This window comes from Rhyacophila brunnea, unplaced genomic scaffold (assembly GCF_057557595.1).
Source record: "Rhyacophila brunnea isolate RB1 unplaced genomic scaffold, BYU_Rbru_1.0 scaffold_3, whole genome shotgun sequence".
NCBI lineage: Eukaryota > Metazoa > Arthropoda > Insecta > Trichoptera > Rhyacophilidae > Rhyacophila > Rhyacophila brunnea.
The window spans coordinates 45,427,293-45,571,471 of NW_028232965.1; the positions used below are offsets into that span (position 1 = coordinate 45,427,293).

Consider the following 144,179-nt stretch of genomic DNA (forward strand, 5'->3'; position numbering starts at 1 on the left):
AATAAAAAAAAACATATACCTGAATAGGCTGAATATACACAGGTTGATAAATTTATTAAATAAATATAGAAAAATTCACTTAATTATTATCGATTTTACTCGAGTTACAGTATGTGGGTATAGCTATAGCGTCGTAGATCCCAGGTTTGAAACCTGGGTCTGACAAACATACATTTTGTTTTTCAATTTGTGTTTGAGTCAGAGCAATGACGCAATAGGTTAAGCAAGTGGCTGACATCCATTTCTCGTAAAAACAAAATCTGTTAATACAAACCTCCACTCTGTGGAGGCCCATATGATCTTATTAGATTGGACATGGTCAAAAAATACTATTTGAATTAATATATAATATAATGCATGATATTATCTTCGTAGTCGATGTAGTACCGCGGTATGCGTAGTCCAGTGGGTGAGGCACTGGCATTTTATTCGGCGGTTCTGGGCTCGATCCTGGTGAAATCACATTATATGTTTATAATATAATATGTGATTTTCTAAATGCCTGGGTGTTTGATTGTTTCAGCTGTACTATAACATAACTATTTTTCTATACTACTGTAATTGGGCTTCATTTCTGCTGTAGTATTGAAAAAAATGTATATTTATATATTCTTTTCATAACTACAATATGTCATAGGACTCAGTGATAGTAGTTCAGTAGTAGAAATGAAAGAATCACAATATAAACACTTAGGCTTTGAGAAAATCATATAAATGTATTGTGACCTTACCAGGAATCGGACCATGACCTCCTGGATAAGAAACCTGTGCCTTACGCGCTGGACTACGATGATAAGATCTTGATAAAAGACTAGTCTATGACTATAATTCCATGACAATTAAATTGGATTGCCACAAAAAATAAGTATTCGCATTTAATATAATTATTATTATTCACAAAATAGAATTCTATCAACCAATAATTATGTCTTCCATGTAAAATAAGATTACTTCTAAAATAATTTATACACAATTAACACTGATATAGGTTCAATGTTCAATTTATTAGTAAAATTTATAATGAATTAATATTTTATATGTGATTACTGATTAGAAAGGAATAAAGATTTTTTTTTAAATTGATCAATTTATTAGTTCAATGTCATTACAAAAATACATTTGGTTATTAATTTATGGTAAGTAATACGCATGTTTAATATACAATTTTCATTTATCAAAATACAGTTTTTCAAGAATTAAAAATGTCTTTAAAAATACAATGTCAAAAAGTATATTATGATTATCTAAAGCTACAATACAATTTGTTAGGCACCGTTTTTATTAGGAAATACATCATTACATTATTACATTATAATCTAATACATAATATTATTATCTACGTAAAGCGTGATGACTAGATTTTTGTACGTTAGTTACAATATTATTTACTCAATAAAAATAGATACATTTTATATAATATGATATTATAAACTAAATCACAATATTTATTAATAAAGTAAATGGCAATATTTAATTCAAATCGCAAAATTATTCACACTTTTATAATGATTATATTTATATTCATTTGGTCCATAATCATTCCATAAGTTAGTATTACAATTAATATTTGTATATTGGTCATTGTATGATGATATGTATCTATTATCATACGACAAATGCTGGGTATTCAACGTCTCTGCGTAGTCTGTAGAATATGTACTATTTGGTGACTCAAATATAGTAGACTGAGAAGGATCATTATAATTAACAGAAGGGTTCTTATAAACGGGTTTATTAATATTTCGAGCTGCTTCAAATGCACCCTTAAATATTTCATACTTCTTCTTACAAAATCCAGATTCCTCTTCCGACAAAGATAACATATTCGCAGAAGGAAAAATATCTTCATAAGTTGTATTAATTTTATTACAGTCATAATTATTATAGGTTTTATTAAACGATTCACTTGTTTTAATAGATTTCGGTTCTTTATAAAGGGGTATTTTATTATTATTATATTGAATTAATGACTTTTTATTATCTTCGTTATACCTTTGATACTCAATTTCTTCAAATAAACAGAGTGGCGATGAAATATATCCGCTTCCTGTTGTAGAAGTAATACAGTTTCCTCCGTTATTATTAATGGATACGGTAACATTTCCGACGTTAATTAAAACGCCTTCAGAAGTTTGACAGTAATTCGCGCCGTTAGAAAACACAGTTTTTTGATACGCAGAAAAGGAAAAATCACCATTTGGATATCTTATATCGTTTGAGAACATGTCAGTATTATACTTTTGCACAGGCATTAGAAACGTTTCATTAAACTTATCTTTACCGGTTTTGTCTCCAGTTAGAGTATAATTCTGCAATTTTTCGTAATTTAGTGTATAACCGTCACTTGATACGACTGCAGAATTAATATTTTCCAGTGAATCAAGCGTCTGACTTAGGGCAAATATATAATTATGAGCAAAACGTAACGTTTCAATTTTCGTTAACTTAGTATCTTCAGGAAATGTTGGAAGAACACATCTCAATTTATCAAGAGCTTCATTCAACATATGCATTCTGTTTCTCTCTCTATCATTTGCTTTCATTCTCCGATTCCTCTTAATCTTCAATACTTGAGTAGGACTTCTTGACCTCGTTACTCTATTTTTTCCGTGAGCATACTTTCGTTTTGGTTTATTTGGGTCTCTCTCTTTTGATTTTGGTGGATTTTTTACTGGCGTAGAAGTCTTAGCTTTACTCTTTATTTCATTTGCAAAATTATCGGATTGAAGTTCATCTTGAGGTAGTGTTTGGGTCTCGTATTCTGATTGGAATTGTAAAAGCTCATCTTGAAATATTTTGCGTTTACAGCGTTGTTTGCTTTTAGGCGGTGTGAGAGATATACCTTGGTCGGTGCAGTCGAGATGTTTTTTGGGGGGAGTTGAGAATCGCGAGCTTTGGTATGAGACGTCTTGGAAGCTTTTCTCGATTCCCGAATCCGTAGAGCAGATGCTGTCATTGAGATCCATTGAATAGTCTTCAAAGCTACTGTACGATGACATGACGTTCAGTTAGGATTTTCTGAAACAATAAAAAAATACATTATTAGTTTAACGAAAAATTCTTTAATTTCATTTATTCGTATTATTTAATATTAACATTAATGTTTTATCAATGCAAGAAAAAGGGTTAATAATGGTGAAAATAAAGTTTGCAACTGTATTACCCAATACAGAGTCAACAGAAATATAATAATAATATAATTATTTAAATTAACGTAATTACTATATCGTTAATCGCTTAATGTAATAAAAACGCTCACGATAGACGACTGGTAAATGATCCGGTTATAGAGGCGTGGTTAAATTCCACGCCTGACAAAGTTGCATATATTTTTTTTAATGTGTTTGGATTCGGAAAATGAATGTAAATGTTGAGCAAGTGGCTAACATCTATTACTCGTAAAAACAGTTAAGGCTGTACTTCAGTTGAGACATGGTCTAAAAAGATCGTGACTAGGCGATGCGCGGATTGTGCAAATGACGCGAGCCGAACAAAATATAATTTGTTATAAAAATTCATCATGCGTCCATTTAATGTTATGTTATTGTTATATTTATAATAATAATAGTATATTCATTGACATGTTTTATTTTTCAAGTAAATGGGTAACGTTTTTTAGTCATCTTTACACGATTTAAGAATATATTTCTCCGACGCCATCACAAAACAAATTGACTTTTGATTGATTTGATTTTTGATTTAAAAAATATTATATGCTTTATAAAGTATACTAGTAAAATTTTTAATTATTAATTACTAATTCTAATTTTTTTATCCAATGTTCCATATTCGAATGTTTTCCACAAGAAAGACACCTTTGTCGATTCATTGATTGGTGAAAGTACTCACACGGCAAGCTATAGATGTACATTAGAACGGAAATTTTAATATTAATATTGGTTTTCTAGTAAGTATATATGTTTTATTGGCTCTCCAAATCATGCAAAACTATAACAAAGTAATTAGATAATATTATATTCGCTTTTAACTAGAACATATTATTATATTATGAACTTGCACAGTTTTCAGAATATATTAACAGATTTTTGAACGAAAAATGGTTCCTCTAGTTCATATATGCACTGAGTCAAATTAATATAAAACACATATCCATCTTTGACTTCAGAGACGGCCGCCCTACCAATTAAAACACTGTGAGTACCTACTAAATTATAAAGTCATTAATAAACTAAATTAATACGCAGATAAAATAATCAATGCTTTTTTAAAAAGTACCTAACCCATGCTTATATTGGTGAGCTTTTGGCAATATGTATATATTTTGAAAATACATAATTTGCGACCCACTAGAAAAAATCATTAAAAAAAAAATACAACACCCGGCGGGATTTGAACCTATAACTGCTGGATTCGCGCCAGTGTACTTTTCTAATTAAGCTACGCGCATCCTACTTCATTACAACAATTTAACTAGTAGTCTATGCGTTTATAGTTTGGTTATGTATGAGATGATTTCAAATTGTGTATTTTCAATATATAGAATTGTTATATTCTCAAATCTTATGAATTATTCATTGAATGAATGAAGTGGTTTATTAAATGTACCTATAATAATACTTATATTTGATTGAAGAAAAAAACTAAAATGAAATTGCAAAAAATGATTGTTTATCAGGTTGTATAATAAATATTTTAGCCATATGTTCGAATAAATAACGAAATTTTACATCGATGGCATATGTTAGGGTATACCTACCATCATTAGCCACTCTCACACTGTAAATACACTAACGTTACAGAAATCGACTAAAACAATGGTTATTGAAATAGCGGTATCATATTATTGTGAAGTATATTTTTTAGGGTGCAGTTGACTTTTCGACGTGGAGGGTGTTTGTCCACACCTGTGGCCAGTTGACCGTAACGCCTCGTGTCAGGTATTATGGAGGTAGTGATTTTTAGCACGCGACATAATTATATTAATATAGCAAGAGTTGCGAGAAGTGAACGATGAAAATTAATTTTGAAAATAGCTGATAAAATATATTTTTTAAATAAAATTTCAGTAACAAAAAAATATCATTTTTGGAACTAATTTTTTTCATCATTAATAGCCAAAGTGTCCGTAACGAACGAGTGGCTGAGGAGCAATTATCATTAACATTTTTTTTATACGTATTATATAAAAGTACCTATATAATATACATATATTCGTTATAACACTATAAAAGACCATTAGGCCCAGTAGCAGTAGTGTACCTCACAAACATAAGGAAATGCCATAACTTCACCGAGAATCGAAATGTCGAATCAAAATTTTTGACATCATCTTATATCACCTCCGAAATTTCCGATGTGAAAAGATAGTGAATTATGCATTAGAGTCATTAGACAATAAGGGGTATGGGCTCAATAAATTGAAGCAAATGGTCAACAACTTCCCAAAAAATCTATAACAAACTTCTCTATGGGGCAGCCAAATTTCATATCAGATTGCAGAGCCAATGAAAAAATTACCCCAAAAAAATAATGTTTTGTTATCGTGCTGTGTGGTGGGTACATTGGATTCTTATAGAAAAATTGTGCAAAATGTGAAAATTGTTATAATATTCATATTATACTTATATTATAATATACAATCTTGTGTATTATTCGTTGAATAAAAGAAATAGTTAATTATAAATTATTAGCAAGTTCGAGTAAGTTACATCATAAAAATATTGGAGAAATCCACGACGTCGGTTAGTAATTGAAGTAATAGGTATCTACTTTGATTTAATAAAAACAAAAACCGATTACCAAAGTAGCTTGATTTAGAAGAACGCTGATGAGTGGGTATTAAAAAGGCCAATAGTTATAATTAGTAAAAATTATGTATGTTCAATAATCAGTATGGTACTCGTACATTCTTAAATCTTGTGAATTATTCGTTGAATAAAAGAAATAGTTAATTATATTATAATATTATTTAGATATTGTAACGAAAAAAAATAAGCAAGCAATTATTTCCTATTTATTGATATCGCATTCTTAATTTGTGAAAACATCACTCACTTGTTTTTTTTTGCTATTATAAAATAAGAAACTAAGTTAACTATACTACTGCAAAACTTGTTAAGTATTGTTTTATTACAAACAAAGATTTAGATGCACTGCATATTTATTATCTATGCAATAAATTCACTATTAATCGCTTTATATAAAAGATGCAAACTAATTTTGGAAGAAAGGGTGGGGGGCGGAGTTTGCAAACAGACGCCGACGTCGAGCACGGCGTCGTGTCGGTCATTTCCGGTGACAGGTGTTTGAGTTGTTACCTAAGTACGCTGTAGGCTTGGTTTACAAATAATAATAAACAAATCAAGTCACTCGACACGCTCCACTAACTTAATTCCTCTCAATATTAAAATAATACACTCAACTGGTGAGGGCTGATTTTATTTTCATTATGTCGTTGTTAATTTCCGCCAACTGCCGTGTTTTTATGTTATCGAAATGAGTGGTATTGGTTAATATTGCGATACAAGTTAAGCCAAATTTATATCAAAATCAGTATTAATGGTGAAGATTATTTACATTTATTAACGCAGTGGTTGCGAAAAAAAATTGAATACAGAATGAGATTGACTTTGGCAATATGGTTTTAAAGAACAATTATATAATAATATATAGATTTTTATTATATGTAGTAACAGTATACAGGTAGAGTATATACTTCATAGCATTGCAATTCGACTCTAGGATGAAAATAATGTAATATATTTTAAAAATATTTTTATTACATAATATAATATATGTCGCTATATTTTTGATTTTTTTGTGAATTGCTGAAGACCTACTGCTTTCTAACATTTCTGCATTATCAAAATGTGGAATTTATTAATTTTAAATATTCTATACTTACTCGAAATAATATAAACTTTCACCCTTGTGACTGTGTATTTGAGAAAACAAAAAGCTGTTTTTCTCCTATTCATCTATTATGGACTAGGCTGTTTTTAAAATCTAGCGACGCTCTATTTGTTTATTTATAATTACTATTATTCTTAAATAATCAATCAATAAAAGGATCTTTTTGTTTATCCGTAAAAGAGTGTTTTCAAGCATTTGTAATAATGTGTAATAATTTATAATATAAATTGAACAATGTGTTAATAGTATTATCTACAGGAAACATTGATTTGCTAATTCTATTAAAAATAAAATAGTTTTGTTTATTATTACAAGGATACAAAATAAATAAAATAAACAAAGTACTTACAGTAAATTAAACTTCGATGTATCTGGTTTTGCACATAATTAAACATATTATTCTGTCCTGGTGTATTTATTAAAATTAATTATTCACTTAAAACAAAATATTGTAAAAACACGGAATTATCTTTTGAAGTAACACCGTAGAAAATGTGAGAAATTGGGCTGAGCTTAATCGCGGAACATGTAAAGGGAAACTTAATAAACATTCACCCCCAGCGCTGTTCGTCGACTGACCCGATTCGGTCTGTTCCACCCTATTTATCGGGCCTAAAGTTCTGACCGTGTTAAATCAAGGGTTAAGATAGGTTACAATAATTGCACTATCGATAGTGATTATTATTAGTTTGATCTATATATTAGAATAAATTAAAAAATACATTATAGTAATAATTATACTTATACGATCAGATGTTTGCTTAAATACTAAAAAATGTTATTATATTATAATAAAAAGTATTTTAGCTTATAAATATAGTTATACATTTTATTTTATAGTCAATTACATATTATAATACTATTATTTTATTATATTATAAATAATACGATGTGTAGTATAGTTACATAAATTAACATTAACAGTGGAGTAATATATTAAATTCTATAGATCAGTTTTTATCATCTGATAAATGAAATAGATATCGAATAAAAATACTACTTTAATTAATAATTATACTGAAGTAATAAATAATACTTATTTTTATTTATGTATTATTATTCTTATATACTTCTTATCTCTTTATTGAAGTCTACTCAAACTTTTGTCGGCATATTATTTTAAACTAAAGTTGTCACATAGTTCAATCCTCACAACGTATCAGTGACTTCCCGTAGGAAGCGCGTCGAGCGTCGCTTGGGGGCGGCAGTTACTCAAAGGGCGGCAAATCGAGGAGAATCATTAGGTATATAATATAGAAATAGCTACCTAAACTTGGTAATAACGGAATTATTTTTCCATTAAAAAAACCAGCTCCCCGGTTAGAAAAAAAAATGTATTAATAAACATACAAGGTTTAACAGGATTGTATTTTTATCGGGATCGTGATGTCTAGCTTACTTCCGTTGTCCTTGGACATCAAGTCCTTGATGGCTAGCTATGACACGTTCAGATTTTTGATTTATAGGTAGGTACATACTTGCCTAATTTAAAATTTATCCAAATATTTTTGCCAGTCACCAGTTGGAAGTTGCCAGGTGTATTTTTAAATGTATCTGAAACCGTGGACTCACAATATTTCTATTGAAGGAGAGATAGCATTTACATTACATTTAGTAGGTAGTATATATTTTGTTGGTAATGTATCTATACCTACAACACATTTCTTAGATATTTTAGTCAGAATGGTAATAAAAAATGAGGCGGCATTTTGGCGCTGCCTAGGGGCGTCATTTTTTCTAGGGACGTTACTGCAATGTATCATCTAGTTTATAGGTGCCATTCACAGAACAGATAAATAAATATAATTCAGATAAGCTATACCCCAATACACTACATTTTGAAACAGGGTTTTGAATATGTGAGTGTCCTACGAAAATAAAACAAACATTATTGAAGTGCAATAGTGTGTGTTGCAACATTCAAATACACCAATATTGAATAAACGTTAGTGAATAAACTAAGAGCAGTTGTCAAAACGAAGGACAAGCTTAGAATAACGTATTCTTGACACTTGTTTAAGTTTATCCTATATTCTTCCACACTCGAAATCGGTAAGGTATTTCAGTACCTACTAATTCTGTGCAATGTATTTTCCTTTATTATTGATGGAAAATGAATAAATTAAAAAAAAAAACAAATAAAACACACGGGTTATTAATAAATTTCTTACAATATTATGTTATAAATAGTGAAGATAATTTTTACAGTTCACCACAAAAAATTCATAACAAAAACAATAAAAGTACACGAATTTATATTTAACAGTTATCGGTTACTCTTTGCACATGAAATTTATTGGATTTTTTTTATAGTCAATATTAAAAAAAACATCAATAAATTATGCAATTTACAAGTTCACGGTACGTATGTCAGAACAAACAATTTCTAAATAAAAAAAATATATCAATAAAACGCTTTTTTATGCTTCACCAGTCAAACCCTTTGAAAAAAATTCCTGATATTGCCGCTCAATAAATCGAATTTTTCACCAATTGCAATTTCGCCGTTCGGATCTAATCGGTTGACAGTGCGATGATATTTTATTGAAAGTTTGCACGAAATGTAATCCTTTTGGTAGTCGGTAATGCTTTTTTATGACCCGGAACAGTTGGATTGTAGTAATTCTAACAAAATAACAATATGGTCTTTTTGTTATTACATAAAATTTACCCCTTTTTGATAGAATTTCCGTTCATCGACGCAACGGTATATTTTGTAATATCTTTATATACATATTACTTAACTAATTTTTTTTTAAGTGGGATGATAATTAATATAAATAATTACAATACAATCCAATATAGTTTACAATTTACAGAGTCTTAACATAATATAAGTATTTCTTTAAATTAAAAAAATAATCAAATGAAAATATGTATAAGTAAATTAAAATTCTTATATCAAATCAAACTTTGGTATTGTAACCTAACCCGACAAGAACAAAATATTGTACTTGTATGTGCGTGTACTTGTACGTGATTTGTCGTTCTTGTATTATACTATAATATACTGTGTTTATTCAAATTCAATTTGCAATCTTATCTAATAGACTGACGTTATGGGGAGGTGGGGGGGGTTAATATAATATATGCTCTGAAATGAGAGTTATATAAACTGATTAAATAATCAAAGGCTTTTTGCCTTCTTCCGAGTATGTACCCAAAAACGTGAAATTGTATACAATCAATTTTATATTTAAAAATAATTACAAGATAAAAAGAACTTTTTACATACAACGTTTTTAAATTTTCTGTTCAATTATTATGCTCAATATGCTCAAACTTGTACTTGACATGAAGTGAATAAAAACAAACAAACAAACAAATATAGAATACTGAATTGTCATTTTGATTTCCATAGTAACGGACGTATATATTAATAATTTAGTTGCTAGGACCACCCACTTAGCAACCAATAATAGTGGATTGGATTACGGATTTCTTCCTAAATAACTTTTCATACAAAACAGAATTAACTGAAAATGACTTCAATTCTACTTAAAGATGGCTAAAAGTATTAAAAGAATGCATTGGCATCGTGTTGTGATATATTCTAAAAGTTTTAAATGTGTAGTCGGGAAGTTAGTTAAAGATCGATTGCATGATTTGTACTGGATAAACAACTACCGGACAAATAAGAATATGAGCTAATAAAAACGATGTAATAAACATCATCGTTCTTATCATTCTATTCTTCTTGATTGATGTATAATTTATTTCTATTAATTCTACAAAATTATACCGTATCGTTTATGCATACAACAGCGTAAAACGATATAAATGCGAAAACCAGTTGCAATCGATCATAGCCGATGGAATTTTGGTTTAAGATTTAATGAGGAGATGGCCATTGGCGCAAAGAATAGAGAGCCCCCGAATGTCCTAAAATATTGTCAATATTAAATGCGCGTGAAATATTTTATTACGTATTAATAATATAAATAGTTTATGCCATATATATCCATACTCAAGAACTGTGCATTATTTCAATCACGCCCAGAAGGTAACGCTGGAAAGATTTGCTAATTGAAAAAAATGACAGAATATTTACTTTTATGTTTCCTACATATACAGATTTATAAAAAAACTAAGACAGGTTTCGCCATATTACGGTAGTATCAATAATTGGCGACTAATTTATCGCCAATTGATAATGTAAATAAAAATATTTAATAAACATTAAAATAAAATTTGTGTTTTTATTTCCTTCAATATTGATATTGTAATCGAAATAACTACCGACTTATATCATCATCAGCCGGGATCAATCCACTGCTGGATGAAGACCTTCCCAAGCTTCTTCCAACTCTCTCGGTCCTGTATCTTTCGCTGCCACGTATTTCCGCCGAACATTACCAGTTCGTCAATCCAGCGGCTTTTAGGGCGACCCTGTGGCCGTTTCGTGCCCCTCGGGTACCATTGGATGACGACATTTGTCCAGCGGCCATCCTTTTGGCGAGTAATGTGCCCCGCCCATCTCCATTTTAGCTGTTTGGCAACGTCTATTACATCCTGTCTGCTTCATAACACATTTGTTTCTCTTACGGTCCTTTCGCGTGATGCCCAACATACACCCCTACATGCCTAGCTGTGCGACTCTTAGCCTTTGGACATCTCTCGTGTTGAGGGTCCATGTCTCGCAGCCATACGTGAGCATGGGTAGCACACATTGGTTGAACACCTTACGCTTAAGACATAATGGTAGGTCACTCTTGAAGATACTATTCAGACGTCCGAAAGCACTCTATCCCAGCTTTGTTCTTCGAACAATTTCGTCGTGCATCCTTCCGTCTATGGGCACCTGCTGTCCAAGATAGACGTAGTTGCTGACTTGCTCGAGTTGGGTGCCATTAATACAGATAATCGCAGGCAGATAACCGACTTATATATAAATATATATATTATTTTGGAATTCAATATACATAATATTATAATTTTTCAATATACTTTGACTTCCTCCTACGACCATTTTGGAACACTCCAAGACTCTGGACCAGCTTCTGCTATTTATTCTGCTTTCTCCTTTCGGACGGATCCACGTCATCAGCAAATGCCTATTGTCTCTTTTCCTGACTTACTGTCCTGAACTAGAATTTTGGAACCTCTCCAGCCATCGATGCATAGAATACGCCTTACTAGGATTCAAGAAAGTATTACCAGAGTTTTAGATTTTGCCGTATATAACCATTGTAATATTTTTAATTATTGTTACATGAATAGCCATAAAGTAAAGTTACCAGATAATTAGATAAGTAACTTCGAATGAGAAATACTATTTATTTTAATAGTACCCATATTAGTATATTCTTGTGTTTAGTATATATTTTCATGTACAATAATAATACAACCCTCAGTATATTCCAGTAGAGAGAGGTGGAGGTAGGCTTAACAAAAAGACATAAATAGTGCACACTAAACTTTGTCAGTCATACTTAATTGTTTTCATTGAACTAAAAAAACAATTTGCAGATGGTGCTGGTTAGTTTTTAAAATTCAATTAAACCCTGCCTAAACCAAACCATAATAGTTTAAGTATGCTATGGGCGATCCGACAAAAATAGTGCACACTTTTAAGTCATACTTATTTGTTACCTTTGTATTAAAAAACATATTGCAGGTGGTTTCGAATATTTTTTTTAATTCATTAAATTTTGCCCACATCAAGCTATGATCGATAAAAAATATTGTTCTATCTATTAAATATCTAAAATTATGTAGGAATTAACGTCATAATTTTAGATATTTTATAGATAAACGAATATTTTCTTACTATAATCTACTATGGCTTGAATTAGGCAAAGTCGAAATGAATTTTAATAACTAACAAACACAAATATGTTTGACTGACAAAGTTTACTGTACACTATTTATGTCGGATCTTAACAGCCTACCTCCACCCTTCGCCACTGCTACATTCATGTTATAGACACGACTTAGCACGACTATATACCTTTAAAAAACACTTCAGCAAAGACAAAATAATTATTCTAGTTTATAAATCCTTTCATAAAAATAATCGTAACTGATCAAGTGAATCTGAATTGTAAAAATAATTTAAATAACTAACAAAGCATTTTTTATCAATACATTTTACGGCCCATTACTTTGGTGAATCTTTTATAAAATGGTACAACACTACACATGCGTTATACAATTATAAATATGTACAGCAAATGAAAATAATTTTAATTATGTTTCTAATTAAATCCGATACGAGATTTATAATGAAATTTAGGATATAGGTACCAATAATTGTTTTTGAAAGTAGTGTAGTAGTTGGGACTTCATCAAAAAGTTTATATCTAAAATGATAAATTACTGTAGAGGTAAAAAAACTAAAAGCTAACTACTATGTTCACTAAAAAATGAAGTACATGGTTTTTCACAGAGTAGATAATAATTATAGTGTCTAAATATTTTTTTAAAGGATTGGTTTTATAAATTTGACCATTGCATCTAAGTTGTGATTATAGTTATATAAACGAACATAAATAAATTTACTTGAATTTAAACTGGCTGCAGGACTTTCACAAGCATGGGTGATAAGAAATCACTATACTTAGGTATCATGATATTTGTTTACAAAAAATCGTATTTCAAAGTAACATGTTTATTATAAATGTAATTCGCTCTCTTTTGTGAAATTATTCGAATTTTAATGCTAAAGAAAATCCTAAACATATTTAATTATTTAATCTATTAACACACAGTCTAAGTTCAACCACATGCATTTTCCAGTTTAATAGTGACAAACTAACACTTTTCTTATTTTCTTTATATTACAACATATACAATCAAACTTTTTGCTCCCTACCCTTCAATCCTTAACCAAAAAGGGTTATGAATGAATAATACCTAACTAACTGTACCTGTTTATGTGCTCAGTAAAAAATCTCTCGAAAATTTATTACTAGTCACGGGGAGGGGGTGTATTGGAAAATAAAACTCCCCATAAGAGGGCTCGCTCGGGCAAGGGGTGAGTGGGCTTCAACTAGGGCCCCGGAACAAACCCCTAAGTCTATTGTTAGCGTTTTAATCCGACAAACAGGACCATTCAAAATTTTAAAAGCGAAAAAAACGACCAAGAAGTAATAGTGTAACTCATTTTTTATACTTTTAGTATGGTTGCAATGTTTCGTTACGTTTGAAAGGGTTAAAAGCTCCATCACCAAAAGGTCGCAATCACCTCTGATTTTGTCATAATAAAATATATTGAGATTTCTCTTAAAAATATGACATATTTTTCTCTAACGTAAATGACGTATATTGAAGTTTGATACACGACAAAAAAGCTACAGTTTGGAAGAATGAATTAAAATTTTCGTTTTGAATTTTAATAATAGAAAATCCATTGATTACATACTGAAGGTATTGTATTTGGTTAAAACATGACGGAGCTTTAACTGAATGGGGTTTAATGTTCTGTTTTTAATGTTAAAACGATTATCTTAAATATTATAATAATATTGAACAATAAAACATGTTTGTTAATATATTATTCTATAAGTATTACTATAATATAGTACAATATAAACAAGAGGTAGGTATAATAATTATATCGTGTAGAAGATCTGTACCTACTATACCCGTAGACAGATGAGTGATAGAGTCCGTTTATGAAGTCACAGGTCATGGGTACAAATTTAATGTCGGGTAAATTCAACATTTTATTTTAAATGTGTATTTAAATTTAAATTCAGATAAAAAAAGAACAGTGTTTTTGGTTTCAGTGAAATGAAAACCTAAGTTATAAACTACCCTTTCTCTTATATTATGTAATATAAGAGAAAGGGTGGTTTAAAACTTCAGTTTTCATTACTAAAACTAAAAACACTCTCTTTTTACTTATCCAGGGATCCAGGTTGACTTTGAGAGGGACATTTCTTGTAAAAATAATCTAATACCGTTCAAGATTCGCATCGGATTGTAGAATTGCCAACGTTTTTTTTTATTGTAATAGTATATCAATATTTATAAACTTACAATTATAATAAAAAGAATGAGTTTATAGATTTTATTATTTATAGTATCAAATATTTATAAGGATAATTAGATGTTTTCATTAATCAATATCCAAGATTCAGCTCATCTCAGAAAACGACTGCCGGATCAATCTTGACTCTCATATTACTATAAAATTAAACCGAAATATGATAATCTGTCATAGAAATTGTACATGGAATAATACTTATCGCAGTAAACAAATACAGCATCATACCGTATAGAGATATCTCATAGATAAGACAAGTCATAAATAAACAATTTAAGATTTTGTAAGAGTGACTGTAAAATGTTAAATAATATTTCACTTGATCTCTAAATACTCGTACATGCGGTAGTTAACGTTAATAATATTCGAATGAATAAATAAATGAACTATTATAATGTTTTTTGTCGATAAATAATGATGTTTGTGTAAAAGCTTGCAGTGGCTTGAAAGTTATTATTTTTTAACAGTGCAGTGTATGTACATATTTACTTACTTTATTTAATTTATTTTAGTATAAAAAATATATATATTTTGAGAGTAAAAAAATATACTTAAACATATTATTATGTACTATGATTACACATTTATAAAATTTTGCGAAGCATTTAATTACTTTTTAGTTACCGCATTTAAATAACATGCTAATTATTTCGAATAGCCAATTAATTATTGTACAACAGGTGTTCCGTCCGCGTGGAAAGGATTTTAATTAAATAAAATAAAAGTTTTGTGAAAGCTATTTTTGTAAATACCAATAGTGAGTGAAAAAAAAACAAAATGTTACTAATGGTAGATACTCCACGTTGGTGAAAAGGAACGATTATTTGTAGAGAAGGGAAGGTTACATGTAAATTGTACGTTTTACTGTTTCACTATATCGCAGTTTACCATGAGCTGTCGTACCGGGAAGAGATGGCCGTTTAGCATTGAGATCGAAATATGTCGCGTTGTTCGTGGAGCATTCTAACAGTAATGTTACAATTTTGTTTCATACAATAAAAACATTAATTTGATATTGATTGGTATCAAATATATGATAATAACACTGTTATTATTATCATATATTATATTTGATAAGTATGACTTATATTTACGAGGGCCTATTTTTGAATCAATTAAATATTTATATATAGGTAAACATATTATACGATAAGATACGTCGTATTTCTAATTTGTTTACCTACTTATTTTCTTTTGACTTTCCCTTACATTCCTGTGGTTTTTGTTACATATTTTTAAGTGTTTTATATAGACATGGATTTAATTTTAATGGTATACGGCCATCGATTTCCGATACAACAGCTCATAGTAAACTGTGGTAAGGCTAATCGCATATGTACAATTTTCCGGATACGATTTTCCAGAGTCTGTCCAAACAAGGGTCCGATTGGCCACGCCGACTTGATATCAACAAAGACCAACTTTGAGGCATTTGAAAAATTTGCTGGGTCATATGGAGGATGGAATAATTCCGATTTCTCCTTTAAATCATTCATCACTTTCAACTCCTCACTCCTCTGTTTTGGCAGAGTTTCAGTTCACGAGTCCAGAAGACACTTTATATAATTAAAGATAAATGACGGCAGAGCAAGTCAAGATTATTTTTTATTTTCTAAAACTTTTTCTCTAAGCACCAAGGTGGCTGGTTGCTACACCAGTCCCGTGTAGGTTAGTTTCGTGACAAGGAGTGTGGCACTAAAATCATTTCATTCTGATACGTTTATATCGTAATGGAAGGCGGCATGCACAAATCGCAGCTGCATATAAATGACGGGTGAAGATGGGGTAACTAACATCAATCTCCTTACTTATAAATTAGAGTGTTTAAAAGAGCTTTGTTCCTAAGAAAAAAAACTTAATAATAGCTTTTATAGCAAATATTTTTATTAGTATTAACAACTACGATTTTTTTAAAGTCATAATACACATGTCCGTATTAATTTTGTCAGGGTGCTTCTATATAAGTGGACTTAAATATATATTTCGAGAAAGTTGACAGTTGTCTCATTTAAAAAAAAAATAGTCCATAATTATAAATCTGTACTGGTTGATCTTGAACGTTATCAACACGCCGCCCGCGTCGCTTTGCGTCAATTGAGATTCAAGATACGTGGTATTATTATTCGATAAATACTTATCATTAAGCGTTCATATGAATATTAATTACCTAACCTGTGTATAAAAGTTGTGATATGTTTATCGAGCGAATGACATCGAGTCATTATTACCTGACGAGTGCACCGCGGCGCGTGGAGTACCTGCCTGCCGTGTCTCTGAAAAGTAATAAATCAAAGCATTTGCGAGGCTCAGGTGTTCTGTTTACCCAACGATGGTAACTTTGCAATAATCTCATGGGAATAAAATTCGAAAAGAACACGTGCTAATCTCCCCGTCATTTTTTGCTTTCAATAAATTCATACACTTTCACCAATTCCTCGATTAGGAGTGATTATTTTTACCCGAATACATGGTGCGTTTAATTATCGAAGTTTATTTTACAAATATTAATTCAATGATATTATATTAAAAATCATACACAAGTATAAATCGATATTTCATGCATCTATCTCACACAAAAAAGTAATACGATACGAAAAGCAGTTGTTATGATTCAACTATATGTCAAATAGTGTATTAATATAATTTATAATCAATATATTACATAAATACAAAACAATATAAATTATAATATCATTAAAAAATAAGCAGAAATACTGTTATATCTAATTTTAAATATAGTTTATGGTAAAATTTAAAAAAACACATCTGTTTAGAATTACTTCTATATTATGCTGTAAGTACTATAGTTTAAAAGTAAATTAATGTATTGTGTTATAGTTTTAATATGAATAATACAGAATTTTTAAAATATTAAATAAAAATAAATAATGCTAATAATTAGTTTAAATGCTGAATATACGTTTTTTCGCGAATGCCAAAATCGCGTACGTTATCTATCGCGATGGTTTGCACAGAGAAAAGTGATGAAAATTGATAGCGCAGATCGGGTATTCTGTGGAGCTTTTTTAAGAGTTTGCGACTTCCGTTTGTCCTGTATAAAGGAAAAAAATACATAACTAAATCGGTAGCAAATGCAAATATTAATATAACTATTTTTATAGTCGTTTTATGAAATAATATAGATACGGTCGAGCCAATATTGCTTGTTTTTTGACGTATTTGCACAATTGTTTTTGCGCATTGGTTTTGATATGAAAAATAATATTTTTAGTGTTTTATTACAATATTTAGTTCACCGTTGTATTTACATTACACTTGTCGTGTGTCAAGTACCAGCTGATAAGAGCACTGTATTTACATCTGCGATCATTTTCATATAAAACCACCACAAATCCGCTATTTTGCCAAACAATAAATCAATTAATTCACCTCACTGATAATTATGCACGACAAATTATTACAAATGAGTATTTTATTACAAAACATTTAAGTAAGATCATCCATATTTCAATAACTAAGTATACAAGCATTATACCCAATAACTAGAACCCACTAAAATCGATAATTTTACTAATCAGCTAATATTAGTTAACATTCACATTTTAATCCGGTTATAGTCTACGGATAAAATGTTCACAATATATTGTTATTGATAAGAATTTTCCTATGTACATACTCTAGAGTTTTCTTATTTTATCCAACAAACGATTAAATTATCAATATTTATAATATGATATCGTAATAATTAACACATATCATCATACTTATAAGAATTGATAGTGTGATATGTTCAATATTTAGGTGTTAATTAAGTTATCTACAGTAATGCATTAATATCATCCAAGAATCTCAATTTAATAATTGTTATTTCATATGGACGCCAATACCAATATATAAAAAATATGGTTATTACTATCTGTCACCATATCCATCAGACAGCTCTTTGAGTCACTCATTAAAAGTCTGTAAAAAGATTACTTATGCAAAAAAATAATATAACAAATAGTAATATATTATTCAAGCTGTATTTTCAAAATCATATTAAATAAATCCATTTTATAAATTACATTTTATTTGAAACTTCAAAATGCCATATCTTATGACGACATGTTATGTAAATTAAAAAAGTAATTCTCCTTTTTCGATTAGCATACTATTTGCTGCTGGATGTCGTGTAATGATTTAATTTACTTATTAATACTAAACTGACAATACTTGATGTAATATGAATATTTAAAATTCTTATTATATCTGAGAAATATATAACTAATAGAAAAAAAATACGACATACAGCAGGAATCGAACCTGCGTTTCTCGGAATCCGCGCCCAAGTTAAAAATAATAGATTTTTTCTTATATATTTCTCAGAAATGTTTTCAATTAATGTATGTTCAATAAAAAGAATATTATGTTCTTAAATCTTGTGAATTATTCCTTGATTAAAAAAAATAGTTGATTAAATTATTATTGTTTTTGACTTTTGTGTTGTTTCATATGAATCGTTTATTGCAGGATATTCAGGCACATACGATATATAGATATCTATACCGTAGAATATATTTTATTAACTTCACAGATTAGTGATTCACTTAAATAAATGCAATTACCTTGTACTATGTTAAGGAGAAAAGAAAATAATACATAAATACAAAATAATATCAATGAGAAGAGTTTTATATATAGGTATATATTTCAAATTTTCCTTATACCTGGATTAATTTATGTCAATATTATAAATACACATGTCTGGAGTTGCATCAACTAAACCGACTTTGATACAACGTTTTGGATTCAGAGTAGGTACAGCGAGAATCTATATTTACCGGTTAATTATAACTGTATATTCCTTCTCAGTTACTGGAAATAGCGATTAATTTGTTGTAGACTTGTTTTTTTCTTTTAAACAATCCTCTAACGTCACTGTGAACTAAAATGTCAATATTTCGAAAATCCGTATAACACTGAAATTTGTTATAAAGGGGATGGTTGAAATGTACAGTCGAATCCTATTTGGGACGGGTTAGATTCTAGAAGAAAAAATCATTTTTTGACAAGAGATGAATGTGAATATTTCGTCACTGTTCTGGCAGAAGACACTAATTCGAAAAAATTACATATTGAGTTAGTTATACCAAAATGTTCCTTATTTCAAACTTTACCGTCTGGAAACCTTCATAATAAATAAACAGTCTTTATTTTAAAGTCATCCTTTCTACGATTACTTAATAAACTCACATGATAGACCATTACAAACATGTTAACAACTTCAAAGTCAAATTACTCAAAACTAGTATTCTCCAGTTAGTGTGTTCTACCAGAACAGAAACGATTTGTTCGATAAAAACAGTATTTATTAAAACGAATAGAGTATTTTTTTAAGATAGTTTATTTTCATTAAATAATTATTCTTAGCACTAACAGACAAATACAACTATTTTAAATATATTTGAAAGAATGGTTATCAAATCACAATAGATTAATAAAATAAATATTTAATTTAAATAAAATAATCGTTTATTTACAAAGTACATGAAAAACGTCAGTGATATAATAATATTATCAACATCGTTTAAAAATATTATGTACAATAAAACCTTGCCTAAATTTATTATAAAATTATATTTTTTATAAAAAATACAACACGATGTAAATTCAATTTATCTATATACCTACGTACAACTGACTTAATTTAGTAGTTTAAAAATTAATCCCGTTCAGATTTATTATATACTTGCCTATATATAAACTAAGTATAGATTCTAGAAAAAATAGTAGTAATGATAAATCAGTGTAATTTATAATTAATATGTTTTTAGTATACTCACCACATTAAATAATTGCTAATAAAAAAGTGACAAAAATATTTTAACTAAAAAAAATGGTGAATAATATAATTATCACGATATAAGTTTTATCATAACGATTGAGTATTAAATATTTTTAGAGATAAATACATATTATTTAAAATATTAAATTTGATTTTTCAGATATATTGATTTAAAGGTATGGCTTATAATTTATGATATTATTTGATAGGTATCTATAATTATGTTGAGTAGTATGGTTCAGAATATAATCGTGGAACTCCCATTGAGCTGGCTGGGGGTGGAATGGCTCTTGACAGTAGGAATCTCTTCGATTGCCGCTTATATCTATAAAGAAACACATCACAACAACATCAAAATTATTAGTTTTAATAAAGTTATCATATTTTTTGAAGTAGGTAATAATTTCTAAGAAGCAATAAACGTAATCGCTATTTTTTACACTTTAAGGTATTTAGGTACCTATGTTTTTATGTCATTTTAGTATATGAATACGTGTATTAATTAAGGCTCTAAGTACCAAAAACCAAAAAAACTGACATTTTTATAGAAAAGTGTTCTACATACTAACGACAATAACTTCAACTATAGTCTAAGTGCCTCAAGCAAGTCAAAAAAATACAGCAAAATATTTAAACCTGTCGACGTTATAAGTCCGTTGGCCTGTTTTATTTATAATGGTGTAAATAGCACTACAGTGGTCAACCTCATTCAATATAAAATGGCTGAAGATGGTGTGTTGACACTTGAGAGTTTTTAATACCTATAATTATAGAAGCTGGCGTGATTGCTTCACACTGTAAAATCACATTTTTCAAAAGGTCCGCTTCATGAAATTTTACTGCAATGACTCGGTATTTTGTAACTACAGGCAATACTACTTTTTGGTACTTAGAGCCTTATTTAATACACGTATTCATATTATATTATCAGTTTAGTTTTTCATTATCTAGATTCTAGAGTACTCTTTTCAAATGATTCAATTCATTTTCAATTTTTTTTTAACATATTGTGGACATTACAAATTATAAGTTTAAGACGTTCACAACATGACATTTAGAAACAAAGATATATAAATATAACAGTATTACATAAAAAAGGGATAAATGAGCAGATAAATTAGATAGGTACAAGGAAGTACACCGGATGAGTTAAGCAGAACCTATTTTAAAAATTTATAAAACAACGTCCACCTAAACTCATTCTCACGTAGGTGGATCATATCAATACCCGAAGCAATTTCATTGAACATAGTTATCGCCCTCCCAATTGGCATTACCAGTGGCAGGTTAGTTCTGCACCTTGGGAGAATAAACAACTGATGGTCTCTATTTATAAGATAGTTATCAGGGACACACAGGTCAACACTGCCCAGAATTGCAGAGTTCTCATTTATACCTCGTATAAGTCGAAAAAAATACGTAGCTAAATGAACCATTATATTATTATATCTTAATTGCCATATATCTTACTATGTCTTCATCAATTTTAATTGGATAATGATCAATATAACAACTTTTATCAATGTTAATAAAACAGATTTTTTCCTACATACTATATTATTCTTTTTCTTTTGACCATGTCCGATCCTAATAGGATCATATGGGCCTCCACTGAGTGGAGGTTTGTATTGACAGATTTTGTTTATACGAGAAATGGATGTCAGCCACTTGCTCAATCTTTTAGGTCCATACTCTGACTAATACACAAATTGAAAAACAATATGTGTACTTGTCAGATCCAGAATTCGAACCTGGGACCCAATATATAAGTATACGTAAAATATCACTAAGTATTCGAAGAGATTTAATACAGTAAAATAACATTGTACTTAACAACTTATTTTTAAAATATCATAGTACACGAGGTTCGAAGTAAGATAATTTTTTTAATATTATCGTACAATTTACAGTTTTTAATTAGATGATATTTACATTATGATTAATAACTTTTTAATTGAAAATGTAGTTTGACTTAATAATTAGTAGGTTTATATGTATATATACTTTCATGAGATATACTACTGTCATTATGTAGAACTTAAAATTCGTACATATTGGTAAAAACTATATTTCAATTGATTCATTTTTCGACATACCGTAGACTTTCGGATGCTGATACTTTATGACATTTGAGATGCAAATTTTAAAAGTTTATTAAAGTACTTACTTCGAATGCAGGCAGCAAACAGAACAGCTTGCAATGAACGCGGCTAAGACCAACAGCGCGGCGAGGGCGAGCAGCCAGATCTGCGTGATGGAGGCTTTCGCGGGAGGCGCTGGCGGTGCGCAAGCGCCGACGCCGGAAACGCGCCACTGCGCATAGGCCAACTCGAGTGACGCCTTTGTGTCGGGCGTCGCGACACTCTTCGCCTTTTCCAACGCCTTCCTCATCTGGGCTGGGTTCAGCGCTGTCTGGCCGCGGCTCAGTTGGAAACATGAACTATAAAAGAAAAGAAAAACGATGAGATTTTATGAAGTCGTTTGTGGTAAAATGACTCCAATAGTTTTATTTATGTCAACATAACATTGAATGAAAATAAAATTTTATGAGAATGATATATTTATAATTGTTTTTATTTTCCCCATTGGAGACCGAGTGAATTTTTGAGGATCACTTAAAAAGGAAGATTGATTACCAAAATTGATATAACTCATTTTTTTCATTGAATTCAAATAAATCCTATAAATATTTGTAGGTCTTAATTTTTTATATTTTTTATTAATATTTTAAGTTAATTTCGTATGTTGGTGGAATCAAGAAAACATATCAAATATAGGTTTTTGTGTTCTTTAGCCTTTTTTTACAAAATGACAAAGGTAAAACGTCTATGATAGAAGTAAATGATAAAATAATGATATACTAAAACTGGAGCTAAGTACAATACTCTTCAATATATTATATGTTTTTCTCACTCAAACACCTCATTTCAGTTTGGTAGGTAACTGATCATTATTTTGACAAATTTAAATAAAAATGGATTTTATAAACCAAATAATTCTTAAAAACTATATCAGACTCTATATAAATAACACAATAAAATAAAAGTTTCATCTATTCTGATAACTTCATCATTAAAAAAAATCAAAATATGATTAAACATATTTGATTTTCACCATCTCCCGCACCCTGTAATAGCGGCGCCAGATTGGCGCTGATTGTCTCCAATGTGTTAATAAACATAGGGAATATTTTCTAATAAGGATTAAACAAAATTTGAAAAAAATAAATACAAGCAATTTTTACCTCGTCGAACTGAAATCTAATGCATTATCCTCTTCAGCCAAAACCTGTGCATCAAACAGATGAAGTGCAAGACCTTCTGTAGCAAGGATTGTGCCAAGTTCTGATTTGAATTGACTCATGCTACGGCGGATTTCCGCGGGAGGCGCTCTGAAGATGAATCTCAGGAGATCTCGGTCTCTCACGATAAATATCTGGAAAAAAATATTAAATATAGGTATAATTATAATTTTTTTAAAATTTAAAACTGAATATATACAAGGTAAAAATATCTATTCCGTAATTATACAAAAACCATAATTTTGAAAAACTTCAGAAACAAACCAATTAGAAAAATCCTAGAAAAAAGTTGGACTGAATATGACTTGAATTCACATCATTCACTTTTTGGATGATCTCTTCTCTAATTTTTAAAACATCAAAAATAATTAATTATCACTATAAATAATATTTATTTTACTTTCTATCTAACGTATTTGTTTAAGAAATACAGATTGTGATATAAATTCTAAAAAAATATAAATTCGCGCTATTTGTCATTATGTTGAAATGTTTAATTTACTAGTTATTTATTTTCATAAGAAATGAGACTGAGTTCATTAGAGTTATAACTAACGCAGGTAATGTATTATAATACATCTTGTAAAAAAATAAGAGGATTTTAACGGTTATTAGAACATTGTATGAATTTGAAAATCTACCGAAATGTTTCGGATACCTACTAAAAAAATGGTTGATTAAATATGTTTCGCAGATTCAATGATGCATTAATTATAATTCTCGTAAATAGAGACAGATATATATTTTTGGATCTTGAATTTAATTTTTGTTAGAAAATTGTATGGTTTCATACACAAATCTACAGCAACATATTACTGGCAGTTAACATCATTAGACAATAGTCAAAACTCATCTGAATTATTGATATAAATATAACAACTATACACACATTGTTTACGGCTATGTTTGTTAAAGAAATGTGACTTGCCGCGGGCGAGATTGGATCGCAGTTCCGTATTGATTATTAAACTTAAAGTACCACATCAGTAAACTTCAAACTATGGAGCGCGTATTAATACAACAAAAAATGTATATATCAACATAATAATATATAATGGAAAAAAATATATGTAGATGACGGGGTTAAACAGTTTTCAGAATTTATAGTAAAGCTTTTTGTTATAAATATATCAAACTGTGTAAACAACGATCATTATATTTTTTTCAAAAAAAATCAATAGTATTTGTGGAATATATTTTTGAACATTTTCAAAATACAAATATCAATCAATGGTTTACCAAAAATTCTAAGAGGTGTCCCATAATGCACTCTCAGATCAGGCTGTAAGCCATAACATCTACGAAATTGGAGTAAGAAAATGAATGAATAGAACTATCTCAAGAATGGCGACTTTTTATTAGACAGTAGCACAAATATGCAACAAAAAATCCCTATATTTTACATATTATTTACAATTCCATAAAATATTAGCGTGAGAGATGTTTGAAAGAAGCTTTTTCAACTGTAAAGCACTACTTTATTTTATACACTTCATAATATTACTTCTTCTAAAACTAATTAAATTTAAACGTTTAACATTTTTTCTTCGTAATATATAATGATAATAACAATACAATGAGGTAGGTTGCAATTTATTATCCAGTAACAAAATTAGCAGTAATTTACCATACTCTCCCATTATCATTTTTCGTCACGATAAAATCTATTATATCTCTCTGAGGACACTGAGACGTTACAAATTAAATGACACTTATTATGGTCTTCTTTTAGGCACTCATTGCACTTACTTTCAAAATATTCTTATATTGTGTATAGAGCCTACTGCTCGACGGTAAGGAGAATTACGCCTCAGTTTAAATTGCGAAATTCACTTTTTCTATTTGTATCACTCCTGAGATATTCCGTACGTGATTCAATACAGATCAAGTTATACGGCGGGTCATGAGGGCTTCCTCGTAGATAATTTGAAATCGTCTTTAATTTAGGGAATAAAAATTGAAATGGTTAATATTTGCACTTTAAAATCTCAATAAAATATATTACATTACAATTTAATGTAAATACTTTCTACATTTTAACGATTCAGAGATTTCAGCAATTAGAAGTTTATGATTTAATACGACTGTCTTACCTGTACTATTATATCTGTATGTCTTTCTGGAAGATGTGAGTTATTCGCTCGTACGGTCAGTCTGAAAAAATAGATTTAAGATAAATATTATTTTGAAGTGCGTACAGGAATTTTAACTTAACTTTGCTTCAGAATAAACTATTTTTTTGGTACTTTTAGAGCTTACTTTATAATTATTGCTCTTACAAAATAATAAATAAAATTTATTGCAGTTACTTGAGACTGAGTTTAAAATGCCATAGTCCATAGTATAGAAATACTGATATTTTTGATGATTCGTTATTAGAAATTTTCTGAATTTTTGCCGGTGAAAACAGCATATTAATTACTATTGTATTCAGTTGCCAATTTTTAACCAAATGACCAATTAATCAGAATTACACTATGCTGAGTTTTATCCCACTGTAGAGGAGGTATTCATTATTATTTTTTATATACCTATGTATGTACATTTTTCGTTTGCATCAAAACTCACCTGAAAGACCCATCCACGAAATGTATGAGACTTTTAGTGGAGCTAATTTCGCCTGTTGCATTATCTATGCTGAAAAGTCCAGTTGCATTTTGACTGCTTCCAACGATCGGTGACTTGAAGGTTGTATTGAGGATTGAGTATGTGAGTGGCAGTGCCAAAGCGTCTTCGTCTTTTGCCCTCACAGTCAGGAGTGGGGTGCCAGCTGGTGCATTCAGTCTCACGCCCAAGGTTACATTGTCTTGAGAGAATATCGGTAAATGGTCGTCAATGTCTAACACTTTGACAAGCACTTGCATTTCAGAGGGATTCTGTAAAATGATAAAAAAGGGTCGTTCTATGTAGTTTTAATTTATTAACATATTATGTTTAGATTTTTTACAAACATCAATAAAATAGATTTTTGGGTTGTCACCGCGCATTATTTTTCTTTTTTTCCTCTAGGTTTCAGGCTTCTTGTAGAAACCATTCTAAAAAGATTGATAATGACCTCAATGATAACTCAAAAATATATTACGATAAAAACAACCATTAAAATACTCGTATCAAACATTATATCTATTAAAATATTGAATAATTTAGATTATGACGTTGATTCCTTTAAATTAATAAAAAAAATGTAGATTACATACATGTCAGATTTACGCTTGAAGGAGCCCTGTACTAATACATGTTAGGAGTACTACAAAAAAACTTATTAAACGGCATTTTACAAAATGGTAAATTAATTTATCCAATTAATTAAATGCTTCTGCGTTTACGTGGTATAATTCCATTTGCTTTAAAACTGTTTTTATAATAATTGATTTATATAGTATACGTTATTGACTAACTATCTTCAAGTATGTGAAGGTATGCTATTACGTATATCTGAAGGTTTTTTTCCATAAATATTTAGAAATTTTATATTTCCCGCAGCTCCCACCAATTTGAAGGCTCTGGGCTCTTTTTAGCCATATGGAAAATTCGGCTCATAAAAATAGTCAAATAATAAAAAAAAGATAAGTATTTAGTTTAAGACAAGTACACTAAAACAATAAAGATTAGGGTAACTTTTTTGATACAGTTCGGTTATGAGGAATACAGAAGAAAACAAATTGTGAAAATACCCGATATACTGGATTATTTGTTAGTTTGGGTTAGTTTAGGTTAGGTTAAGTTTGGTTAGGTTAGTAATAATTCAGTATATCGGCTATTTTCAAAATGTATTTTCCGCTGTATTCCTCATAACCGAACTGTATCCTCTTTTTTATTTCAAACAGATTATGAAATGTAGGTGTATTATAATATAAGAATATTTATTTAAAGGAAAATCGATATCTGTCAAATGTTTATAAAATTATCGCATAAATTTGAATTCAAGCTTGAATATTGATTTAAACATTCGCGCCTCAATGTAATATACAATAGTTACTGTGATGTTATTAGTTATTGTTCAATACTCATAATATTAATTACCTACAATCAAAATTAACTTTTGATGCTTTATTGTTTGCATGCATGATTTTATTATAAATTATGAATAAAAAAGTGTACTGAATTAGATTCATCAACAGTGTTTTCATTTATATACAATACAAATTATATGCGATACAAAGTAGTTGTGGTTTAGTAAAAAATCTGCTTTTACCAGTCGGTTGAATGGTTTTGACGAAGGATAAGTCCCTTTTTTGAAGCATCTAATGGCAAGCAGATGGCGTGCAGCAGCCTCCCTATCGAGTCTTCCTTCTGCGCTGATCACCGCTTTGTTGTCTTCAGTACGCTTGATGCTGAACAGTCCCAATTCATTTCCGGCTGCACAAAAATATATATATTACGTAATAATAATATAAACGTATACTGCTTTATTTGAAAAAAAAACTTGTTTAAATTGTCAAGTTGAATTTACTATACAGGCTTAAAATTATTATTAAATATTTTTTTGACCATGTCCGATCCTAAAAAGATCATAATATTATGGGATTTCATATAGTGGAGGTATGTAATAACATTTTTTTTACGAGAAATGGATGTTAGCCCTTGCTCAACTTATAAGGTCCATACTCTGAGTCCAAACACACATTGAAAAACAATATGACGTGTATTTTCCAGACCTAGAATTCGAACCTGAGACCTACAACAATATAAGTCAACGAGTAAGCCACTCGGCTTTCATAAATGATTACCTATCCAAAAATAAAACATGAAAAATAGCAACAGAGAACCTAGCGGAAAAATACGAAGCTTGCAATTTGAGATTTTTTTTTGATAATTTACAATTTCAACTGTATTTATTAATACATATGTATCTGAAAACATTACAAAGATTTTTTTTAATTCAAAGATAAACTTACAATTGTAAAAAAATGTAATACAATGTGAATTCGTTTCAGAGTCCCATCTTATTATTATATTATATTTTATGGTCATATTTATTATTAAAATTTAGTTTATTAAGTTTTAAAATTTTCGCCGCTTAGATTTTTGACTAATTCATAGTTTTAATATTTTTTATATCTATTTTAGAAAACATCGATTTTTATAAAAAATATAAATGTGTACAACTTGAAATCCTTTTTATTTATATCAAATCTAACTTAAATATTGGGACCATACCTAAATAAGATTTCATATAAACAAAAAGGATTTCAAATTACACACATTTATATTTTTTATAAGAATCGATGTTTTTTAAAATAGATAAAAAAAATATTAAAACTATGAATTAGTCAAAAATCTAAACAGTAAAAAATTGAAAACTTAATAAACTAAATTTTAATAATAAATATAACCATAAAAATTATGTAATAATAAGATGGGACTCTGAAACGCATTCACATTTTATTACATTTTTTTACAATTGTAAGTTTATCTTTGAATTGAAAAAAAAAATCTTTTTAATGTTTACAGATACATATTTATTAATTAATACCTATCAAAAAGAATTCTCAAATTGCAAGCTTCGTATTTTTCCGCTAGGTTCTCTGTTGGCACCTAATAATATGATCCCCCTTAAGGTTAGTATAAAAATCCATATAAAGACAGGTGAATTATATTTGACTATTTGTTTATACCTAATATGGGTAAATTAAAAGCTCTACATACAAAGAACTCGCCAATAAAAAGTCTTATTTCTCTCCTATAAGTAAAATTTCTAAAATATTTCATATCAAAATGTTTCTTCAAAAATTTTAACCATAATAAAGATAAAATACATTTTTGATGACGAACCATAATATTTTTACAAAAAGGAAACTGCCATTTTGTTTCTAAGCCCCTCAGTTTTATTATTTATAATGCTAATGCCTTAGGCTTAGGGCATGGTAGGCATGGAAAAAATAATTGTTTTAATTAATACGATTTCCATATTAGTAAGTACCTAGGTATTCTTTTTGTAAACTTTATGCCCAAGGCGAGGGAAAGAGATCATCCCGCCTCATTCTATGAATTTTATATGTAAACATAGATAAGCCGTTTATTTTTGTGGTCTTATTATTTAGATTTCAAATTCAGCCAAGTCCAAATTTTTTAATTCAAACAGCTCTTTCGTGTCTTAGTCACATAAATAAAAAAGTTAAATATAACATTATATATAATCTTAACAAGTTACACATTATTAGCTAATTATATAATTATTTATATAGAAATGTCGGTCATTTTGTTTTTATAATAGTGAACAGTGGTATAAATGGACATGGTTTGGTTAGGTAAGGTGGAAATGCAAATGAAAAAAAATGCCGAACTTTGACTTTGATTTACTTGTTATAGAATTTTGGGCAATTTCGAAAATGAAGAAATTTTAGAAAACAAATGTGGATTTGGCTGAATTTAAAATTTAACGACACATACTAAAACAACACGTATGCGTGATGCCTTTATAAAATAAAACTTACATATAAATACGTAGTCTATGGCACCATTTTCTCCGATATCTTCGTCAATAGCCGCAATTTCTCCAACAAAACTTCCAACAGGCATTTCTTCATTAACAGAAAACACCACGACGTGGTCATCCTAAAAAAATACAATTATTAATACATTTTCCCGAAATTCCAGGATTACACAGTTTTTAATTCGGGACTCCCAAATCATGAAGTCGATTGGAATCGAAAGATCGAAAACTCTAATGTCAACCACATGAGAATTGGATGAACACAAAAGAAAATTATGATCGAACTGGATACGTACGAGTATGATGTGAGTCAGATCGCAGTCTAGAATAATGACAACATTAATGATTTTAAAATAGTGTGGCTGCTTTCTGCAAATCAAAGGTAGCGTGTTCTGCTTTATGTGAAATTTTCGTAACGCATTTATGGAATATTTTTGTATCCACGCAGCCTAGTGGATTCGTGCAGATGGTAGAACAAACATGTTAGTTTGTGTTAAACATGATAACTCGTTTTTTTTCCAAATTGTGGACTGACTGCTTTCGTTAAGCATTTGTGTCGCTGAGTTGCAAAACCCGCTATAACACTTTTTCATTATGTTGAGAAACTCAATAAAAACTTTTTGAACTAAAAAGGTTTTTGAATGTTTCAGTAGTGTTATAGCGGGAATTGATATACGCATTCAGTTTGTTTCATAAATGACAGTTAATCGTAGCGGATTTTGAAAGAGGCGTTAACATTTTCATGTAGAGATTTTAATAACGAATCCATCGATATATATATCTTAATTATTTAAAAAAAATGTTATAGCGGCTTTTGAAACTCAGCGACACATTTCATGTAACCACTAGGTAGGTACTAGTTAAAATTGTCGTAATTAACTAAGATGCCCGTAGATTAATTGGAAAAGCATACTGGCGCGAATCCAGTAAGAAGCAGAGTAAGGTTCAAGTCCCGTCGGGTGTCGTATTTTTCTCTACAAAATGATTTTCTTAGTGTGAGGCCTCAGTTCCAGCGTTCGGCGCAGCGTTGAGCGTTATGCGCAACTCAAACGTATAACCGTATACATGTATAACCAAAAAAAGACATTGTCTATGAACATTTTCACACACGGTTATACGGTTGAGTTGCGCAAAACGCTGCCACTCAGGACGTACACGTGTGTATATGCATGAGATGTTTTCATATTACGAATACCCTCATGTGATTATATATGTACTTAGAAATGAGATAATACAATGAAGAAGAAAGTGATATCTTACCACAGCTCTCAAGAATCTTGGATTATGATCATCAACATCAGTCACATTTACTTGTAATACTCTGGTAACCTTCTGCGGGGGTTCACCTCTATCCGATACGACAAGAATCAATTCATAGCTTGCTTTTTTCTCGCGATCCAATGCTTTCCTTGTGGTGATGAGGCCTGAATTTGGATCTGCAAAGAAAATATTACATGTATACTTTAATACTCCAAGAAAGATAATATTAGGTAAGATAAGTCTTTAGAAAGTCATACAGTCATGATTAGTGTAATCCACTTAATTGAATAGTTATTAATAAAATAAGAAAATGATTTCATTATCACACATTTCTCCAAAATAGGTTTAATTATCAAACACCAACTTAAAATATGGGTAACTATTAATATAAATATTTTTATTAAGGGGGGGCATGCTCAACGTAGGTCAAAATGGAGCTTTTGTTCTATTTTCAAAGCATGATCCTGGACATACCTTAAACGTTGTAGATAATCTATTTATATAATTTTGAAGCCTTATTATCCTTTATATTTATTTTAAACATTTGATGACTGCAAACATTTGACGTATTTTTGTTACATAAAATAGTATTCTATTAAACCTCTCGCTCTAATGTTTTAGAATATAGTCATATTTCAGTACATAAATGTACAGTGGTGTTAAGATTTTTTACATCTATTAATTTTTAAACGCATTTATAAAACCATCAGTATAATTTATGTCGACATTATTATAGTGAAATATTTACGATAAAAAATTATATTGATAATCTCTGTGATCCCAAATTTGACAAGAATTGGGCATTTTATTATTCAAAAAATGGGCAAGATTAACACATTTGAAGATAATTCTAAAGATACTTATTATAAGCATATAAGCCATTCAAGTGTGATAAACATCCTACGAATAATGATTGCTTTATAATAATTATTGACCTAAGAATAAGGTAGTGTTTTTTTGAAATACGCCATTTCTTTTGGCATTCCCCAGTGGTTAAGCTACAACATACGGCCGTAGCCATAAATTGACAAACTATAATTGAAGTAGGGAGTAAAATGGCGTTAACGCGCGTGTTTAAACGTGTACCGTTTTAAAAAAAAAAAGATTTTTTTTTCGGTTAGAAAATAGAAAAAAAGACCCACGCTGAGTACGTCCGCCCTTAAAAGTCTCAACTGAGTCTTATTTATCATTACGTTTACATAATTTGCACTATAATAAACACTGTTATTTTAATTTCCTCAAAATTGAGGAATATTGAGATAACTGACTTTGAAACCGAGAAACCTTATTTAAAAAAAAATAATCAAATTTTCCTAATTTAAAATTTGAAAGACATTATTAAATAAGTGCGTTGGGTTCACAATATTATGTTGTCCTTATGGCCCCCACAAGAGGGGGCTAACAGGGCCCTAGCCTGGAGGCCCGGGCTAAAGAGGGCCCGACGAGGCGAGTTGACCAGATAAGTGAGATAAACACACATCACAATTTTCCTTTAATTTTCCTTCAATAATACTGTTATTTTAAATTATGTGGTTGTACTATACAATTTTTAATTGTGTATCAATTAATACACGACCAACTCCATAATTCAAATGTATGTATTAAAATATAGAAAAAGCACTAAATATACACATTAATTTTATCACGTACACCATTTAGAAAACGATTTTATCCTTAGCGATAGGTAGGGGGCTTGTCAAAGATCAGGATGCGGGAGCTATGGTTGTCCTCCACGAAATGATTGTGTAATTACGCAGTCAAAACAATTTTGTTAAATAGGCAGCTTGTCTCTCTGCCAAATATTTTTGTTTGTTTTTGTGCGAAAACTTTATAGTAATATTTAAGAAAATATTACTAAAAAAATTCACACTTAATAATATATCCACAAAATAAATTAATGTTATCAATATTTTTATCAGCTGAAACATGACAAAAAGTATGTTTAATTTAGATTTAGTACACCGAAAATTATTAATTGAAACATAACGGTTGACGAAATTCTTACATTCGTGGTACATTGTTGGCATACACAGAACAGATAATAAATAGAATATCGATAGTCTATATTCAATACGCCGCATCTTGATGCAGGGTTTTGAATGTGTGAGTGTCCTACGAAAATGAAGCACGTGCAATAGTATGTGTAATACACTAACAGTAAATGAGCGTAAATGCATAAACCGAGAGCAGTTTTTAGTATTCGACGTAAAACGTATTCTTAACACGTGTGTAAGTTTAACCCGGATTCTTCCTTACTCGAGTCGGTTACCTGCTTCGCCTTACCCGTTATGTATTTCAGTTCCCATTATTTCTGAGTTCATTGTTGGCGTATTATGGATCATTTCGCGAGTAATTGAAAGCCTTCAGTAATATTAAATCCTAAAGTGTGCTATAGAGTACACACCTACATACATTATAATAAATAAAATACCTACATCAATACTGATACGGGTATTTTACGGAAATTTGAAAATGGGAAATTTTACCAATGTAGAATGCCAGCGAGTCCGGGCTCGCTTCTTGTAATCTGTATGTGAGTTTCCCCGAAGGTAATGAAGGATCGTCAGGATCACTTGCCACGACTTGGAAAACTGGAGAGCCTATTGTGGCATTCTGAAAGTAATATAAAATTGTAAACAAATAATTATTACGCATGTTATTTTGTCACAGTGAAAAATAAATTTATGCACGTTCTACAATTTGAATTGCCTTGATAGGTACTATAAAATTATTCATCTGATATTATGATCGAGGTTCATCATATAAAAATTATTAAACATACATAAATTGAAAACACCCCAGGAAAACACCAACTAGAAAAAATCACATTTGAAAAAAATACGACGCCTGATAGGATTTGAACCAGTATATCCACTGGTATCGCGCCAATATGCTTTAATCAATTAAGCTACACGCTTCCTAATTAATTATGATAATTTAAACTAGTAATTCCTACGTGAAATGCTTATCAAATTGCGTTATTATTGACTATCAGTTTTTCTGTTTTAAATCAAGGAATATTTTTATTACCTTAATATTACTAACCGACGCCCGGCTCCCGCCAATATAACATCTACTTGAACTTGTTAACAATTTTTAATAAGAGTGTAACGGGTATTTCTAGTAGGTATATATTTGAGGTATATTCAAGTTATGTATGTTCAATACCTATATGGAATGTTACATTCTCAAATCTTGGGAATTATTCGTTGAATAAAATAAATGGCTTATTGAATTATTAGCTAGTGTAAGTAGGAAATAACTAAAAATTTCGAGTGATCCGGGCGTCGGTTAGTAATTAGACTGACCAAAAACCGATAGTCAACATTAATGCAATTCGATAAGCATTTTAATGTAAGAATTATTAGTTAATTTCGTTGTAATTAAGTAGCTTATTACTTGGTTAAATCACATTAGGTGCGAATCCAGAGGTTCAAGTCTCATCGAACGTCGTATTAAAAAAAAAGATTTTTTGAGTAGGTATGTATATATCTATAATATATCGAGCGACTTAAAAGAGTTAGCCTATAATGTCGTGGGTCCCATGTTCGAATCATGAGTATGGCAAATACACATATTGTTTTTCAATTCTTGTTTGAGTCAGAGTGTGGTCCTAATAAGTTGGGCAAGTGGCTAATATCCATTTCTCGTAAAAACAAAAAAAAAACTGTTAATACAAACCTCCACTCTGTGGAGGCCCGTATGATCTCACTAGGATCTTACATGGTCAAAAATATATATATCTGAGATATTACCATCTTTAATCCAAAGAATGTAGTTTAATTTAAGTTATTTTTATAATGAAAGGTTGTTAGCTAATAGATTAGCTATTTTGTATAAAAACACGAACGCGGTAAGTGTGACAGAATGTATTGCTCTTTAATTTATATTTATACGTTCATAATTATTTCAATTGAAAGATCGTAGAAAAATGAGTCAAGTCATACCTCGCTAACTGCAGCCGATTGATCCAGAGTAGGCTTGATGATTAATGGAACTCCATCATTGGCACTAACATCTCCAATATAGAGGGCCAGTGCAGCATCAGCGTGGAGTGATCCGCCATCCGCGGCTCTGACGCGAATTAAATAAGGTTCTGCGCGACCTTTTCCTGACAGGGGTCTCTTAGTGCGGACCTCACCGGTTAAAGTGTTAATTTGGAATAAGCCTACAATAAAACATAGTAACTGTAAGATGTCCCAAATTCGAATAGTGTGAGTTGGAATAAAAATGAGGCGATACATCATTGGTTTTGTTCAAAGATAAAAGGAAATAAAACATAAATTACGGCGTGGTTAGTTAAATGACGCAGTCAAATTACGTGTTTTACTTTGGAACAATTCAACTTACCATTTGCATCACCTTCGTCAATGAATTCATATTTTACTTCTCCGCCTAAGCCTTCATCAGGATCTATTGCAGTTATATTAATTACACTTCTTCCAATGTTTACGTTTTCTGGGACAACAGCTACAACAACAAAAAAATAAAATAATATAACTATGTATATTGAAACAAACAAAATTAATTGACACTATTTTACATTCAATGACCAATTTAAAAAAAATATAAGAAAATTAATTAAGTTTGTAATTTTACTAACTGTTATGCCAGGCATCAATTGTTGGTAGTTAAGTTTTTAGCCAAATACGTCTAAGCACATGTGATTTTGGTCTTTAAAAATCACAAGCTATTTTATGTATGAATGTTCGATTTATTCATTTTTATTCTTACCAAAAATTGACTATTTTGTATTTGCAGTAAAAACTGAATATTTACATGACACTAAAAGCCCGTGATTAATTCCATAGTGCACTGAATACAGACAATATATTTTTTCAAAGTTGGTTAAACTGTCAGATTAATAACAAAACGTATTGTTTGAAGTGGGTGTTTTCGTTAGTTAAAGTGTTTTTGAGTTCATAATAATGCAAACCACATTGATAAAGAAATTAGCTACGATAATATGTTTTATTATCTACACATGAATGGCAGTGTAGTCCAAAATAGTGCCACGATGGAAATTATTATGATTTGGTTTTTATTTAATGAATATAAATTTATTGAAACGATTAACCTATTTTTTGTGGACATATTAAAACTTACTCTACCTATCATAATACTTTGATATTTTAAGCATATTTTACTACTTAAGGCATGTAATAGACAATCGTAATTCTTAAAAAAGTGCAAAATTGAAAATAGTCACTTATGGAAAAGAGCCCCACAATTCGTGGGTTTGTTGTCAAAATTGGTAGGTCAATAGTTTAGGTATTTAAAATGAACAACAGATTATGTGTGTATATATAAATATGTATGCTAGAAAAAATCAAGATCATCCGATATTTATAGAACATGCACATAAAATACAATGAAATCAGCATTGTGTCTTATTTTAGAGGGAATGTCATATTTTCAAATTGAAATTACTCCATAACATGATTTCGAGACTAATCAACTTTTGGCAGTAACCACGTTATGTTAAACGAATTGATATTACTACGCTTGAATATATTATTATTTTCTTACCCATATATGAGTGCCGCTCGAATTTCGGTGGGTTATCGTTCACATCCAAAACGTCAATGTTGATAGAGACTGTCGTTTGAAGCTGGGAAGCAGTTGCTCCAATAGGACTATCAGCTGCTACCACGTCAATACGTAACACTGATTGTCGTTCTCTATCCAAAGTTTTATTGGGAGCAATCTAAAATAATTTTAAAAAATATATATATTTTGGGTCTCGTACCTAGTATATTTTACGTTTAACATAACTAGTCTAAAAGAAAAACGCATATTATGTTAATTTAATTTAAAATCACACTTTGTTGTGAGCGAGGCATTTTTCGATTTTTTCAAACAAAAAAAAAAGATTTTAATTTAAAAAAAAATACCTATCGCAATCCTGGCTAATCATGCGGAAAATTTCTAGTAACTTTGCAACTTAGGTGTTTGAGATGCCATCATTAATGATAGTGTTTTATTTATTTTTACCATGTGCAATCTTAAGAAAATTATATGGTCTTGCACAGGTTGTATTATCAGATTTTTTTTTTGTTTTTACGAGAAATAGATGTTAGCCGATTGCTCAACCTATTAGATCCATACCATGGTCTAAAAACACATGAATTTGCGGGACCTGGGATTCGAACCTGGATCCCACAACATTATAAGCCGACGCAGTTACCGCGTTGGCATAATTATTAACCGATTATTTATACTCCGAATAAAAAGATAATTATTAATAAAGTAATATTGTTATATTTTTAATAATATTACTACAAAAAATGCCTTCGCATTTGACAGTTTGATTGAACATTTCAACGCGTGGTCGAATCATAGCTTACATACAGTTTACTAACTTGAATAATACCAGTCTTGCTATCAATGATGAAGAGATTGGAGTTTTGACCACTCAGAGAGTATCTGACATCTGAGTATCCCAAATACTCATCATATTCTGTGAGAACAGCATCCATGTCTCTGGCGTTTACCGTTAATACCTGCTCGGGATGTTTTGCAGATTCTGGAATACTGAACTTGTATGTCTAGTGGGAATGGAAAAAATCATAATATTTGGTGGAGTGTGAATTAAAATTATAATTGGAAGTCTTATAGTACCTACTATTACATTTAAATCTCCCCCCTTTTTTATTTTCTTTCTTTCTAAAATCACAACATGACATGATGCACAATAATTACAATAGTGTAGTAGTAATGAAACAGTAGTTGTAGTAATGAATCAGTCATAGAAATACCCATGTTTTTAGAATATTACTTAAAAGTATTGACCTCACTGGTCAGCTACTGGAAGAGAAGTATTGGACTACTACAAGTGAATCGCTTTTAGCGACCCAGATTTTGCTTTTCGACATCTTAAGAAACTGTGCAAATTCACCTATACTAAACATATAACTGATAAATATAATATTAAATGATCGTGAATAGGTATTATTCGCAAGTAAAATAAAATTACAAGATAAAAAGAACTTTTTATATACAATGTTTTTAAATTTTCTGTTGAATTATTATGCTCAATATGCTCAAACTTGTACTTGATATGAAGTAAATAAAAACAAACAAACAAAAATAGAATACTGAAATGTCATTTTGACATTTCATTTTGATTTCCATAGTAACGCATATAATATATATTAATAATTTAGTTACTAGGACCACTCTTAGCAACCAATAATAGTCTTTTTACGAATTTTTCTGAAATAACTTTCCATACAAAACAGAATTAACTGAAATGAATTCAATTCTGCTTAAAGATGGCTAAAAGTATTAAAAGAATGCATTGGTATCGTGTTCTGATATATTCAAAAGTTTCAAATGTCTAGCTAGTCGGGAAGTTAGTTAAAAATCTATTGAAAGATTTGTACTGGATAAACAACCACCGGACAAACAACAATACGAGCTAATAAAAAACGTTGTAAAAATGATAGGTTACCTTCATTGTGAATTCTGGAGCATTATCATTAATGTTCTGCACACTGACTATCACCGTAGCGGTGCTGTACTTACTACCATCATTACTGGTAGCCTTTACTGTGAAAGATAACTCTGGCGTTTCCAAAGCCTCATAATCCAATCTCTTCGTCAGTAAAACTTGCCCAGTTTGCGGATCAACCTGCATAAGATCTGTCTCCGAATTGATAACTTTATAATTGGTGACTATGTGACCTGAGATTGGATCCTCAGCAGCCAATACAAATAGCGTACTTCCAACAGGTTCTTCTTCTTTAACGTCCACTAATATTTTTGGATTTATTGAAGTCCATCCATCATTGGTGAATTGGGGCGTATTATCACTGTACGATTGGACATATAGAGTAACTTCAACCTTTGCAAACTGGTCTAGTTTATTATAAACAGCATTTAAATCTTCAGCTTTTACTGTTAGAATTATAACAGAAGCTAAGTTGTAATCCAAAGTATTATTTACGAATATTTCTCCAGTCTTTTCGTCAATCATGAACGCTGTTTTATAGTTGTATGGAGCAATACTCTTCAACTGAACACCTGATTTTGATAAGGCTTTTATTGGCTCAATGATTGTATACTTTAATTCAGAATCAACGTCTGTATCTATGGCTGTTACTTTGAATACAGCTTTGCCAATTTTAGTGCGTTCAGATACATATGCTGACGTATTTGATAAATTGAATTTTGGAGGTTTATCGTTGACATCTTGTATTGTGATGAAAACTGTTGCAGTAGCTGTCTCTGGCACTGGTGTTCCACTGTCCACAGCTGTCACAATCACATCATAATGATCAGGATTTGTATCTCTGTCTAAGGTAGCTTCTGGGGATACTGTTATCATTCCAGTCCTGAAGTTAAGAATTAATAAAATTCATTTGAAACACATAATAAGATTATATAGATGCGATAGTAAAGAGGAAAAGAGTACCTATTATAAAAAGTTTTATTAGTTTTATGGTATAGACTGTTGGAGCAATTAGATGTATTTTATAACTTAAAAACTTTATTAGGAAAGTAAGATAGGTACTGTTTATTTTTTTACAATGAGAAAAATATGTAAAATTAAATGATATCTACCCAAACTAGTAACTGCATTACCCATTTCTAGGGGACAGACGATAAAATTTGGTGACAGGCAGTCATATTTTTTGCTTTATTAGACTCAGTTAAAAAAGCTGCCGAACCTAAAAATTTAACTGATTTATTCAGCGCATCTATTTTATACACAAGGCTGCTATCGGCGGTTATCGAGGGTAGTTTATCATATTTATGTATTATAATTGTTACAATACGTTAGCCATATAATTTTTTTGACAGTTCAGATGGTTAACTAAATTTAACAATTAAAATATGATAAACTACCATGCGCATGTGAGATATCAAAAGTGTAAGTGGCATCCCAAACCCTTCTCTCAATGGAATTATCGTGATACCAACAGGCCGCTTACCATCTTGTTGACAGACACCAAGAGGCTCCTATCTTGATGGTACTTTCGATGAAACCAAAGATTGGTGAGACATATGACATTATTAATGACAGAATTACGAATATGTATGTCTTCCGGCACTCTTCTAGCAGCTTAATCCATATCGAACCATACGGTAAACTAGTTATTACGTAATTACCTTGGTGTACATGACACAAAGGTACGCCAAGTCAGAAAGCAACATAAATGCGTAAGGCATCATCTTCAGAAGGGTTCCGACACTAGGAGATAGAAAAAGTTTTAGCCTAAGAGCCGACTCACTTCACGAAACTGCCATAGATCAAGCAGTACAAATTTTGTTACACGTTTAAATATAATGCAGTTTTATTTATTCATCTATGTTTATGTTAATACAAATTTTACATTAATATTTTAATATCACTTAGTCGAATATATACATAAAATCTGAGATTAGAATACATCAGTTACGTCAATTTAAACTGAGTGATGTAACAAGTATATTGAAATCAACAGACCCATCATTATTGAGTTATAATATTATGATGACCATATAAAATAACGATGTAAATTGTATATTGGGAAAACATTAATGGAAACTAAAATACTCTCAAGTAAAATAGGTTAAATACGTAATAAAGTATATGTGTATTGTGTCATATTATATGATAACTAAAACAAAGATTCACTCAACCGAACGAAGTTGAAAAAATCTTAAAGTATTTTTTTATTATGTTGTCATTCATGATGACCATATTGAACATAGAAATAATTTTCTCGTATAATTAGAATAAATAAATAAGAAGAAATTACTGTTGCAACAAAATTATGGAAATTATAAAATCGTTGTTTATTGATGACCATATTAGTGAGATGTTGTAGTGGGTGACAATTTCTTTGAAGTATTAAAAAGTGAATATATTATAATATTTGTGAGTAATTCATGAGATGAAGTCATTTGGTACTTACTTTTCGTCAATGAGAAAATTATCCTTGTCACCTCCCACGATATGATACGTTAGAAGATAGTCAAGTCCATCTGGATCGTTTGCGGTTACTGTGGTGACATTGCTACCAGCTGGCGAATTTTCCTTCACGGTCGCCTTGTAGTTCATCGGGCCGAATTCGAAGGAAGAAAATTCGAGGCTATTGGTGTTGTCGTTTTGATTCTTCGGCGATACAAAACTGTTGTAGTTTCCTTTGAAGATCGGTCGCTGGTTTCCAGGTACTCCAACGCGGATGAACACTCTGGTGTCATTGTACAATGGCGGGTAACCTAAAATAATCAATATGACGTTAAATAAATAATTTTAGTAGTAACAGAAGCAGTAGCGGCAACGCGGCTCAAGTCCCTCATTAAGTCTAAAACAATATAATACAAGTAAAGCTGTTGGGATTTATTTTTGACTAAATGGAAAGTCTATTCAAGGATCTATTTAAATTATTGTTAATTATTAGGATCTTTATGGAGGCATCGATGATTTAATGTATAACATAACAGGGTTGTCTAAAGCCCCCCTTTAAAATTGATACCTAATTCCATGAGTACTTATTTAACTATTGGAAATTTTGGTAATAAACATGAATGCTAGTTATTCGTAAATGTGTAAAATGGACTACGTCTGTATCTAAGTAAATTAATAATTTATATAAGTAATCTTAATTTTATGTGATAATGATATAAAAAAAATAACCATGACAAAACAGAACAGTGACAAAACAGAACAACGATAAATATAACTATGACCTTTCAGGAAAAAACATAAATATAATATTGAAATTGTTATGTCTCTATTCTGTTGATAGATTTTTAACAGCACAGATTTTCAATACGCCATAATACATCAAATTATATACCTAATTTCTGCATTCCTAATCGCTAGAAAGCCTCAAATAAACGGGACTTAACTCGGTGTTGCCGGCAAGCTTAGGAAATCTCATCTTAATCAATATAATATGTTAAAAATGGTTGGGTGACTAGGTACAACGAAATAATGACCTAACCTAACCTAATCTTACCTAACCTAATCTAAATAGATTCCACAAAAATTAATGTTTCATTTTTTCCCTGGCTGTTCTGTTTTCTTATTTTCTGTTTTGTAATGCTCTGTTTTGTCATGTTCGGTTTTGTCACTGTTCTGTTTTGTCATGTTCTATTTTTTCATATTCTGTTTTGTCCGGTTAGCAAAATAACAGGCCACGCGGAATATGATGTATATATATGTAAATAAATTGATAGTGGGTTTATGAATTACCTTTGTCAGTAGCTCTAACCACCAATTCATACTGTCCACGAGGCGTATCCATGGAGTCGACTGAATCCAGTATTTTTATTTCACCAGAGTTGTAGTCGATGGAGAACACTCCACCACTCTTGGAGAGGCTATTATCTGATTGGATGCTGTATACCACACTTCCACCGCCTTGGTCAGGACCGTCTCTGTCAGAAGCCTATCAATTATTGCTAATATTAGTCTGGTGTAATTTAACAATATATGGTTTAAAATGTTTCAAGAACCCCATATAAATTTTTTTGATGAATCGATTTCGTATTTGCACCAAAGAAAATCGCCGCGGCATGCACATAATGGATGGACAATGTTGACCGTGTAAGACGATTAGGCTCGAAAACTGGACGAAGTTGTCTAGGACTCTAGGAGTTGACTAGGATTATTAAATGTGGATTCTGGGGTGGCCAATACAATGTGGTGCCATAACATCTTCAAAATATTTGAGGTTCAACCAAGATTATTTGACCTTTCGATATGCCAGATTTCGTGCTATTTACTATGAAATATATAAATATAAAAATAATATAATATAATGAAAAAATACATAGGTATATACATATATTATACTATTTTTAACACTACAACAGGCCTATATGCCCAATGGTAGTAGTATAGTTTAGCAGTAGTGTATTTAGTAATATAAGTGAAACAATTACAAAACACCAGGCTTTGAGAAAATCACATATATAATATATTGTTTCCTCATGCGGAATCGAACCCGGAGCTCTCAGATGAAAGCCCAGCGCTCTACGCACGGCACCACGGGAGCCGCTGAATATAATGGTAGGTATGTACCATACTTCATAACGTCACTGTTCTGGCAGAAGACACTAATTTGAAAAAATGACATATTGAGTTAGTTTACTAAAATGTTCCTTATTTCAAACTTTACCGTCTGGAAACCTCCTTAACAAATAAACAGTCTTTATTTTAAAGTCATCCTTTTTACGATTACTTAATAAACTCACATGATAGACCATTTCAAACATTTTAACAACTTCAAAGTCATATTACTCAAAACTAGTATTCTCCAGTTAGTGTGTTCTGCCAGAACAGAGACAATAAATACTTTTAAATATTAAGGTTTCATTTTGAGTATTCTGTTTTGGTTCACGTGAAGTAAAAACTACGCTGTCAATTAATTAGTGTGTTCGGTTGCTTATAAAAATGCTTAATACACTCATTTTATTATATACTTATATAAAAAAATTGTAATCAAGCAAAACCTGAAACGTGAAATTTCTTTAATATACCTATTATAATTAAACACATATTCTTTGCGCCTACGATGGCTGAGCGGTTACGCATCAGTCTTATGTCATGGATTCCGGTGTGGCAAATTCACATGTTATTTTTCAATATAAGTTTGAACCTAATATGTTAAGCAAGTGGCTAACACCAATAATTTCTCGTAAAAACAGAAAAAATCTTATATTCGTAGTGATCAAACGGTTAATGAATAATGTTTATATGGTATTATGAATATGCAGATATCAGTAGAATGACATAATCGTATTGGAATTACTTACCCTGACTACAAGCTGCGGCTCAAAGCTCGTGGCTCCATCCCGTATGGTCCTCGAATATTCCGACACCTCGAAAACTGGTGCGTTATCGTTTACATCCTGGATCTCCATAAAAACGTTAACAGTCGACACAAGCCCGCCGCCATCTTTGGCGACGAGCGTGAGACTGTAACTCTTCTGCTTCTCAAAGTCCAGAGGACGGTTGACATAAATACCCCCATCATACTTTTCAGTTTTAAAATACTCCGACCCAAAACCTGTAAGGATATATTCTAGTCTACCAAAAGTACCGGAGTCTTTATCAGTAGCTTTTATGTCTGAGATTTTAAAGCCTTCTTCAACGTCTTCCAAAACATTTAATTTATAATTTTCTTTGGCAAATATTGGTGAGTTGTCATTTGTGTCTAGAAGTTTTATATTGATTCTAGCTGTGGCAGCTTCTTCGTTGTTCACCAACGCAATAACATCAAAACTCATGGATCGTTTCGAGTCGTCTTCGATATCGTAGTCTAATTTTGTAGCATCGTTAACTTTAATAGCTAGAGTTGTTCTTCCTTCTCCATATGAAGGACTGACAGAGAACACATTTTCAGAGTTTAATACATTTCTTACTGTCAAATTGTATCTGCTATTAGAACTAAGGTCATTGTCTTCGACAAAAATTGAAAGTCCTGGAATAAGAGTGCCCTTTTTTATGTTTTCAGGTATTGATACGTCAAATACGTCTTGATTAAACGCAGGTCTGTGGTCATCAGTATCTGTTACGACTATGGTTATTTGTGTGACGGAATAGTCTGATGGGATTTCATTGTTTATAAGTTCAGTAGCCTGAAATAATATTAATAAGAAAATAAAAAAACGAATCAAGAAATTACAATATAGCATAGAGGTCTGACTCGATTTGGCATAATAAAATCAGACATAGATTGGCTTATGAATTTCCTGAAAAAAGTTATCCTTTTTTCTCGACGCGTATAAACAAACCTCAATATTTTTGTCTAATTTTCTTAATATAAAGTTTGTGTGAAAGAAACGTAATAAAATTAATAATATAGGTATATTAGAAAACATAAAGGGAGGGAATTACCGGTACATACACAAAGAATCAGTAGTCGACTCAATGCTGAATAAAGACTTCCGTCAATTATTCTGTTATCATGTATTTTTGCTGAATTGAAAGCTGTAGATTCATCACTTAAGTTGTCTTTAGTGGCATTTGGAGGTATTAGTGGGCGAAGTCATTTATTCAGCAACTTTATAAATTCGGCAAGAAATATGTCTTGCATAATGTCATTCCAGTAGTTTTGTGAAATCTTATTTAATCACGTACTCTTGTTTGCCTTAGCATCAGATGATTGATTTAGTCGACAAAAAGGCACTTCGCGCGGCTTAGACATAGGCAATACATCACTCTGTACCCTTGTAATACAACTTCAAAAATTGTGTCACTGAGGCGGGAATGGGAGGATTTAGCACCGCCGAGTGGACGCCGGGAAAATTGAGCGCTGGGACAAATAGGCGCTGCCCCAAGTGGACGCAGGGATAATTATCTAGACAGTCAGTTAGCGGCGCCAAATCGTCCAAGACCCACTGAGGCGACCCTTCCTCACCCAGTAGCAGTGCTACAAAAGTGATATATGTGCTGTACCTGACCGTGTGTTTGCTATATGCTCAGAATCCGAAGCGAAACAGGATGAAGTAAGTAAGTAAGTCGGTATCTACTCTTGATTATTTCATAATCGCTGGCATTTTTGATAGTTAGTTCAGATAAATAAACAAAAAAATAATTATAATTACCTTCACAAATAAATTATAAACTCCTCCGTTTTGAAGAACATTTGGGTGTTCTCTATCCAAAGGTTCATCAGATGTCACAAGGATTGCGTTTCCAGTATCATTTTTGAATACTAAATCAAAATATCCTAAACTATCGCCTTCAAGAGATATTAATACGGGTCTTGGGTTTCCAGAGTCACCGTCTTTTGCAACTATATCCATTATTGGAGACCCCTAAAAATACAAAACAAAACACATGATGACTATGTATAGACGCTTTTTATTGTGATTCTTCATAATATACACTTAAAATAATTAATACTACAAAGGGCATAGAATCAAACTGTATCCGGTACAAAACTCGTAATATACTGATGGTAATTATAATTTTGGTTATGTCATTTTGTTGAACGCATGCGTGTTGCCTGTGTTTAGAGTTGGGTTTCGGGAATTTCCCGACGGGAATTCTCGAGAAATTTTCGAGCTTTTCCATCCCGCATCTCGAGAATTTAAATTTTTAACATTTCGGGAAATCCCGGATCTCGAGAATCTTTTCTCGGGATTCGGAATTTCTTCAATATCAAATATTAATTGAAAAAACGATTTTCTATATGGAAAAAGTGGACAGAAAACACAAAACGTTCAAAGACTGATCGGGGCATTTAACACAATAAAGTCAACGTCGACTCAAAATGAGCGCAATTTTTGCAACATCAGGGAATTTTGTTTCTCAATAGCGTACGCGATTATTAGTCGCAGTGATTGACAGTCTGTGATTTTTGAAAGTCTATTTTAATAAGTAATGTTTTGAATTATTTTTATTTTCCTACATCTATTTTGTTTGTCTTCTTACATAAATAATAAAAAAATCCTATTTTTTTTGGAATTTGTCTGTTTTTACACTGATTTAACGATTTTTACAGGTTTTTTTCAATTTCCCGATATCTGGAGAATTCTCGAGAATTCTTTTCTCGAAATCCAGAATCTCGAGAATTCAAAATTTCATCATTTCGGGAAATCTCGAGATTGAGATTTTCTCGGGAAATACCTAACTCTACCTGTGTTCATGTATGGCTGTGAGACATGGCACCTTACTAAGCTTCAAAGGTATCGATTTTTGAGCTTTGAGAATTTATGTAACATTTTATAACTGAATTTTATTATTTAAATAAATATTAATGTATATTTTTAATTGTGAAGTCATGGCAATAAAACATTTTGTTACTGTTCCATTTGAGTCCATGGTGACCTCAGTTTAGGTAACTACTCCTGAGACATTCTCAGTTATAAAAAATGATAATTTACATCGTAACTAAGAGTCCCATGATCGCCCGCTTAAGGCGTGTGGTTTGGTGGGACCATTAACTTCAATGTTCAATACTTACTGGGGGAGTATTTTCAGCTACCGTTGCAGAATATGGAGCATTGATGAATATTGGAGGCTGGTCTTGAACATCAAGGATATCTATGGAAACAGTTGCAACTGCGGATAGTTGATTTACAATGGCACCATCCAGGGCTTGAAGGCCCAGTCTGAATGAAGACCTGCTTTCAAAATCTAGTAATCTCTTAAGGTAAATTCTTGCCATAAATTGACCTTCGGCTATCTGTAAAACAAAAATATATTTAATATAGACCATAATTGGTTTAACGTATCGTTTTTTATGGTGTTATTAATAAAATGTATTGATTTATTAAGATAATTTCACATAGATTTTGATGTACAATTAAATTATTGATTTAAAAATATGGCTTTGTTAATGTGGTAATTTTTTCTCAAATTTGTGAAAAATCAATCTATTAAATTAAATTAATTAAAAAAATTACAACAATACATACGTTGGGAAAGCCTAAAAATATCGTCTATCGCACTTTACTAATTAACCTACCGACTCAATTTTCTTTTTTGCGAATAAATTATAATATCCATAAAAGTTAGGATATTTTCAAATAACTTCGACGTATGTGCTAGCGTGTTGAACCAAGTTAAATAATTAGTCAAAGATTTTTGAATATGTTTGTTTTCGAAGAATGATTCACAAGATTTGAGAATGTAACATTCTTTATTGCTCATACGTAATTTGTGAGTTATTCGTTGAATAAAAGATATAGTTTATTAAATTATTAGCAAGTGCAAGTACGATATAACAGAAATTTGGAGAGATTCTGACGCCGGCTAGTAATAATTAATGTACATAATTAATACTTTGGTTTAAAATACAAAAGCCAATTGCCAATAATAACGAAATTTAGAAAGCCCTTCAGAGAGTATTGTAAAGGCCACAGTCAATTTTGTCAAAATTATACAGGACACACAGCTTAGTCGTCAAGAGCATATGGGCGCGAATCTCGGGGGACGCAGGTTTTTATCTTGCTAGGTGTCGTATTTTTTAACAAAAAGATTTTTTCTAGTATTTATATATTTCTTTGACGTATTTTAAAATTATGTATTATTTATTATAACAGCTATGCTTAGTTTTGAGTGACATAGATTTAAGTGCATAAATAATTACCTTTTCAGTCGTTATACTAAAAACATCGCACGCTTCAGTATCTCCAAGACTATCCCTTGAGTAGCATATCACTTGGATATCTGAATTCACTCCGCCATCGTTATCCGTGACTATAATTTCAGGAACAATCTACAAAATATAAATATGTAAATACAATTAATAGTTTTAAGGTATTACAATATCACTTCTTCCTGGTTTTGGATCTATAAGCCGGGGTTTTCGAAGGGGTGTTGTACGCACCCTGACGTATAATGGTGCATTGGCCCTACTTTTACAAGGGTAGAAGAATACGTATTTTATCAATTACATAATGATGCATAAAAATATCCAGATTGACTCCAGATCTTATAGCTTCTCAGTTCTTAACTGGACACGATAAGGTTTATCAACAAAAACCCGCCTAGCACCATACTCGGTCTAATCGAACATCATGAGGTCTTACGAAAGCATCAGCAGTTTTTTTACGCCTGGGAATGTCTCAGCAGGAGATACCCAAGACTGAGTTCACAACACACTCGATGGGACCTTGAGCTAATACATAATTGGGTGTCTCCAAAAAATATCTCATTAAAACGTTATTAAAAAAAAATATTAAAACTTTTTTGTCAAAATATGCTGTTTTCAACATTAACATTAGGGCAAGTAAACTGGGCAATCGTGTTTTGCAAATATTTATTTTTTCGTGGGAACGTAGACAATGATTTTTTGTCTCGAGAATTGTGTTTTAGGAATACGTGATGAGAAAAAAATTGAAGCGATTTGAATGTTTAGAAATGTACTACTACTTAGGTTCGAATTTAACACGTCTAGAAGTTGGAATATTTATGTATTCCTCTGCAAAGTCTTTTTCATAAGTTTTTTCTAATTATTTTCCGGATTCAAGGGAGCTTGGGCTATATAGCCTTTTTAGCCTCATAGTCATGGTCCCCACAAAGGGGGACTGACAGGGCTTTAGCCTGGGGCCCGGGCTCAGGAAGGCGAGTCGACCAGATAAGTGATAAATACACATCACAAATTCTCCCGAATAGTAAAAATAATTCGGAATTATGTGTTTGTACGATAAAATTTTTATTTGTGTATCGATACTTGACAACTTCATGGATGTATTAAAATATTTAAAAAAAAAACACTAAAAATATACACATTAATTTTACCGCGTACACCATTTGGAAAACGCTACTGTGGAGCTCTACACTGGCTTTATCCTTAGCGATAGGTAGGGAGGCCGCCAAAGATCCTAGCCTGGGGGCCCGTTTCAGGATGTGGGGCCCATGCTTATAGTAAATTGATTTCTGCACATTAGTCTCATGTCGTCATATCGATATAGAATTGACACAAGTTTTGAACGGGATAAATGTTGTGCCGAAAGTGTCACATGAACCAAAGAACTGTTTGTGAATGGCTTGCATTAGAGTGCAAGGTTCCTTAATTGATTTTTATTGTTACTTAGCTCGAGTCTAGTTGAGAAGATATCTCCTTCGTCGTATTGCATCGAACATTTTTGTTAAAAGCTTAATAATTTATTGTCCTTTATAAAAACCAGGTCGCAATTAATAGTCGATCAGTTCGACTAGAGCAAGCATGGGCTGCATGCGGCCCACATGAAGACTTTTTGCGGCCCAAGGCCCATTTCAAGTTTTCAGCTTTCTATATTTTGCATTTTGGCATTCATATAAAATAGATATAATATCCTTCGTAAGAAAACTCAAACTTTATAAAAATCAATTACGGTCAAATAATTCAATTCATTTCCCATTATTAAATGACTTTAATGGTGACCGTAAAGTTTTTTTTATAAATATTCTAATGAAGCCACAAAATAGTCTTAACTCCATTTGACGTGGAGAATCAGCGCCTCTAAATTTACAAATGGAGCTAATAGAACTGCAATCAAGCATAGAGTTAAAGTGCATGTTCGAAGGGAATAAGCTTGAGTTTGATCAGAAATATATCATCGAAGATAAATTTCTAACATTGAAACGACTGGCAATCTGCATTACAGCAGCATTTGGGACTACATATCGTTATTTTCGAAATTAAATGTAGTACAAACAAAGTATCGCAGCAGGTTGCTCGATGAAAACATGACCAATCAACTGCGATGCGCGTCGGCTAAATTAACAATCGATATGAAAAAGATATCATACAATATACAAAAACAAGTATCACATTAATTATAGGGTTATGAAATATTTTGAATAAGTTCTTGGTTTAATTTTTTTATATGTGTGGCCCACCTAAGCTCAGTTATATTTTTTTGGCCCACCAAACGATTTGGGTTTTGGACCTGGACTAGAGGTTGAGCAAACTTGAGTAGTACACTCACAACGTTGTCAACTGTTACCAGTGTTATGAAAACTTAAGTAAATTATAATGAGATTATTATTTCTTGGCGAGACTTAATTATGCCGTATTGCTATCTTATTACTGAGGTACTTTTTCTTAATGGAATACTGTAAAACAGCAAATTATAGTTTACTTTAATTTCGGAACCGATTTCCTCCGCTTCGGACACCCTTGCACTGTACGGTCTGCCCCGGAACACAGGTGGGTTGTCATTGTAATCTGTGATCGGTATTTCACGTCGCAATGAAATCGTGTTTGGTTCAGAATTTCCATCACTTTCATCTGGAAAAAAATATATAAATATATTTTTGAGTATATAACAGTTTCTATTTTGTAGCAAATGTTTGCACGCTCAGCTACTAATTGGTAAGTCGTGCGCTCGAATCCTGCTAAATTCACTCATTGTGTTTTTTTAATTTATATAATATGAGTTATATAGAAACAAAGTTAAAGTTATCCATTATTCAATATAATAATATAACTATAATAAATACCTAATGCATTACTAATAATATACTCACAATAGGTACTTTTTCCATTATTAGCTACATAATATATTGAATTATTGGGTTCCATGGATAAACAAAATATTATATAACAGAACATGAAAAAACAGAACAGCGATAAATAGAACTACAACCTTTCAATGTGTCTATTCTATACTTATCGACCGCTAAAATGATAAAGTGATAAATACGAAGGCTAACTAGGGTAGGTTTGTATCAAAGTATTAGCACTTATTATGACAATTACAATAAGTTGGTTGTAATTGTTGCAATAAGTGGTATATTTTAACAGCACCTCTCTTGGCTATGATAAAATTTAGAGCGAGATAGACAGTTTTGACTGTTTAGACGGCTAACTTATTGTAACAATTATAATACCTCAATACAAATATGTAATATATACCATCATTTTATCACTTTAGCGGTCGATAGTCGCCTTGTTTATAGAATAGACCCGCAGGAAAAATAGAACATTTACTATTGAAATTCTCGTACCTCTATATTATTATGTTGTATAGATTTTTAATAACACAGGATTTCAATACGCCGTAAAAAAACAAATTATCTTAGTGTTGCCGGTAAGCTAGGTATATCTTGTCATAATCAATCTAATATGTTCAAAATGCTTGGGTGACTAGGTACAACGTAATAATGAGTTTAATAATTCTGTAAGGTTGTGCATGATTATCAAAATCAAGCAGATAAATTGAAGTTTTTACGCCTAAATGGCCAACATGCAGATTAAATACTTATGTATATTTTGTTTATAAACTTAAGTTTTATAAGTATTTAATTAATAAATAGATACGATAAAAATTAATGTTTTATTCATGTTCTGTTTCGTCCGGTTACCAAATTATTGACAGAAGCATTCATTTTTGGTTCTATATAACTCATGTGTACACAAAAAATTCACTATCTTTCATTCACATATTAATATATTTAAGCTTATATTATTTAACACTAAAATAACCAACTCTTGATGACCGGCTAAATGTGTTGATTAGATAAATTGCCATTTTTACACTGAACGGATCAAAATATCCCACGGCGTGGAAATATCTTGATAGGCATTTATAAAAGTTGGATGATAGCTATTTGTGCATTCCAATTTAAATGGTATGGAGTGAATGAAAAAACGGAGGATTTGGCAAAAAAAAAACCAACGGTATTTCGACCCTGGACCAGTGGCGATTTTATTTGATGCAAATTTGTCAAAAAATTAAAAGGGACGTCGAAACAGTTAAACGCAGTAATATAATTATTAAATTATATCAAATTGACTAGGTATACCATATTACGTAAAGCAAAACAAAATCCTTGCAACTATCATCAAAGTGACATATAAAATAGCACTCAAACACGTACAATATACAAAAAATAAACTAATATTATTGTACATACATAATTTTCAAAAACACTTTCTGAGAGATTATATTATAACCAACAGATATTTTTTTTTTGAAAAAAGTAAGCCACCCCAACGGGGAATCGAACCATGTATCTCCCGAGTTTACGCCCCATCCGTCGCATTTACCATTATGCTACGCAGTGACATACTAATTGCGACAAACTTTAACTGTTGGTCAATTTTAATACCTACTCGTCAGCGCTCTTCCAAATCAAGCTACTTTGGCAATCGATTTTTGTTTCTTGAATCAAAGTAGATACCTATTACTTCGATTACTAACCGACGTCGTGGATTTCTCCAATATTTTTTTATGATGTAACTTACATGAACTTGCTAATAATTTATAATTAACTATTTCTTTTATTCAACGAATAATTCACAAGATTTAAGAATGTATCATTCTAATTATGTGTTATTCTAATTCTTCAATAATTAGAATGATACATTCTTAAATCTTGTGAATTATTCGTTGAATAAAAGAAATAGTTAATTATATAATATTATTGTATTGAATTACTGTCATCTTCAATAATCATTATTTTTAGTTACATGGTGCGATTCTATTAAATATATACGCCACTGCCTTGAACTATTGTATCACTAGTGTAATTCGTTACAGGTTACAGTTCAGTAGATGGAGCGTAATTATATAATTTAATTTCCATAATAATATGTTAATATAATGCATATAAATTAACTGTTATATATAATATAAAATCAGACTGATTCGTAAATTTACAAATGCGATCTATTTCCCCTATTACATGGGTAAGGATGTATTATTATATTAATTAAGTGACTGACGATTCAAAAGGCATAAGTGACATAAATAAAATAATAATTTAAAGGTACTTTTATACCGATTTATGGGTAAACGAAACTTTAATTGTATAACTGATTTGTATGGAAAGTTATAGCAGTTCAATTCCTGCAACTACTAATCTATAAACTGCTCTGCTGAATTAATGTACTGGATAAGGATATAATATTATTTTAATAATTGAGTGAGTTACGATTCAAAGAGCATGCTAATTATATCGAATGACCAATTAATTAGTGTACAACAGGTGTGCCGTCTGCGTTGAAAGGATTAAAGGGTTTTCACACCACCTACATTCCCATTTATAATAAATAAAAATTTAATTGTATAACTGATTTTTATGACAAGTTATAACCATTTAATTCCTGCAACTAATCACTATACCTCAATTACTATATTATGAATCACCTGCAACTATAAACTGCTGTGATGAAATGTTTTTCCATGCAAACTTATATAATTTTGTAGCCGTGACTTTAATAAAGAATCAAAATAAAAAAAAAAACTGATATAGAAATAAAATATATAAATATTTATTTTGGTAAAGGAATTTGACATCCAGACAGAATTTACAGAATATTTAAAATAGTTATGTTGAATTTATATTCGCATATTAAACTTTGAAATCAATTTAATTATCTCGGTTACCAATGCAGTTTGACTCATTTAATACAACACCTCGATTATAATAAATACCTATGCCTGTGTTTGAACGGAGATTTTTTGATACTGACCTGTGATACTTATAATAACTTCGAGCATGTCTTCCTTTTCCCTGTCAAGTGGTTTCACAAGGGTTACTACTCCGTTTAGTTTGTCCACGCTGAAGTATTGACCAGATATTGAATAATGAAGTTTTCCCTCCTCTGGATCCTCTCCTATTATAAAATAAACAATAATCAATATTACGTTAAATCAGTAATTCGATAATATGTACCAATCATTGTTTTTCAATCACCTACATCCAGTTAAAACCGTGGTTATATGAAAATTGCGTAGGTACACTAACAATTAACACAACTAACGATCATTATATCTAAATATATATCTCGTTTGTGATAATAACGAATGGTAAATATTGGATTGCGGAAAACAAATTATAAATGAATGTTTACAATTTTAAGATAATATTGTACATACACAATGATATTATTCTTTAATGGAGCTACATCTCAAACCAAGTTGTAATCTGCATAAAACACGGTTCTCCACTACTCCCCTTCTGGATGTACACCATCAGCAGTACCTGGTTTTTCTACCAACATTGTATACTCAGAAAAGTCTTAGTTCTTCACGTGGGTCATTTCTTCCCTGTTCATTGTAATACGGAAGTCGCTCATCCATTGCAGGGATACCTACCACCCTTCTCAATTAAAGCATTTTAGCGCTTGTACACGTGCATGGATTTACTGGCAGCAATAGTGTGTATTTTAAATTATTGTGATAAAAAATGCTGACCGTCTCTCCGATGTCATTCTTCAAGAGTAAGCGAGACGCGATGTTATCATTTTATGGTATTTGAGAGGTCGTAAAAATCGGTTTAGACACCCACGGTGGCCGCGCGGCTTAAGCGTTTGACTATCACGCCGTGGGTCTCAGGTTCGAATCCTGGGTCTGGCAAGTACACATATTGTTTTTCAATTTGTGTGTGAGTCAGGGTATGGACCTAATAGGTTGAGCAAGTGGCTGACATCCATTTCTCGTAAAAAACAAAATCTGTTAATACAAACCTCTACCCTGTAGAGGCCCATATGATGCATACATGCAGTCTTGCAACTGTAGGATAATACATACTACGATAATACGTACTATCAGCAATAAATCCATGCACGTGTAATTGTATTTTTATACATACGGAGAATCGCGAATACTAAAATGTAGATTACACATTTCGTCATTGCACCAGAATTTTCTCATTATTTTATCATTTATGGATTCATTACACTACCATTATTGTCAAATTTTTTAAATAAGTAAAATAAAATTCTTACCTTTTAATTGGTATACTGGTGTTCCAACGACTGTGTGCTCAGACAGACTAAACTGCGACATATCACCAGTTACAGGAATAAAATGAGGGGCTCTATTAATGAATTGGCCGTCAATTGGGGACAATACACACAATGCCAATATTAACACCTTTTCAATCATTTTTATAGAATATACTAGAGATTTAGCCATCTTGAGGGTTATCCACGGTCTCTACTGCGTGTAAGTAAATTGCTATGTTAAATATAGTTGTAGTTTAATTCATGTAGGTTACATCGCTTTAGTTATGCGAAGCTATCTGAAACAAAGAAATACAATTTGACCATTATAAAAATATACGATTTACCTCAAGTTTTTTTTAATTCACTTCGATAAGTATTTATTGTCAAGAAATTGTTTAAAAACTATTGTTATTTGAAGCGAAAGAAAAATTCATCGCTTGAGTAATTTACCATTGAACTTTTTAAAGTTACAAAGATTATATTATACCAAAATAACGGAATTTATTGAGACCTTTATCTAACTCTCTATATTTCTGTAATGTTACAGAATAGGGAGAGAGTAAGTAGAAAATAATAAGAAATTGAGCTATATAATATGCTAATTATTAACTACCATTTTACGTAGATTAGGTAGAAGTAGAGAGGTGAGTCACAAACAGTAGTACTTTTCTGCTATATTCATATATTTCAAGAGAAACAAGAGCGTAATGATTCATATTATGCGTATTACTTTTCTAATATACGAGGGTGGGTCAATAAGTCCTTAGAAAAGCCGACAGGTGGCGCGACTAGTACTGTAAGCGGTTTGTTTTCATGCAGCGGCACTACCGATTCAGTATGCTGCGAAGTTTCAATCAGATTGGTCGGGTTGTTGTTTTTTATTTTCGTACATTTAAAAAATAATTTGCTTGTTTACAAAAATGGAGAAAATTGAGTTTAGAGCTGTTATTAAACATTTTAATATAAAAGGGTTAACAGCAAAGGAAATAAAAAATGAGTTGGATTTAGTTCACGGCATATCTGCTCCTTCACTTGCAACTATTTATAACTGGTTAAATGAATTTAAACGTGGTCGTACATCAACAAAGGATGAACCACGCTCAGGACGTCCTGTAGAGGTGACTACACCAGAAATGATCAATAAAATCCACGATATGGTGTTAAGTGACCGAAGATTAAAGTTGAGTGAGATAATTGAGGTTACAGGGATCTCAAAAGGTAGCGTCATTTCTATTTTATATGACAAATTGGGCATGAAAAAAGTTTCTGCAAGATGGGTGCCGCGTTTGCTCACAGTCGACAATAAACGCAATAGGGTGGTGGCCTCTAAAGCCCTGTTGTCGCTCATGCAACGCAATCCGGATGAATTTTTTCGTCGCTTTGTGACTGTAGATGAAACATGGATACACCACTATACTCCCGAGACGAAAGAACAGTCAAAGCAGTGGATTGCGAAAGGCGAACCATGTCCAAAGAAGGCGAAAACCGTAAAATCAGCTGGTAAGGTTATGGCTACTGTATTTTGGGATGCACGTGGAATTATTTTCGTTGACTATTTGGAAAAAGGAAAAACAATAACAGGGGATTATTATGCATCTTTATTGGACCAGCTAAAAAACGAAATTGAAGAAAAACGGCCTCATTTAAACAGGAAAAAAATCCTCTTTCATCAGGACAATGCCCGTGTTCACACATGTTTACGATCAATGGCTAAAATTGAAGAATTGAAGTTCGAATTGGTCGACCACCCACCGTATTCGACAGATTTAGCCCCCAGTGACTTTTTCCTTTTCCCAAACTTAAAAAAATGGCTAAGTGGACAACGTTTTTTTTCAAATGAAGAAGTCATCGATCGGACAAATGCTTATTTTGAGGACCTTCCGAAAACTTATTTTTCTGACGGTTTAAAAAAAATTGAGAAACGTCTAACCAAGTGTATTGAGCTCCAAGGAAATTATGTTGAGAAATAAAAAAAAAATACAAAAATAAAAACTGTTTTAATGCTTTTTTCTAAGGAATTATTGACCCACCCTCGTACCATCGGGGTTTGTCTCATTTTCATATTTTAGATTTGTCTCATTTTTCATTGATATCAAAGATTTGGTACAACATATTATTTATTATAAATGGTTAAGTTCTGCGGAAGTACGTGGCAATGCAATTCACAGGACCGAGATAAGTGGAATCAACTTGGAGAAGCCTTCATCCAGCAGTGGATAGATTCAGGCTGATGATGATTTGTTAATAAAATTCTTAAATTAAAAAAATTCGGAAAAGATATATTCCAATACAGTAAAGTTTGACGCAGGGTTTTGAGTGTATGAGAGTCCTACGAAAATAAACCACGTATTATGGATGTGCAATAGTGTGTATAATACACCAATATTAAATGAGCATAAATGCATAAACCGAGAGCAGTTGTCAGTATTCGACGTGGGACGTATCTTGACACGTCTGTAAATTTATCCCGTATTCTACCTTACTCGAGATCGGTTGCCTGCTTATCCTTACCCATTAGGTACTATTTCAGTTTCCATTATTTCTGAGTTCCCTGTTAAAAATAGACGACATTTGAGGAATTTTGCGCGTATCGTCTGAGGAGTCCTTTAGATTGCGTAGGTTATAGAATTAAGCCAACAATTCAAGTATTGTACCTATAGTAAGTAATTCACGAATTTGATATCTACTATATAATAAAAAAAGTTTCTTTCTATACACAGATTTTTTATATATGTTGCTGTTTTACGATTGATACCCACCATTAAACATGTAAGATTCAATATTCGCTCTAGTTTTATAGTTTTATTTATTGATACACATATTAATAGCTTCATTGAAACGTATTTTCAACACGCATTAGTTATTTTCTAAAATTTGCATAAATATAATGCATTTTCATTGATAAATTGAATCATATTTACCAGTTAACGCGTGAGAATGTACATTCTACCGGAAAGTTAATTTCCGCTTGCCCAACCATCATCATATTTCATTATTAAGCAATCGATATTATGCAAAAAAAAAACAAAGCTACGCCGAGACAATAAAAAATACGCAACTTGCAATAATTACTTATTGCAGTGAAGCTATTTATAATGTGTGGGATTCTCTTAATGTATGTGCACAAAAGTATAGACTATCAAAAACCACATATTCATTGAAAAAATGGGCCATACATTAATAAAATTGGTCCTCATTACCGAAAAACGTTTTGAATGGTGTGGGAAAAAAACAACAATCGTCATAGATTGGGCACAATATAGAGTGATTCGAATTTCTTTGCGAGATCCATTAGATTTTTTTTAAATTAGGAAATTTAATATACCCAATACAACGCCGTGTTTCTTCATCTAACATTTTTAATGGATTTAAGTTACCAAATTCCTAATTATTATTAGACTGAGATATTTGTTTCTAAATCGGCATTTTGTTGACCTCTGGATGTTTTAAATATTGTTATAAATGACTGTGGTATAACAAATATTATTTGGTTACACTGTGGCTTGATCCATACAGACAACAAAGTTATAAACCTATTGTAATTACAAAATGGACTGTAAGTAGCCAGTCACGAAACAAATGAGAAACTCCAATATATTATGTTCAAGTCAGTGATGCCAACCGTACTATAATTATAGTACAATACTATAATTTTGATTCCGCGAAAAATGTAAAATACTATAATGTTACGCCAAATATACCAAAATACTATAATTTTAAAGGATTCAAGACGAAAAATGTTCCAGTACTATATATTTTTTAGAAATACTATAATTTTTACCCCTTCGTACTATAATCAGCATAAAAAAAAGATGGCAATACTGATTCAAGTAGCCATTCCCTGTAAAAATAACTGCATTAAGAGAACCTCTTAGACTTAGATGATAAGATTGACATCCTGCGAATTCATTAAAGGACCCCTCTCTAAACACGTTAGTTGAAATGAATTTAGTAACCAGAATATTTGCCTCTTGTGATATGAACAACGGGTTCAAAATCTGCTCATGAGTAAAATGTGTTTTTTTAAAGCAAGATTTTGTACATTTTGATCCAACGCGTTGAGAATTTACAATACCTACACATATTCTATCTTTGAAGAAAATATATTATATGACATCAATTTTTTTTCATACTGAATACACAAGGATTAAGAATGTTACATTCATTATTATAGAAAAAAAACATAATTTTGAAAAACCTCACAAACCTAATTATATATAAGAAACAAATATAGAAAAAAATTGCACTAAGTGAGACTAGAAATCACATCTTTCACTTTCCGGGTGAATGCTTTTGCTTCTAAGCTATTCCGTCTATAATTCGCGCGATCCATAATAAATAATTCGTACAAATCACAGACGGATCGATAGCTTAGAGATGAAAGCACTCATCCGGATAGTGAAATACGTGAGTTTGAGTCCCACTAAATCCAATTTTTTCTAGATTTTATTCTATTCCGAGGTTTTTCAAAATTAGCTAATTTTTTACCAATTAATTATCAGATTTAACAACATATTACGGCCCTTATTGAAAAATTATCGAGTAGGTACTGTCAGCTGTGAAACCATTTGTATTTTCTTTTGAAAAGCAAATTAAAAATATTACTAGGTATATTACATGCTTAAATCTTATTTTCGTAATGAACTTAATAGTGTCATACCTATCTGGCCAATGTAGTTAAAATGAATATTTTCGAAATGAGAGTGAGTAATTTTAATTAAACAGCCCAAATAAATTTTTAAATTAGAAATTGTGCCAAGGTACCTGATATTAATTGTTATTTGATAACAGGTATGCCGCTACGATATTAATAATATAGACAAAAGGTGAGTAACATCAATGCCGTGTCACGAACAAAACTTTCTTGTAATTACTGTGACGAAATATAGTACCGTAATCTTTGTTACTATACTTTTATTGTTGAAATATTTTTGCATATGGAAGAATTCTGTAAATAAATGTTTGATAACTGATACGTATACAATTTGTGGAATATGCAATTGTGTAAGTAGGTAAAATGAGAAAATTTAAACACTGTCAAATAATTAATTTAGTAAATAATTAGTAAATAGTGAACGATATAATTGTGATTGCTCATTACAATCAGAAATATATATGAACATAGCCAATGAGAACATTATTACGAAACCGTGTTAGTAGACAGTAAAATAGTTACACCCATAAATTCTTTTGTCACTATCCTAACGTCAAAATGTGACGTTTAAAAATCATTAACAATTTAAATTCATAAAGTATTTACAGAACCATAAACAATTTAAAACTATCAACTGAATACTTTTTAATATTCAAAAAAAGAATGTTTTGTATGCATTTTGAAACAAGTAGGTAGATAGGTACCTAATGAAGTAGGTAGTATTACGGAAATCAAGCCATGTCCTGAATAAACACATTCACTTCAATGAAACTTACACCATTTAACACATTTTCATTATTCTCTCAACTTATCACCATAGAGACACGTGTTCATCACTAAATTATACTAAAAACTGATAGTTAAACACATATTTAAACTGAATATTAATACTTTAAACTTCAGAATTTTAACAATATTGTATAAACTTCAAAATGACAACACTCTTACCGGCCCAAGAATAAAATTACTCCATCTTACCGACGAATAGAATACAAATGATAATGAAAATAACCGTTACTATCTGTCCTGCTTATTCGTATTAAATTTCGCCAGGTTATAGAGCGAGAAGGAAGTTTGTATTTTGATAGTTGTCTTTTACCTGTATGTGAAGATATTCTAAAAGCAGGTACAACTAACGGTTGTTTGTTTGAATTGTACTAAATGATATATTTGTAGGTGAAAAAGAGATGTGAATATTTTTCTATGGCACTGCTCGAATCCAGGTAGTTTTCTTATTATGTATAAACAGGATGTTTCAGAAGTCATTACACCTTACAGAATTTACACAACGTCAAAATATCCACGTATTTAGGTATCTGTCTATTGTTTGTGAAATCTTTTTTTCTTTTCGCTCTCATCGTATGAGTATAAGTATAAAATATAATTTAATATTTATTTATGTACATACGTAAGTTCTTATTTCTTACTTCATACCATATCAGGTTCCAGTCTCTAAGTAGACATTTTCTCAGTCCCGTATCTTTTGACGCGTTAGTAGCACCAGCACGCATATAACTCATTTAACATTGGTGCTGGGTGTGGAAGGATATGTACAACGAAGGATGACGTTGGGCTAAGCCATTAGCTAAGTCCACATTTAGTCACTTCATCACCCACTTCCTCGTCAACTTTTAAACTCTGGTTTTACACTGATAAGTTTTGTGCATGCGCAGAGGAGATGCATCCGTTTTACTGTCTACATTCGTTCATCACAACTTTCACTTCGTGAAGTCAAAGATTCTATACGGGTATATATGGATAATATCCCATAATGCGCAATGTGCCCTATACTCCTCAATAAAATTCATTGTCATCATTTCAGTCGACATTTTGTAAAGAAATCGTAATATTTCAATACTAATATGCATCCAATTATGATCAACTATTCTTAACATCGACTACCAATAGACTAAAATAAATATATTTATTGAAAAGCAACTGCACGAATCACCCGAATCTTTCCGAAAAAATACGAGTGTGCGCTAGTACTTTCATCACAAAATAGCGGCTATTTTCAAACCGATTTGAGGGCCGACGACGCATGCCATGTGTTCAATTCGTAAGACGTACGGAAAAGTCCCGAATGTAGACTTGGCTATAAACATGCGTATGCCCAACCCAGGGGGCTCAGCTATTTATTCCCTTGCGAAATACCAAAATATAAATACCCAATACTAAATAAACACATGACAATTATTTCGAGAAAGTTATGTCGTATAACAACACTGATTGAGAACAATTCGATTCGAACGATCATTATTTAGGAGATAAATTATGTTGAATTGCAAATATTAGTAAGTACCTAAGTTAGTAATAAAGTCAACGCATTCAAATAGGCCGCCATTTTTATTATTATTTATTTACTAACAATGCCATCAGCCCAGATACTAACAGTGTTTTATTTCAGGACTGTTATCAAATGTAGCACAATACGTTCATATAATTCCGTCTACATATTAGCCTAGTGGCAGTGCCCCATAAAGCAGATGAGATGATCGCTCTTATATCAGAGAGTAAGAGAATTTAAAAAAATGAGTGTTTTACGGTTTACACAATCTCAGTAAAAAAAATATATGTTTAAAACTTGAAAACACAACTATTGCTTTATTTATAGCATGGCGGTACATCTATCGCAAGGCAGCCTCAAAATCAGTCAGAATCTCGGTTCTCGGCGTAGGTACATGTCTAAAACCGAAACTGTATAATTTATTGGGACAAAACTATTTGGTTAATTAGTTATTTATATTGGTGGGATAACGCGGTTTAGAAACACACGGTAGGCAGCAACATCTTGTGGTACAGTCTTGAGATCAAATCTGCACAATCTCTACCTATTTATTTTCTATGATTGCGTCGAGCATTTATTATATAAACGAAAAAAAAGTGTTTCAATCAATCACCGCAGAAATATCTGTTGGTATGCTTAATAGCCGAAATAAAAGGTCAACCAGGAAGTCGAAGAATGCCTACTGATAACAAGCTGAGATAATGTAAATTTACGTCCTTCATAATACAAAAAAATAATCATTTATTATTTTCAAAATTTGAATAACATTTCCAAAGATAACGTATATACGTCACCATGGGGTATTATCAATTAGTTTTGAAGCTGACTTAATGGAATAGATACTTTGTACACTTTTATAAAATAAGTTTATGGGATTTTTAGAATGTTACTGCATAGTAGACACAAGATTTTTATTTTTACTCAAAGGGTAGTGTAATGCCACTAGGGGTAGCAATATAAATAATGCAGTGTAATATGTATTTTTAACTGATAATATATTTTTTTTAAATGTATGTATCTCAAAATAGTGAAAAGTTTTTGTTTATTATTCTAAAATACTCTAACAATAAAGGTAAATGGTTATAATTGCTAAAATAATTAGAGTCTAATTTGTATTCCAAATTATGATTTCTGCACATGTTTTTTCATCGGGGGTCTGTCGACAACTGGATATTTTCAATATATCAAACCATATTTAATAATAGAAATTCAAAGTTTAATTTTAATATTTGCATTTTTTTTGAATATGAAAGAATGGACCTTCACATAATAATTTATAAAACTGTCATTCTTCTTCTTATCATCCCATCCCCTAGTGGAGGTCCGCCACCGTCAGGGTGATATTAGCCTTACCATCTGCTAGCCGGAACGACGCTGCACTCTTACTAATCATGGATGTTCTTAAGCCACGAAATGTAGCGTCGTTCTCCGCTACGCTTACCGTTGATCTTTCCTTGGCTGACAAACTGGGAAATGCTGTACTTTTGTCCTCTCATGATGTGACCGAGGTACTATAGTTTTCTGGTTTAGATACTACGCAGAACTCTTTGATATTTACCTTCAAATATATAAATATATATATATATATTATCAAGGCAAATACAGAATAGAAAATATTGCAATTTCTGACATTATAGGAAATTTAATAAAATAAATATGACTGTACAATACTATGTAAGAATAAGATGGGATCCTTTAACAAATTTACATTTTATAACATTATTTTAAAATTGTAAGTTCATCTTTGATTTAAAGTAAAAAATATTTTTCTTTTTAATGTTTTCAGATATATTGAATTGTATGTTATGAAAAATTGTCTCAAATTGCAAGCTTCGTATTTTTCCGCTAGGTGCCTGTGGTAGGTAAAGACGTTACCTTAATATACCTACATGTGGCTTAAAAACATATTTGGGATGTTATCTAAAATAACAATAAAACTCTTAATTCGATTTACTAGAATATATTTTAATATAAAACAGTTTATTAATAAATATTTTAAATTTGTCATTATTAATAGATCGATATAATGCAAAACAAACTAAATATTAGATTAAAATATACTAAAACAATATATACAATAATTAATAAATAATGCTAATTAAAACTAAAATACTTAACTACCGTATTCCAAATAGTTAAACATACTTTTCAGTGATCAGCAACGTTTTATTTTCACGAGGGCCAAGTTAAATATCAAAAACTTTTTGGCCGCATTTAGGTATAATAATTATACAAATATACTTTTCATATAATTATCCAAACGGATTATTGTAAAAATAATAAAGTTTAATTAATTCTTCGACATATTATAAAAAATATGCTTGCTTATTAATTTTTGATATTTTTTGAACTCGTCAATTATTACATGCCTGATCGCAGACATGACCCATTTTGAATGAAAGCTGTTTAATCATGTCAGACTCACCAGACACCAATAGTGAGGGCTGTGCGGCTAGTCAATGCACTCCCTCGAGATGTAGACATCATTTTTAGCGATGAGCAATGTGTATTTTTAAATAAATAAATAAATTTAAAAAATTACTGCTCTTCTTATTTATACATATTATGAAAATAATACAACACACAAAATAAAATATATTATTAAAATGAATTATATCGAGTAAATGCTAATTATTTTAATTATGGTAATGCTTACTATTTAATTTTATTTTTTTTTTAAATTGATGGAAAGCTTAATACTATAATCAACATAATAATAATGATACTTAGAAGGCTAACAATGGATACATTTAATAATGTAATTAATATTAAATCATAATAAATAGCTGTTGTAAAACACTGCTCTCTCTGTGTCTTAATAAAAATGATTTTTAAGCCGCCTAAGAAAAAGTTATGAAACAAAGTACCTATGTAACAATATAAATACAATTATAAACATATTATTATATGAAGATACCGTATATATAGCAAGTATATCCTTGGTAAAATAGTGAGCCTTATATTAAAAACTTTCACTTTGTCGACAAACAAATCGATATATCAATAACTGTCCTTAAATTTTTATCTGTGGCATTATTATAACAAAGCAATACAAGGTTGCCAAATCACTTGACATTGAGTTTGTATTACTCTATCAGGGGAACTGCGATAAAGTCATCGAGACTTGTGGAAGAATTACTAAATTTACTGAAATCGAGTTCTTCGTGAATTTCTGAGCTGGTATTATTAGAATTATCATTCGAAGATGACATGTCGATATCGTCTAAAATTCGTGAGTCTTTGGCTGTTTCTGGATTCAGTAATTTCTCATCATTAAAACCATGGCTTTTCGGCGCTAGGCCATTATTTATACTTCTAGATAATGACAACAATTGTATGGCAGGACTAGATATACCATCTGGTAATGTGAAGTCATCTACATCAGGGCCTGGCAGTTTAAAGCCATAACCATTGCGAATATCTTCAATTGTTATATTATTAACAGTATTACTATCATGATTTTTTTGCTTTATATCGCGTAGTAATTTATGATTGCTATTTAATTGATCTATATTAGTTTCATTTCCATTATAAACGCTCTCCATATTGCTGTCTGACGGTTCAGAATCTGCAAATATACCATCGTATTTCTCTGGATGGGATTTTCTGTCAATAATTCCGTATGTATCATCTCCGAATTTGACATTTTTAACAATCTTCTTACGAGGATATAGATTCAAGTGGACAAGCATCTGCGTAGGTTTATTTCGCGAAGAAATATTTGTGTTATTTTTTCTTTTCGAAGCTCTGTCAAAAGCATCATTTTTAATAATCGAAGGAGGAGGAAAATTTAAAACTCCTTGGGAATCTGTGTAAATTTTTGGTTGATTATATACGTGTTTATTATGAAATCTACCTGGGTAAAAATACGATGGATACGGTGGTGGGATATAATTGGGATAATTATTATAATTTGGATGTAAGTGACTTCCGACATATCCTGGAAAACCTGGGCTAAAATTAGGATAAGGTTTTAGTGGTCTAGGCCGTTTTGTCGTAGTTGTGGTAGAGATTGGTTCGTTTAAATGTTCAGGAAACGCCATGGTTTCTTCATCTTGATTTTCCATTGGGTAAATATCAAGCATTACGCTTAGAGGCCTAGTTTTTGAATGACCTTTAACTTTAGATGACTTTTTATTTGAATTCGATCCATTAGAGTCATTAACGTAATATTTAGTTGTCTCATCATTCTCAGAAGTTTCGTCAGTATTAATGATAACTGGTGTTTTAGGCTTTGAAATGTTGTTTACATTACATTGGTAACCTTTACATCTGTTAAAATTAGCACGCGGTGGATTTGAGTATAAATTATTACTAATTTGTTTAATTTTATTTAGTACTAAAGATGGAGCGAATCTAAATTTGTTTTCGGCTAATAAGTTAATATCACCAGGTGTACTAGGCTTGTATTGAACAAAAGGATCAGTTTTATTTGAATTCACAGAACGAGTGAATTCCGTAGGAGCTGCAGAAAAACTTTCATTATTAAAATTTCTTTGATAATTTATATTTTCATATACATCGGAATCATTTCTTTTAATCGAAGAATCTTTTGGAAGATTAGTACGTGGATGTAAATAAATGCCTGAAAATTTTATTCTCCGCGAAGGATTATTTTTTTTAGGACCATCTTTGTTTAATTGATCATTCATATATCGCAAAAGGTCTTCGAGATTTTTAGATTTTTGTTCACTTCTAAAATTTGATAGTTGAGGATAGTTTAAATTATAATTTGATTTATATATTGGTGGTGGCGTATTGGCTTTATATCGAAAATATGAGTTTTTTGGATTTAGAAATCGGAATGGTGATCCTACAAGCTCTTTTGCAATTATTTTAGGATCACTTGCCATGCCTTCTAAATCAAATACAGGATCATCACTTAAAGCCATATCAGATTCCTGATCTGAATTTGTGACATTTGTCAAAGTATCATCCGATTCCGTAGCTTCGTCTACATTTATGTCATCGTTTGCTGTTTCAGATAAATCATTTTGCTTTGGAAATATTGATATTGTATGCGTTTGTACACTGTTGGTATTTTGTTCTTGTTGAATTTGAGATATTACTGAGTTCTTGTTGAAATCATCAGATACAGTTTGATCAACTGCAGCAGAGAAGTCAAAGATCATAAGACACACCTGAAATAAAGAAAAACACAATATAATATACGCACTATGTAGGTAAATACTTAAATTACATTACGTAAATTACATTACAGTTGGGAGATAAAAATGTTATTTTTGGATGATGTATAAAAATCGATTCGTCAGAAGATTTGAAAAGGGGCCTCGAAACAGCTCAAACCAGTAATAATACTTTTTAATTCATACAAAAAAAAGATGGGTATTTATTACAAAATGACTATCCAATATTACCATAAGGGTGCAAAATCCCTGCAACTAAGATCAAAGTAACTACGACATGTACAGAAAAATTAAGCGACTAATATTATTATATCATTCATTACGTGCCATCGGTCTGAGCCTCGAGCATGCGATTTATGGTATTTTATTTTTATCGCGGGGGGCTCGATATCAGTCAGTTCATTTGGTCCCCACGTTCCTAAACCCGCTACTGTACAATATGTATTTAAATTTATTAAATGTTTGAAGAAGAAAAAACATAAGATTACAAATAATATGTACAGTAAATTTACCCACAAAATATTTTGATTACGTTGAAGACCTGACATTTCTATGCACACGAACCGGTTGAGATGAATATTTTTTTTTGTGGGAGAAGGTAATTTAATAAAGCTTTAATGATTATCGTCATATATACATTTAAGAAAATATGCAACTTTTATTAAAACGTGTTTCATGTCAATTGATAGTGTAAATATTTTAGGCGTTGTGTTATTCTAGTACCTAGGTAAGGACATCTAGTCATGGAATTGAAACATACAATTAAATGCAATATACATATTATATTATATAATGTATAAACGGCGAATATCTCAGTCAATTGCGTTTTGCAGACATTATTATTTTTTCAAAAGACCCAGAAGATTTTCAGAACGGGATGCAGGAGTTTGCAAATGAAAGCCGCAACGTATTTTTACTGATAAATGTCTCACAGGAAAAGGTATTGATAAACTGCTTTGCTGAACCAAAAGAAATCCTCAATAATACTTTGGACGCTGAAGGCGCACCTGGCGCGTATTGACCAGGCGGCCGATCGATGTAATTAACGTGCATTTTAAAGGTGGTAATTGAAAAATCATTATCTAGTCAGCAGCGAATGAGAATGGCATTCAAATTGAGCGGATCAAGAATGGGTCTATTTTGGACAACGAATCTCAATTGATGGTAGTATGCATGATGAGATTGTTCGCAGAATCAAACTGGTATGGAGTGCATTTGGGCGTTTGAATAGCAGTGGCGAAGGGTGGAGGTAGGCAGTTACGATCTGGCATAAATAGTGCAAATTAAACTTTGTAAGTCATACCTACGTATTTGTTTTTATTGAACTAAGGCTACAATTTACTGATAGTGTTGTTTAGTTTTTCAAAATCAATTAAATTCTGCCTAACCAAACCATAATAGTTTTGGTATATTTTGAGCGATCCGACAAAATTGTCCACACTTTTTCATTCATACTAATTGGTTTTCGTTGAATTAGAAATATATATTACATTTATGTTGTTGGTTAATTTTTTTAAAAACCAAACTATAATAAACAAAAATAATTAGAAGATAAAAAGAACTTTTTATATACAACGTTTTGTAAATTTTCTATTGAATCATATAAACTTGACTTGACTAGCTTAAACGATCAAAATTTTTTTTATTTGATAGAAATAATACTGAAATGTCATTTGACACTCATATTGATTTCCATAGTAACGCAGGTATATATTAATAATTTAGTTGTTAGGACCCTAGTAACCAATAATAGTGTGGATTGGATTACGGATTTCTTCCGAAATAACTTTCCATACAAAACAGAATTAACTGAAAATGAATTTAATTCTACTTAAAAATAGCTAAAAGTATTAAAAAAATGCATTGGCATCGTGTTATGATATATTCTAAAAGTTTCAAATGTCTAGCTAGTCGGGAAGTTAGTTAAAAATCGATTGCAAGATTTGTAACGGACAAACAACCACCGGACAAATAAGGATACGACCTAATAAAAACGTTGTAAAATATCCAAAATTATGTATGATTATATGGCATAATTTTAAATATTTTATAGATAGACGAGTATTTTTTGACTATTATCTATTATGGTTTGGCTTTCGCAGGGCTTAATTGAATTTAAAAAACTAACCACCACCATTTGTAAATTGTACTTAGTCTTACTTCAATGAAAACAAATACCTACGTATGTCAGACAAATTTTATTATGTATTATTTTATTTATTTTAGTGTGCACTAATTATGGCGGATCTTAACAGCCTACCTCCACCCTTCGCCACTGCTGAATAGTATACTCAAAAGTAACCTTCCATTGTATTTTAATGTAATTTGTTACGCATGTTAGTGCAATGTGTGCTACCAACCTTCACGTATGCATGTGAAACATGGACTCTTAATGTAAGAGAAATCCAAAGCGTGTAACTTTTAAAGATCACAAAAGAAACCAATTATTGATGAGGAAGCAGACAACAGTACGCAATGTGATAGAGATCGCTAAACAGATCAATAGGAATGGGCTGGCATGTTTCTCGGCGAATGGACAACCGCTGGACAAATGCCGTCATATAGTGAGCAACTTTTTTCCAATATGAAACTATTATCATTTTCACAGTTTACCATATTGCATTCGACGTAATATAAACAATTGTTTTTTCCTCCACCACCCACCACGTATCCACAACCGTTTTGCAGGCGTTTACCGTGGCGTAACGAACGTTAGGCGCTCTTCAAATTTGTGCCGAAACTGTCCCAGGAGCAACTTCCCAAGACCTTGGTTGGCGTGTATAAGAGTGTGCGTGATTCCTACTTCCATATAATGTATAACGGTCAATTTTATTCTCGATAAGAAAACACCTCGGTCGCCGTAAAATGCCGCAAACTTTTTAAAAACTGAGAATTTTTCTCGCGTAGATACCAAGTCGCAATGGCCACCGGTCCAACTGAGGGTCGGACCCACATGAGAAGCACTTCCCTTGCAACCGACATATGGGGTCACTCCCAGAGGATGTGATCGGCATGCTGAAATTGGCCACATAAGCAAGTCAGAGATTCTATTGGGCCAAGTTGACAGAGCTTGGAGGCAAAACCACCGTGTCCGGTTAAGAACTGCGAAGTCTAATAATAGTCTGGAGTCAATCTGGTTATCTCCATGCGCCACTTTATATTAGGAAAAAAAACAAATGCGTTTGTCTGCCCTTGAAAGAGGTGGTCCATCGCCCCTGCCATGCACGCAGCGCGGTGTCATACGCCTGGTCGCGTACAATAACTTTTCGAGCGTACCGGTCCATGGATCCAAGACCTGAAGGCAGCGATATGCAATGTCCTGTTGCAATGTGAATGTGCAAGTCTAACGGAAGCATTCTAGCAACGACAGGCAACGCGTCGGCAGAAGTCGACTTGTACTAGTACTACCATCGAAATTCACAGTTTCGTTTCATGTTCTGAATATATTATATAGTGTGTCTTGGGGATTTTTAGAATGATGCCACGACCCCGTTAAATAGGTACCCTTGAAATACGTGTCAGCATTTTAGATAGCATATCAATTCTAATTATTATTATTAGAAAACGGTTCACTTATAAACCGTTTAAGATGCACATTCGTGACATATTATTTTGCAATTAACGTTTCTGAATATTTCTATTTTCTCGTTACAGGACGGATATTAAAAAAATCTTTTTTGCATTATCTGTCAATCTTAATTTCTTTTTCTTCGCTCTGACAATCACGCGGGCGTGGACTTTGAATAATGGATCACTCATTCAAATGTCATAATGTTTCAACAGTTAGTTAATTGTATATTTTCCAAAGAAAGTATAACTAAGATAAGCACACATCAACCACTTAAAAAGAAAGCAGTCCGATGAATATCAAAATATATTTTAAAATAATATACATATATGGTTTGGCGGCTCTCGTAGTGTAGTGCGCAAGGCGCTAGCCTTCCGTCACGGAGTTCTGGGTTCGATTCCCAGTGAGGTCAAAATATATTTACATAATCTAATATGTATACTCCTCAAGCCTGGGTGTTTTACCACTATTATTGGGCTTCACGGCCTGTTGTGGTGTTTAATAAAGAAACAACAAAGAAAAAAAAATATATAAAACTATAAGTTACAACATATTTTTCTAACTTGATCAAAAAGTCTTGTATATTAGACTACCGATTATCCGGGGAGATTTGGGAGACAAAAAACACGCATAACCCGAACTATGATTTTTTCTTTTTAAAATACTACATAATTTTATATTATACATTTCTAAAGCAGACAATTATTTTAACATGTTTAACACTCATTATTTATTAAGAAAATCTGTGATTTTAGTTTGTTTTCAGGAATCTTTTAGGCTTCGGCCACATATGTAGGTGCTTCGCTAGTGCTGAGCTAGTAGATATGCTTGTCTACTAAAAACACTACTGCCACATTTTACGCTACGTGTTTATGTACAAATTCATTTGACATTTGGAAGCGCTCAAGTTAACAACGATATGTCACTCTCAAAACCAGATAGCTACTTCTCACAGAGAATTTAAGTTTAAAATTTAGAAAATCTCAAATTCGAACTTGTTGGGTGAATAATATCAATTCATCCCATGCGTCATTATCCATAACCTCAAAATATACGGTGTTTGACGTTTGTTACACTGAAGAAACACCCGCCATCTTGCAAAATTACTAAGTGACACAATAAAAATAACCAACACGTTTGTTCGCCGGGAGACTCACGAGGTGACTAAAGCCTCAATTACATTGAGCTTCTTTACGAGCTGTGTGTTGGCGAATTTATAATCTGCCTGTAAAGTCGCCAACAAACAGCTTGTAAGGAAGCTCAATGTAATTGAGGCTTAATAATCACGTAGCGAGGCGCGAAGCGTGCACTGTGGCCATTGCGATAGTATAGTGTGCGTCCGTTCGCTAGGATATGTCATCTAGCAAGTAGCCACCAAGCAAGGCACGAGCTGCCTATGTGGCCTTAGCCTTAATGATTTTCTAATATCAGTCCGAATTTTCCTAAGATCTATTATATCGTTATATTCGAATTCCCATTGATCGATGTACTTAAATAAAGTGTCAACAGAAGTCAGTGCCGTGTTGTGACTAACGCGATTGATAATTTCTTCTTCCTCACTTTCAGCCTCATTTTCTTTCTCTTCTGGTTGAATGAGATTGGAAATAATATCCTTGTCACTCATTATTTGAAAACCTGGATCACATGAAACATATTCTAACCGCTCCTCAATATTTTCTCTATCAAAATTTTCAAATCCATGTTAATTTGCTGTTAGGTCCCACATTGTAATATCAGTGATCACCACTAGCCAGGAGCGCATGTCAATTAATGTTACCCCCAGATATTTATAGCAGTACCATTTATTAAAAACTATCTTCATTAAAACAACAAAAAACCGTTCTATATATATTAAAAAAAATAGTTAATATCATCACCTCTACTGACAACGAATGGTCTAGTCTAGTCAAGTAAATAATTATTGGAATATTATGCTGATGGTATTGTTATCATTGCCCGATCAGCAAACGCCATCAAACAGAATTTTCCCTGTAAAGTCAGCTGATGCAAACATGGGTCTCAGAATAAACGAAACTAAAACAAAATACATGTTAGTTCTCCACAGTACAACAAATGATAGAGACAGCCTTTTTGTTGGCCGTGATGCTTTTGAAACTGTGGAGATATTTGTTTATCTAGGGTTCCTTGAAACACACGAATAACACAAGGACGATATAAATCGCCAGATCAACTTCGCCAACATGTGCTATTTTGGTCTCCAAAGAGTTCTGAAAAATAAGATACTTTCAAGGCAAACCATGACAACCCGACATACAAATTTTCTGCGCACAGCATTAATGTATGGATGAGAATGCTGCAGGGCTCGAAATGGACCGGAGCGCCGTTCCGGTTCATAAAATTTCCAAAATTATTGCTCGGTCTCGTGGAAATATTAATTTGATCGTATGAGCTAGATATGGAATATAATAAAAATTCTAATACACATATTTTTATAAAATACACATTCAATTACTCGTAGATAGCTATGTTAATATATTTGTAAAATTATCGAGCGCTCCGGCTTGTAAAAAAATCTATTTCGAGCGCTGGAATGCTGGGCATTTGGCAAACAGGATGAGAGATATTTGAAGTATTGAGAAAAATCTTTGATTCTGTTCCTGAAGATGGCATTTGGATGCCAAGTTATAAAGAAGAGCTGTACACACTTTATGGGGACGAAAATATGATCGGCCACGTGGATATAATGTGGAGGAGATACCAGCAAGGCGGGTTATGTACGCAATAGAAGACCTGTACGATCGAAACTGAGATGGCTGGACGGCGCCACAAGAAATTTAAGAATGGTCGGCGAAAGCAAGTGGAAAGTGTCGGCACTGTATCGTCCAGGAAGGAGGTTTTGAAGTAGGCCAATATCCGCCAAGGGCTGTAATGCCATAAATAATGGTGATATTATATTTTGTGATCGTGTAGTTTTAAGGAATATAATTTATGTACACACTGAGCAAAAACGATAACGAAGTGACTTTTAAATCGAAAAAATATGCCAAACCAAGCTTTTACACAAACGTGTTATTTACTGGCCATATCATGTAATAGAGAATAACTGAATAATTAAATCATCCAATTTCAGGTTTCAAATAGTTACGAAAAATAATTTATATAAACCTAAGGAAAAACATAATAAGACAGTCGGTTATTATATTGTCATTTACCACAGTCAAAATTATCAGCGCCATCATAGAGACGAGAGTGTATCTCAGGAATTTCTTGTAGACACTTTCTTTATGGAATTCAGAATCCTCCAAGGGTTTTGCCCCTTGATATTTGTACAAACCAAATTGAGTGGACCAAGACTGGTACGTTCTATACGTTGACGATTTTGTCACGTATGACATCTCTGATCGAGTAGTCAAAGCCCGACTAAATCATTTTTATACTATTTTAATTAAGTCTCCAACACATAATTATTATTGTCACGGAATACACATGATTTATTGATTATTTTACGTGAGCCACTCTCAATTAATATGGTATATCACTTTGTAAGTTTTAACAAAAATTTAGATATTTATATAATAAATTATTTATAATACAATATAATTGTTTATACACTATTAGATAATAAATATGATTAGTGAATTCAATAGAATATTATTTTTAACTTAACTTTCAATCTTTTAAGTGTCTTTTTAAACTTGTCAATATACGACAATATAAATCATATTGACGTAACATAACAATAGGAACGTTTCGTTTATTTTAATTTATTCATTTAACTGTTATATTGTTTAGGTAGATATTATGACTGCTATCAGATGAATTATACTTTCACTGTTCATAAAGTTCCACGAAACCGTGTATGTACATATGCATACTTTTGTTTAGACTGGGTAGTTTGTCAATAGTGATTTTTCAAAAAAAAAAAAATACTTATATTAAAAGGAAATACTTTGAATAACAAAAACGTATAAACGCGTGTTGCTTCTTGTCTTTCTGTCGACAAACTCAAGAAGCGCAACTTGGCGAATCAGTAGAATATGGTAGTTGTTCATTGTTGACTGCGCTCACGCATTATTTGCCTAAGTTAATTATTTTTTCTCTACTGTATACAAATACTACATACACTACGTCTAAATTATTTAGCTAAAGTGACGTCTCGTTACCTTATACATATAACATTTGAGTCGCTTAGACTCATACCCAAGGCCTGAACAAAAACGATGCATGAGTGCGAGTGAGAAAGTATTCGGCACCCTTATAATCTCTGCGACACGCGCTAGAGTAAGATAAAAGGTCTACATATTTTTAAGTTGGTTTCCAAAAATATCGCCGGTAAATCGTGCTGAATCGCTTCACGTAGCGTGTTGTTCGTGTTGCTAAATTTGCTATTTTTTGTGTTAAACATAAAGTCAGTGGTAAATATTTTTAGTTAATTAAGTAGGAAAGGTGGTTCTGCATGTTGTATTAAAATATGGTAGCCGTACTGATAAGTAAGAAGATGGTATTACGTTTCATAGGTAAGTTGATACATGTTCGTGACAATTTATTTGTATATTATTATTTATTTTAATATCAGTGACCTAGTGTTTCTTTAAAATAACTTAAATTATGGATATATTTACCTAATTGGTTGCATTTTGACCGCTTAAAAATACTATATAACGTAAAAAAAGTCTAGTGCGAGCACTTTGGGCGAGCACTAGCGAAATGGTCTATGGTCTCGAACATTTATAGGCGAATGCGTTCGCTCGCCCACAAACCAAACTCACGGCACGTAGCTTCATTTAGCAATGCAACGGGTGGCGTCTATATGTATCTATAGTCTATGCTCATACCTCACATTTTGCAATTTTGTCATTTTTACCACGTTTTTCTTAGCTCGTATTCATGTTTGTCCGCTGGTTGTTTATTCAGTACAAATCTTGCAGTAGATTTTTAACTAACTTCCCGACTAACTAGACATTTGAAACTTTAAGAATATATCAGAACACGTATGTATTGTATTGTATAAAAAGCTATTTCGGAAGAAATCCGTAATCAAATCCACTATTATTGGTTGCTAAGGGGGTGGTCCTAGCAACTAAATTATTAATATATACGTGCGTTACTATGGGAATCAAAATGATATTTCAGTATTCTATATTTGTTTATTGCATAATAGCAAAAAAAATGATTTGTTGACAATTGCCTTATTTGTCCTAAATTATTAATAAGTCAAGTTTATATGATTCAACAGAAAATTTAAAAACGTGGTATATAAAAATTTATTTTTATCTTGTAATTATTTGAGTTAAATATCTATACCAAGTGATTCTAAAGGTATTAATCTATGTAAAGAAAATAGTTGAAAACCAAAAGTCACTTTAAACCATGTTAAAATTGTTGACAAAGTTGACTGTTGGTGTCATAACTCATAATTTTCAATGAATAATTGCCTAACCAAACTGAGAGTTCTATTTATCATTGTGTGCTGTGTGTCTGCAACCTTATGTGTATTATATATATTTAAAAAAATGTAAATCGACTCACTCACTCATTAATATTCAAGGGAGTTCAATACCTTTTTTCTAATTACAGAAAACCGTGCTTTAGTGGTTTTTGCGATTATCTCAAAACTCGATTGTTGGAATATGTGAGTTATGACTCTAAGCCACTTATTTATCTGTAACGCATGAGAGGAAACATATGACAATGTAAATTATAATGGATTTAAGTTTTGTACTATTCCATTTTAGTCGTTCTTTGCGACCCTGGTTTCGCCTTTCGGCATCTTCAGGCACTACGTGCACTCGCCAAAAGAAAACACTGGCAACGAATACGATTAATTCTAACTTATACAATAAATTAATACAATGAAGTGAGTAAAAACTTTAACACCCACCTATTAAGTCAAGGATCACAATAAAAATATAACCAACACATTATAGATAGTTGAAGTGTTCGTAAAATAAACCCTATCACTAATAATACAATTATTAATAGGCGTAGGTATAAAGTATAGATCATTAAATAATAATCAATAAATACTACATTCGAGAGATTTAAAATCGTCAATACTAGGAATTTAATGAAGTTAACTAATGAGATATATGAATAATACTTATCAGTCTTTCCAAGTTATATCAGCAAAATATTTTTACATGCTACGTTTTTATTATTAATTTTATATGAAAATGTGTAAGAGATACCAAGACAGGGGGAAGACGTATTAAAAATATTCGTAAATGCAAATAAAATTTAAAAAATAAAGGAATAAAAGTGTTTTATATTTTAATCGGGACGTGATAGAAAATAAATGATACTCTCATAATAGTTTGACAGATGCTTACAGTGCGGTAATATCATATCAAGTATATAGTTATAGAAAGTATTAATCGACATTACAATTAATTTGTGACTGATTGATGGAAAGGTTTAAAGAGTATTGGGTGGAAAACACGATTTTCAAAATGATATACCTCTGAAAATGTCAAATTTATGACGGTACTTTTCCTGGAACGTTACTGCTTGCCAAGCTTGTCAGTTACATCAACATCAATCAGTTTTTTTTTTTTTTTTAGAATCATTAATAACCATATCCTTTCTTTTTCGTACAAGGTGGTTGTAAGTAATTTTGAACAATCATAAACATCCAGACCTTGAGAAAAACACATACATATTGTGTCCTCACCGGGAATCGAACCAAAAACTCTCGGGTGGAAGGCCAGCGCCTTACCCACTGCACCACGAGAGCCGCCGCGACTATAGTAATTACCTAGATCGGAGTTTCCCAAACTTTTTCTGCAATGGAACACTTCGCAAACCCGGAAATTTTAACGGAACACTTAGTTTATTTTGTAGGTTATTTATTAGCGCAGTTAACCGTTCTGCCAATTTTGGCAACTGTCGTTAAACTGACAAGACTTGTCAGCCGGTCAGTTAAAAACAATATTTCATGCGCACGGTGTGAGAAAAGATGGTCCTCCGTCTGTACCTAGATCATGGCCCCCACATCCCAAAGCGGGCCCCCAGGCTAAGATCTTTAGCGGCCCCCCTACTTATCGATCATGTTAAAGGCAATGTGACGATCTACAGTTGCATATTCCAAATGGTGTTCGAGGTGAAATTAAGGGTATTTTTAATGCACCCACTTTTATGTTGACATGCACAATTATGGACATGTCAAAAATCGACAATAATCAAACATTTTAAGTATGGCAAAACCACATATTATTAAATGTTAGTACGCTTGAAGTGAAACAGTGCCGCAGGCTATATTTTTTTACTATTAGTGCATGTTTGTGATGTGTGTTTATCTCACTTGGCTGGTCGATATCTCACGCCAGGCCCCGTAAGCCCAGGCCCCCAGGCTAGAGGCCTGTCAGCCCCCCCTTGTGGGAGCCATGACATAATAAGATACTTGACGTCATAAACATCAGTGGAGATTGATCATCACCCGCCTTTCAATATGAAGTAGATTCTTTAATTATTTTACTTCTACTTAGTAAAAGATCTTTAAATGTGTTGCAGTTAATAAAACCGTTCCAAATGGTCGCGGATCACCTATTCAGGTTCAGCGGAACACTGGTGTTCCGCGGAACATAGTTTGAGAAACCCTGACCTAGATAATGGATTTATGGGGGTGGAATTTTAATTTTGGATTAGTATGACACAATGTCTAGGGATAGCATTGGTATCGACCATTGGTTATATCCATTAATCTAGTGATCTTCCACAGTCTCATTTTACTCGGTTAGTCGAAAGATTTATGTAAAATTATCTTCCTAAGCAGTTCGATCACCTAATTATTGATTATTATCAAAACATACGGCAATTGGGTCCATAAGGTAGAAATAGCATAATATTTCAAAATATATCAGAAGACAAATAAAATAGATCGTCACGAGATTGATTGAGATTGCTGAACATAATATAATATAATATAAGAGGTACAGCACACTTCGGCCTACGGAAGTGTAGCGACCTTAGACTATAGATACATCTAGACGCCACCCATTGAATTGCTAAATGAAGCTGCGTGCCATGCGTTTGGTTTGTGGGCGAGCGAACGCATTTGTATAGAAATGTTCGAGACCATAGACCATTTCGCTAGTGCTCGCACTAGACGCTCAGAATTAAAATATATTTTTCTATTTTTTTTACGTTATATAGTATTTTTAAGCGGTCAAAACGCAACCATTAGGTAACAATATCCATTATTTAAGTTGTTTTAAAGAAACACGGTCACTTGATATTAAAATATATAATAATATACAAATAAATTATCACGAACATGTATCAACTTACCTATGAAACGTAATACCATCTTCTTGCTTATCAGTACGGCTACCACATTTTAATACAACACACAGAACCATCTTTTCTACTTAATTAACCAAAAATATTTACCACTGACGTTATGTTTAACACAAAAAATAGCAATTTTAGCAACACGGTTATCGACGCTTAGTTAAGCAATAAGGTAAGATTTGGCGGCTACACCGTAGCAAACCATCTCCCACATCTGTAAACCTTTTATCTTACTCTAGCGCGTGTCGCAGAGATTATAAGGGTGCCGAATACTTTCTCACTCGCACTTATGAATCGTTTTTGTTCAGCGGCATCGTTTTTGGTAGCGACAGAAGAGTATAGGGACGTTTTCTATGAGAAGTTTGACTGTCGTTTATATCTATCGCTTTTCTTTAAAATATACTAAACTATTTAGACAAGTACTTCGAAAGTTCTAAGCTTCCATTTTTAATTTTATCATCTACCAATATTTTCGGGAGTTTGTTGTGATAAAATAATATTTTCTAAGTAGTATTATGTCATCGCCTTCAAATAATTAAAAAAAAATGTTTATAATATGTTGCCAGCGAAATGAAACTTGTAGCTAATTATTTTTATCTAAGATATAGAAACAAATAGTAATATTTGCATATTTGAAAACTATCTAATTTTTAAAATAATAATTATGTCATTTCAATTTTATTAAATGTTCATGATAATATATTGTTTATATTGCATTCTTTGAAAGTTTTAGAAAACAATAATTCAGTTGGACAAACATTTTTCATTATCGGTTGATAAAAACATTATAACAAAAATGAGATTTTTTTACAATAATTTTATTTAACTATAGTTGAGTGTCCGCTCTTGCAGGTGTGGGTTGAGGCGCTGGTTCGTATCCTGTATCTGTAAAAAAATACAAGATCTCTTATAATCATATGTTTTATAAAAAATAAAGGCTACAATGAACATCTTTATAACAAAACATCTGTTAGGATAACCTTTACTCTGTAAATTGTGAATAGTTCTACTGGGTTGAAATTGGCCTTGAATCTTTTCTAGTAGACCAGATTGAACTCTAAAAATAAATAAACTAAAAATATTAACATTAAAAAGTATCGAGAGGCGGTTTTAGGTACGTGTAGGTATGTATACCTTATTTTCTTACTTAACCCCAGCATTGAAGTATAGGACGAGCACAAAGTCGCGCCGTTTTCATTGGTCCATTGCCACGTCTCGTTCCTCCCGCCATGTGAGACATGCAGCGCGTAGATCGCTTTTCTACCACCTCTGCAGGGTGTGCCACAGGACTACGGAATGATGCACTCCTTGGCGGCATCTGAAACACACGTCCCAGCCGCGTAATGCGTCTCCATCAATCATCGAGGGCTGTAATGTCCGCTCACGAACTAAACTGTTAGTAACGTGGTCGGTTTGGATTCTCAAAGCTCAATAGTCGAGACCTTTGAAGGTTAGTAAGATGTCATGTCTCACAGGCATACTGGAGACCACTTTGCGAAAATATTTCCAATGAGATATGCCGTCACCCGTCACTGAGTAGTGTAAAAAAAATATAACGATAAGGATTTATATACTTTGTTTCATACACTCAGATTGTGACAATCAATACGCATACCTATTTAAGAAATGGTACTTTCTGACAAAGCCATTGATTCACGGATGACCATCATAGCAAGTCTCATCAATATCAATAGTGAAAATTATTGTCAATGCGTTTATACTTTTCATAGCTATTTTCATTAAATTTTGTTTATATTGTTGTTCACTAGCTAAAACTATATTCAAATGTAAACATGCGCTTCGTTAAAAAAAACCCTGTATATCAGTATTTGACAGATTTTTGCCATGTGAAATAAAAAAAATCGGGATTTAGGAGCGAACAGTGGGACAACCTAAAAACACATAAGTAGTTAAATATTTCTAATGTCTACTTCTATAATATCAATCATAAATGATACAGCACAAACTACAACACTTTTTAACTATCAAAATAATATTATTAAACAATATTTTTTCCCAACGCTGACTCACCTATCTATACTTGGCTGAAGATTTTACTTCCTGAAGAGTTTCTTTCTGCTGCTTAATTTATTGGTAAAATTCGGCACATTAGTACTTATATCATGTTAAATTGAACAATTAATTCCGATGTCATCAACTCAATTATTTCTTGCATCTGACTATTTTAAATTCATCTGAGAAAATACCCGTTCGGTATAGTAATTAAATGTTTTTATAATATAATTGAAATTAGCTTGAAATTAATATTTTTAGCTTTTCCGGGAATAACTTAAATATGTCTTAACCTAACCATTTTAATTGTATTTGTTGAGCAATCGTGAACTTAGCTGTCCCGCGTGGGACAATCTTTTTTTGCTTAAAAAGCGGATGTCCCGCAAAAAGCAAGACGTCTGGCAACGTTGCAGTATAGTCACAATAACGGTAAAAATATCATGTACCAACCTAAACCGGCTCTCACATTTAAACGCACCCGTCTGCCGCACAGCCATAAATCAAACCTTCTAGGAATGTTGCTCCGTTGTTGCATATGAAGACCGCACACATAGGCACCTAGCGACAGTCACGCGTAACCTCTCGACGGCATCGACTCGCAGCCTGAGACGCATACGGTTTGTTGCTAGTAGCACTAGATGTTTTTTCAAACTAAAAAGTCGCATTCCACCAATGTGTGAAGCTCTATTTCGCAACGTATTAACGATGACGTCACATCGACGTATTCGACACGTTGCAGAGGAGACGAGTTTTGATGTGCGAACCGGCTAAGTATTAATTATAATGGGTTCTTGATCGTGGGCCTTTTCAAATTATACATGCAACGTGACTGTTAATAATTAACCTAAAAGAATCAAATAGTTATCTCCATTATTTTTCATATTTTATAAAGGTTGGTACGCGATTAATATTAAAATGCCAATGAAACAAATGTTTTTGCATATTTTAGCTAAATCATTAGTCACTACGTTGACAATCTTTCCACAAAATGGTCTATTAACCAACCGTGAAAAGTGCACTATGCATGAAAGAAAACTGTAGTATTCATTTTTTGCATCATAATATACAACTATCAAATAATATGTTTGTTAGTTAAAAATTAACGTTGTTTATTCCAATCATATTCTGCAAGGTATAGTACCTATCGTTATGTATTAGAATATGTTGTGAATATAACTGTTGGTACATGTTATAAAATATCAAACTTAAAAACACTGGACGAGTCTGAGATTGACCGTTAGTGGAAAAGGCGGATGTGAAGTAGAAATAAGAAGGTGCACACAGATTGCGAAAAAATACTATGACACGTCTTACGAATCGAAGAATTTAGATTGCAAACATTAGTGTTCTCCATTGAGGGGTATGGGTTTACGTAAGGTGTTGATTTATACTTTCCACTTATTAAAAACGCTGATTCAGGGACATTAAGTATTACGTCAGTATATTTCGCTTGACAAGTAACAATTAATTATTAGCAACATTATTTTATAAACGCACGCTTTGGCGCGAAAGGTGACAAATTATTGTATTTAGAGGCGACGTTTAGGGTTCAAGGGTAGGTTACCGACTGACCGTACTACCTACTCTTGACCCTTCGTCCGCCCAGAAACAGATAATGGTAACTTTCTTTTTGTTTGTTTCGCTGTGAATCCTGGTCTAGCCTTGACTCATTTACAGTTAAGTACAATAATATTATTATTATTATATTCCGAACTCTTTCGATTGGAAGATTTTTGATGGGGGATTTAGGCATTATGATAATATAGTACATATTATTTGGTATCACCATATTGTTGTACAGTGTCGAGCCATGGACTCTGAGAGCAACAGAGCGGAAGGCAATTTATGCTTTCAAAATGGGGTGTTGGCGTCCAATGTTTTTTTTTGTAGAGCAATGGACGAACCAGTCAATCATTTAGAGACTACAGATAAAGATATTGCTCGGCACGGATTGGATAACCTAAAGAGACTGGTGGTTTTGGGTAGCCTCCAGGGAAGACGAAGTAGAGAAAGAGTGTTGAGGCGCTGAACCGATCAAGTAAATGAGCATAATGGAGGCAGATTTCACTATGACCTGAGCGAAGCAGAAGATCGAGAGAGGAGGTCATGATCCTCATCCATGCGAGAACGACCAAGGAGAGATAAGATATCAGGAGATGTTCATTAAAATGTCAAAAGAAAAATATTCAATGCTACTAACCCAATACATTCAGCATATGTTATACTAGAATACTACTTTTAGAAACTATCCAGAATAGTATAGCACTAGTACAAAATACCTACCAATAAGTAAGATAGGTGAGTCTGCTGTTCTCAATTGAGATACCTAATCAAAGTACTACCCTGAAGTAGGATTAAACTGCCACCCTATATTATATACTTATAATTATTTTCCTCTGTATTCGATCACCGTAGGAAGTAGACGTGTTTTCTTTCGATCGGACTACCAAAACGGATAGACGACGGGTATTATTTCTGGTTGTCCTTTTAGTCGTATTGCTGAGAGTCAGGAGCAGTACTGGGAGTAGTGACGTCCCGTTAGGGTAGGGAGATTGAGCGTCGCTTGGGGGCGGCAGTTACTCGAAGGGCGGCAAATCGAGGAGAATCATTTGGGATATATAGAAATATGATACTTATATAGAAATAGCTAAAATTATTTTGTTTACGTTGTACAATCATAGCATAGAAAAAATGGTATGAAAATAATAACTCTGCGTATTGATAAATGGTACAAACCAAATGTGTCAGACATATCAACCAAATAAGGCCTCAGACTCTGGTGATTTGGGAGTCTAACTTAATTACCGATATTATATTTATTCGCTTTTTACATCTAAATTTAATTTTGTATGTTTTAGTGGTATATATTTTATTAGTAATGTATCGATACAGCACATTTCTTAGATATTGGAGTCATGTAAGGCATGCAATGGATATGGGGCGGCATTTTGGCGCAGCCTAGGGGCGCCACTGACTGGGAGATGTAGTCAATTCAATGGACACGCTTTAAAAGCGGTGGAGGACGATTTAGCTCTAACGTATTGTCAGTGTTGCCCTATTGTTAATATATTTTAATGTAATTGCAGTGTTGATGATAGTTTTTAGGATATATAATTAAAGACTTAATATTGATAGTCTCGAATCACTTGTCATGGCATTCTTTTGCAAATTGTGACCGTTAACATGTAGATTTTTATGAATAATTGTAGTATTTCAAACAAATTTCATTAGTAGTTTTTATTTGTGTTATTCCTTTCTGTATCTTTATTGCCACAAATAAAAACTGATAGATGACGCCACTGGTAACTATTCTGGACTGAAGAATCGCAAGTTTACTGCCAATGTTGGTACATGTGGTTACTCTCATGACTATCTCAAGTCGGAGCCGAATCCAAGGTAGTGTTCCTTTTGTCACCGCTGAGCTATGCCATTTATAAATAATTGTTGTCTATGTAAATTTAATCAATCTTAATATATGTGTTCATTATAACTATATACATATAGAATTTCATATTTAATATTGGCACCACTGCAGAAAAAATATCGACTCCACAGTATTTACTCTTTTATGACTCCACCAAGCAACGCATGACCTACCAACCACACGGGTTGATGGCTTACATCATCGAGTATATGCGGCTTTTCACATTGTCACCTGGTTCTATATGTGTAAGTGGTATCTTTATTATGTTGTTTTGCTATTAATATTGATTGCACACGAAGTTGTGAGCTATCATTATGGCCCTCACTAGGGGGAAGGACTGGGAGGGCTATAACGGTCTTAGATGTGGAGGCGTGGCGAATCGACCAGTTAAGTGAGAAAAACACGCACCACAAAATTTTCTCTAATAATAAAAAAGGTCTATCTAAAAGCACAATTTTCCTTAATGATTATTAAAATTTAAAATTATGTGATATGATATATTTTTAATGTGTTTATTTAATTATAAAATGCCTATTTATCCAATATGACTTATACTAGTACTTCATAATATGATGCTGTGTGCTGACAACTAAATAAACCAACTGGATTTATTTAAAAATCGCTAAAATTACACGGAATACCCGTATTTTGTAACCCTTGTGTTTCGCGGAAACCATTTGGGGGACATTACTTTAGAAATACACTCCGCACTTAACCTTAGCGATAGTTAGAGGGGCCCGCTTTAGAGTGCCAGGGCCATGGATATTATAAAAAAGAATTATGATATTCCATTCTTCAATATTGATAACATAGTGAGCCATAGAATAAGTCATTGACTGAAATGTAATCAATTACTTCCCTCCTGGTGTACATGTATGTAACCACGAAAATACTATTTGAATTCGCCAAAATAATTATTATTATAGCGATTGATAATAAAAACAGTTGTAATTTAGTTAATTAATTATCGTTTGCGATATGAAAATCTTAGATCCATTAAAAATATATATATATATATATAGATCCAGCCTTCGTGCGATATTTCCGCGTATATTAGATAAAGAAGATGGTACTTACTCGCTGGGATTGCTCTATTATCTTATTTAGTACAGTAGTCTGTTATTATAAATGCTTCAAATTAGTATTTTATTTATTAGTATTTTTAATAAAACACATTATTAGTTGAAAAATGTTATATTTTCTCGGCAGTGAAAGATACACTAGATTTTAATAGGTATTTATACAAAACTTATCTACAAAAACTTAAAATTTTAAATGAGCTATTCAATGCATTCCCTATAAGGGCATTATATTATTTTTTTCCGCTTTTTTTGTACAACCTGACAACAATAAAATGGGTTATGTACAAGTCTCGTTTATTTATTTTATACTGGCCATTTGAAAAATATTTTTGAATAGCCCAATATTAAAAAAAAAAGTATTTTTAATCAGAAACACACAAGATATAACTTATTAAAATATTATGTTACAGGTACATTGATTGAAATACTGTTTCATAGAAATGTATATCAATCAATTATTTTGCTTAATTAGTGCATTCAAATTCAATTTAAATAACCAAAAACTATAATAATTTTGGACATTAAATATAATTTTTGCATAAAAATAATATGAAAATTTGATTCGTCTTTAATAATATTCAATACGCATTCATGCCTATAGTAATTATAAATACAAATATTCCAACAAAAACAAATTTTCTGAAGTGAACGCGATTTTATTTTATTTTATTTAAAAATTGAAAGCGATGTTCGGTACTGGATAAGAGTATCCCTCTTCAAAGGTTATTTTTGGAGTTGGGTAACTATAGCCAGTAGTTCTTGGGGCACTCGTAGTGTATGGCCTTGGTGGTGGGGGAGGTGGTGGTGGTGGCCTAGGAGGTGGTGGTGGGGGAATGGGTCTTCTGGTTGTAGTCACCGGAGGCGGGGGTGGCCTGGTCACTGGTGGTAGATATGGCTTTGGTGGTGGTGGTGGTGGCGGAGGTGGAGGTGGAGGAGGTAACGGCTTTCTGGTTGTAGTCACCGGCGGCCTGGTTACAGGGGGTAAATATGGCCTTGGTGGTGGTGGTGGTGGTGGTGGAGGAGGTGGAGGAGGTAACGGCTTTCTGGTCGTAGTCACCGGTGGCCTGGTCACAGGGGGCAGATAGGGCCTCGGTGGTGGTGGAGGTGGTGGTGGTGGAGGTGGAGGCGGAGGTGGCGGCGGAGGCCTTCTTGTCGTAGTTACTTCAATAAATGGTATTTTTGGTTTTGGGTAACTGTAGCCAGTCGTTGGAGGACTTCTAGTACTTGGCGGCGGTGGTGGTGGTGGAGGTGGTGGCGGTCTAGGAGGAGGAGGTGGTGGTATTGGTCGTCTTGTAGTGGTTATCGGTCGAATATAAGGTTTTGGTGGTGGAGTTGGTGGCAAGTAAGGTTTCGGTGGAGGAGGTGGTGGAGGAGGTGGTGGTATTGGTCGTCTTGTAGTAGTTATCGGTCGAATATAAGGTTTTGGTGGTGGAGTTGGTGGCAAGTAAGGTTTCGGTGGTGGAGGTGGAGGTGGTGGTGGAGGAGGACGAGGTAACGGCTTTCTAGTCGTAGTCACTGGTGGCTTGGGGGGTAGATATGGTTTTGGTGGTGGTGGAGGCGGTGGCGGTGGTGGTGGAGGCGGAGGTGGAGGAGGAGGCCTTCTTGTGGTGGTTCCTTCCTCAAAACGAATTTTTGGCGTTGGATACTCGTATCCGGTTGTACGGAAAGTAGGCGGCCTCGTTGGTGGTGGTGTCGGGCGCCTAGTTGTTGTAGTCGTGATAATCGGAGGCAGATAAGGTTTTGGTGGTGGTGGAGGAGGAGGTGGGGGTGGCGGAGGTGGTGGAGGAGGTGGTGGTCTCCTTGTGGTTGTTACTACTACCGGTGGTAAATATGGTTTTGGTGGTGGTGGAGGAGGTGGTGGTGGTGGTGGAGGTGGTGGAGGTGGTGGAGGGGGTGGTGGTCTCCTTGTGGTTGTTACTACTACCGGTGGTATATATGGTTTTGGTGGTGGTGGAGGAGGTGGTGGTGGTGGCGGAGGTGGTGGAGGAGGTGGTGGTCTCCTTGTGGTTGTTACTACTACTGGTGGTAAATATGGTTTTGGTGGTGGCGGAGGTGGAGGTGGTGGTGGAGGTGGCGGAGGTGGAGGAGGAGGCCTTCTTGTGGTTGTTACTTCCTCAAAACGAATTTTTGGAGTTGGATACTCATATCCGGTTGTACGGAAAGTTGGCGGCCTCGTTGGTGGTGGTGTCGGGCGCCTAGTTGTTGTAGTCGTGATAGTCGGAGGCAGATAAGGTTTTGGTGGTGGTGGAGGAGGAGGTGGGGGTGGCGGAGGTGGTGGAGGAGGTGGTGGTCTCCGTGTGGTTGTTACTATTGGTACATATGGAGTACGTGGTGGTGGTGGAGGTGGAGGAGGTGGTTTACGTGTTGGCAATTCAAATGGGATATTTGGTTTAGGATAACTGTATCCTGTAGTTTCTGGTCTTTGTGTTGTCGTATACACCGGTCGAGGCTGCGGCGGCGGCGGTGGTGGTGGTGGTGGATAATATGGTCTTGGAGTCGTTGTCGTCGGCCTAGGGTAGTTATATCCTGTAGTAGTCTGGATAGCGGGCCTAGTTACTGGGGGGATATAAGGCCTTGGTGGTGTTGGTGGCGGCGGTGGTGGAGGAGGCGGTGGTGGCGGTCGAGTTTGAGGCGTTATTGGCCTTCGAGTCGTCGTTGCCGGTGGAGGTGGTGGGAATGGCACCTTTGGTACCGGATATTCATATCCAACTTCTTCTATTTCATTGGGGGAGTTGTAATTATATCCGTTGAAATCATTTTGGAATTGGCCAAACTGTGCTTCTCTAGTATGACGCACCAGGTCTGGCAGACTTTCATGATTGGAAGCAGTTGCTCCGCAGACTGCTAATATTCCAAACAGCAGCGCGAGCACCCTCTGAAAAAAAGGAAATATGTGATTAATGAAAATAGAAAGAAAAAAATAATTTAAACACATGCCACGTAGTAATGGCCACTTTTAAAACTCCAATAAAAAACTCAGACGATTATCAACTATCATAGTTATTTGCTGCTTAGCTGATGAATGACATTTAAAAGGACATGGGGCCATGCATAGTTATGTAATATTCAATTGGGCTTTGGACAAAAATCAGAAAATCATTTTCATCCAAATTTGATAGGGTTGTAAATATAAAAAAATATATAGGTATATATACTTTATAAAGTGTGTACTAATTAAAAGTTCATTTTCAAATAGATATATAATTGAAAATACAGATTTTCGAAAATTCTCTTTTTATACTGTGGAATACATGATATTGATTGTAAAAAGGTTAAAAATATATTGCACAATTTTATCGTTTTTTCTATATCGGTTGTTATTTTAAAATGGAGTGTCGAGCATAAGGTTTTCAAAATAGTTTAGTGTCGTCTCACCATGCTATATTAGGGCCCAATTACATATAAGGAAACGTTTAGTAGGCACCCACAACCAATGATCTTTAACATTTTTTTTTGAATTGAACCAAACGTATTGTGAATATTTATTTCGTTTGAAGAAAATCGATATTTTATTCATGGCTCCAGCGTTGCTTTTCATATTTCAAGGTTTTGGTAATAATTAATATGTAAATTATATACAACAGACTTAATACATAATATACACTAATAACACATACAGAAATCAAACCATAACGAACGTGTAAATGTTTTTTTCTTGTAAATGTGAAAATAAATTATGCTGCTATTTTTTAATTCAAGATGAACTTGTTTCTAGGTCTAAAGCAACTTCGCATCGGATATTGCCGTGACACAAAGCGACATATCATTCAGTGCGTGAGATTAAATAAAATTTCTAAAGAATAATCATCATATTAAGTGTAAAATATGCATGTTTAGTAGAGTAAGCGAACACCTTTAAACTTCACCATTAACGCGATTTACAGTGCACACATTGAAATTATAAAATAAACCAATAATACTTATAAATTTGTAGAATACAATATAATCATTTATAATTATTATAGTTATCTAGTAATCTTTTAGTGAGCAGTCATACAACGGATGTTTGTTGCAGCACTCGAAATGTAAAATTTTACAAACCGGAGCGTTCGATAATTTTACGAAAATATTAACGTAGTTATTCAATTTTATGTGTATTTTATAAAAATAAGTGTGTTTAATTTTTTCTTATAATATTATAGCCTAATCTCATCATAATTCGGACGATCAAATATTTTTTTCCACGAGATAAAACGAGGATTTAGGGGATTTTATGAACTGGAACGGCACTCCGGTCTATTTCGAGCCCTGGTTTGTTATCATTATTTGATATAATTATATTTTATAATGGTTTAAATTGCTATTAATTATTAATTCTTTTTCATCCTTACATCTTCTTCTATACTTAATTTAGTATTTTTCAATGGAAAGTTTACCGAATATAAAAATTAAAGTGTTATAAGGCACGTATCAATAGAAAAAATATTTAAAAAAAAACACAAATATAGTTATGATGTATATGACTTTATACAAAAATGTATACGGAAAACATTTACAATAATACATTTTTATTGTGTTAATGTATTTTATGTGATCATAAAATACGTTGATTTCTATGTGGAAGAGGTAATGGACATCAAAATGATTTTTTGACCATATCCGATCTAATAAAATCATATGAGCCTCCACAGAGTTTACGAGAAATGTATGTTAGCCACTTGCCCAACCTGTTAGGTCCATATTCTGACGCAAACACAAAATTGAAAGACAGTGTTTTTGCCAGATTCAGGATTCAAATCTGGGGCCCACGACCTTATAGGCCGACGCTTAAGCCGCTCGGCCATCGTGGATAGATGATACATATTTATGTATAGATTATTCTATTCTTCAAAGATTCTTGAAGATCTTCATATTCGGCTTTTATACGTCATGTGACCTCTTGAGTCTACTTAGGGCGCAGACACACGCCATTGCAATCGACGTGCGTCGAATCAGATCCTATACGATTCTAGTCGGATGCAATTGAAATCAAATAAGAGTCTGCGTCGAGGCATGTCTTCTGCAATACCGTGTGTCTGCAGCCTTAGTATTGATATAATAATATATATTATGTAAATACTAAATTTATCACTTGGTATATACCAAATTACTAAAAAAAATATGTTTTCAACCTTCCAAACCTAATTATTGTTGCCGATTTTTTCCAGTAAAATTTGTATTTGACTTAGTTGTCACTAACTTGAAAATTTTATCAAAATATCCTTACTGATACTTTAAGTTAACTTTGTAAATGTACCACGGCGAGCACATACAAATATATTTTGATTTGGCATGAATACTGAGTAATAGAAATATTAGAAAAATAATCTATGAGTGTTGAGTGATACCAAAAATGCTAAATATATTGAAAAGTTTAGCAGTATGTAATATATTATTACCTAGGTTAGCATCTATCCGTTCACGTTATTTTTTGGTTGTCAAATCTTGTTTGATGAATTAGCAACACAATATTGCAAACTAGTTGTTGGCAAAATAAATAGTATAAGTCTTTATTAAATGATTGGCAAATTGACAAAATACTTACTATAATATAATATGTAATAAAAAATAATACTAAATCATCGGATCTTTTTGCATGCCACGAATTTGACTTTAAATTATCTCAAATATAAATCAATCATGTTTTAGAATTGCCGGCTAGATTGCAACTCTTCATTATTTAGAAATTGTTTACAGTTTTATTCATACACGAGACACGATTACCATATTATTGACATGTCATATGAAGTGATTTTTCATGAATTTATTAAAATGCGTTGTGTTTTCAGTGACAAGTGAAAAAAAATATGAATGTATATACAAAATAATAAAATATTGCATCAAAAACGATTGAAAATTATATTGCTAGGTGATTTTATTTTAAAGAAATTGTGAACATTTAAAAAACAAATCGTTAAAGTCCATGGTTAACTTTTTAAAGATATATGTATGTAATTATTTCTGCTAGGTAACACGTTTTGTATACAAATAGTTATCAAGATACATAAAAAATATGATAAGTAAATAATAATAACGTCCGATCCTAATAAAACTTTTTTTACGAGAAATGGATGTTAGCCACTTGCTCAATCTATTAGATCCATACTCTGACTTTAAACAGATATTTTTTTTTTAGAATTATTAATAACCATGTCCTTGCTTTTTCGTACAAGGCGGTTGTTAGTAATTTTGAACAATCACAAACACCCAGGCTTTGAGAAAAACACATAAATGTTTTTGTCATGACCGGTAATTGAACCCAGAACTCTCGGGTGGAAGGCCAGCGCCTTACCCACTGCACCACGAGAGCCGCCTAAAACAGATATTGAAAAAAATAACATGTGAATTTGCCAGACCTGGGATTCGAACCTGGGACACAAAACATTATAAGCCGACATTGAAACAATAACATAAGTAATAGTACGCCTTGCTCTCGATTATCTCGAGTATTTAAAACTCTAAATGTAATATTAATATGAAATTATTAATTATATTGTATAATAAAAACAAAAAAAGTTGCTCAAGCATTTTTATCACTGCTCGAAATAGATAATTTCACAAACCGGAGCGCTAGATAATTTTTGGAAAATATTAACTTATTTGTCTATTTTATAAAAATGTAAGTGTGTCAGATTGTTATTATTTGGCCTATCTAGCTCAGACGTAGCGATAATCTCGGAGATTTCATGAACCGAAACTGCGCTCCTGTCCAATTCGAGCCGTGATTTTCATGGTATATGTGGGTACTACGTATTGGGCATTTAAAAAAATCCAAAAATGTAATCTTCATTCTCATGGACTAGCTACAAATTATTATTATGATATACATTTAAATTAATATCTAGTAAAATAATTAACTTAACACCCATGATAGTCACGCGGTTTAAGCGTTGACGTATAGTGTCGTGGGTCACAGGTTCGAATCCTAGATCTGGCAAGTACACATAAATTGTTTTTCAATTTGTGTATGAGTCAGAGTATGGACCTAATAGGTTGAGAAAGTGGCTGACATCCATTTTTCGTAAAAATAAAATCTGTTAATACAACCCTCCACTCTGTGGAGGCCCATTTGATCATATTAGGATCGGAAAAAGAAAATAATTAACAATTGTATAGCAATAACAATGTTAGTATAACAATGTTACTGTAGTTTCTTTTATTTGTTAATACATTTCTTTTCGTCAATTTCTTTTAACTAGGCAACGTTTTCATGTTATAATGGTTTTAATATGAATATAACTTCTCACGGATTTAAATTCAAATTCCATCTAGTACCCTCGGTCGATTGTATTAATATATATAATGTACTTGTATAAAATAATAATATAATATAGGTATCTAATAAACAAAATAAAAAAGAGCTTGCTTTTAAACTGGTTATTTTCCTGTATATTAATTATTGTAATTCAGATAATCTCAATATTTAATGATACGATTAAAACGCAGCTAATTAACGATATGTTGTTCAATATAATTTTAATATTCTTGACGCAAAATTATCATAGCATCAAATAGGTAATTTATCTGATTTAATGTATGTAGGTAATAGTAAAGGACACTTTGTATTTGCATTACAACATTTATATTATAAAAACAACAATGGTATCCTCAAATACAATCAAATAAGTTCTGGAAAAACCTTTGACATCGTATGTAAATCAGATAACTTGCAATGTATAATTTATTATGTCATTCCATCGGTCCTTAAAAATTTATCACGACATTATCATCTGCCGTAATACTTGGTGGAATATAATTAGAAGAAAAATTGAAATAATATAAATCATTCACATAAATCTTTAAAATATCGGACAGTTAAAAATGCGATAAGGTCTTGGTACATATTTTCCCCATCTCTAGTCAATGATCACAAATGTTTGTTTTCAGTAAACATTATTACTTATGGATATCTGTTATCTTTTATTGCATAAAAGAACACAATAGTATTGAACATACATATCTTGAAAACACATCAGATGAATACCTACTCGAAAAGTCTTTGACAAAAATACGGCACAACAGGGACTCAATTTCGACGCACCAAATGCTCATTCGGTTTAAGTTCTTGTGTTAACTGTATTTTATCCGCTTTCAAATGCAAATCTTTATGAAGAAGAATATCCCATGTAGTTCCATAAGAAAGTCTAAGTTTTTGAGAACGACGTGTAGTTGATTGTTCTCGATTTGTATCCACACTATTTAGAGCATTATAGCGCCTGTACACGTGGATTTACTGGCAGCAATAGTGTGTATTATATTTTAAACTATGATAAAAACTGTTTACACGTAAAAGTGCTGACCGTCTTTCCAATCTTATTCTTCAAGAGTAAGCAAAACGTGATTTTGTCATTTTATGGTACTATTTGACGGGTCATAAAAATCGACCGTGGTGTAGTTAGTTTTTTGCCGGCTGGTTCACCACTATCATTGTACTGCGCAGTCGCAGATCGAAAAAACTGTCGCATGAATATTCAAAAGCTTCCGAACTTTTTTGATTCAAACATGCAATCTTGTAATTTGCATGGCAATACGTGTTTATACGTGCATTTTATTGTTATGGGCGCGATAATACGTACTGTCAGTAGTAAATCCATGCACGTGTAAACAGGCTATTACTGCTCACCAGGGGCGGCTCTACCTTAAGGGTTCGTAGGGACTATCCCCACATTGTTATCATGTCAAAAATACACGTCCGATACCTATTATTATCATTGTCATAATATACTTACCTACTTAATTACATGATTAAATGAACTATTTAATTTATCTTATCCATCTAAACCAGTCGCAATTTTATAAACATATTCATTATTATTTTACAAATAAATAAAGCAATGATTGTAAATTATGTAATAATACGAGTGATGGTTACGTGGTATTAAAATAATTAAATAAGTTCAAATAATTAAGAAAGATATGGCGTCTATTTTTTGCTAACTGGGGTCACTCAGTCCCATCCCGTCGCCGCGGTACAAATCTCGTTTTACAAAGAATGTGAATGCATTAGCGTTAGTATACGTATACATGAGAGCGAATCAAATCAACCCTAGATGAGTAAAAACGCTCGATATATATCGTTGTTCAAAACTGATAATAGTAAGTCTATACTAATTATTATTAATTAAATTAATATTTTTAAGGACGATTCTCATAATATGAGAAAGTAGGTAGGTATGTTTATTTAATAATGAATGGCTTAACCTCACCACCTAGAAAGTCGTCGAGCCGCCACTGCTGCTCACATAGACCATGGAAACTAAAAGTGTAGAGACTTTCGGCTTCTTGGATGGGTAGCAGATTTATATTAAGGGTTAATTGAATGAAGTCAGTATGTATCGGAATGATGATGAGAGCGAACGGAGATACATCCAGCAGTGGATACCGGATATCCCTTCTCAGAAACTTAACAATAACAGTAATGTTACAATGAATATATTTCATTAGTATTATTATATAAACGACGTTAGCTTTCTTTGGTAAAATTCAAAGAGAACAATAATTTATATTTAACTGTCTAACTAATAAATTCCGTAGATAAAACAAGGATGACAAATTTATCAATAATATAAAATATTATTTTAAGTTCTATGCAATCGATTGGCATTTACGATTTTTTTCTTGTATGAATCGAATTTCTTGAAAAATTCACGAATTTGATAAAATAAAATATTATTACATTACTATTTTTAGCCGAAGTATAAAATAAAGTGAATGGTACTATGAGGTGATTAAGTTGAATTTCTATTAATATTAAAACGAGATATTTTTTTTTACAACATATTAATAATATTATATTTTAAATATCCAAGCAATTAAAATATAAAAAGTCATATATTGACATAGTCGACAACAGACGAGAAGATTTACATACATAATGCTGGTACAATAGCAAGATTACACACAATGTTTAAATTATATTCGGGATAGTTTTTAACTCAGATTTTTAAATATAAAATGCCCAATGTTGCTGTATAAATAGTTGTAATTTTTATGATAATTTGCTTAAAAACATATTTTTAAATTTAATTACTCCCACACGCCATATATCCCTAAACAGGTGTAATATCTCTCCCTTATCCCTTTGCGGTATCTAGTGCAACCGTTGTATATCGACATATATACAATAAAATGCCACATATATATATATTTAGTATTGGACACTTAGTGTGTCACCCCCGAATTGGCATTAATTTGCATTTTAATGCAGTGAGAAAATACATTAAAACTTATCATAAAATAAAATTTGTGGATTATTATTTAACATTCTTCATAATATATCTATTCTCACGTCATGTTTTCGTGTGAATTAGTAATCATCATATTTTCCTAATTTTCCTAATTTTCCCACTTAGCTTATCAGTAGTTTTTGTTAATTTTATTAGTATTGATGTATTTTCATTGACAAAACAAAGGTAGGAAAGAGTAAAATCTATCATCGATAAGCTGATAAGGTAAAATGATTGTCAACGGTAAATAATCTCTGGAGGTAGATCAATTGCGTGATGAATGCCTCTACCAGTTCACTATATAATTTAGGTACTGATTTGAGATTGAAATAAATAACTTAACCAATTCCAGTTTAATGGTTTCGAGAATACTTTTAATACCTATTAATAAACTGAACTATGGTATTTACTATCGAAAGTTGTCTCTGGTATTGAATGAAGTAGTACAAGACCAGTGATGTAAAATTATTTATTTATCTGCCGTTCAATATACATTCACAGTTCTAAACATTAAAAGTACCCACTTACATTTTTAGTCAAAGCGGATCCTATTATATTACATAATAATTTATTTTATAAAAAATGTTGATTTAATAATTAATAATAATTTGATAAACTTTTATTAAAAATCTATACATTTAATATATTATTTATTACTTACTAATAATAATTTTGTTATTGGTAATGTCTTTTTTAAGTTGTATTTAATTAGTTATGTGGGAGTCGAAGTGATTAAAGCCTTTTTTGATTAGAAAATAATATTATGAACGTCATTTAATATATAAAAAATATTATATCATAATATTATGTTAGATTATCATACGATGTTGTAGAGATCGTGTGGTTTGCAAAGATTTTTCAAATGAACTACTATTCGAAAAATAAGCTAAAACATTTTCATGTTAATCAGTAAAAAATCTTATAGTATTCTTACTGGGTACTTGTTGATCAATATATAGACAATATTATATACCAGATAGGGCAGGAAAATAAGATAGTTGTCAGAAAAAGGGATAGGTTTTTTTTTATAAATGTATAAAGAAAATAGTATATCAAAAAATTACAATGATTATTATTATGAATATTTTTTTCACGAAAATAAACATTGAAGACGAATTTATTGTTTCTCAAGTAATAAAAAAGCCATTTTGGTCATCAATTAAATATTGCTTGTTGCATAATATTTTATAGTATATCGGTACTAAGATAATATTATTAAGATTCAAAATGCCAGCATGTTGATTTTCAAGCGAATTTGATGCAATATTCTGACTTTTTATGAAATAGTATGTTTGTTTGCGTGGTCAAAAAATACTAATTGTAACGTCAAATGGCAGATAAGTACTTTTTCCATTCAAAAATTCTAGTTCTGACAAAAAAACGTTGGTAGCGCTGATTTAATCATCCCATATATCTACGCGTTTTGCGTAGGCAGGTACGTATAAACTCAAGTATGGATAAATCCTAACTCCCTATATCTAAATAAAATTCAGTATTGTTTTATTATTCCGATACATTTTTTTTAAAGTGGCTACCATGAGTTGACTAAATTTAAAATACATCAGAACAGGTGCACACACAGTTAGGAAAATTTTGAATGTAAGTGAGCCTACGATAAATACAAGATACTACCCCACTTGGTCCAAGATATTTGAAGGATTTTTCTAATTGGTATGTTTCTGAAGCTATTCAAATGAACGTATAGATATTTTTTTGTAATCATCTCAGAAGGTAAATAAGGTAAAGATATCTATCCTTCTTTTTATTACTTAATGTATTTCTAAAATTATACCATTGCCTGAATATTTTTATAGTGTATTTTTTTTCAAAAAAATATTCCGTTTTCCGCAGTAAAAAAATATTATTTTTAGTTACATGTACACACTATACATTATTAATAATTATAATCAATTCTGAACATGACTGTCATATATATATAATTAAAATGTAATTTTGCAATAAATCTATTATTAATCTGTTTGCATATTTATTTGCGCCTGTGTTTTCATAAAGACATATCTACATTATTAACAAATTTAATTTCAACACATCTAACAAAAAAAAATGTGTAAAAATAATGATGATCTTATTCAAATTTCGATCGAATAAGCAATTTTCCATATATTATCATAATAAGTGCGTCTTCTTTTATGGCGAAGGCTGGTCGCAAAAATAAATATATGCCCGACAAACAAAGATACTAGTAATTTTATAAGTACGATCATTGCAAAGTGGGCAACCCTGAGCGTTTTCACAATACGACTCGTAGTACGACATTCCTGTTCTTACTTTGAGAGATGTGAATAATATTTCACAAGATGTTTTCTTTTCGTCGCCGAATCTCAAAAAATGCTTACATAATGAGACAAACATCAATATACGTTCGTCTTTTGCACACTGATTACATATTACGACCAGGGCCGCACAATTACTAGTCACACTACACTGATTAAAAAACTACTTTATTTGCCAAATAATATTAAACTAAATAAATACTTAATACCTGTAGTATTTATATTTAATGTCAATGTGCTGCAATGTAATATGTGATGATTGTATTTAAGATGAAGAATCCTCATAAATATGATTGATATAATAATATACCGCCACCTTTTCACACAAGTATAAAGTTTTCCACAAATTGACCTTTAATGTACAGTGATTTTCAGCTTATTTAATTATTAGTATGCATACAATTTTATCAGATTTATCTGTATAATACGTGTTGGCTATATTTTATTAAAATAAACTTCTTTCAGCCACTTTACTTTGGATCAACGAACTGAATTAAGTCTGGAAAAACGTGAGAGTCAGAAGAGTGGAGAAAGCCAGCTACCATAAAATTTCATTCAATGTGAATCTATTGATAGAGATCATGATAATGATACCTGAACACATGTACTATAATATTTTTAATATGATAGTTACCGTCGTGTTGCTTTTTTATGGAATATAGATACCTACCTACTTTATTTTCACGTTTTTTTTTTTAATTTTTAACATTACAACAAGTCACGAGGTCTAATTTAATTAGTCTAGTTGTAGTAGTAGAACAATCACTGAAAAACTAGACTCGAGAAAAATCATATATAGTAAAACACTGGATTACGAGAATAATTAGTTTCGTATACATGTTTTTAGTCCAAAGCATTCGTATATCAAATTTTAATCGCTTGAACTGATAAATTTTTACTCGGGTGATGGTTATCTTTAATTTTTTTTATCGTATTGCAAGTCCTTGCTCGTTTATAAAGTTAAAATTCATTAAAATAATCTTGCAAAACTTGCAAGTTACTCGCAATCAGAGATTTTACTGTATTTGTATTTAAAAATCACCCGAGAATCGAATCCAAAACCCACGCAATAATAATTTAATACCTTACGTAACTATGAGAGTCGCTAAAATTAATTAAATTTCAGATAAAAATTCTTTAGCTAAAGAAAAACGATTTAAGTTAGAATCTGTCATCATCAAGGAATTTTTGACGAATATAAAAATACGGTACTATAACCAATGACATGTATTTCAGGTCATTATATTTCGCTAAATATTCGTATTTCTAACCATTTAGCAATACTTTGTTGTTTTAATGAAATAATTATTAACAATCATGTTTCATTAGATTTTTTGTAAACAGAATAAAGAATGTCGTGGTTGTTAGTTTGCTAAACAGTTCAAAAATTATTAATATTGCAATTATCAAACTTTAGTACATGACTCATTTCTCCACGTTTATACTCATATAAAAATTTCTGGTGAGCTAGCGAGAAGAAAAACGTTATATCTGAAAAGGTCGAGAAATTGATTTGACTATAGTACCACAAAAGTGGATATATCATTCGAAAAGAAGAACCCATAAATAATATTTATAATATAAGTGGATATAAATTCTTAATGCAATTTATATAAATTTATCTAGACGTTTCTAACGTATAATAATATGGAAACAATCGTTAAAATATTAATAATTAAAGTAATTCTTGATGAAATAAAGACATTATTTAAGAGCCCTCATATTATGTTATTTTTTACGAAATACTTTTATTTTTATTCTTTGGGGGGACATGCTCGTCGAAGGTCAAAATTGAGTTTTTATTGTATATTCAAACCATGATCCTGGACACTCCTTAAACGTTGTAGATGATCTATTTATATAATTTTAAAGCCTTATTATCCTTTATAGTTATTTTAAACATTTGATGACCGCATGAAGTATTTTTGATACATAAAATAGTATTCTTTTAAACCTCTCGCTCTAATGTTTTAGAATATAGTCATATTTCGGTACATAACTGTGCAGTGGTGTTAAGATTTTTTACGTTTATTAATTTTTAAACGCATTTATAAAACCATTAGTATAATTTATTACGAGATAATTTTTGTAAAATATTCACGATAAAAAAATATTTTGATAATCTCTGTGATCCCAAATTTGACAAGAATTAGGCATTTTATTATTCAAAAAATCGGCAAGATTAACACATTTAAAGATAAATCTAAAGATATTTATTATAAGCTATGTCTTTGACCATTCAAGTGCGATAAAAATCCTATGAATAATGATTGCTTTATAATAATTATTGACCTAAGAATAAGGTAGTGTTTTTTTGAAATACGCCATTTCTTTTGTCATTCCCTAGTAGTTAAGCTACAACATACGGCCGTAGCCATAAAATGACAAACTATAATTAAAGTAGGAAGTATAATTATGTTAACGCGCGTGTTTGAACATGTACTTAACCGAATTTTTTTTTATTTTTTTTTAAACGGTACATGTTCAAACACGCGCGTCAATATCATTTTACTCCCTACTTCAATTATAGTTTGTCAATTTATTGCTACGGCCGTATGATGTAGCCTAACCACTGGGGAATGACAAAAGAAATGGCGTATTTCAAAAAAACACCACCTTATTCTTAGGTCAATAATTATTATAAAGCAATCATTATTCATAAGATGTTTATCACACTTGAATGGTCAAAGACATAGCTTATAATAAATATCTTTACAATCATCTTGAAATGTGTTAATCTTGCCGATTTTTTGAATAATAAAATGCCTAATTCTTGTCAAATTTGGGATCACAGAGATTATCAATATAATTTTTTATCGTGAATATTTTACAAAAATTATCTCGTAATAAATTATGCTAATGGTTTTATAAATGCGTTTAAAAATTAATAAATGTAAAAAATCTTAACACCACTGCACAGTTCTGTACCGAAATATGACTATATTCTAAAACATTAGAGCGAGAGGTTTAAAAGAATACTATTTTATGTAACAAAAATACTTCATGCAGTCATCAAATGTTTAAAATAATTATAAAGGATAATAAGGCTTCAAAATTATATAAATAGATCATCTACAACGTTTAAGGAGTGTCCAGGATCATGGTTTGAATATACAATAAAAACTCAATTTTGACCTTCGACGAGCATGTCCCCCCTTATTACCTTTATATAAAAATTCAAGTATTTGTGTAGTCAAACGTAGAAATTATTTTAATTCTATTAAAATAGTTATCACATTAAAATGTCATAATAAATTTTGTAGATAGTATGTCAGAATTTCTGATACTAATCATAATGTATTTAAATATTAAAATGGCTACTGGTTTATGTTAATAAAATGTTTTAATCCAGTAGGTATTAAAGTATGCTAGACCTTGATAACGTACCGTTCCTGAATTAACTGATGAATCGACCAGGGCTGGCCTTTGTTAAATTGGATCTCGGCGATTGTTACTGTTCAAAAGAGATTTTTTGGAAAAGATAATCTTTATAAAAACATAAAAACAGGTGAAGTGTTGTTGATAAATAGAATGTATTGTCGTAAATCTTTAATAAATAATATTATGAATTAAAAAAATGTTATTTAACGTGGTTCTAAGTAGAGAGCATTTTATTACTACATTATATATAATCTAAAAATAATGAAATATAACGTAGAATATAAAGAGAGAATAAAGAAATTGGATTAACGTAGGGCATGTCAAAAAGTTAATCCTAACCAACAATGTTCACAATCTTCATTGAAATATTTCACTACAAGAAAATGAATATATTGAAAATGGGTATAGATTATTTAATTAGGGTGTTTCAAAAGTCGTCATTTTTTTAATATGTAAGTAAATAAGATTTAGTTTTAGGTAAAAATAACATTTGTGAATAGGTACGTATTTTGATATGGTAAATATAGTTAATATAGTAAATATAGCAGTGGCGAAGGGTGGATGTAGGCTGTTAAGATCCACCATAAATAGTGGACACTAAATTTTGTCAGTCATACGTATTTGTTTTCATTGACTAATACTACAACTTACAGATTGTGTTGGTTAGTTTTTAAAGTTCAATTAAACCTTGCGACAGCCAAGCCATAATAGATAATAGTCAAAAATACTCGTATATCAATAAAATATAGTAAATTATGCAATTAAATCATAAATAACTCATAATATTTGATAGATAGAATAATATTTTTTATGTATTATAGTTTGGTTTAGGCAAGGCTTAATTAATTTAAAAAAATGAGCCTGTGTGTAGGTAATATGTACTTTTAATCCAACGAAGACAAATAAGTATGACTAAAAAAGTCTACACTATTTTGTCGCATCGCCCAAAGTATACCAATACTATTATGGTTTGGTTTAGGCAGGGTTTAATTGCTTTTTAAAAACTACCCAACAACATCTGTAAATTGTAGTCTTAATTCAATAAAAACAGAGACGTATGACTAACAAAGCTTAAAATGCACTATTTATGGCAGATCATAACAGCCTACCTTCACCCTTCGCTAATGAAATATAGTTATCCCGAAACAATGAAATACCAACCAACCTTTCTAAGATCTGCTTATGTAGGTATAATATATTTTTTTTGAATTTTCGATTGGTTTAAATCGCAATAAAAACAAATATAATTAATACCTATAGATTTTTGATCGACAGCACAAATGTACAAATTTTAACCATGTCCATCTTCTGGACCCAAATGCACACTGAAAAAACAATAGGTCAATTTCGAATCCGCAATATTCAGCTTCAAAAGCAAGCATTTTGATACTCCGCTTATTTTTTTTTTATATACAAAATAAAATAATCTTTTACAATAACAAAACGAATACCTACTATTAATTTAGGTAAGTATGCTAATCATCAGAATTGATAAGGTCAAACGATAAACTTAGATTTAGTTATTTATTGCTTTATTGTCTCAATCAGGACACCGGAGTTACACAATATTTTACTTTGTAGTGGCTTTATGTTAGAGTTAGATTGATTGACAAAATGACCTGTGTTGATGGACTATGATTGAGGTTTAATAATTTTATATATTTTATCATAGGTATACCGAATAGGGATGGCAAACACTGCCATACTACAGACAATTTCAGAATTCGGAAGTGCAAAACATAACTAGATATACTAAAAATCGCTACTGTGATCTCAAACGGTTATAACTGCTGTTTTTTGTGGAAAGTTTTGAAATCAGTCTGACAAGTTAATTTATAAAATACTTTGAAGTATTTTATATTAAAATGAGCAAAATTAGCATCCCATCACAAACCTTTAATCATTTCTTTTAAAAATATTAAAGTTTTATTATTATCTTGCATTTTAAGTAGATACCTATATCTTTTTGCCATATCAACTTTTTTCACATTGGTTTCACATTTAACATTACGCTGTGACCAATGACTTTGCAGCTTTAATATTTTGCCACATCAAACAATGTACAATTTGAAACATATTATGGAAGACAACTTAAAAAATGAAAAAAAAAACTGCAGTTATAACCGTCTGCCATTACAGTACCGAAATATTTGTCTAGTATGATCATTAATCTTTTTCTTAGCCTCTTCCAGCATCTGCTTCTATCCTGGTGGCTTACCTTCAGTTTAGGACGCCCAAAGTCTTTAAATCTAACACGACACTATTCCTACATCTTGGCAAGGTCGACCAAGTCCTTCCCGAATAACTGTTTCTTTGTTATGCGTGACTAGTATATCCTATGTATATGACTAAATCATCTAAGGCAGCATAATTTGATAGACTGTACAAAGAGTAAAACTCGTAATAATATCTTCGTCTCCACCCAAATTGTGATTCATCAGTAGGTCCAAAGATACCAAGCAACACGCTCCGTAACACGAGCCCAAGACTTTATATGCTATTGGTCATGCACTAGGTCTCCGAGCCATACACAACAACTGGTCTTAATAGTATAATGTTTGAGACTTTCACGGTTGTTTTTTTTATCGTAATAGATTTTTGGGTTTCCACCGCGTGTACTTTTTCCTTGTGTGTTTGTGTTTTGTGTAAGATGCATTCCAAGAGTCGGTTCAGCACATTTATTATATCGAAACGACATTAAATATGTTGACTAGCACAATTATTCTTCACTTATCTTATTAATATGATAGTACAATATAGAAATATGGATGCTGAAGGTAAGATAAAGAATATAAATAGTAATAGAAAAAAGATACCCCGATTTTGAATGATATTTACACATTTGTCCTGAAAGAACTGCACATCCAGGATTGACTTTCGCTGATATGGATATGAAATGTGACTTATCTCTACCAAAGACGTTTACAGCTACGGATTACGGGATAATATAATAATGGAGCTATTCTACTCATTGTAGGTTAGAATAATCACCAATGAAAAGAATGAGTACAAACCTACAAAATTATCTGAAGAATTGATAGAGGAGCTAAAGTCTAAAACTACCCAATCAAGACTCGCAACTGGACAGAATCTGGCGTTCGAATGTCGTTTTCAATATGACGTTCATATGGTAGTTCGTAGTTACATTTTTGACCGTTATTTAGATAAGTTTGTAGGACTGCAAGTACAATGCTATAATTATGATAGCTTCTTTAAAATATATTTATACAATATAACGAGAATGTGTTTACAACTTATTGTTACTAGAAACCAAAAAACACACAATATTACTGTTAAATTCTATTCGTACGTCTGTATAAATACATAACCTCATCAAAATCACAAACAAATATGGATAATATAATAATTTTAGTATAGGGTGTGCTAGAAACCGAGCAATATTAAAGGTTAAGATTGATAGTTCGGTAACTAATATCTTTGATAATAATAGGTGTTCAAAGTTTTTTTTTAATATTTTGTGTGTGGCTATTTTTAAATGTTCAATTTAATTAATGAGTATTTATTAATTTCAACCAAGAATCAAATATTTAAAGAAATCAATCAAGGTTCTTGAACGTCCTTACAAGTAGGTACAGATTTAACACTTGTTGAATCCTGAAATATTCATGTCTATTTTGAGTTCATGGTCGACATGTTTGTTTATTTTTGCTTTTTATTAACCAATTTTTATTGAAATTCAGAAAATGCGATCATATAATGGAGAATGGATGAAATCAATGTGTGTTAAATTAACATATCAGCTTTATTAATGACATTAACTCAGACGTTTACTCAAATTTATTCCATTTTATGAGAAAATTGGTAAATCTTTACTTCATTTATCTGTCAAATAAAAATATTAGGAAATAGTTTGACTGTGAATATTTGATTATTATTACTTAATTAAATTATTGTTTACTCGGTAGAATTACAATTTGTCTTGAATTTACAGTAATCTTGACACAATATGCTGTGACCAGCGAAATAAGTAACCAATCGGTAGGATTCATTAATACATATCATTTAAAATTAAACATATTTAAGAAATTAAGATAAAAATACATACACAACAAACTAATTGATAAAATCTTATTTTAATATGGTATTGAAGAAACATTTTATCTAAAAATAGTGTTTACTTTTTATTTTTATCCGAATTAGCCAAATGTGCTAATGATATTTTTGTTGACTGGCTATTTTTTCGAAAAATTTAAAGTAGGCATATAAAATATAATACACAGATTGTAAGTATTAATTGTTACAATGTTCTATAAATGTGTGGTATGATAATTTAAATATAATTTCAATATTATTCCTAGAGCCTGATCGTGATCTGTTGTTTCAAGGCGCAATAATACGTGCCCTAAATAGGGCATATATAAGGAATTTGAGATAATATGTGAGAAGTTTCAGGTTGAACAATCTGTAAGTTTAGAGGAATAATATTTATGTCATTATGATTTAGCATCAGAAATTAGATATTATTATTTCATTTTTATACTTTACGTAAGCAATCCATAAATCAAATTCAAACATATTATTTTGCTTTTTTGGATATATGGCTATAAATATCACACATTACTGTGAGGTTTGATAGTTTTGAAACAAGATGAAGTCCAAGAAGTGTAGAGCAAGAGAAATCGCTACAATAGGCTTGATAAAAATGCTGTCAACGATAGTAATAATGATTTCAGTATGATGTTCTAACGGGGTATTTTATTCTAAAAAATATTAGTTTATATCACATTATATTAATCCACACCTGTAGGGTGTGACAGTAGCGAAGGGTGGAGGTAGGCTGTTAAGATCTGCCATAAATAGTACCTATATATTAGTCATACGTGTTTGTTTTTATTGAACTACAAGTAGGACTACAATTTACAGATGGTGTTGGTTAGTTTTTAAAAATTAATCAAACCCTGTCTAAACAAAACCATAATAGTTTTGGTATAATTTGGCCGATACGACATATTGTGCACACATTTTCATTCATACATATTTGTTTTCGTTGGATTAAGATAACATATTACACAATATAATATTGTATGTTCATTTTTTTTAATTAATTAAGCCCTGCCTAAACCAAACTTTAGTATATAAAAATATTATTAAATCTATAAAATATCCAAACACATGATTTAATTGTATAATTTTAGATTTTTATAGATAGACGAGTATTTGTTGACTATTATCTATTATCGCTTGGTTTTCTCAGGTTTTAATTGAATTTTTACAATAATTTTATTTCAAAATTTAAACATATTTCAATAAAAACAAATAAGTATGAGTGAAAAAGATTAGTATGCACTATTTATGATGGATATTAACAATCTACCTCCACCCTTCGCCACTGGGGTGTGATGTCATATATGAACGATGCTTAATCCTATGTTAAAATTAACTAGTTTATAAACGAATTTTCTGGAGCTAGTTTAAGTCGTAACTAAATAACAATTTACCAACATATTAAATATTTTGCTAAATAGCTAATTAACAGTTATAATGAGAAGCTGACAATACAATAACAATATGAATTGAGACGCAGATTTTATATTATTGTAATTCTTATTGCCTGTCATAATAATATTCGAGACGATATTGTTTCCAGACAGCTTTTTTTTAATACGAAAGTCCTTAACTGCAGCTTGATTGACGAACGCCGAAGAAAGATGTCTCGGTGTTGCCCAACGAAAACTTTTGACACTGCAATTTCCTCACTTACAGTTTTTAGGCAGAAATCTCGTGGAAGTATGTAATAAAAATAACTGAACGATTGCTCAAAATGCTAATGCCTATTTGTTATTGATTATTACTAACATCGTTGTCGAAAGGTTTGGTAACAAGCGATAGCCGAAAATTAAACATAATAGAAATGATCGAAGAGTATTATTTTTTTTATGAATAAATTACTACTAGCGTATCACTGCTACATGCAATATTGTCACTCCTAGAAGTGATGTAATGTTGATTTTCATCTTACGATAATTATTAGTTTCTCAAAATTTTACATCAATAATCAATTATCTTGATGGCATTATTAAATCTTATTACGTTAAATCTGCCGTAAAAAGAAATTTTGTAATAACACTCACATCAAATAATAATTATTATTTAAATTAATTAAAAAAAAATAATATATCTATATTATCAAAAATGATGCATATATAAAATGTAGCCATTTAATCCTTCCTATCAAAAATACTGAAAGAAATTTCACTTTGCTATAAACGTGCATTACTATGGAAATCAACATGTAATGCCAAGTAAGTACTTAACTGTATTTATTAATTAAATATTTTTGCTTTCTCTTTTAATCTTAATATTACAATAATCTTATGTGAATGGTATTTTTCCTATATAAATAAACTTTTTATACTATTTGAGAAGCCTGGGGTAATAATACCCAATAATTTTAACATACAACCTTATGAGAGAAAGATAGTTCTGTATACTAAACTTTTAAAACTGGCTCACGGGTAAAAGAATATTATTTATAAATACTTCTTTTAAACCTTGCAAAATTTTGAGAAGTCATAAGCGTTTTTATATTTGAGTTCTGCCCTGAAAATTTGTAAGATTGACCCATAGCTAACGTAATTATTTGACTTTCTTTGACATAACTTTCATCCGTTTTGGCTCAATTTCTATGGAAGAACAAATTATAAAAGTAATCTAAGACTTATTCTCAAAGTGGAGTATTAAACAAAAGCACAGCGATTGAAAGCTATTGGCAATTTGCTCAACTCAAATAATTTATGCCTGAGTCTCATCATTTTAAATTGACCAATCTGTGATTTTAACCATGTGCTCTGTTATGACTAATCCAGGATATGGAGGTATCTACTGTAATTTCGTCATAAATCTTCAATAGAAGGCAGAATCACAAGAAAAATAGGAAGTAGGCATATATAAACCACACATGCACCTAATAAAAACTAGGACTTTAGAGTTACGTCAAATCATATATGCGTCAAAAACGTTTACCACAAGACACAACATTATACTAGAACAAAGTCATTACAATCATGCATACTAATAGCATACCTTCTGTATTACGAACTTTTAAAATATTCAACTAATAATATATATTTTTTAAAGGCTTGTGACGCCATTACAAAGTAGTTGTCATTGCGTATGTATACGCGTAACTAACAAGTCACTTGAAGTCCAATCGTATTAGTCACATAGAATTTTTCTTAGTTTCCTAGTACATGATAATCATTACAGTCGCTTTGTAATTGGTGTCCAAGCAGTCGATCGTGGACATATTATTTTCACTCGATCTTTAACCAACGATAATAATATAATTCACATAATTAATACATTTTTCCCTTATTCAGAATTTCCCTGGTGCATATTATAATACTAGTTATCTACAATTCGTTTTTAGTACATTTTCGATATAAAGTACTTAATTCCATTACTAGTAGTATTTATTACTATCCTTCAGAATAACCAGTACGCTGTATATTTCGGTGGGTATTTGTTGGTATGAAAGCTTGTTTATGGAAAATTTTATAGTTGCAAACAATTTGAATTTAGAATCATGATTCTATCACTATTATATTATTGAAGTATTAACAATAACGAATAAATAACGTAATTTAATAGTTTTGCTAATAATTAGAGCATATGGACATCTATATAGAGGAGGTTATACTAACATAATTTTTATAAATAATGGTTGCTGGTTTTTTGGTCTGCGTAAAAAATATATTGTAAAAAGAAGGGATATATTTTTCCAGACGAGGAATCAAACCCAAATCTATGGCTTCAGAGATGAATGATCTACATTATATACCATCGCAAGGCATATATAATATGATACACAATACACTAATAGCTAGAAACTACTTGAAAATGGCGATGGGCTGAATATTTTCCCCGGTAATTAAATAACCAAGGAGACATTAAAGGCCTATTCTAAAAACTATAAGCTAAAAAGTATTGATTATTTTAAGTAACAATAAAAAGTTAAGGTCTAAAAGAAGTTAAGTAAACTAAAAGTGGCATACGTTAAACATTTTCTGTCTGAAAGTAATAATTTGAGTATACGGCAGGTCGATATAATAAGTTTTAATAAAAAAATTGTAATTTCAAAGTCCTAAAAGGTTGAACACCCATGCAATATCTGATTATGCAGGCACCGACCAGAAGGTCAACAACAGTCGAAGAAGTCAATTTTAATATTTAATATGAACAGGAATGAGTGTCATCTATTTATTAAGTGGGCAGAAAATCTTCACGGAACCCAATATAAATAAATTAGTTCTTCCACCTTGGTTTATTTTCTTGTCGATAGTTCATACAGTGGGCGACTGTTTTTCTTAATACAAACAGATTATCGGCCATTTACTAAACCGAAAGAAATATATCACTTTATATTATTCATGTAGCCGACAAAACACACGGTCACTTGTTGAAGGTTTTTTTTTGTTAGATACACCTGCAATGAGTATTTTTAATAATGGAAAAAATAATGATTTACATAATATATGAAAAGCTGGAAATCAAAGGTGAAAATACACTATCCGTGATTATATTATATTATATGAGTCTTACTACAACATGTCGCGATTATAGTCATCGATTATGGTCTCAGACAGGGCTCTAATCTGAGTGCCCGAAGTGGCAGATCAACTAGCTAAGTGACATAAATACGCATAAAATTTTTTCTCTGATAGTAAAAAAAGTAATTTATTCAATATGGCGAAGGACCGCATGTTACTTTTCTAACATAAAAAGGGTCGGAATCAATGATTAATGTGATGCAAAATGACGGCAATTCAATATTTTATATGGATTTATTTAAAAGTACAAAAAATGCTAAAAATAGCCTCAATTTTAAATTGTAATCTGTGGAACCCTGGAGCTCCGCGAAATACCATTTGAGAAACGCTGCTGAAGAGCATCACACTGTCTAAGTTTAAGATCTTAATGATAGGTAGAGGGGTTTGCCAAAGACCTGAGGCCCCGCATCACTGGAACAATGGAAAATGGAACGATATATTTTTTTACGCAAATAGTGGTATTTAATTTTATCATTCGAGATGTGGTGTTGGCGACGACTACTGAGAGTTTCCTGGTTAGAAAACAGCACCATCGCCTCGATAATATCGTCTATATGCCTGCGTCGTATTATATGATTATTTGGACATACATTTTGTCGTGGCTTAGAAAACCTCCAAACATTAACTCGAAGTTAAGTAGTTATGTTTAGGGTTAATGACATGTTAATGTTTGTTAACAGAGATGGACGTAGAATATCTATGAAGTGGAGTGATCAAGTGAAAGCATTCACTGGAAAGCCAATAGAATCCACTAGAATGCTTGCTGATGATATATATATAGTTAGATAAGGCTGATCCAAAGTTTCGCAACACGTGTTTCGGAATGTTTCTCAAACATGAGATCTACGACAATAAAATGAGAGAATAAGAATGTACCTCATATACAATATTATAATAATTGCAAAATGATAGAATGATATTTCAATGAGAGATTAACAATATATATGACAGACGAATACGCTGAATTTCATAGCTTAAGAAGTGATTATTAAAAATGCAGTTCCACCAAGGTGTTTCGCTCAGTAGACGATAAAGTGAAAAATGATATGTCCGATATTGGGTGATACTGCTGGTAGCTAATAAGATTTATTTTAATTACGTCATATTTAAACCACTAGGAGGCTGATTGAAATCTTGGATTATTGATGAGAGGAAGTAGAGGTTACAGGAAAACATCACATGAAACAAACAGACTGCAGAAGCTTTAATAGAAGGGGCCTCAAGAATAAAAATAATTCAGATATGACGACACTTGCCCGAAAACAGTAGATACGAAAATATCAATGAAATCACTCTGTCTGAAAAATAAACAAAAACAGGTTGCTAAAATCGGATGCTCAGAAAAAGCAAAGGAGGGCCGGAAGTATCTGAGAATGAGTAAAAGAGTCTTTATAAAACGCCGCTTTGGGAAAATGGAGAAAGAGACAAAGATCGACAACATAAGGACATTATTTGAAGAAGTGAATTTTGAGAAAATAAGATTACCTGGAAAGTTTAATTGGTAGTTAAATATTTTGGATGTGGATTAACGCTTTCGCTGCTTAATAGATAATGAGATTTTAATTGCCCCCTTTAAAATGCACGTTAATTACATCGATCGGCCGCCTGGTCATTACGCACCGTGTGCGTCTTCCGCGTCCAAAGTATTAATATGCCTGTTAAAATGAACATAGGTTGGACAACGATAATGAGTAAAGAATTTTTTTATGGAAAACCGATGAAATCCACAACAAGACACAATTTGTAATGAATCATTAAAACAAAAATTCAATTGTTCAAAGCTGATTACCTCGAGAAAATGTTTGTATTTACGTATTACTAACTTACTGCTGTTCTTATCAATATTCTCTTGCACAGGTAATTCAATGCCATACATAATATGATTAAATACAACAATAGATTAAATGCATTAATCAATAAAAAGTACATAAAATACTATTATTTAATAAAAGTAGTAGATAAGGCATTGAATCGATTAATTATTATTATCGTGTGTGGAATTTGTAAAAGTAATTTATATACGTCATTAATACGTTAGTATTATTTTTTTAACGAAACTTCTATAAATGTCAATAAAACGAGTTACATAACAATTGTAATGATTCGAGTTTATTCAGTTAATTAATTATGAAATGTTAATAATATATTAGTATAGAGTTGAAACATTATTTATGAATAATATAAAATAATAATTTTAATATGTAGTGTTTTATTATTATTTATGTGATAAGTGTGCTCATAATTATTGTAAATTTATATTTTTATTTTTCTTGCTTTCCGCGTACATAATACATACTTGTATCTATTTCTTTTGTTTATTAATTAATAACATAATTATAATGTTATGTGTATAAAGATGTAGTTATATAGTTTTGTTTTATTTATTTGCAATTGCTTCTGATGCTCTCGTTGATAATGACCCACGCAAGGCGAATGAATGTACGCGGTCACCATTGTGAAGATGCGACATTTGTGTTGTAGCCCATGGACGGCAGATATTCGTCATACCAAACATAGTATCGGTTTTTTGAAATGCTACAAAGGGCGCCAATATATTCCTTAGTTCCAGCGAAGTAGATATTTTCAAATACCACAGAAAAATAACTTCTTATATTTTTTTTTCTTAACAGTTGTATATAACAATATTAAAAAACCAACATATTATTCACACATAATATCAAAATTTTACATGACTAAATTGATTCGTATGTTTTTTTTTTGTAAAATTAAACACTGATTAAATGTATGGGTTTTTTTACAAACATTAGTAACATAATACCGAACAAAATATAATTTATTTAATATTACTGAAAATTGAATAGGTAATGCCAATTAAAATTCCTGTAATAAACATCGGTTTGTTGTTTATTATTTTGATACTGGAAATATTTTGTGCATATACCAATTTAATTTTATTCGATGAATAAAGATAATTTGCTTCTTTTTCGCGGTATTTATTTTCAACTTTTCGCTGAAGCTACGATACTCGTTCTGACTATTTTAAGATGATCATAAAATTAGTATGCACGGCAACATACAAGTATTGAGCTCTCACTGAAAACATTTAATTTATTTAAACTATTAAGTATATAAGTTATCTTGGAATTTTATAAACTGTAAAAATATTATATAAGAATGTTTTTGTAACTTTAAAATATTTTCAAGAAGGGATTGTTTTTATTGCACCTTTAGGGGATATTTATATTTAAAAGATAAGTTACCTAAGTATAACCACAATAAAATATGTAATGTTAGATTAATACATGTTTTGTTATTGACAGCGAATCGATTGAACGTGTGACCGACTATAAATATTGACATAGGAAGGGGTGCCTTTCTCAAAATAAGATTTTTTCTTAGCAATCGAGACCTTAACTTAGATCTGATACTGCGTATGGTTTACTAATATGTACTTTCAGTCGTTTTCTATGGTATGTATGTATTGACGCTAAATCAGGAGATGTGACAGAGAGTTGAGGCTTTCAAGACGTGGCTGTATAGACACAACTTCTTAGGACTGAGCGGGTGATAAATGTTGCCATTCTCAATTGAATAGGAAGAGATTGAGAAGTTATACGTAGTATCAAAATCAATAAAACTACAGTAACTCGGCCACATTACGAGAGGACAAAATTACAGCATAACCCAACTAATCATTCATAAAATGGACAATGGTAAACATAGCAGAGAACAATGCCACATGTTCTGGCTTAATTTACTTTGTATTTGCAGCTCCGGGTAGTAAATGATAAACTAACGATCACTCTGATGGTGGCCAATCTCAAGATGGTACGATAAGAAGAAGAATATAATTTTAATAAAATTATATAATTAAAAGGTATATAAAGAAATCTACGTCGTATTTATGGGCTAATTAGGAATGGTTATAATTAGAAGAAAATATGTTATGCCGAGTTTTACGGTCTATAAAAATAATGCAGTGTAGTTCAATCAATTATGATGTGCTCCATATAGACAACAATGAACTGGAAAATAGAAAAATGTCGAATACTAGGATGTAGAAAAGGGTAAATGAAAAATTTACTTGCTATATTGTACTATGTACTCAGTGTGTATCATACTATACTAACTTAAGGGTATTAATCTGGAAAACGGCCACTACGGATAGATAGTTACAGTTGGACAGAGTTTTTTTTAGGAATCGAAGGCTTTCTTGGATTGATGTGCTTCTAATGATGATGTGTGAGCTTTATTAAATATTTTTATATATGTGGTAAATTTAATATTGTGAATTTTATGAAGTGACCAAATAGTCACAGAAAGAATCTTGAAATGGTTATATGAATGTATTTACATCTTTATTACATTATTTAAAATTTATATTTATATATAACTTGATACATAATAAAATTATTACTGAATCCACACTATTAATGTTAATTGATACAATCGGATGAACAGAACATAATATATTTACTTTATCGGCGTCATTATGTTTGATCGTAAACGTTTGTTACTATCATGTCAAAAAAAAAATTTAAGTAGGTTAAGCCTGATGCAAATTTGTCAGGTCAAAATATTTATGACCATGAAACGATCGACTGAAAATACAAAAATCTAATACGTGGAATATGACGTCGGAAGCATTGTAAATATTTATAACATTAATCCATAATAATATGTATTATACTCGTAAAGTTTATAAATAGTTCAAGATTCAAATATTATGACATACTTTGGATCACATCTCACAGGGACGCCAGGATGATGTGTCGCTAGGAGAATTATTATGCTATTATCCGACCAGGAGATGAGTCAATTTGATGGTGGAACCACTTACGTCATCGTGGCAACCTGCATGACCCTTAAAATGGGTACAATCACTTATTTATTCTTCCAAGGTGTAAAACCAATCTACCAATATCACCAATAATTAAGGTTACAATAACTATACTCAAGAAAATAGAGTAAGTATTGATATATTCCACTCGTGTGAGACTGAGTTTAAGTGGACTTTTTATAAATCATTAAGATTGTGTATATTAAATTACGTACTCCCTTTTAATTTTTATAATTTTGTTTAACGTATTATGTAGTATGTAGGTATTATCTTATTTTAATAATGTTACATATTTTAATGTCATGCTGTAAATATCTTAATAATATTATTTGTAATGCTAGTTTTATGCAGATATTTTAATGGTTTCACAAATCTAATACGTTTATAAATTTAAATACAAAAAGGGCATATTTTTGAAACGAATGAATTTTGATTTATTAAATAATTATATACCTGTTTTGAATTGTTTGTGATGTAGGACTGTCAAGTAAATGTTAATAAACTGTATGCATAATATAATAATTGTCGTTGATTCAGCGGTCATCTTCCACCGATTCTCATTTTTTTAATCATACAACCTGTATTACCCTCGTACATAGCCCGGAGCGAGCGACAAGTTTTACTTCTCTTTGACCTTTAACTCATCGGTTCGACGGAATATTGTTGAAATGTTGAATACTTATGTAATGCTTTTTTATGTGTGTCATATAAGTGGGAGCAAGTGTTACTCACTTAACTAACGATCGGTCAAGACAGAAACCTGACGATTTTTCTCTCGCGTATCGGCGACCTTGATGATAAAAATGAAAAGGTACACATTTTCGTATCTAGGCCTTTGTATCATTAGGGCACGTCATTTATATATTATATATTTTTACATCATCTTCCTAAATACTATGATAACCGATCAATACAATATTTTAGTAGATAAAATACTTGATTCGTCGATGAATTTTGATATGCAACGGTGACATCATTAAGTTTCTCTAAAGCGTCTCGCTTTCAGTGAATATAATATATACATACAAAAATCATGAGAGTCTTAAAAAATATATTTAAAATATTAAAATACTACTTTACCGAAAGAAATGGCATTGAAGCGAGCTTGTGCTTGTCATATGCTCCAATTATGGAGAATGACATGGTGCAGTAAATAAGTAGCGTGTATATCCAGTCAAGGAACATCCAATAATGCAAAGATGAAATTTGCCATTTTTTTCTACGTTTCCCTACATGTGAATAAAACTGTCGATCCATAAGCTATAAGAAATCGACTGCTTAAAACTCATTTAGTGCTAACACCGCGACTGGCGCGTTTAGAGTAGTTGGCCATTAGATATAATTAACATTTACTTAAATGTGGTAATTAAAAGGTCAGCAGTGATTGTGTTAATCTACATACCAGCTAACTGTACTTTTGACTAAAAATTAAATTTTGATGATATTTTGTTATAAAGTATGTTTTCTATGCTCACACAAAATTTCAAACTCCTAAATCTATAAATAAATGCGTTATCGTTCTTCAAATAAAACAGCCAAATGAAGGTGCCAAATTTCCAATATCATAAATGCAATCACTCGGCTCTTTATATAAGATTTCTGTATATGTGAAAGGAAAGCTATAATAGTGTATTAATTCATAGTGTAGCTTATTTGTGAAAAAAACTTTCCAAGTGTATTTTTGTAATTTGTTAAATTCCGCTCAATAGGTTAACATATCGCCTGTAGAAAGGAAAAAGGACGTAATCACAGAACAGATAATAAATAGAATACCGATATGCTATATTCAATATGTCGCATCTTGATGCACGGTTTTGAATGTTTGAGTGTCTTACGAAAATGAAGCACGCATTATGCACGTGCAATAGTGTATGTAATACACCAACATTAAATGAGCGTAAATGCATAAACCGAGAGCAGTTTTCTGTATCCGACGTAAAACGTATTCTTGACACATGTGTAAGTTTAACCCGGATTCTTCCTTACTCGAGTCGGTTACCTGCTATCGCCTTACCCGTAATGTATTTCAGTTCCCATTATTTCTGAGTTCCATGGACGTAATCCTCAGTTTTTTCAAAATAGGTTTTATTGGATAATAACGTTGCACTCAACTAAATACACACTGTGTCGAAAAGATGTAAGTAGCAAACGTCAATTTATTATCTAAATTTAGCTGGAAATTTTAAATAAAAATAAGGAAGTGGAGTGAGAAAAACGACTCAACCATCATTTTTGTCGGTTTATCTTTAATTAACTCAATAATTAATATCAGTTGGGAATATAAAATCAAATTATTAATTATCATGCACTTCTTTGTTACATCTATTTTGTATTTTAACTTTGACCGAAAACCACAACAAAAACGTTTTTGTGCCTTCTGTAAAATTTGATTTGTATGGATTACGTCCTTTTTCCTTTCTACAGTCGATATTAAGTTTTTTCTCCTTATTGAAAAATTTTTGCAAATTAAGTTAACCGATTTGAAAATTAAGCAGTCGTAATGTAACGTTATCAAGAATTTACTGCATCATAAAACAAAGAAAGCTAAAGCTAAATGTAAAAATATTTTTCTAGACCACTGTTCCAAACTGAGAAGAATAAAAAAGAGCAATTTTATTGTCATGTAGATTATGATCTTTCACGAATGACAAATAAAAGCCAGCGAGACTGACTTGTTCAAGGTATACCTATTGTGCATTTTTCAAAGAAATGATCAAGGAACTAGTTCATAGTCGTAAAATAGAGCCACTATATATCTCAAAGTAAATATAACATCTACATGAATTTAATATAGTATTATATTTTGCTGATAATTATTATAAAAAAAATTATAGTATGTACATTCTTATGGAAAGACATCTCGGGATTAAGTTTCGCGACGAGTTGTAATAATATATTGTGGTCATTATTATTTATATATTTTTAAATCATGTAAAGGTCAATGTCAACCATAAAGTGGACATAGTTGAATATAATATATCGCGGTAGGCATCGAAATATATCAAATAGACTTTTGCGATGGTTTAAATAGTAATAGAATACATAAATAACGTGTCTAGATTAAAAATTTAAATATATCACGGATACAAGCCTTTTTTTCATTTCTGAAAAATTTAGATTTGATAGTCATTACGGCAAATTTAATAATATTCGGTTACCAGATAGAACCAGTTTTCAATTATGTACATTTTAAATATAAAAAAGGTAATAGATAACCACACATACAAATTGTTTCGTTAAATTTCATAGATAGTAAATTTTTGTTTCCATATCATTTTACTATACTTACAAGTTTATTGTAATAAAATTCTATTATTCGTAGAACCAAACCGGCATAAAGTGCATTTGGGCGCCTAAATAGTATATTCCAAAGTGACCCCACCCCGTTGTGTGCTACCAACGCTCACATATGAAATAATTACAAGATAAAAGAACTTTATATATCCGACGTTTTTAAATTTTCTGTTGAATCATATAAATATAAAATACAATTATATTACTAGTCATCAAATATTTTTTTTGATATTTTGCAACAAACAAACAAATATAGAATACTGAAATATCATTTTGATTTCCATAGTAACGCACGTATATATTAATAATTTAGTTGCTAGGACCACCCCCGTAGCAACCAATAATAGTGGATTGGATTACGGATTTCTTCCGATAAACCTTTTCATACAAAACAGAATTAACTGAAAATTAATTCAATTCTACTTAAAGATGGCTAAAAGTATTAAAAGAATGCATTGGCATCGTGTTCTGATATATTCTTAAAGTTTCAAATGTCTAGCTAGTTGAGGAGCTAGTTAAAAATCAATTGCAAGATTTGTACTGGATAAACAACCACCGGACAAACAAGAATAAGAGCTAAGAAAAACGTGGTAAAATGGTCAGGATTTTTTATGCTTCTACTATTTTTTAAATTAACATGTCGACTCTTTCTAATGACAGTCCGTTTTATAGAAAACCGTCACTTTTATTTTTAGATTAGGTTAGGTTAGATTAGGTTAGGTTAGGTTGAAACATGAATTCTCAATGTGAGAGAAATTCAAAATTACGAGTAGTGCAACGTGCATATTGGACAGAACGTGGATAAATCATAAAATAAACCAACGGATAAAGAAGCAGACAATAATACACGATGTGATATATGTCGCTAAGCGGATGAAGTGTCAATGGGCTGGATATATCGCTCGACGAGTGGACAGCCACAGAAAAATGCTGTCATTCAGCACTAAACGTCCCCAGGAATGACCTAAAATCCGCTAGATGAACGGACTCATAAAGTTCGGTGGATGTAAATGGCAGCGAAGAACTAGGGAACGATACGAATGAAGGGAGCTATGGGAGTCTAGACCGAAAATATTTTATTAGTCAATTAATCAAAAATAAACATTATACACTTGACATTGATTTTTGAACGAAGTATCCATGAATATTAAAATTAATGAATCTTATTATTGAATATTGAACCGCTCGGATGGTGGTAAAAATGTAATAGACAAAACACATCAAGGTGCCAGAAAATACGTAATAAATGCCCACGGTCTTAATAAAATTAACAGATCAAAATTTTCTGTCAAGGAAAATGTTTATCAAAATAATATGCATTTAGAGCACGTTGGCCTACGAAATTTCTCTTGGTGTTATGGCGCTGCAATCATCTCCAACATTTTGAATTAAAACTGTGAAAAATATTAGTATTTAACAATTATTATTTTGAATAAACAAACTCAATAACATGTCTTTGTTTTGTTGTTTTTTAATAATAATTATTTCCGCGTTAATATAAAAATACGACCTTAGTCTATTGCATTGATTAAATTTTTAATAATCGGTATTACCTGTGTTATATTCTAATAATATTATAATTTTATGTAAAAGTAGAGATTAAAAAAATTGAGAAAACTTTTTTGTTTAATGCCACAATCTTATAATCATGAAAAGAACTGATATGACGAGCAAAAAAACAACCCACATATATGATGACAATATACTCTTATGTTGGGTTAACTATTCAGTTGTTATTAAACTGTATCATACCGATTATAAGAGCAAAAAAATGTATTAGGAATATTTGTATACGGTATTTTACCATTTCGACTACTTAATTTGCAAACCAGCTAACTGCACTTTTGACCAAAAATGAGATGTTGATCGAATTTGGTTAAAAAACATGTTTTCTATGCTCACACAAAATTTCAAACTCCAAAACTTATAAATAAATGCGGTATCGATCTTCACACAAAACAAACAACTGCAGGTTCCGAATTTCCAATATCGTAAATGGAACAACTGCGTTCTTTATATTATATAAAAGGGAAGCTAAAATAGTGTATTAATTCATAGTGCAGCATATTTGTAAAAAAATTATTTCCAAGTGTATTTTTGGAATTGTTAAATTCCTCTCGATAGTTAAATTATTAATTTTTTTCTCCTTCCTGAACAATCTAATCTACACGTGTACTTAAATATTTAGTATACAGGAATAGTCAGCATTAAAAATACTTACATAAAAAACATATTAAAAGACATTAGGTTTTAAACATTTTTTCATATGCTTTGATTTGTACGTGTAGTAAATTTTAGTTTGCTTATATTTGTCACAATAAAATAGTGAATTAGCTTATAAAAATGAGGATATTGTTCTAATTTGAAAATAGAATATGATGTTAAAAGAAAACTAACTTTAAAACTAACCACTTTCGATTAAAATACAAAATGTCATGGAAAATATACTTCTCATAATATATTATTCAATTGTTTTTTTATATACTGTATGTACTTAGTACTGTTATGGTAAAGTTAACACTAGTAAAGACTGTATATACTAATTTTCCTTGTATATATTTTTTGCTGCATAATAAGTTCTGTTACTACTGTCTAATAAATAAGATGAAAATTATCATATGTAACCTGCGTGGTTTGGAAGTAATATGTATTATTTATCTTTGATCAAAATTTCTTGGCGCATTCGTCTACGTATTTCGCTTTTCATTACTTATTACCAAATACTTAACCAACACATGATAATAGAATGATTGATTGCCAAACCAGCCGACTAAACGATTGCCAATGGCAGGAGAATGCAAAGGTTGATAATATATATTTGGAAAATAACCATTTTATTTATATGATAAACTATACAATGACAATCTATATGATGATTTTAAATGTGTATAAGTTAATTATTCAACAGCTGATGTAATTTATACAAAAAAATCTTACTTTGGATAAGAAAAATATCAATAAAATCAGCATTTTTATCTTTACATATATCATTAAAATATATATAAGATTTATTCAATTTCATTATATACTTTAAATTAATCAATATTTTTATTCTTTTTTAACTACTAATAATTATAAATATATATAATATTATATTAGTGCATGGCGTAACCTTTTAAAGTGATTACATTTTTATTTTATTATTTTATCTATCAACATATTTGCTTGGATGGAAAACTTTGGCACTAGGTATAAGAAAATTTAAATAACAGAAAGTTTTTTTTACTTTGCAAAAAAATCAAGATTTTTTGTACGTGTGACTAGATAAAAATACAAAACGTATAGGGCTATAAAATTTTCAGACACGTAAATCTGAAAACATGTTTGATGCATAATTGATTTTTAAAAATCAAACCACAGGTTAATTTACAGATACAATGTACCAAATAAAATGTAGTTATAATGTGAAATTTATTGTATTATAATATAATTATAATAAATCAAGCACTTACAATTATTGAAAATATATAAACCTCTGTAGTGTTTATATGCAATAGTTAAACAACGATAACCTAACACTTCCAACATAAGGAAACCAATCTAAGAAAATATTTGCAATTTATTATTTTGTGGATTATCTAGTTATTACGGAAATACAGTAATTATTCAGTCGATAAAAACTGTAGATATACTTGATTTTTATTGCATACTAATACTAAAAATTAAGTTTTAATTAATGTATTTATTATTAAAAAGTAACTAATTCAAAAAGCTTTTCGTATCATATACATTTGAATGTTAATGAGACACATTCTATTACAATACATCTTTTATGGTATTAACTGTCAATTCATCATTCCGTTCTTATTTAGATGAATGGAATTAGTACTATATACTGTGTTTTATTTTAATTAATAAATGAATAGTGTTCGAGAATATATTTCAAGAGAGTAAATATATTAGTAATATTTGTGAAACATTACATAAAACGTTGAAAACTGTTTTATTATCGTAATAATAAAATTATGTGTGCTTATGATGGCTTGCTGCATTTATAGATAACTGGATATATTATAGCAACATAATTGCATTCGAATCTCAATCAGTTCATTGTCATCCTCGTACGTATATTTCTTAAGGGTTTCTAAGTTAAGTATTTCAAACAAATTATGTATTTTGATTTATAAATATTTGTGTATATTGAGATATTAAATATTTTTACTTGTTGAAGCTTTTCATTTCATCGAGAAATATTTATACTGACATCACAATTTTATTTTGGATTTGTCACTACATCTGATAACGGATTACGTGGTCTATTTTTATGTGATGCGCTAATGTATTCTAAAATAGATTTTGAAAGAAGTGATAGGAATTTTATGAATGAGGAACATTAAAATAATACAAGATGGCAGTTTGAAATCGTGGTATAAATTAGTACTTAACCAAAAATTAATAAAACATTTTGGTTGTATAAATAAAACGCATTGTGCTCGATCGAAACAAATTAGCGGCCCATTATTCTTGTGTTTTGTTTTCACTAGATCGTATTATGTAAAACACTTTCTAGTGCTTTGAAAAAAAAACTCTGACCCGAACTGGCATTAATGGTCATAATTTTCGCGAGTTCGTAATAATATTACGGACTATATTTTCTTAACTGATAGTAAGTTTATGCAATTTACTTAGTATTTATCTGCATGTTATGTATATACCTATATATACAACTAAAATACAATAATGTTACCTACCCATCTTTTAATAAATAATATACATTAGTGTGGTTTTGTTCAACCGTTGTAAACCGTATATCATGTCTATACAATTAAGTAATATTTACTGCTATATTTTTTCTCGTGTGCATATGACAAGGTTAATTATAAAAAATAAACGAAGAAAATAAATTGTATATAACTGATATGTCTTATTATGCTAATTTAATTAATTTATACACCTAAAACTATCGTTGGCACAAACACAATGAAGATACTATTTTAACACTCAGTTATCTACATAAACGTTTTTTTTCGAGATATTCTCAAATAACTTCCTGTCATATTTAGATTTGAAAATGGAATGTTTTCTGAGATTTTAAACAGAAACAGGTACGTTGATTATTCAATTAATAGATAGTAATATATCAATATCATCCGATGTATGTATGTTATCGATATTTTAACAATCATAAAATGAAGTCAATTTTTACTAGAAAAATGAGTCAATGAACTACACGGTGAAAAGTACTAACAGGACAAAATACTTAAAAAACGGACGTAAATAATTCAAACTAACACTATCAGCGTGGAATTTAATGTAATATAAGACTGACTTATTAAAATGCTGGTTTTACTAAAGCTTAATTTTAGACGTGGTTGTACTTCTTAATATTATGTGAGTCTGAATATATATAACATCTTTTTAAATGTATAAGTTAAAAAATTAAGAGTTAATAAAAACATCTTTAAAAATAATTAAAAAATTTTGGAACCACGTAAGTACATAAATTCTGTTTTATTCAGTGGCATTTTTTTCTCTAGTATTTTTTCCTCAATAAACTAAATAATAGAGCTAATGTAATTTATAAAAATATGATGAACAAAAATAGGTATAAATAATTTATTTAAAATATTTTTTTATAGAGCACAACGAAAATTTAAGCGCTGAAATAGTGTAAATTTAATTTCTTTACGCAATAGAGTATATATTTTTTTTTTATTATTTATTGAATACTTATATAGATATTTTTAATATCCGACTTGTGTAATTCCAATTATTATTTACGTGGTGAATAGTATCAATATTAATAATGATATAAATATAAATCATAATTTTTTTTCAGTGTTTTATCGCTAATAAAATTTAAAAAAATACTATTGTCATTCTTATAAACCTTTTTTTTATTCTTGACTAAAAACGTAACAGTAAAAAAATGGATATATATATATATATATATATATAATTTAATAAGGGTGATAAAATAGGGTTGTCCAATTGTAGTACTTACCATTTTGACGATTTCTTATGCGGGATTATCCCATCCACGTTGAAAAGTGCACACTCTCCCTAACATAAAATGTGTATCACTAAAATCACTGAAAACGTCAATCGTTCTTCTTTTCACACTTCCTGTTCCTACCGTCAAACTAGAGGATGGCGTGTGAGCCTTCTGAGGTGGAAAATACGCTTCTTATAAATCTATTGAGACTTTTGACGACAGATAACAGATGTCTCTGCCGAAAGGCAGAGGTTCAATCTCGCGGGTCGAGACCGCCTAGCATTTATATAGGCCGCGCAGAACTTTGCCATCGTGAGGCAAGCATGTTGGCCTACGCAATAATTTTGTATACAGACTGACCACACAATAATGGCACCAGTTATTGACCATTATTTTTGTAGGAAAATGCTTGAATTATTTCACAAAAGCTTAAACTATAGTTACAAAGGTATATTTTATTTGATAAAAACCCAATTACATAATATCATGAGGCCTCGATGAACGAGTGGAATGTACGTTTATGATTATCGGGTTCAAATACCAAGTCTATCAAATTGACTTGTGGTTTTTCAATGTGCATCCATTCCTCGTAAATAAATCTGTGACGAAAACTTTTCATGAGACGGGCAACGAAAAAATGATAATATGAGTATGGGTAGTTATTATTAAATCAATTATTCTTCCTGAATATATTTCACGCAATAGAACTTTAAATATTAATATCATTTAAAATATTGTTTGCTTTGGTTTTAGAAACATTAATATAAAAAACTAAAACTACTATCATCGTGAATCATTTAAACGTTAAAGAATATTAAAGAATATACAATTATTGAGAAAGATTAAGACAGTTAGAAGGGAAGGTAGGTTTTTGCATTAATAGCTGTGCATTAGATCCTATGTTGTATATAATTTTTAAATATGCACTATGTTATTCCTTATTGATTCATTTTTATCTGAAAAAGTCTCAATAATAAAAGAACTCACCGTGAATAAACCTACAGATAAAAACAGATGCTTGTAGTCGAAAAATGATCTCTACCTACGTTGATATAAGAGTGTTTATTGCACTGTTGTTACATTATGCTAATATTTCCGCATATTAAATTGTATACTACATAACGTATTCAAAAGAGTGAGTGTACTAATTTGTCCATTTTAATATTAAGATAGTGCTCTATCCAAAACTACTTATCTTATAAGCCTATAAGGTATACGGTAAAGACTCGATACTTGTAGAGACAAGAGAAATAGTGGGTTGTTTGTATTAACGTGTAATAATTCATACATAATCAAAACAAATAAATATTTTTTCAATATACATATTACTAATGTGCAGTGAATATATTTTTATTTGTATGCTAGGTACACTAAATATTTTTTGTCTTGATAGACGTTACCGTATTTTCTTACGCACGGTGTATAAACACAAACAAAACGCGAGACACAAATCACTTTCAGTTTCATCTGCCTTATTGATCTTCGACTTGTAATCACATAAACATATAAATATACACACACATACAGGTGTAGGTACCTACGTTGCAAGGTAACATACTACCGGCTCGTACTTTATCATTAGTCTCTACTTGCATACTTACTGTACCTTATGGCAAAATGATGTAGCTGATTTTTCACCAAGCAACAACGCAGATGCATGTGTTATTTTATGAAATATTTTTTTAAAAAGATATACCTATAAGTATTTATACGTAACTTAAAATTATTAACTAGAATCAAAAAATAAAATAACAGTATCTTAAAACATTAATCTAAGAATATAGTGTTAAATTATAATATTTAAATTAAGATTAAGGTTAGATTTAAATGTAAAAAAGCTAAATTGCTATTAATTATAAGGTTACGGTTCCTTGAATAAACAGAACACGAAGAAACAGAATGGTGTCAAAACAGAACACGAAAAAATAAAACAGTGACAAAATGGAACATCAATAAATAGAACTATGGACCTTCCAGAAAAAAGATAATATTTAATATTGAAATTGTCGTATCTCTGTGTTGTATAGATTTTTAATAACACAGGTTTTCAATACGCCGTAAAAAATCTAATTATATAATTTCTGCATTCCTAATCACTGGAAAGCTTCAATTAAACGTGACTCAACTCGGTGTTACCGGCAAGCTCGATATATTTTGTCTTCATCAATCTAATATGTTCAAAATTTTTAGGTGACTAGGTACGAAATAATGAGTATAATAATTCTGTGGAGTTGTGCATCGAGGGCAATATATATAAATCTTTATATATATTTCATTTATTAACTTAAGTTTGATAAGCATTTAATTAATAAATAGATACGACTAAAATGAATGATTTACTTTTCCCCTGGCTGTTCTGTTTTGTCACGGGTTTGTTTCTTAGTGATCTGTTTATTCATGTTCGGCTTATTCGTGTTTTGATATATCATGTTTTGTTTTGTTTTGTCCGGTTACCAACGTTACATTTTGTTAAGTTAGGACAAAAAATAATATAAAGAAGTGTGATCCTCTGATGATCCTTTAAACTGCGAATGTGGCGTCGACGAAACTGTTAAACATGACATGATGGTTTGTCTGCACTATCGATTATAATATCATGAGGTTACACATCACGTTGGCCAAGGCATGTTTGGGAAGAGTCTAGATCAGTGGTTCTCATATTCGGCCCTGGTGGCCGCATGCGGCCACCAGTGCTTTCCAGAATAATATTTCAAAATTTTATTATTTATTATTTATTCTCGTGTCAGAAGTTGAAAATCACATTTTTTCAATTTTATCTTCTTTTATCGATTTGTACGCGCGCGTGTTTGAACATGTAAGTACCAAACCGATTTTTTAAAACCGTACGTGTTCAAACACGCGAGTTAACATGATCTTACTCCCTACTTCATTTATCGTTAGTCAATTTATGGCTACGGCCGTATGTTGTAGCTTAACCACTGGGAAATGCCAATAGAAATGTCGTATTTCAAAAAAATACTACCTTATTCTTAGGTCAATAATTATTATAAAATAACCATTATTCGTAGAATGTTTATTACATTTGAATGGTCAAAGACATAATCAGTATCTTTAGAATTAGCTTAAAAATGTTATAATCGTGCCCATTTTTTGAATAATAAAATGCCTAATTCTTTTCAAATTTGGGATCACAGAGATTATAAAATATATTGTTTTATCGTAAATATTTCACTATATAATGTTAACATTAATTATTTTACTAATGATTTTATAAATGCGTTTAAAAAATAATAAATCTAAATAATCTTAACACCACTGCACATGGATGTACTGAAATATAACTAAATTGGAAAACATTAGATCGAGAGGTTTAAAAGAATACTATTTTATGTAATTACAAATAATTTATGTAGTCATCAAATGTATAAAATAAATATAAAGGATAACAAGGCTTCAAAATTATATAAATAGATTATCTACAACGTTTAAGGAATGTCCAGGATCATGCTTTGAAAATACCATAAAAACTCCATTTTGACCTACGCGGCGCACGAGGGCCTTTAAGAATTTATAAAATAGCGTACACCTAAACTCACCCTCACCTAAGTGGAATATATCAACACCCGAAGCAATTTGATTGAACATAGTTATTGCCCTCCCAATTGGCATTGCCAGTGGCAGGTTGGTAATCTGCACCTTGGGAGAACAAACAATAATTTATGGTCTACATTTTTAAGATAGTTATCAGGGACACATAGGTCAACTCTGCCCAGAATAGCAGAGTTCTCATTTATACCTCGTATAAGTCGAAAAAAATACGTAGCTAAATAAAGATCTCTAAAGATGGGTGGCCGTGTTAAAAAATATCATGCCTGAATATAATATATCATATTTATCACCTTTTTTGGAGTTAAATGATATGCTATTATAGTTCTGCTAATTCTTTTCAAATGACATACAGTCATCAAACTGACTACAAATAAAATTCTAGTTAGGAATGCCCATATAGTGAATCAATTAAACTGTCGTTCTTAAGATATTAACCCATTGGAGACAATCGTTTGGCGCCGCTGTTACAGGGTGCAGAACATGGTCAAAATCAAATAGTTTTAATCATATTTTGATTTTTTTTAAAGTTGCAATTACTTAATAATAGAGGTAGCTATCAATTTATGGTGTTAGTTATATAAAATCCCATATATTTTTTAAGAATTATTTAATTTATAAAATCTATTTTTATTTAAATTTGTAAAAATAATGACCAATTTGGTAGGTATGAGGCATTTGAGTGAGTAAAAAATATAAAATAACCCTCCATTTTCTAAATATCATAAAAAGTACGGTATTTTGCTCCAGTTTTAGTAAATATTTATTTTATCATTTACTTGTGTCATAGACTTTTTACCTTTGTCATTTCGTATGAAAAAATGGCTAAAAAAATACAAAAACCTATATTTGACACGTTTTCTTGATTCCACTGATACACGAAATCAACTTAAAATATGAGAATACAATAGAAAAATTCAATACAATAATTTAATTATTTCAATTAAATTAATAATAAAAGGGTTATATTAATTTTAGTAATCAGTGAGCCTTTTTAAGTTATCCTGAAAAATCCACCCTGTCTCCAATGGGTTTTAAGTATCTTCTTCTTATTGTTCCATCCCCTAGCAGAGGTCGGCCACCATCAAGGCGAACTTATATTTGTCGTCTGCTACCCGGAACAGTTCGGTGGAGCTGCACTCGTACCAATCACGGAGGTTCTTAAGCCACAAAATGCGGCGCCGTCCTCTGCTACGCTTCCCATTGGTCTTTCCTTGAATGACAAGTTGGGGAATGCTGTATTTTTGTCCTCTCACAATGTGGCCGAGGTATTGTAGTTTCCTGGTTTTGATACTACGTAGAACTTTTCGGTCCTTCCCCATTCGATTCAGAACTTCAACATTTGTCACCCGGTCAGTCCAAGGAATTTTGAGGATGCGTCTATACAGCCACATCTCGAAAGCTTCAAGTCTCCGTACATATATCGATAAAATGTTAAAATGTAGGTATGCGGGGATCTTTAAAAAGAATGAAAAAGTTTATGGCAGTTTATTTAACAGATTGAAATCAAATAATTTAAGAAAACTATGTATGGTATTTGATAATGGAGACACGTATACATAATAATGTGTATGTGTGCGAGTCATTTAAAATTGATAATAATTTAAGCTAATAAGTAAACCTCGTTTACGAAGTGCGATCGCATCGTTACAAATTTAATAAAAAGTCATGAATGTTGCTTGGCATGTTACATTAATATGCAAAACCAATTTATTTATCACGCGAAAATTCCATAATAGTATATGTATATTATCTTCCTTAAGAACATCTTGCAATACGTTGTATAAATAAATTCTCTAAACGCGCTTAATATACGTACCTACGTATTTTTTTTATTTTAAATGGACAGCTATAAATCATTTAAAAATAATAATTAAAAATAAACTTTTTAATTAACGAATAAATCACAAGATTTGAGAATGTAACATATTTACTGAACACATATTTTATCTGTGGTGTTTTAAATGTCCAATAAAGAATGTGACATTCGGAAATCTTGTGAGTTTTATTTATATTTATATAGAGTTTATTCGTTGAATAAAAAAAATAGTTTATTAAATTATTAGCAAGTGTAAGTACCTACGTTATAACTAAAATTTGGAGAGATCCTGACACTAGTTAGTAATTAAGGTAATTGATACTTTGATTAAAAAACACAAAAGCCGACTTTGAAAAAACAATAGTCATTAATTTCGTCGTAATTAGATGTGACTCACATGGCTTAATTGATAAAGCATATTGGCGCGAATCCATTACGTATGTTCGATAATTAAAAAGTTTAAATTCGTTTCGATTACGGCATATCGTTGTGATTTTCGGAGTTTCTTGTATTAAAGTTGTTATTATTATTTTACTATGCTTAATATATTCTTTTAAACACTACAATAGTCCATGAGGCTCAATGACTGTAGTGTAGTGAAACAGCAGTGTAAACAGTTATATAAGTGAACAAAAACTTCACAAACACCCGGCTTTGAGAAAATCATGTAAATATTAAGTGACCTCACCGGGATCGAACCCAGAGCACCCGGATGAAAAGCCGGCGCCTTACGCACTGGAATATTATATTGTCTTCATATTAGCTGCTTATGTCAATCAACTAATTACATCTAATTACGGCTGGATGAGCAAAAACGTAAAAAACCTGTAGTATTACGCAAGCATATATTTTTAATATATAAATAAATAAATACCAACGATGTACGAGTGGTAATATCCTTAGGTACGTAGTAACTGACTGGTTCGAAGTCACCCTTGTGAAAATGTTGTTTGTGTGAAATCTGTTTTTGTTCCATAATTTTTACAACGTTTTTATTAGCTCGTATTCTTGTTTGTCCGGTGGTTGTTTGTACAGTACAAATTTTGCAATCGATATTAATTAACTTCCCGACTAGCTAGACATTTGAATCTTTTAGAATATATCAGAACACGATGCCAATGAATTCTTTTAATACTTTTAGCCATCTTTAAGCAGAATTGAATTCATTTTCAGTTAACTCTGTTTTGTATGGGAAGTTATTTCAGAAAAATCGGTAAAAAGTAAAAGACTATTATTGGTTGCTAAGGGGGTGGTCCTAGCAACTAAATTATTAATATATACGTGCGTACTATGGAAATCAAAATGAAATGTCAAAATAACATTTCAGTATTCTATATTTGTTTGTTTGTTTGTTTTTTATTTACTTCATATCAAGTACAAGTTTGAGCATATTGAGCATAATAATTCAACAGAAAATTTATAAACGTTGTATATAAAAAGTTATTTTTATCTTGTAATTATTTTAACATTAAATTTGATGATGGAAATTCCTAGTACAGGGGGGCACAATAAATATCGCACATTTTTATCGTGTCGTGTCCTTCTGATTTAATAGTAAAATATATTTCTACAAAAAAATGAGTCAATCAGATATAAGAGTCAATTAGAATAATGAGGACGATCCAGCTTAACCAAATATCATTATTAAATTTAGAATGACCACTCAATCACGAAGTGGGTGCGGTGCGTTCAGTAATGTCAAAATCATATTAGATATAAATAAACGAATTGTGTCGCTAGATTTCAAAATCAGCCAAATCCATAATAGATGAATAGAAGAAAAACAGCCTTTTGTTTTCTCAAATACAAAGTCACAAGGGTGAAAGTTTATATTATTTCGAGTATAGAATATTGAAAATTAATAAATTTCACATTTTGATAATGCACAAATGTTAGAAAGCAGTAGTTCTTCAGCAATTTACAAAAAAATCAAAAATACCTAAAGGTGGACTTGGCTGATTTTAAAATGTAGCGACACAATTGGAAAAGAATGCTAAATGTTCAAAGATTTTAAAACAATATTAAAAAATGAAATTCTAAAACATATGTCATAAATTAATAATACCAATTATTGTTAACATTGTTTGTATGAGAACAAAGATTGAAGAAGATTTTATTGTTTCGTACCTAACAATGAATCATAAAACTGAAAACTTTATTTTATTATTGAATTATCTGTTACATAAATGTCAACATATGACAACATCCTGGCAAAATTATAGATTTATTAAAAAACGTATTTGCAGCGTCAGAAAACTTTACAAAGTAAAGCTTTAAGCCAGATGCGTGTTTTGGAATCTACATATTATACACCTGTTCAAAAATGCAAGATCTGACAACAAAAATAAGTAGGTAATTTTATTTGTATTAAATTTATTTAAATGTTAAATGCATATTTAATACATACATTTTCTATCAATTTGTAATTAATTACATACATTGTATGTATTGAATTATAAATAAATATAATTATATATTTATATAAGTACTATGAACGTACCGCATTATGTATTGAGTACAAGGAAGTCTAGGGAATATAATATCTAGTGAAAATATCAAAACTCCCCGAAAGTCTTGCTTTAAACTGAATGGCAGCAAATTAACGTAAGTATCGCATATTGTAATTTAAACCAGGGAACTCAGAAATAATGGGAACTGAAATACCTAACGGGTAAGGAGAAGCAGACAACCGATCTCGAGTAAGGAAGAATACAGGATAAATTTAAACACGTGTCAAGAATACGTCATACGTCAAATACAGACAACTGCTCTCGGTTTATGTATTATGTACTATATGTATTCATATATTATGTACCGCATTATGTATTGAGTACAAGGAAGTCTAGGAAATATAATATGTAGTGCATATATCAAAACTCCTCAAAAGTCTTGCTTTAAACTGAATTGCAACATGTTAACGTACCTATCGCTTATTATAATATAAACCAGGGAACTCAGAAATAATGGGAATTGAAATACCCAATGAGTAAGGAGAATAAGGCAACCGATTTCGAGTAAGGAAGAATACGGGATAAATTAAAATACGTGTCAAGAATATGTCATACGTCAAATACTGACAACTGCTCTCGGTTTATGCATTGGCACGCATTTAATATTGGTGTAATACACACACTATTGCACGTCTATAATGCGTGGTTCATTTTCGTAGGACACTCACACATTCAAAATTATGCGTCAAAATTTACAGTGTTGGTATATAGTCTATAGGAATTCTATTTATTATCTGTACTGTGATATAAACACATGTCTTTATCCTCGATGGATTCCTATTATTTATACAGTTCATAATTTTCCTCTTTATCGCATCTCCTGGGATTGAAGGTGCGACGTTGGAAGTCCCTGTTTATTAGCCCAGAATATTAGAATTAAATAACATGATATTTAATTATTACATATTATGTTCATCCGGGAGTTGTAAGCGCGTATTTTGTCAATTATGACCATTCCAACTAAGTATCGATCATGGATCATCATCATCAGGGGCGCGACAACCCGGTGTGGGTCTTGGCCTCCTCTAACAGTTCCCTCCACCTGTCCCTATCCAGTGTGGCCGCTTTCCAATTCGGTACCCCCAGAATACGGCAGTCACTGGCAGCTCCATCCAACCAGCGAATCTTTGGCCTGCCTCTTCTTCTACGCCCTATTGTATTGCTGGACATCACTCTCTTTGCCGGTTCATTGTCATTCGTACGGTGCACAAGACCTAGCCGTCGCAGTCTCCCAATCTTAATTGATTGAACTGCGCTGCAATCTTTGTACAGCCCGTAGAGCTCAGCATTATATCTTCTCCTCCAATCGGTGCCGTCCCTGATCGGTCCATATATACGGCGGAGAATTTTTCTTTCAAAAATGTTCAGGGCTCGATCATTTCGCAGAGTTAATGTCCAGGTTTCCGATGCGTATGTGAGCACTGGTTTTACAAGTGTCTTGTAAAGAGTGCTTTTAGTTCGATCGATCATGGATGGACACAGGGAACTAAGAAATAATGGGAACTGAAATATCTAACGGGTAAGGCGATAGCAGGTAACCGACTCGAGTAAGGGAGAATCCGGGTTAAACTTACACACGTGTCAAGAATGCGTTGTAAGTCGAATACTAAAAACTGCTGTCGGTTTATAAATTTACGCTCATTTAATGTTGGTGTATTACACACACTATTACAGTGCATAATGCGTGCTTCATTTTCGTATGACACTCACACATTCAAAAACCCTGCATCAATATCCGGCGTATTGAATATAGCCTATCGGTATTCTATTTATTATCTGTTCTGTGGATGGACATCTAAAATAATATTTACTATCTCACATTGTACATAATAGACTCAATCAATGATCACATAAAAATATTAAATAGGATTAGTGCAACTAATTCTAAATTATTGGTTAACTAGGTAGGAATTTAATATTTCCGTGAATGCCATAAAAGATGGACCAAGCAATAATATCATGAAATGAAAAAATGGTTTAGTAAATCGCCTAATAAATTATTATTTTACTGCCATTTTCTTCCGTATAAGCTTATTTTAGGGCTTTGAATAATTTATTATACAAAAAAAACTGATACCGTAGCAGTGTAGATTACTTTAGAAAACTTTGGCACTAGGTATAAGAAAATTTAAATAACAGAAAGTTTTTTTTACTTTGCAAAAAAATCAAGATTTTTTGTACGTGTGACTAGATAAAAATACAAAACGTATAGGGCTATAAAATTTTCAGACACGTAAATCTGAAAACATGTTTGATGCATAATTGATTTTTAAAAATCAAACCACAGGTTAATTTACAGATACAATGTACCAAATAAAATGTAGTTATAATGTGAAATTTATTGTATTATAATATAATTATAATAAATCAAGCACTTACAATTATTGAAAATATATAAACCTCTGTAGTGTTTATATGCAATAGTTAAACAACGATAACCTAACACTTCCAACATAAGGAAACCAATCTAAGAAAATATTTGCAATTTATTATTTTGTGGATTATCTAGTTATTACGGAAATACAGTAATTATTCAGTCGATAAAAACTGTAGATATACTTGATTTTTATTGCATACTAATACTAAAAATTAAGTTTTAATTAATGTATTTATTATTAAAAAGTAACTAATTCAAAAAGCTTTTCGTATCATATACATTTGAATGTTAATGAGACACATTCTATTACAATACATCTTTTATGGTATTAACTGTCAATTCATCATTCCGTTCTTATTTAGATGAATGGAATTAGTACTATATACTGTGTTTTATTTTAATTAATAAATGAATAGTGTTCGAGAATATATTTCAAGAGAGTAAATATATTAGTAATATTTGTGAAACATTACATAAAACGTTGAAATCTGTTTTATTATCGTAATAATAAAATTATGTGTGCTTATGATGGCTTGCTGCATTTATAGATAACTGGATATATTATAGCAACATAATTGCATTCGAATCTCAATCAGTTCATTGTCATCCTCGTACGTATATTTCTTAAGGGTTTCTAAGTTAAGTATTTCAAACAAATTATGTATTTTGATTTATAAATATTTGTGTATATTGAGATATTAAATATTTTTACTTGTTGAAGCTTTTCATTTCATCGAGAAATATTTATACTGACATCACAATTTTATTTTGGATTTGTCACTACATCTGATAACGGATTACGTGGTCTATTTTTATGTGATGCGCTAATGTATTCTAAAATAGATTTTGAAAGAAGTGATAGGAATTTTATGAATGAGGAACATTAAAATAATACAAGATGGCAGTTTGAAATCGTGGTATAAATTAGTACTTAACCAAAAATTAATAAAACATTTTGGTTGTATAAATAAAACGCATTGTGCTCGATCGAAACAAATTAGCGGCCCATTATTCTTGTGTTTTGTTTTCACTAGATCGTATTATGTAAAACACTTTCTAGTGCTTTGAAAAAAAAACTCTGACCCGAACTGGCATTAATGGTCATAATTTTCGCGAGTTCGTAATAATATTACGGACTATATTTTCTTAACTGATAGTAAGTTTATGCAATTTACTTAGTATTTATCTGCATGTTATGTATATACCTATATATACAACTAAAATACAATAATGTTACCTACCCATCTTTTAATAAATAATATACATTAGTGTGGTTTTGTTCAACCGTTGTAAACCGTATATCATGTCTATACAATTAAGTAATATTTACTGCTATATTTTTTCTCGTGTGCATATGACAAGGTTAATTATAAAAAATAAACGAAGAAAATAAATTGTATATAACTGATATGTCTTATTATGCTAATTTAATTAATTTATACACCTAAAACTATCGTTGGCACAAACACAATGAAGATACTATTTTAACACTCAGTTATCTACATAAACGTTTTTTTTCGAGATATTCTCAAATAACTTCCTGTCATATTTAGATTTGAAAATGGAATGTTTTCTGAGATTTTAAACAGAAACAGGTACGTTGATTATTCAATTAATAGATAGTAATATATCAATATCATCCGATGTATGTATGTTATCGATATTTTAACAATCATAAAATGAAGTCAATTTTTACTAGAAAAATGAGTCAATGAACTACACGGTGAAAAGTACTAACAGGACAAAATACTTAAAAAACGGACGTAAATAATTCAAACTAACACTATCAGCGTGGAATTTAATGTAATATAAGACTGACTTATTAAAATGCTGGTTTTACTAAAGCTTAATTTTAGACGTGGTTGTACTTCTTAATATTATGTGAGTCTGAATATATATAACATCTTTTTAAATGTATAAGTTAAAAAATTAAGAGTTAATAAAAACATCTTTAAAAATAATTAAAAAATTTTGGAACCACGTAAGTACATAAATTCTGTTTTATTCAGTGGCATTTTTTTCTCTAGTATTTTTTCCTCAATAAACTAAATAATAGAGCTAATGTAATTTATAAAAATATGATGAACAAAAATAGGTATAAATAATTTATTTAAAATATTTTTTTAAAATATTTAAATTATTGGTTAACTAGGTAGGAATTTAATATTTCCGTGAATGCCATAAAAGATGGACCAAGCAATAATATCATGAAATGAAAAAATGGTTTAGTAAATCGCCTAATAAATTATTATTTTACTGCCATTTTCTTCCGTATAAGCTTATTTTAGGGCTTTGAATAATTTATTATACAAAAAAAACTGATACCGTAGCAGTGTAGATTACTTAGTTTATTAAATTCTCCATGTACCTTAAGTTATTTGTATGGCACTAATTTTATTTATATTGAGATTAGATGGATATACTTTGAAATGAGTAAGAATTTTTTTTAAAGATGTATACTATGTAATATTAATTAATAAATAATTACAAGATAAAAAAAACCTTTTTATATACCACGTTTTTAAATTTTCTGTTGAATTATATGAACTTGACAATTCTATGTATTAATAATTTAGGACAAATAAGGCAATTGTCAACAAAACATTTTTTTGCTATTTTGCAACAAACAAAATATAGAATACTGAAATGTCATTTTGATTTCCATAGTATCGCACATATATATATTAATAATTAAATTGCTAGGACCACCGCCTTAGCAACCAATAATAGTGGATAGGATTACGGATTTCTTCCGAAATAACTTTTCATAAAAAACAGAATTAACTGAAAATGAATTCAATTCTACTTAAAGATGGCTAAAAGTATTAAAAGAATGCATTGGCATCGTGTTCTGATATATTCTAAAAATTTCAAATGTCTAGCTAGTCGGGAAGTTAGTTAAAATCGATTGCAAGATTTGTACTGGATAAACAACCACCGGACAAACAAGAATACGAGCTAATAAAAACGTTGTAAAATACGATTATTTAAGTATTCTTTTTTTAAATTCTATGATGATACAACTATTAACTATTAAGCGCTCGAAATAGAAAAGTTTATGAACCGGAGCGCTCGATAATTTTACAAAAATATTAAGGTGTGCGGTTTTTTTATTTATTATATGCCTACGTACCTATCTTAGACGGACACATGCAAATACAGTCTTTAGACATCTATTTGGGCAGATAACGTATTTTAGCGCCGCATGCAAATATGCTGTCAAAAATGATATTATCATTTTTCCTATCTTTATCTGCCGCATATAAGAAATGCATTGTTTTTTACCCATCGCAGAGCGTCACGGTTTTGTACATATAACTAATAATTAATTATTTGCGATCGTTTAATTAATTATATCAATTAGTATATAACACCATACAATATCCATAGACGTTGAAGACGTTGGAAGACGAATCCTGAAATACTATACCTAAATCCTATGGAATGGTACAAAACTCTCATTACCAATAATTTATGTTATATTAAGATCGCCTGAAATTGTAACAAAACAACACAAAATCTTATTATTGTTTGTAAAAATAAGTACATATGGGTGATTCACAAGCATAGTGAACCAAGTATATTCTGGTTATTTTTGAGTAAGCTAGGTTCAAACATAATAGTAGAGTATTTCATATTCTGTAAAGGGTTTGCTTTCCATTACATAATAACTTAAATATACTCAAAATAACATTTTAGAATTGCAATCATCCCTTACACAATTAGAAATACTCAAATATTATGTTTGAACCTAGTTTACTCAGTGAACCACTCGTATGTAAGTTTCTTAAACTTTATTAAAAAAAATGTAAATTAATTTAATGATTTTCAGAATAATTCCCGAACCGGAGCGACATTTTTATTTTTTCCGCGAGATAGCTGTAGTCTCGAGGATTTCATGAACCGGAGCTGGTACGCTCCGGTACGTTCTGATCCATTTCAAGTGCTGACTTTATTTTGATATTAGTTAAATTAAATTATCAAAATAATTATAAATGTACTTAATACTTTCTGATAATACATTATTACCTATTGTATCTTTCACAAATTTATTTTAAATGTTTCTTTATGCCCATATACTGCAAAGTACATAATAGTGTGTACAAAATAAAGTCATTTAAATGATCGTTCCATTGTTATCCAAGTTTTCATTATTCTTACTATTATTATTGAGGTTAAATACACAAGTCTAGCAAATAAAATAACAAATGCGTGTAACTTTACATGAATATTATTTGTTTATTTTGAATTATACGAAATCAACATAATAATAGAATGTAGTACATTATAAACATATATTTTATTTGTATGAAAATTATTTTTTTATGATAACATTATTGGCATGTACTCAAAATTCCATGCAATACCTATACGTACCTATTGCTGTATTTTTGCGATCGCTTCACTATGCAGAAAGTGATGAGTAATCATTTATGATCTATCGTAAGCATTACATGGTATTTTGTTTTATTAAATTTTTTTTTACAATTGAAAGGTATTATTCTAATTTAATCTTCTAGGTATTAGAGAAAGTTAACCTTTTATTTTTCTCCAATGGCACTATAGGTAATTTACCTTGACCTCATCGCCAGTTTTCTTTCAGTCAGCCGTATTCTTACCTTGCATTTTGCCGTTATTAAAACATTAACGTACCTAATAATATTTTTTTTTAATATTATGTAGATACTAAACAAAATTTCAAAACAAACCTTATACTCGTATCAACAATGAGTAAAAGTTTAAGTAAAAAATAAATCAAGGCATTGTCATTTTTATCCAATTACTAATATTAATGCTATAAATACCTCAGTTGAGGAATGATCTAAAAAGATCGTGGCTAGGCGGGTCGCGGGTGCAAATGACGCACGCCGAACGAAATATAATTTGTCATATAAATTCAACATGCGTAATGTTCTGTTTATTGTTCTATTAGTAACAATAATAATATATTCATTGACATGTTTTCTTTTTCAAGTAAATGGGTAACGTTTTTAGTCATCTTTGCACGATTTAGGAATTAATACCCCCGTCGTCATCACGAAACAAATTGACGTTCGCTCCCCTCGACGTTCACTCTCCGAATGCCAGCGAGTCCAAAATTTCGTCGCGCCTATAGTTGAAAATTATTTGCCGTTTCACTGATGTACTGTCTTAATACTATCGACCGAAGGTACTTGATGGAACTTGAATCTCAATTCTAATGGATTTAAGTTTTGTACTATTCCATTTGAGTCGTTTTTTGTGACCCGGGTTTCGCCTTTCAGCATCTTCAGGCGCTGTGTACACTCACCAAAGGCAAACATACACTGACAACGAACACTCTTAACTCTATCTTATATAATAAATCAATACAATAATTAAATTTCTATCTCAACAAGCAGGAAACATGGGAAGAGTAAGACATATTCGAAAATTTTATTGTATAATTTAATAAACGGATCCAAAGTTTTGAATAAAAAGCTTATCAAGTGGTATTAGAGTTATATTTTTGTAAAAACTATACCTAAACTAAAATATCTACCCCGGTATAGAAACCATTTAAGGCTACCTTGATATTGATATAGCGTTTCCGTTTATCGTTGTTCACAAAATGTGCTTGCGTAATTTGTACTAATATGTTAATTTAAATTAATTTAACATAATTTAAAATATAAAGGATTTTATCCAAAGAAGGATATGCGAGGCATTAACATATACAATAGCTATACCTAACCGCAAAAAAACCCAGGTCATTATATTTACATTATGATCACCACCAGGCAAAGCCTTTTTTATTAACAAGACTAATTTGTTGTATTATTTTTTTCAAAGCCACATGTCCAGAAGACTTTCCAGTTTGCAGATATTATTCAACAAAGGTCAAGTTTGGAAGATACATTTGAATTTTTTGAATATTCATCGCTCGCTCATTATCAATTAATAAAATTTAAAAAAATAATTTGAATATTATAAATCTACAGTTGAGCTTTGATTAAATTATAATTTGAGGATCTAATAATGGACAGTGTTATCAGTTATTATGCTAGTGTATTGAGTTTTGATTGTAATTTCCATGTTCAATATTTATAATTGGAATATACTATGACTATGAATAGACCATGAACTATCATTACTTCCTGTAACTCCCCTTTTTTAATTAAGCTCTAACTATATCTAACAGCAGACAAAAGTCACTTACCGACTAATTAACTTTATTATAATATAGTAATAAATTCATTAAATTTAAATTATCGAGTAAATATAAACATCTTATACCAGATATACCTACACTGCAGTGTTTCCCAAACTTTCGTCATCTGTGTATCCCTTCTATAATTTTCGTTAATTAAACACTGAGTACCCCTCGTCAAAAAAAAATTGCATAGGTATGCTTCAATGACAATCAAAATATATTTTAAACGAAAAATAAAATTCATTCATAAAAAATATAAATAAAAGATATATTATACCTAACATTAATTATAATTAATGAGAATGATGAGATTGTTTATGTTCAGAAGACAGATTATCGTAATTTGGTTATCTGGTTATTAATTTTAATCTGAGATGCGGTTCGACATCGAAAAGCATGTTCCCCTTTTTTTTTTTACTTAATGTCTACAAAATGCTGAAAAAGCAACTTCACATAGATATTATGATGTTGGAAAAGGAAAGATGTATTTCAGGACTTTCTCTGTTAAAACTGGATACACATGTTGCATTTTCAACCAGAATGATGTTAAAGTACACTCCTTGTATTTGTTTTTCAAGAATCCGTCTGAAGTTAATTACAACAATTGCTCTTCTTCCGCATGCGATAAACCTTCTAGCTTGGATATTGCAGTAATGCTTAGGCGCAGCCAAAACCCGGTGCAGCGCGTACCCCCACCAAACTCTCTCCGTACCCCAGGGGGTACGCGTACCACAATTTGGGAAACACTGACCTATAGTCTATAGTCCTAAAGCAATAGCTTAAAGATATTTTCGGGTTATAATGAAAATGGTATACTTAATACGTTTCAAATATTTTTGCTTTAACATACATAACTTGAAAAGACCTCAGATATAATAATATATCCACTAGGAAAAATCACATTTGAAAAAAATAGGATGCTCGACGGGATTTGAACCCGTATATCCACTAGTATAGCGCCAATATGCTTTAATCAATGAAGCTACGAGCCTCCTATCGAATTGTTACAATTTGAACTAGTAGGTTCTACATGAAGCTTAGGTGGTTAAAGAATATTGGTGTGATCCCAGTATACGGGTTCAAACCCGTTAAGCGTCGTATTTATTTCAAAACTGTCGAAAAGTGCTATGTTTTAACAATCCCTCTCTTGGCTGTGTTAATTTTTTGAGTGGCATAGACAGGTTTGACAGTATAGACGATTATCAAATCGATTTTCAAAATGACGTATGTTAAATATATGGAATGTTACATTCTTAAATCTTGTAAATTATTCGTTGAATAAAAGAAATGGTTTATTAAAAATTGTTAGCAAGTTCAAGTAGACGTTATAACTAAATATTTGGCAAGAGCCGGACGTCGATTAGTAACTACCTAAGGTAATTAATATTCCTTGATTTAATACACAAAAACCGATAGTCAATAATAACGCGAATTGGTAAGCATTTCATGTGGGACCTACTGGTTTAGATTATCGCAATTAGATAGGAGGCTCGTAGCTTAATTGATTAAAGCATATTGGCGCGATACCAGTAGATATATGGGCTCCAAACCCGTCGAGCATGGTATTTTTTTCAAATGTGATTTTTTCTAGTGGGTATATATCTGAGGTGTTTTCAAGTTATGCGTGTTCAATATATGGAATGTTACATTCTCAAATCTTTGAATTATTTGTTGAATAAAAGAAATGGTTTAAAAGTATTGCTTTAGGTTCGTCTAACTAAAAAAACCTTATCTAGAATAAAATACATCAAGTTTTACTCCAACAATTTTTTTCTTCAATTATCTTATTTACCCCTCACTAAAAGTCTAAAGATGTATTAAAACACGATAAATATAATAGTAGTATATCAAAGCTCTACAAAAAAATTCTAATACCAAAATATGGTAAGAAAATTGTATTGTTTATTTTCCTTATATTATATAATATTATTTGTGATGAATTTTCATCCCTCCCATGATATTACCTGTATATCTACCATAGTCTAAGACTTGTCTAAGTCTAAGTCTGCGACACGCGCTAGAGTAAGATAAAAGGTTTACAGATGTGGGAGATGGTTTGCTACGGTGTAGCCGGCAAATCTAAGCTTATTGCTTAACTAAGCGTCGATAACCGTGTTGCTAAAATTGCTATTTTTTGTGTTAAACATAAAGTCAGTGGTAAATATTTTTAGTTAATTAGGTAGAAAATATGGTTCTGTGTGTTGTATTAAAATATGGAAGCCGTACTCATAAGCAAGAAGATGGTATTACGTTTCATAGGTAAGTTGATACTTGTTCGTGATAATTTATTTGTATATTATTATATATTTTAATATCAGTGACCGAGTGTTTCTTTAAGATAACTTAAATTATGGATATCTTTACCTAATGGTTGCATTTTGACTGCTTAAAAATACTATATAACGTAAAAAAATAGAAAATTATATTTTAATTCTGAGCGTCTAGTGCGAGCACTAGCAAAATTTTCTATAGTCTCGAACATTTGTAGACGAATGCGTTCGCTCGCCCACAAATCAAACGCACGGCACGCAGTTTCATTTAGCAATGCAACGGGTGGCGTTTAGATGTATCTATAGTCTAAGAACAATGCTCTGTCTAGTCAGTCCGTGGGATGAAAATGTGAATTTAGATCATAATAATAGTTATTGCTTGTAACTACTTTGATTGCAATATCCACTGCTTAATCTTCAAACCAGCCAACTGCACTTTTGACCAAAAAAAACGAGCAAAAAAACAACCCACATCTATGATGACAGTATACTTTTATGTTGGGTTAACTATTCATTTGTTATTAAACTGTATCATATAGTATTGATTATAAGGGCAAAGAATGTATAAGTAATATTTGTATACGGTATTTTACCATTTCGACTGCTTAATCTGCAAACCAGCTAACTGCACTTTTGACCAAAAATGAGATCGACGGCCCCAGGAAAAACCGGTGTAAGTCTAAAATCACAAATGTTCAGGAGAGCGAAAAAACTAAAATATTTACGCTATTAAATTCATCATATAAAATAAGATAGTTTTTTCTTATCTTATTTAAGTAAATCAGATAAACCAATTTA

At 31.2% G+C, this 144,179-nt stretch overlaps 3 protein-coding genes across 4 annotated transcripts; all 3 read right to left on the reverse strand.

Annotated features, from left to right (window-relative positions):
• Window positions 1-425: 425 nt before the first annotated feature.
• Window positions 426-2,999, reverse strand: tap (Basic helix-loop-helix neural transcription factor tap). The gene is made up of 2 exons (XM_085952408.1): window positions 1,993-2,999; window positions 426-450 (listed from the first exon to the last, which is right to left on the reverse strand). The coding sequence occupies exons 1-2, from the start codon at window positions 2,997-2,999 to the stop codon at window positions 426-428; spliced, it is 1,032 nt and encodes a 343-aa protein (XP_085808534.1).
• A 17,479-nt stretch (window positions 3,000-20,478) lies between these two features.
• On the reverse strand, window positions 20,479-61,375 carry Cad74A (cadherin 74A). Of its 2 annotated transcripts, none has more exons than XM_085952241.1 (24): window positions 61,192-61,375; window positions 55,762-56,057; window positions 54,505-54,648; window positions 51,167-51,315; window positions 48,688-48,816; window positions 47,560-47,781; window positions 46,196-46,408; window positions 44,402-45,226; window positions 42,837-43,032; window positions 41,551-41,857; window positions 39,102-39,984; window positions 38,011-38,196; window positions 37,178-37,355; window positions 35,999-36,118; window positions 35,596-35,816; window positions 34,135-34,261; window positions 31,649-31,824; window positions 30,390-30,510; window positions 28,148-28,311; window positions 26,521-26,828; window positions 26,046-26,106; window positions 23,896-24,086; window positions 22,819-23,091; window positions 20,479-20,976 (listed from the first exon to the last, which is right to left on the reverse strand). In XM_085952241.1, exons 2-24 carry the CDS (start codon window positions 55,949-55,951, stop codon window positions 20,871-20,873), a joined length of 5,490 nt encoding a protein of 1,829 aa, XP_085808367.1. In that variant the 5' UTR covers window positions 55,952-56,057; window positions 61,192-61,375; the 3' UTR covers window positions 20,479-20,870. The 2 variants fall into 2 exon arrangements, with proteins under 2 accessions (XP_085808367.1, XP_085808366.1); XM_085952240.1 differs by having other exon boundaries at window positions 61,120-61,366.
• Window positions 61,376-86,279: 24,904 nt separating this feature from the next.
• Window positions 86,280-124,836, reverse strand: LOC147068424 (uncharacterized). The gene is made up of 2 exons (XM_085953149.1): window positions 124,676-124,836; window positions 86,280-89,061 (listed from the first exon to the last, which is right to left on the reverse strand). Exons 1-2 carry the CDS (start codon window positions 124,676-124,678, stop codon window positions 86,857-86,859), a joined length of 2,208 nt encoding a protein of 735 aa, XP_085809275.1. The 5' UTR covers window positions 124,679-124,836; the 3' UTR covers window positions 86,280-86,856.
• Window positions 124,837-144,179: the final 19,343 nt, after the last annotated feature.

Bases quoted from the DNA above. Each gene is read 5' to 3' on its own strand.
- Cad74A (XM_085952241.1), bottom strand. From the start codon at position 55,951: ATGGCTAAATCTCTAGTATATTCTATAAAAATGATTGAAAAGGTGTTA. The intron at 54,649-55,761 runs GTAAGAATTTTA...ATTTTATAATAG, and splicing joins ACCAGTATACCAATTAAAAG to GAGAGGATCCAGAGGAGGGA. The intron at 34,262-35,595 runs GTATGACTTGAC...TATTACTTTCAG, and splicing joins AATCGGCTGCAGTTAGCGAG to AATGCCACAATAGGCTCTCC.
- tap (XM_085952408.1), bottom strand. From the start codon at position 2,999: ATGTCATCGTACAGTAGCTTTGAAGACTATTCAATGGATCTCAATGAC. The intron at 451-1,992 runs GTATAACGAAGA...TGATTTCACCAG, and splicing joins GAAGAAATTGAGTATCAAAG to GATCGAGCCCAGAACCGCCG.